Source organism: Coloeus monedula, assembly GCF_965178545.1.
Source record: "Coloeus monedula genome assembly, chromosome: Z".
In the NCBI taxonomy this organism is placed as follows: domain Eukaryota; kingdom Metazoa; phylum Chordata; class Aves; order Passeriformes; family Corvidae; genus Coloeus; species Coloeus monedula.
In genome coordinates this window covers 40,183,025-40,327,203 of record NC_138822.1, presented here as the reverse complement: position 1 = coordinate 40,327,203, position 144,179 = coordinate 40,183,025, and the positions used below count along the sequence as shown (strand labels likewise).

At 39.2% G+C, this 144,179-nt stretch overlaps 1 protein-coding gene across 1 annotated transcript; it reads right to left on the bottom strand.

The window, feature by feature from the left end:
* Positions 1 to 44,422: 44,422 nt before the first annotated feature.
* SH3GL2 (SH3 domain containing GRB2 like 2, endophilin A1) lies at positions 44,423 to 137,397 on the bottom strand (the record flags this gene model as incomplete). Its single annotated transcript, XM_082302241.1, has 9 exons — positions 44,423 to 44,622; positions 47,050 to 47,180; positions 50,365 to 50,468; positions 51,872 to 52,030; positions 53,090 to 53,223; positions 55,084 to 55,227; positions 59,335 to 59,407; positions 61,599 to 61,667; positions 137,353 to 137,397. 9 exons carry the CDS (start codon positions 137,395 to 137,397, stop codon positions 44,423 to 44,425), a joined length of 1,059 nt encoding a protein of 352 aa, XP_082158367.1.
* Between the last annotated feature and the right edge of the window lie 6,782 nt (positions 137,398 to 144,179).

Genomic DNA, 144,179 nt, shown 5'->3' with positions numbered 1-144,179 from the left:
AGCTCCATATCACTAAGATTTTCCTTTTCCGATTCTCTTACAAAATTTTCAAAGCAGAAGTCTTCTGGGATAAAAAAAATGCATATCTTGAAATTTCAAAGATGAACGTGTTACAGCCACAAGATATCACTGAGGCAAAAAGATCATTAGGAGGCAAAGTGAGCTGGATATTGCACTAGCACTCATAGCCACAGTCTGTCCAACACTGACAGACAGACCCTCAGCCAAGCAGGCTGCTGTTTCATCTAGTAAGCAGCTCGTGCCTAAAAAGTTCAAAACAAGGAGCAGGAACGATAAGCCTAGCAGTAACTTTTCCTGTGTTCCCACAGATTGGTACTGCAGGAACTCTCGGGACTATCTCCAGCCCTGGAGAAAGCATATAGTGGACCAGACTTCCTCCTCCTCTGTAACAGGAGTCCTGTTAGGCAGGATAAGATCTCACAGTATGAAGGAAGGTGAGAATTCACCTTCCAGTCCTACTTATACCTTTTCTGAAATAAAGTAGAACATACCCATGCACAGCTGCTAAGCAGTTGGCACTGATTCCAGCCCTCCTCAATCCGCTCCGTAACTCAGCAGGGACTCCCCAAGGGATTCATAGTTGCTCTCCAGGCTGCAGAGCCTGCTGCTTTCATGAGCACTACAGAACTAGACTGCTAGCTGCATGCATAGAGGCTTCACACTTTCTTATTTACTTATTTACTTTCTTGACCAGGGATGGCAGGGGAAATGTTTCTAGAACAAATGTTCCTTTTCAGGCTTATGTTTTACAAACTATACTCTGCCCTAACAAACATTTCTAGGCACTTCAATTATACACTATTTTGAATTTTGTCTTTTGCCTTAGAATTTCTCAAGGTATTTTTGATGTTATGCAAATAGAGACATCAACAGTTACTCCAAAATTGCTCTGCAGGTGATTTTTGTTCATCCATGTGTAACAAAAAGGAGAGAAAAGAGAAAGGCAGAACATGAGGAATACACACTCTACCCTAACTTTTGACTACTACATGTTATCAAACTATTTTTTTTAAGAAATACAATTAGTATTATTAGTGTTATTAGGCTATTAGTAGTCCAATCTGATTACAGATGTATTATCTTGTATTAAAGTTTAACGAAATTTTGCATCTTTTTAAAAAATCCTTCAAGCTTTGGGTACCCAGTGCATCCAAAGTATACAAGAAGTTAAACATCTGTTAAAAAAAAAAAAGAAAAAGAAAAAGAAAAAGAAAAAGAAAAAGAAAAAGAAAAAGAAAATAAGAAAGTAAAAGAAAAGAAAGAAAAGAACCTCCAGTGTTTATGGTAAATATATCCTGGTTACCTTGGCACAAATCACGGCTGACTCCAGACTAAAATCATGTTTCCAATAACTCCCAGATTTTAGTGACTTGCATTTAATTTTAGTGGACCTTGACTTAGGTGCTAGCATCTGCTATATTCTCTATCAAAATATAAACCCAAATTACAAAGTTAGGCGAGCACATGGCTTTGGATCTCCATTTTGGAGATTCTATCCATTTTTCCCACTTTTAATTTAAAAATGAGAGGAAGAATAACTACCTATAAAAGTCTTCACACATCACTAAGAAGATCGTTGCCAGTTTTCAGAGCTCTATTTTGAGTCATTTTGAGCCTAATAGGATTCCCACTAAAGAAGCTGTCTCTACTACTGCTTAAGAGTCTCAGCAAAAATGCCAAGGAACAATTACACTAGGCAGCAGTAGTGTATTTGTATTAGTAGTATCTCATTTCCTTCCAGGCCAAGATGAAAATACATTGTGGGACAGCTTGGGACCAACCATTCTTGATTTTCAGTTTGTGATATAGTGCATTCCCCAAACACAGACATCTGAACACCATTTAAAAAGCTATTTGTAAGCGCATAGGTCTAATTTGTGCTGACTACTTTGCCTACTGCAAAGAATGTATGAAAAAAAACTGTGAGATACAACACTGTAAATAACAGTAAAATGAGGAAATGTTCTCATTTTCACTGAATTAAATGCTCAAAGATCTGACACTGCACAAAATCAAATTGTAAAAATGAAAATCCCTGATTTTGCTATAAAAATTTTTAATGACCTGTATGTGTATTTTGAATACTGCTTTATAGAATAATTAAAACTGTCGTAAAGCCTGTTGAAAATTTCAAGTAATAAAAAAGGAAAATTACTATATTTCTAAGAAATCTGATAATTTCAATACATCATCTTCCTTTGGGCTATCTGCTCCTTTTTCATGCCTGTCTGGAGAACAGAAGCACAGATAGCAGTGCAACTGGTACCGGTTTCTTCAAGGAGAGTTTTAATTTGCTCTGCACTGGAGAAGAGTCATTATCCTTGCATTCTACATCACATTCACTCTTTCAGGTAGTAACAGAAGGCTGTTATATACCATAATATGGATTCCTACATAAGAGGGTTTTGTGGTTTTGTTTTACTATTATAGCAGTAAAGTATTTTCTAATTTAAACTGCATGGATACTGCCAGTATTCAGTTTTATGTAAGAAATATCTTTAAACAAGAAATAACCACATTTATAAATTGCCTCTTTTGCCCTTAGAAACGATCTGTGGACTTCCAGAATGCCCACATCAGACTTCCTTTGTGAAGCACGAGTACACATGAAGCTTATATAGAGGAAATAGGAACTCTATCTTTTTTAAACAGTAAACAAAAATCCCACTTTCAATATCTCTGTACTCAGAGACCCCTATACACGCACCAATTCAAACTCTTGGATGTCAAGAGATGTTATATATTAAATTTAGGGCATTTGAGGCAGTAAGCTGGTAAGACAAGGAATGATTTGATCTCTTTTGCTTTCCTCTGTGCTTAGGGATATCACTTCCAACCTACAACGCTGCCATCTAACTGCTACTACCGAATGAGAACAGGATCCATGCAGGTTGCATTTGGAAAGCAAACTCTTTCAAAGGATGGACTTGGCCAGTACTTTGCAGTTTTCTGTTCACAAATATGCATATAGGAAACTGCAACTCCATGTACAAAGATATATATAAAAACTGTGGACAATTTATGGACACATGCAAAAGGTTCTGTAAAAGTTACTCTGTAAAATGCTGTGCATAAATGCAACATCCATAACTTTGTGTGTGAACACATTAGTAAGTAAAAGACACAGGACACCAAACCTTTTTTGCAAAATCTGTTAGCTTTGCAAATTAAAACTGTTTCATAGAAAATTTACTCCAGGGAATTTATATTTATTCACAAAAGCTAGCATAGGCTTGAAACAAGTGTTTCACACTTCACTACAATGGAAATATCACCCATTTAAAGTGGATTCCCACACTTTAAGTGGGGAGATGTGACCAGAGGCTGCTTGGAGGGTTAATATAAATAGATAAGGAGTCCTTTTGACTCTACTTGTTTGAGCAGCATTCCGCATTTTCCTAAGATAGGCTACGAATATTGCAAAAGGTGCATAACTTCTTCCTGAACTAATCCCTTCAGGCTAAATCAAAATTAGTATTTAGACTGATTGAATCAAGAAAGACATGTTTAATTATATTGCCAGGCAATATTAACTTCAAAATACATAAAAGGCCTACAGCCCATCAGTCTAAATAAAAACAATTGGAAAACCTCAATTGTGTTGGGGTTTTTTGGGGGCTTTATCAATTTTGGCTAATGTATTTGACAGAATTCATTTTTTTTTACATGTAAGGGAACAAACAGAATTTTACATGTTTGAGCTGTATTGGGTATTAAATATTCACCAATATACATTTGGAATTTCTAGGAATTTGAGGTTCTTACAGAAAGATTTTTTTTCCAGTAAAAAATGGGAAGAAAGGGAAAAATGCCATCAATCTAGTTTATACCTGTTTTCTGGATACCACTCACACAAAACCCACAAGATTTCAGAGCAACAGTCAGTTTTAGTTAATTTTCATTCAAAGCTAGGCTTGTGAGAGAGGGAAAAAGACAGATATAATACATATGTAGATATATAGAGAGAGATGTGTTTATATATAGACTTATAATAGGTTTTTGGGTTTTTTTGTCACTTATTGTTTAACAAATATGTAGAAATATTTCACCACTTAATACCAGGAAGCTAAACTATTCTAACATTCTACTCTGACTTCAGACTCTACTTCTGAAACAGCAGGAGACCGTGCCTGCATCTTTCCAGTATGGAATACATTAACAATTCACAATAGGTTTTTTAAAAGACATTAGGGGATATTTTTAAGAGAATAGTGTCTATTATAATGAGAAATATTTAATATGAACCATTTTTCTTTGTTAGTCTTTGAAGAGATTAAGCAGTGACAGTGTGCGGTTATGGGGATGCTGGTGCATGCAGATCAGGTTTGGTTCAAGAACTGTGTCGTTTCAGGCCTAAGCAAGTCAGTTCTAATTAATTTTTTAAAATCACCTTTAAACCACTTTATATTTTAATCAGGATGTACAACTTCCAAAATATAAGTACGTTTTCTTATATCAGGAATTCTTCTGTAACGAGTAGTCAAGTGGGACTAGAACTACCTTCATCTAAGGCATACCTAGGATTTCAGTACATCTGTGTGATACAGGAGGCAAAAACTCAATCCAAATGAAGACCCATGATACCTACTGAACATCCAGATATGAATTATATCTCCCCCTTATAGTGTCATTGGTAGCAAGCAATCCATAGAGGTCAGAATGAAGAATTAATTTCATTGTCTAAATAGATGATTGTCTGCTGCATTCCTAATAAAGGCTGCTATGTATTATGAGCAAGCTTGCAGACATTTCATGAGCTCTATAACAAGAAAGATGTTCTTGTTATAAGAGAATCTGCATGGGATTTTCTGTTTTATATAGGGGATTTACCTCATGTTCTATGAGATTATAAATTCCCGTAAACTAAACTGTGGGAATGAAGAAAAGCAGATTTTGTTGTTTTCTAGCTTTGAGGCCAGACAATGTACCTTTTTTGGGCAGTAAGTGGCATTTCCTTACTACCTTGAAAAAGACTTACCATTAAGAGATTTATATATATACCATTATAGAGTTTCCTACAAGAATTTTTTGAATAACCATCTCTTTTTACTGTATTTTTAAGGGTACTGAGTAGTACCCTTTCCCTGCAGTCTATTTTATGAGCAAGTGTTGCATTATAGATAAAAATTTGAGGCAGAACTGGAGTAGTGCAAAGGCTCTGATTGTACTGAAAATATTCTTACTCATTCCAACTATTTTTTTCCAAGATAAATGGATTTTCAATTTTGATGGGATGAAAACTGCAGCAAAACAAGAACAAGCCACTTAGTTTGTACGTAATAGTTACAACAAAAGGAACATAGATGACAATCCTTCCAGTTCAGGGCTCAGATGTGCTTGTGGTGAACTGCTTTTTGTCTTGTAGCCGTTGTAGGATGAAACAAGGTCTAAATTTAGTCCCTCAAGCTAAAAAAACCCCATAACAATTAATGAAACAGACTCCTACTTTTTCTTGTTCACAAAACCTTCATATTTTGATATCCCAAATGCAATAATCATATTTATTGGATTCAATGAGGAGCGGCTTGCTTGCAAGTTAAATTTAGGAAGGGACAAGGAAGCTGATAAACTCCAAAGTAGCAGAGACTTTTATAGGTATTGATAATTTGGGATATAATAATACTTCTTTGATATAAAATCTGTCTGTCATTCAGGGTAAGAAGTCTTCCCAGGTACTCAACATCATCTTTAATCATAAATTGTGTGTTGTATAAAATCTGTCAAACTACTGTTAATCAAAATAGTTGCCTGGTATTTGCATTTTTATATGTAGTTGCCTTAATACCCATTATGTATTAGATCTCTTCATACAGATGTTGTTTTGGGTTCTGGCTAGTGATTGAAGAGCACTCAATAAATGCATCTAAACCATGGAATAAGGTTTCTAGATCCACATAAGTACCATGGTCTCTTTCCAGCTGCTGCCAAGAGCAGCTTGTGTATCATCCCCCTGCTTGCCCTCCTCTCTCTTACAAAGAAGCCTGCATGGGGAGGCAGAGATGGGCTATTTTGTGCTTCCAGAGACTCAGGGGAACACAACTGTGGAGTACATCACCCATGCAGGAATAGGAATAGGAATAGGAATAGGAATAGGAATAGGAATAGGAATAGGAATAGGAATAGGAATAGGAACTGACATTCCCCTATATGAAAAAAATGCACATGATCAGTGAAACTGAGAAAACATAACTGTATAAAAAGCCCTTCCTTTTCAGTCAGGCTTTGATTTCTTCAGCATTTTTTTGTTCTTTTGGTTTGGTTTGCCTTTTTTTTCCTTCTTTTTATAACCATCAAAAATGAGGTCATATTATACAATGTTTGGGGAAAAAAACCCAAACAAACTTGCTTCAGTTTGAAGTGTAAATTCTAAACTCCTTACTCTGAGTTTTGGATTCAGGCCTACTAGTTTCAGGAGTAGATAAGAGTGCACTGAAAGAAGACACTCCTGGATCAGGGTCTCAATGCTTTTAGTTTTCTGTTGTAGTGTCCCCCCACCCAGAGACTTTCTAAACAACTCTGAATTACTCTGTGTATCAGAGGCTCCACAGAGATGTAGGCACAAACCTACCTTCATTGAAGCATCCTGTAGGAGATATGCTGACTTGTTACAGAAAAAAACAAGAGGCAGAGAGAAAGAAGAATGGAAAAGAGGCCTAGAGAAAGAGAAGGCAGGAAGAAAGGAAGCCAGAGAGAAAGAGGAGGCAGGCAGGTGGGAAGAGAGGAGAGAGGAAAGGGAGGGGAGGGGAGGAAGGAATTCGGAAGGAAGGAATTCGGAAGGAAGGAAAGAATTCGGAAGGAAGGAAGGAATTCGGAAGGAAGGAATTCGGAATTCGGAATTCGGAAGGAAGGAAGGAAGGAAGGAAGGAAGGAAGGAAGGAAGGAAGGAAGGAAGGAAGGAAGGAAGGAAATCTACTACTTTGTTGTCAGTGGTTTGGGAATCAGTTTTAAAAATAGCAAAATAGAGGGAACAGAAGTGCCTTCCAAGATTGTCATGGCTAGTGCTGCAGACTGTTTTAAAGGATGTTCAGTACAGTAAAGAGCATCCATACCCTACTAGTGAAAAGAAAAACCCATCATGTTTACACACTACAAGTGTGTGGAGAGTATTTAGGAGCATCACACAGGAGACAAGGAATAACAAAGTAAAACTTTTAAATTGGAAGTAAATTGCTTTAAGAGAACATTCTGAGTACTGGCTGCAGAACTGCCCGCACACCTTGCTTCTGTATGCAATTTCAGAGAAATGTTGACAGTGAAATGTGACCATCTGCCAGACTGTGAAGTAGTTGACAACCTCAGCTGTAGCCATTTCCCATTTACTTAGTATTATAAACATATCAAAAGATTTCAGCTATTTCCTGTGCTTCATGGTATGGCCTCCCACACCCAAACTACTTTACATCATCTTGCTAGAATGTCCTATGGGGAATATTCACTATTCAATGAGGAACAGTTTTATTTAAGCACAACTGCATGGGGCTTTTTAGGAAGTGTCTCCCTGCTTTCATTTTGCTTTCAGATGTACTTTAAAGTGCTGTGCTTTATTTCTCACCCATTTATAGTCTGATTTTCAAAAGTACAGAAACACTTGCTGCTCTTGTTTTAAGAAGCTTGGTTAGCATAACATCTCTGATAATTGAATAATTAGTTAATCAGTATTTCAATTATGCTACTTTTTTAAAAAAAATGAAAGAAGTCAAGAAGTTGAGAAACCAAATAGTCATGTAAAATGCTTGCAGTATTTGGTAAAAGATACTGCATATGTTAAGAAGTAGTTTGGTTCCTTAATGTTCCAGAATCAGAAAACATGAGCAACATGTGCGTTGAAAGTAAACACTGCTGGAAGTGCTAAAACACAAATACAGAGAGTAAAATCATCCCATTTAAACAAATTTTATATTAAACTATGAGGTTAACAAAGGCAGCCACAAGAAATCCAGCACCATAGATAAAACCTTAACACATGAGAAAAATGAGATTGACTATAACCAAAATGAAGCATCCATAGATCCAAAATTTCATTCATATATGCCTGGGTAGCGAAAAAATAGTATAAAAAATCTGAAAGAAAATTCTGAGAGGTGAAACTATAAGGTTTTTACTGTTCATGTTAACTCTAATATAATAGGAGGTTGTTAGCTTTTATTTCCTCACAGACTAATTCAGCAAGAATAACTAACTTATACATCACTGTTCTGCCAGTCTGTATTCCTGATATGACCTCAAATGGAAAAAAAAAGGAAATTTAATTTTTAACATTTATTTGATACCATTGTTGAGTGTACCAGTTTTCCTACTCCTCTTAAAATAGACATTTGGCATATTTTTAGAAAAGACTGCACTCTAAAACTGTAGCAATAGTTATGGTTTCCATTTTTTCAGAATTTCAGAAAGCTCTTTTTCATCCCTGTGTTGCCCATATGGTGAAAACTGCAGAAACCACTTTGAAAATGACACAAAAATTAGACAAAAGGTGGTCAAGTATACAGAGCCACTCTGAGCATATCATAGGTATTTTACCCCTCCTTTCTCATGCCTGTTGTATCCTGGGATGTAAAGAAAAGAAAGATTCGCCTTTCTCCTCTGAGGGCCTGAATCCTAATGCTGCATGGGAAGAGCAGAGTTCATTCCCCCCTGCTCCCAGGAATGGAACAACAGTATCTGTGTTTTCTGTTGGAGGGTGCAGTGCACAGCAGGTGAGCAGCCCACAGTATGTCAGGGACTTGAGCTGTTGGTTCTGGATCATTGCTAATCCACTGGGATTGTGGTTATTGCTGATCTGCAAAGTTTGTGAGCATGGGGCAACAGCCTTGTGTGTCCCCTCTCTGGCACAATTGTGTGGGTTGCGACCCAGCCCAAAGTGAATTTACTTCTTTCCATTTCCCCATTCTTAACAGCACTATGCTATCAGAAATATTTTTTTTTTGTTAGACGGAATCCACTGCCACCATGGTCACAATAACTTCATTTGTTGATGGGAGGATGGGAGGGAGGAGGAATGGGTGAGAAAGAGAGAGGAGAGACCTGCATGCTTGATGTTGAAGAAAAGCCTGTTTGTGCTCAACACATTGGAGAAATTGTTCAAGAACAGTTCATCCGTGTGAAAAACACAACCCCTACTTGGCTGCCAAATTCAGTAAGGCCTAGTATGGTCAGTTATGTAAGTGCCAATCCTAAAACTTCAAACTGCCTGGAGGCAGTTTCAACTTCTACACCCCATTTTTTTTTTCTAAGGCTGTAGAACATTTGAGAGAGATGTTGTTTGCTTCTTTGGGTCAAACCCTTCCGTTCTTTTCTGCTTGTTCCAAAAAAAAAAAAAAAAAAAAAGGTGAGTGTATATAGATATATGTGTGTCTGGCACGTTCCACAAAGTCAACACCTAATTCAAGGAGCTGGGATACGAACACCACATAGTGTAAAGGGACCTGACAGTACCAGAGCAGTTACAGGAAAATCATGTGTTTTCATACATTTTATGGCACCTGTAGTTAAACATGGTGTGTTCAACATGTTCTCATGCTGCACCAGGATTGGCTGATGGCCATTTCTTGACACCATCATACCCACATGTTCTCAGGCAACCCTGTGATTGCCTGCCTTTGTCCTTTAGGCCAGGAAGAGTTAGATAAGAAGATACATACATGCATATCCAGCATATACTTCTATAGACATACACATGTATTAATGCACCAAGAGGCTTTTGTGCCCTTGCTCAGTCCAGCAGGATGGCCACACAGGGCAGACTAGGGCTTTGCTCAGTGCTACAAGACACAGGCAAGGCTGTTTGCAAAAGTGGAAAACCAGAGCAAAATGCCAACTTCAGAAGAACATGCAGGAGGGGGCAGTAAGGAAAAGATACAAAGCCATCCAAAAAAAGACCAGGTGGACCAGAAAAAGTGGCCAACAAGCCCACGAACCACTATCTGGATTTCAAGATCAATGTCATGCAGAAAGGATGGGTAGTGGAGGAAATCTCTCTTTCCCTGTAGTTGTGACAGATCTTTCAGCTACCATTATGGGGCGGAGGTTGCTTCTTCATGTAAGGACATGTTTCTTCATATTCTTAGTTTGATGTTGCAAATAAGGTGGGGGGCTGAGCATGCTGTCTGAAGACCCCAGCTTTGGACTGCAGCCCAAGGCTCTCAAAGAACATCAGTGGGATGTTGCTGATAAAAAGGTAGTTTTGGGGGCTTGTTTAGAGTCAAGCCAATTTTGGGGGGCTGCAGAAAGAGGCAATAAGGAAGATTTTAGCATGCACCAACTATGAGTATTTATTTTGAAGAACAAAGCAGCAGCAAGAAGTTAGGTGGTGACAAAAGGGAGCATGTTGGGCTGTGGCACTGGACGGTGCAGAACCCCAGAGCTGGGACACTATGTAGAATAACACAGATTTGTTACTTTAGGTCCAAAATCTGTACTTGAAGCTTATGAAACATTTGTTCATTGTTGAACCTGCTGGTTATGCTCAACTCCATCTTAAAGCTGTCAGCATGTGTGACTCTATATTCTCCCACAATTCATTTACACAATGAGTGCAACAGAGCTTTTTAGATTGGGTGAGTACTCTCTTGCAAAGTGTGCTTTGATCAAACTAACTTTCTGGCTGCCATTATCGTGGAAAACATACATGGCAGGGTTTGCAGAATCCTGCAACCTATCCCCTAATCCAAAATTATGGACTAAAAAGCTGCAATATTTAATTGCTCTAAGCAACAGTGGCAATAATCTCTGTTTTGCTGCAAGTGTGGCAGCAAATTCATTCAGCTGTTTATGGACAAAAAATATTAGGGCTAGATTTTACTAGCACATAATGCTAAAGGCTGTGAGGGCTACTTCATTGTTACTCAGCTTCTAAATGAAAAAATGCATGGGCAGTTAATCACCCAAGGTGATAAACTTGTATGTGCAAAAGTCCCCAGCATGAGTATACATTTCATATACTCTTTAAATATTTTACCTATGAAGCTAAGTAACCTTCCTCAGGCTGTGAGGAAAATTATTATTTGCCCCTTTTTTCCCAACATGTGGAAAATCAAATTTATGTGGGCCCTCTTCCACCACTGGATTATTATGGAGGGAACAGCATGATTTTTGAAGAAAAAAAAAATCTGAACATTTCTTGACATGGCATTATTCTAATCAATAGGGTTTTTGACTTGCAAAATGAACAGTTACTATTGCAAACAAGATGCAAAAATGTTTAGGGATGCCTACAGATCATTCAAGAATGAGAGTGTAGTGATGACCCATCACAGATTCTGAGAAAAAGCACAGTAAAAAGGTGAAAGTTTATTGCTGTAACCCCAACATTACACTGACCTCTATTTGCAAGTCCAGTACCAGTTTATGTTCCTTAAACATAGCACAGTTACACTCCTCCCTCCAGATGACTACAATCAGAGAAAAAAAAAGAGGCATTCAAACATTTTAGTTGGCCACTTATATATGTGGCAAAAATAGTCAAATCTGCTGTTACAATATGGTGAATGTCAAGCAGGATCCTACTTTTTTAGATGTCCATCCAGTCCTACAGTGACTGCAACTTTTTAAGTTAATGGGTGTTTATCCATGTCTGTATTGAATCTACCATGAAAATAACTGGAATGCTCTGTCAGGGGCCAGCTTTGGATATGTGTATTACACAACATAACAAAGCATGGACTACCTGAAAATGGTAGGTTTTAACATCAGATCCAAACCTGTTCATAAGAGAGTCACTCTGAAAAAAAGTCAGACATAGAAAACTTTCAGACAAACTGTTCACACTGCTAGGCTCCAGAAAAGTGATTTTTGGCAGCAAGAAAAAATTCTGGTAGTATTACAAATCAGACACTGACAGAAAAATGCATCAGTAAGATTTTGGTAGCCTTTACTCCTTCATCAACAAACAAAATATTGTCATCCAGAATAGTCTGGAGTTACCTCTTGACACCCTGACAGCCTGCTTTCAGATGTTCTAAGTAAAGGTCTACCTACCTCATGGGCCCTTTCTCCTTGTGCTTCCCATGAAGGTAAAAGACAGGGCTACTGTTTCCCTTATGCCACACTTGAGCAGAAAGTTGCCACACCCTCTACATCCACAGCAATGAAGAAGGAGCCCTTAGGGGTAGCTGGTATTCCTTGGAACTGAAGAAATCTCTGGAGAAGGGCTGTGAAATTTATGGGGTTTGACATTTGCAACAGCAGGTAGAGGTCTTTCCAGAGGTTATTTAAAACTACACCTCCAACAGAAGTAGGGAGCTTCAGGCTATCCAGCCTGGTAAACAGATGATGACAAAAAGGCTAATATGTTGCAGATTAAAGGCAGAAAGATGTCATTTGGTGGCCTGAATATAATAAGAAAAATACTACCAAATGCCAAATTTCAAAACCATTTTTGAATTCCCCATAGAAAAAATTAAGACAGAGATCCAACCAAACCAACACTACCATTGTAAGAAAACCAGACTTGTAGGGTTATCTCCTTGCTGGCTTGCCATGTGTCCTTGTCTGAATTTTACCAATAAGGGCATGGACACTGCCAAAGGATGTATGACCCTGAAGTGTGGCACTAACATTTTCTCAATGTGTGTCATCATGGCATACCCAGGCCTCCAACTTTACAATGTCTCACATGCCCTGCAATACGTCTGCCTTTATCATGGTACTGTGACATTTGTAAGCACTGTCAGCATCCAGGCCACTGGATGCAACTGCTCAGGGACTATTTCTGTCTCTCCAGATGAGCACATCATGGAATTTGTGCCATCAAACTCCAAATCCAACAGCTACTTGCAGTCTGGAGACAAGTATTCTTTAAAGGTTAAGATATCACTCTAACTGCAACAGAGAAAATGTAAATTTGGGGCGCTGAGGGGATGTCATGATGGCCTGTATTATAAATCCAGCCAGTGATGACCTTAAGAAGAGTGTGATAGTGCAGTGTTCTATCATCAGAAATGAGAGAAGTGAGCAACAAAGACCAGAACCCTTCAGAAGATGCAGAAGGTAGTCTATGACAAAGAGTACTTACCAATGCTTTAAAAGCCTTCCCTTCAGTTTTTGACCACGGTCATGTGCTGGAAGGACCCTTTTTCTGTTATTAGGCATGGCCCAGCTTCTCTGTGAAAACTTATTTTGTGAAAAGTCTTTTGGAGAACACAAATAATTACCTCTCTATAATGCCTGAGAATAATGTGTGGTCTGACTGGTTTTGGCCAGAATCACTCTGTAAATATTCTTTTATCGAATTTGTCCAGTTCTCCTCTGAAAATCTCAGGGACAACCATTTCCCTCTAATAAGGTAAATAAGGTTGTGTTCAATGATGAACTCTGCTTGTGAGAGCAGAAACTGAGGAAGATTTTACTAAGTATGTGCATCACAGGAATCTCAGTGTCCAGAAGGGGGTTTTTTTGCCAGGGTAAAAGTCACTCTGAACAAAATATATGGTGTTACTTGAGAACCCCAGAGACTATCTCCAGGGTACATCCCTAGGCAGATGCATCCTGCAAAGCCCTGTTCTTTTGAGAAGTGTTTGAAGAAATTACATAGGTTCCACAGGAGTATCTGGTTACCAATTTAAATGCTTTCTAGCCCAGAAGCTTTCAGACCAAGAAATGGTGTTTTCCAGCCAGAGCAGCTAGCTCTTTACATATTGAAAATAAAAAAAAAGCTTGGTGTTCAACAGTAAATAGAGAGAACCTGGACTGACATCTTGTGTTGCTATCAGTGGACACTTCAAACTAGGATACCACCGCCTTTGTCCCTCCTTGACATGTTGATCAGTCCTTCCTCTGGCAGTGGAAAGCAATATTCTACACTATTGCTGATGACCTGATAGAGGCCGTTTTTGAAGGGGCATTGCACTAGCACCCCAAGAGATACACACACTGAAAAAAGTTTGCAGGTATGCTAAAATCCTGAGCAGCAAAACAGTGCCCTTCAACTTCTGTTCACAGCAAGGCTACTATAGGCAGTTGCCATCAAGTCTGTCTGCAGGGTACTTCTGCCTATTTCTGCTGATGTTGGTGGCAAGATTTCTCTTAATTTCTTAAATGTAGTGGTCCTGCCCAGTCTGAAGGGGAACAGAAGGAAAAGTCAAGCCCATTCTGATCCCAAATCTTGAGTTAAAAATATACTAACATGCTTGCAAAAATTGTGTGCTTCCTCCACCTGCATGATGCACTGAATCACACTTAGCTCTTTTGCTTTGGGGTTTCAAGCAATGTTCTGATGGGGTCTACTCAACAAAATGTTTTGCATAAATGGGGATCACAGCCCAGCAGGTTCATGCTGTCTTAATTTTTGTTTCTGACTAAATCTGATGAGATTTTTTTTATCCAATGAGAGCAACTTTCATTCTAGGCTGAAAAGTTCTCCACTGGAATTGCTAGGAAGTCTTGGTAATTCTCTCAGGCCCTGAAAAGCAGTTAGCAAGAAAAAATAAATTGTGAATTGCTGCTAGGCATGTGAAAGTTGGAAATCTGAAAGTGCAAGGTTAGATGATCTCCCAGGATACATCTTAATACCACATTTGGGCCTATTATTTGTTGGAATGAAGCTGGTGGAAGCAGAGGGAAGAAAGAGAGAGGGAAGAGACATTTAGCTGTTTAAACTAAGTAGAGGCACTAAGGGAACAGGACCACAAAAATTTTAAAAAACCAACAAAAAACCTTCACAAAAACCAAAACCCAAAAAAACCCAAAACAAAGCAAAACAAACCAAACCAAACCAAACAAAACAAAACAACATAAAACAAAATAAAACAAAGGGAGTTTAGTAATGTGCATGCAGTTAGAATGCTGGTTCCTTGGGTTTATGCCCTTATCTGCATCAAGCATATTCATTAAAAAATTCAAGGTTTAGTTCAATGCAATTCTTTTTGCAGTACCTGATTTGAAAAAATCACACAGCTTCATGAGACACAGCTGTGACAAAGACTTTCATGAGAGTCAACAAACACTACACACTGGGGGTTAAAGAAAGCATGCCACAGTTTGCTTTTTCAGGCTTTCATAAAGGGTGGGGGGGGGATGTGGGGGGGGAGACAAGCAAAACCAAACCAAAAACCCAAAACTCTTCTGGAAAGCCAAGTACTCTAATAGGCCTTTCGCTTCATGGGGATTAATGATCCCCATTCAAAACTGTGCTACATTCAGAGTAGCAGAGAAGACTATATCCTTTGTTGGCATGAAAGGGTGGGTCTCCTTTGACTTCAGCAGAGTTTGGCTTATTTATGCAAGCAGAGAATTTGGCCCTGAAGTTATTAGTTGCATTATAAGTATCTTCCTCTGCCAGAGCAGGATTAGTCCCTCATTCAATGCATTTTGCAGTCTAACATTAAAAATGAAATGTTAAGCATTCTGTATGACAGGGTTTTCCCTATGCCTCTTGGGATGCTAATTCACTAAGAACTTTTTCTGGTTGCTCAGCCTATGCTGATTTCTCTTTATTATCATCTGACTCCAGTACTCGCAGCTCTACTCCCTGGTACCACCCAAAGCAATTCTCCATCCTTTCTTTTGTGTAATTATCATCTGTCAGGAAAAGGAAGGGTCCTTTTTTCATAGCACCAACATGCATATATGATTGTTCTGCAAAATGTTCAACATCTATTATTACAAGAGTTAAAAGTTAATTTAAGAAATAAAGGAAATATCACATTTGATCTTGTTTATGCGCTAGAAGGAATACAAAAATTCTTACTGAGCAGATTACCAGGAAAAAGTACATGAAGAAGTACAACATGCCTCTGTCTCTACATGTAGGTGAATGGAGATTGCCAGATACACTCTTTAAGGAGGAACCATAAAGAAAGCAAATGAGGAGCCTCCTAGTTCTTCTCTGGTGCTGGAAGTACACTCTGTACACTCCCTGACACTGTTGCTAAATGCCAGAGAGTGAGCCCTGCTTGCTGAGATGGATTAGATGAGCAGAGATCTAAAAAAAGGTCAGCAATTCCTTGGCCCACTGTAAAACCACTTGCTTTAATTCCCCATGAGTGTAAAGGTAACTCTGCTTTATGATCTAATTTTGCTTTTCTTACATGTTTTAAACAGTAATTTACCATCCAAGAATTACCTCAGAGATCAATAAGGCTACTTATGAAATAAAGCAGCATTGCCAGTAAAGATGGCACACAAAGGAGTCCCTGAGCCCTCCTTTTATAATTCTTGCTATTAGACAGCTCAGTAGGAGTTTAGCCAGTATACATACTTTCAGACCTTCCCAAGCTGCAGAAGCTGGAAGTCCTGCTCAGCTCCCAGGACAATAATTTTGTCTTTTTTTTTTCTGTGAAAAATGCACACTGTATGCTGTTCTTGTAAGTAAATATTTTTTACCTTTTCAGGGTACTGCTAGTAGTTCCTCCTAATACACCATGAAGCAGGTTAAACTGAGCAGAGATTTAAGCTTAATATAAAGGCATAAAAGTCTCTATAAATTGGGAAGTCAGAGCATTGTGATTTTGGCTGCAGAGCCTAACCGGACTTGAGAAGCTAAACTGCTGGAGCCCAAGTGGAATTCTGGTGCCAAACATTTGTCTGCACGCTGTTCCTGTGCAGCTCAGTTTTGTCAACATCCCTGTGACTTAGAAGGCACTGCTCCTCCTTTCTTCACATATTGAAACTGTCCCCTGTTAATGAAGTCATACTGACTGAACGCAGCACACTCCAAGTGAACACTGAACGTAGGGCACGGGAGACACGCAAAGAATGGCCCTGCCCTCCCCACCCCAACACACACCATTTTACGGCCCATGACTCTTTAGCAGGGAGAGAATGCAGAAGTGTCACATGTTCCAGCTCTCTGCTGAGAGGTACTCCCAGCCTTGCCTCCAGTTGGTCACTACCTGCAGTACACTGTTGCAGAATGGAAGTATGTTTATAGGGCAGGGAATTAATTTTCTCTTTATGTCTAGATGCCACAGAGCAAATTATTTTTCCCTACAGCCCCTCCTAGAAAGGTTTTGTTTGCACACTGCACAGCCTACAATATGGAGTCAGGAGAATTATCACTATTTTTAGTGCAAGTTACTTACTGTCACAGGGTACCTGTTTTCTACATTAGATAAATTGACCTGGAAGTCCATCCTTGGTTTTGGCCTCTAGGCTTAATTTCATCAGAAAGAAAAACAGTCTCTTGAAGTGTATTCTGTTATGATTAAGGTACTTACCTCAGTGATATCATTAGTTTAAATCACAAAGAATTACCCCTCCAGGTTTACTTCCACGAACAGTTCAGACAAGGTACAATAATTCAAGAACAATGTCACTTTTCAACTCATTGGAATGATTATCATATGTAAAGGAAGCAACAAATCAGTAGCAATGGGGGAGTTGAGTTGACATGTTGGAGTAAAGCAATTCCAAAAGGAGGAACAAAAACTTCATAATAATAAATGTAATTGTTTAATCTACCAGTGTATTACAAATGGTGTGGTTTTCACCAGCTATACAGTCCTGTATTTGAAAACAACTTGTCTTGGATTCTTTAATCTAAACGACATTATTAACTAAGTATGAATATGACACCATTGTGTTAGTGAGATAAAACTTGTAAAATACTTTTACTCCATGGTTTTAAACTTGCAGTGATTAGCTTAGTTGGTCTTACAAGGCAGTAGCAAGGTCTTGAGAATTTCCAGCCCCTGAAATGACACATTGGTTCACTCCAAAGCTGAACCCAAGACAGTGTCCAGTAGCAGAATCTCACAATAAATTCATGCTAGATAGTCTCTCTACAGTATCATGCTTATCCACTGTTTCTATTACACTAAAAAAAGCAAACCAGGATTAAAGACATTTCAGTGTTTCAAACTCAGTATAAAGCTTACTGTCTCAACAGATACGTCAGATAAAAGATGAATATAAACATAAAAGAATCTGTTAAAAAAATAAAGACAAAGAACATATGCTAGGATGACCCAAACAAGCAACACTCCCCACCAAACATCTGGACACTACAAACTGAGGAAGTTACTGCATCAGAATCCAGATTTTGCAGCTGTCTTATAATGAGCCGAACCAAAACTTTGGATCTGATCATATCTGATTTTTAAAGATGTTTGGATTTGGGCCTTAGTGTGTAGCTCTGGCCAAGTTACAATACATGCATATTTCTGAGCAACTAAAATGATTAAGCTTTGTAAAAACCAAAGCATTATTGAAATATATGTTAAGAGGTGGTTTACCATATTTGGGAACTGGATCAACTAATTTAAATTTTTCTTATTTAGAACATATTCGCATATTCACTTAGGTAAAATTTTAACTGTGAACTCTCTACTAATCACTCAAAATGTACATGCATTATTTGTCCATAAGTTCCACCTTTTAGATGACAAAATACTGTACATTTAAGAGGCAACAAAATGCTTTTTATCCATTTTGTTTGCATATTGTTTACATATAAGTATTGCATTGCTTTGTAAGCATGAAGTACCATCTATTGAACTGCTCACTTCTTTATAGCATGGTTTCTCACGTATCACTCAGAATTCTTAACATTTTTTAGGTCATTTGGAGATCTTGAAGATCTCTGGTACTCATCAGAATATTTTCTCTTGAAAGATAAGAGGCTTTTTTTGTTTGAAAAGAAATCTGAGTAAGCAACACTTCCTTGTTTCCTTGTTTGCCACACACATCAATTCATTTTGTACCACAGAAGACAAACTGTCGCCTTCAAATGCCACTGCTTTTAAAGACATTTTAAGTATTCCATATATATAATATGAGATGAAAATAATAAGACAAAAAGCACCTCCCAGCAGTTTTTCCGAGAGTAATCATTACAAGCCAGAAATATACAAAGTCTGAGCCCCACTATAATTAATGTGGTACCTGTAGATGCACACAGTAAAGACAGTTGACCTAAATGCCCGGCCAGGAGAAGGACTGATAGTAAAGATTACATTTTGCCACAAAACAGACACTCAGCCTCTGCTTATAATAATACTTGCTGTTCCTTTCCCTCTTTTTTCCCCTGCCTCTCCCAAAAAAGAACCTGCCTGACTTAACATTCCCTGTTTCCCTCCTTCTGTAAAGAAGTCATCTGTCAAAATCCAGAGATCTGTCAAATGCTTCTGGTATCTGGTATTCCCCGAGGCTGCAGGGGGCCTGTCCTCTTTCCTTAGGTACCACACACGTTGTAAGTGTGCCTCGCCTCATCCAGGATCTGTGCTTTAGAAGTAGCATGTTTCAGAAGTAGCAGAAATAAAAGTGGAACTACACGTTTACCGCTGTTCTGCAGGGGACCGAATTACACCTTCACCAAAGAGATGGATTACAAAGACTAGTCAGCTGCAGTTAAACACCCGGAGTGCCTGTGTTTATTTATAGGGAGCTCCACCCAGAAGGTTGAAAGGACAGCATGATAAGGAAACCGTCTTTGATATACAATTTTTTTTCTCAGTGGAGGATTTGAGAATGTAGAATTTCCTTTTCATACACGATACTTTCTTGTCTTTTATGACTTTTCAGAGACCTGTATCATACTGCATGACGATTAGGCATAACGGCCATTCAAAAATAGAAGATTCTTAAAAATAATTAAGCTCAAGTTATTGTTGGAAATTCTCTTTTTTAGTGCCCCATACCTCCCCTTTTTTCTTGATACCACAAAAAGCATTTGGAAATCTTCTAAGTGTTTTAAGCTTCTATGAGGGCAAGAAATATACTCAATAGATTTCTCATATACCCAGTCATATGCAAGTATTAGAGCTTTTTAAAAAAACCTGGAGGTACTGCAAGAAATGCCTACAGTGAACTTTGCCTTTTGACTGCACCGGTCAAGAGACCTGAAACAATGCCATGTAAAAAGCCACGAACATAATTTAATTCTGGTTTCACTCCTCTGTGTCTACTCTGCCAGAGTAATTATAGAACAAGTCTTGATCAGCAATGCAAAATTGGATCCTAAACACACTACTGCCTTCTTCATCTTGACATATCCTTCATCACCCATTAATGAATTTAATTTAAAAACAGTGCTAAGGAGTTCTATATGAACATAGACTTCTTATAGAGACTGAAATTTTGGTGTGAGCCAAGGTGAATAAATGCAATCACTATCCTGAGACTTGAAAATGAGCAGTGAACCAGCTATTTAGCTTCCAAAGATTTTCAGTCAGTCAGCTCAAGAGACTGGATGATATCCACACTGAAGTAGAAATGGGATATCACTTAACACTTATTGCAGTGAAGCTTTATTTAGGTAAGTGAAATCCAGATAATCATTAATTATAATCAAAGCAAGAGAACAGATATCTACACTGGCAGGGATCTCCTCTTACTGGCCCACTGAAGGTGTAGGTAAAACAGATAGTTACCTAGTAAGTAGCCATTAAAGTACTCTACAGATGTACCTAGCTTGCTTCATGGTAGACACGGGAAGGAGAAGGAGGGTCAGGGAATGAATGTCTCTCATTTCTGCAGCCACTTAATTTTGAAAAGGAATAAATTCTATTAAGAAAGAATCGCAGGAAACTTTTAATGAAGCAGCAGGAATAAATTCTTCAATTCATGTCAAATAAAAAGCTCAAATCTCACAGGCCTCGTAATAAGATACAATGCTTTGTACAGCTAAATGAAAGGGCTGTTCCAAAGCAATTATAACAATCAAAATTAATCAACAGTCTTACTGGAAACTTAAGATTAAAAACTGAGGATTAAATGACACTCTTAGGTATAGCCCTAGAGTCCATGATTGCAGCAAGTCAGTAAGACAGTAAGTCTGTTTTAGTCCAGCTGTTGAAATGAAAAAAAACACTGTAACAGAACTTCAGCTATAGCATTTCTATTCTGTGTGTCACCACAGAACCCACAACACTTCTCAATAACCTACAGAAAAGTCAAAGCCAAATGAAGAAAAATCCACAAATATAAAGAAACATGGGAAGTGAGCAGAAAGGACAGAAGGTCTCACAAATCTCACAGCTTCCTAGCAGGACCCCCACTTTGGGGAATCTCCCAGATGATCCTCAGCAGGAATCCATGTTTTACATTACTGAGGAGAAATAAAAAGTTTTAATTTTTGTTCCAATTCGATCTAAAGAAAAATGACTTCTTTATTCCAAATCCAGTAGTTGGTTAAATTATGAGGATATTAGTTGGTCTCATCAGTCAGATGCCAGATAAAAATTATTGTTGGTAATCACATTTCATCTATATTTACTTGATTTCCAGTGCAGTGCTTCAGAGAAAGATGACAGTGCCCAACAGTTGATGTTGTAAGTGTTCACTGAGCGGAGCAAGGGAGGGAGGAAGTGAGAGAGGGAGGAGAAGAGAGTCTTCTTTCCTTGGCAAAGAAATTAGCCTCCATAGCAACTAGCAGAAAACTCAAGGCACATATTAATAGAGCAAAGCCAAACTGCAAACAATCAGTAATCCAGGCTCTTTTCAAACTCTGTCAGGTCAGAACAGAAACACAGGAAGTATTTTCCTCATTTACATTGGCTGAAGCATGTAGCATTTTACTTCACTTATTTGTTCTTGTGCCTAACCAGAAGATGAAATATAATAAGGAGATTAAAGAGGATTTTGATTGGAAGACTATGGGAGATTATTTTTCAGGTGTATTTAAGTGTGTTGCAAGTACTACACTGTCAGTACTTAAATCTTCCTGTTAAAGCTGCTGGAGATAGAAGAGGTCAGCTATCGCTATCCCGAGCTCTGCAGGCTCTGTGCCGGAGCGTGAGGTGTTGCGACCTTCCAAGAGCGTCTCGTTAGCGAAGCCACTCAGCAGGATCAGCACTCACACACACGTGCATGCACACACACACAGATAGCTCCAGAACATGGGTCGATGGCAGAGAGGCAGGAAGGGTGTCTGAGTTCCGAAGATGGAGTTTATTGCATCCGCACCATGAAAGGACCAAGAGGCAAAGACCAACAACCATGGGGAACTCAGGTTTAAGTACGGGAGTGGGGCAAGTGCCAGAAACCAATGATCTGAGGGCACAGGGACGGTACAAAGGCGGGACTAGGGATTGGGAGCCAATGGGGAAGTTCTGGGGGAGTGGTGAGGGGCAGAGGCCAATAGGGGGAACCTGGAGTGGAGAACTTTCTCGGATTTGAAACATATAAGGCAGCAGGGGGGCTGGGCTGCCAACAGGCAACTGGGAAAGCAGAACTGGGGTAGATTCCGAAACAGAACAAAGCGTTCTGGGAGAGGCTTCTTTTCTCACCGTGACTGACAGAAGTCTCTGGTACCAGGGACTGTCCTACCGAGAACTCTTTGTACCTTGTACCACAGGCTAACCGGCCACCACAGTCAGCGATTTGGTCACTACAGAATTTCAGTTCTGGTACAACAGCTATTGAATGAACTGTAATACTACATTAGGACTCAGTTTAGGTTATACCAGTATAAATGCACACATATTTGCCTTAAATAGTGCAAATGAATTGTGTATTATCCATATTAATAAATCGGTACATGCTTAAACAATTTCTGTGGTTTTACAGCCACGGAAAACCATTTTATTCGTCAAACTGGTACTGAGAGCAAGGTTAATAAATGCTGTGGAAACTATCACATAAACTGTAGGTATTTACCAGCTTGGGTAATATTAATGATATTTGATTAACAAGTGCTATTGAGTAGTGCAGGAAGTGCGCATTTTGCACAGGTACACAGGGTGAATCACATCAAATTTGAGAGGAAGAGAGGAAGCCCTGTCAGACATTCTTCTCTTGGGTACCTCCTGGAGGAGATCAGCCCAGACAGGCTCTGTCTCCCTGTGGCCGAGGGAGAGCATGTAACCTAGCAGGAGAACCTAATTTCCCACAATGATCATAAGGAGAAAGGCTTCTCCAAGAGCACAAGGGACAGCCTGGTCAGGGAGAGGAGCCAACAGCAGCCTGGCAGGATCTCAGGAGTCCCAGGGCAGCACCCTGAAAGGGCATGCATGCTGCAGTGCTGTAGAAAGGGAGAGCAAAGACAGGCTGCTCTTCAGCTGCCTTGTTTGCACCAAGCCTGCCAGCCTGGCTGGGCCTGACAGCCCTGCAGAACCAGCACCATCCTGCTGCAAGGGAGCTCGCTACCTTGTCTATGTCTTTGCAGGATACCACAGTATCTGTGGGGTACCCCAGGACTTATGCCACCCTCCTTCCCCAGGCAATGCTGTCCGTGCTCTGCCTCCAAGGGGATCTGCCTGGCCCTCTTCCTCCCACTCCCAGCTGTCCCCTCTCTGTATCAACCGAGGCATGGAAACACATGCTGCTTACTGCAGCAAGGAGGTGAAACAGTGGGATGTCAAGCATGCCTAGAAACCAGGGCTGTGCAAAGTCCCATGGCCCTTTGAGAAGGTCTCCACTTGGAGCTAAAACCTCTCTGTGCACACCTTCTTATATTCTCAGTCAATCTCTTGCCATCTTGGTGTGGGAGGAGAATGTGTAGGCATCATTAGAAAGCCTAATTTTATTAGAGTTTATAACTCTGGCAGTGATGTGAATTACAGCTGGTAGCTGCTACAGCACGTTAGTGTAGATAGGGATGTGGCAGATAAAGGATGTGTCCTAAATGTCAGTGACTGCTGTCATGGGACAGGAAATTCCCACAAAGGATCACTGCTGGAGATGGGTGGGTAAACTGTCCTGTCTTTCCAGTTCTAGGCAGTGACCAAAAGAAGCAGCAACAGCAGCTGTCTTGCCTTCCTAGAGCCAGCCACCAGCTCTGAAAAGCCCTGGCGGCTTTGGGACTCAAATAGAGAGTGCTTCCTCTTCAGATGCTGCTGGGGCAGCCTCCAGCTGACCTGAGCTCTTCATGGTAAGAGCCTTTCTCCTCTCTCCTGACCTGCAGCACATCTAGTAGGGTAGAAGCACATGAGACCATGCTATTTACACTCACTTGCCTTGCCTAAGTTCCTTGGCAAAATCCTTTGGCATGGGAGGTACTTCCTCCATCTCACCCCAGGAAAGAGTCATCAGAGCCTGGCAGCACCTGACAATTGTAATCTCCAAAGCACTGGCCCATTCCATTCAGATGGCACCTTGAATCTGGGGACAGGCGCAACCCTCCACTTCTGCCTTCTGCTTGTCTTTAAGGGAGCCACCATCCCTCCACCCTGAAACCCAAAACACAGTCAGCTTCCAGCTGAATGCTGTGCACAAAGAAACCTGTCTTTGTGACAGGAAGATTTGCTTACTTCTGCTCTACATCTTCAGCAGCACATTCTCAAGGGAATGGACTTACAGCCATTCATCTCTGACTGATGTAAACTCCAAAGCCTAAGCCAGAAGTTCCACTGTGAACAGTATACTCTCCTGAGTATAGGAGGCCTGCAAACCAGTGTAATTTCTCACTTCAGTGGGTGCAATTTGGCGGTGAAAGCTTGGGCTCTTTCACTCACCTTCCATGTTTCTTTCCTCATTTGCCTTTGAATTTAATGCGGGAATAGGCATGTTCAGGTGGCCAGTTACATTGTTGTCCACCTAATTTACAGGTTGGGGTGGGAGAGGGCTTGGTGGGGTGCTGCCCAAGAGTTCCATTACTACTGCCGATTACTGGACTCTCTCCAGTACATCCATGTCTCTCTTATACTGCGGAACCCAGAAATAGACACGGGACTTCATATGTGTCCTCACTAGTGCTGAGTAGAGAAGAAGGATTGCCTCCCTCTACCTGCTGGCAATCCCTTGCTTAATGCAGCCAAGATCTCATTTATTTTTTTTTTTCTGTAATGACACTGCTGGACTGCTCCTGCCCAGGTGTAGGACTGTGTATTTCTCATTGTTGAAATTTTTTAAGTTCCTGTCAGCCCATTTCTCCAGCCTGACAAAATCCATCTGGATGGCAACATGATCCTCTGGTGTATCTGCCACTCTTCCCGGCTTTGTGTACGTTTGCAGAGCGCACACTCTGCCCCATGATCCAGCTTATTTATGAAGGTGTTAAATAGGACTGGACCAAGTATTCACCCCTCAGGTACTCTGCTAGCTACTGGCCTCCAAATACAATTTATACATGGAGGACAGTAAAGTATTTCAAGAGAGCAGTATTTCAAGCAGGCCTCTGACATGGTCCCCCACAACATCCTTCTCCCTTAATTGAGGAGAGAAGGTTTTGATGGATGGACTATTAGGTATGTAAGGAATTTTCTGGATGGTTGTATCCAGAGAGCAGTGGTCAACAGTTCAATGCCCAAACTGAGATCAGTGACAAGTGCTGTCTTTTAGAGGTCTATGTTGGGTCCAGTACTGTTTAATATTTTCATCAGTGGCATAAACAGCAGGATTGAATGCACCCTCAGAAAGTTTGCAGACAACACCAAGCTCAGTGGCATAGTTGACATGCCTGAGGGACAGGATACCATCCAGAGGGACCTGGACAAGCTTAAGGGGTGGGAATCTCATGGGGTTTAGCAAGGCCAAGAGCAAGGTGCTGCACCTGTGTCAGAGCAATCCCCAGTATCAATACAAGCTGGGAAATGAACAGATAAAGAACAGCCCTGCCAAGAAGGACTTAGGAATGCTGGTGGATGAAAATCTGGACGTGAACTGGCAATGTGCCAAAATGTGGGGGTTCACTTTTTACTATCCATGCAGTTAAATATGAATTCTGATTTTGAGATGCATGGGAAAACTTAAAAATCTTTCAAAGAGATAGACAATAAAATTTGAGTGATTAGACAGCTGATACTGTGATATAGGCTGTAGCAGAAAATTTGGTGCAGCCATTAAAACAGGCAAGAATTCTGGGCATTATTTTCCTCATCCTCTCTGTGGATGTCTCTCAACCTCCAAATTTTATGACTCAAAATTACCTTTTCACAAACCACTTTTGGATGCATTGAGTTCAAGATATTAATGATGAGGTAAACAAAATTCCAGTAATAGGTGCTTTCTGAGAACAAGTGAGAAAATGAAGCAATATATTGAACACTTCCAAACGCAAACAGCATTTCCCTCACCATCACCAAGATCCTTCTCAGTCTGCCTGAATGCTATGCAACCCTTTCTCAGTGCATTAAGTTTACTTGCAGGTACCTATTTTGGCCTGGTGCCAATTACTCAGAGTTGTTGAAGAGCTGAAAGTAAGACAAAGCCTTCCTAATTGTGCATGAAAAAGAGACCGCAGATAATTTGTTAAACGATTTGTTATTGTCATCTATCAGCTTGTCTTGCATCTCTACCTAAATGCCTGTATGAGACTTACATGATATGCTATCTGAAGAAACGGTTTGACATATTTCAAAGGTTACTTAATTTTTATGGTACTTACTGAACAAGGAAGTAAATTTTTTCTGTAGTTATATAAAAAAAGAGAGGACAATGCAGCTTCTTTTGTAAAATGAAAATATGCAGGGAATCCAGAGGTGTGCTAGTAATGCTTGACATTAGGAATGTTTTCTATAACAAATGGAAAAGAAAAAGTACTTGTATGCCAGCTAGGCAGAGATTTTCAATGTGATAACACTTCTTTTGCCTTGTGCTCTTTTAGCATGCAGTTACAACTACCCAAACAGTTGAAGAACATTCTTCAGGTCTAGATGGGGCTAAAGCATCCATTAAAAACTTTTAAATTACTTAGCATTATTATGAACTGCCTTGTTCTCCATGTACTATAGAAACATACATATGTCATCAAAGAAAATGGATGAAATAAGGTAAATTTTCAATGCAGGGATTGTGGAGGTGAAATGCTGGTTGTCTCTGTAATACCAAATGAAATTCTTTACAAGATTGAATATGTTAGAAAGGTAAAGACCTTTCTTTATACTTATGTTATAGTGTCTTTAGACTTATGCTATAGTGTCTTTTTAAACTAGTGGAGTGTGAATCTTTCCACACTAGAAAAGGCCAAGTGTGAGTGAGGAAGAACTAGTTCTAAATTTCCAAAGAAGAATAGTGCTGAAATTCAAATATTTCAATTTGTTTTTGTAAGAGCTAGCCTTTATTTTTAGTTTTTTAATTTATTTCAAACACAATAAAGTTCCCTCAGGTAATGAATGTTGCATAACTACTGTGAACCACAAATATAAGAAATGCAGTTTAAAGATTAGGAACATCTAAGTCATTCCCCTAAGCTCTTTGCTTGTTTGAAGCACTTGAGTGAAAACTGACAGTCTTAGGCAATTGTGTAATTCTAAATCATACTGAGAAACCTTGTAGTTAAAAACCCCACTAGTATTTTTTCTGATTGTTTTTTTTTTACCCAGAATTGCAGTTTACAATAATGCATTAAATATTGTCACATTTCTGTGAGTTTCTGTTTAACCTACCTTATTGGGTTTGTATGGCCAGGTTTTGGTAGCAGGGTGGGGCTACAGGGGTGGGTTCTGTGAGAAGCTGCCAGAAGCTTCCTCCATGTCCAGCAGAGCCAGTCCCTGGTGGCTCCAAGATGGATGCACAGTTGGCCAAGGCTGGGCCAATCAGAGATGGTGGTAACATCTCTGTGCTATTTAAGAAGGAAAACAGAAATTGTTGTGCAGAGGTAATTGTGGCCAGAGAAGAGCAGGGTGAGAATATGTGAGAGGAACAACTCTGCAGACACCAAGGTCAGAGCAGAAGGAGGGACAGGAGGTGCTCCAGGTGCTGGAGCTGGGATTCCCCTGCAGCCAATGGTGCAGACCATGGTGAAGCAGCTGTGCCCCTGCAGCCCATGGATGGAGGATCCATGAATGCAAAGATCCACCTGCAGCCCACAGAGGAACCCCACACTGGAGCAGGTGGATGCCTGAGAGGAGGCTGTGACCCCATGGGAGGTCTGTGCTGCAGCAGGCTCCTGGCAGGGACCTGCAGACCTGTGGAGAGAGGAGCCCATGCTGGAGCAGGTTTCCTGGAAGGACTTGTGACCCCATGGGGGACCTACACTGGAGCAGCCTGTCCTTGAAGGACTGCACCTCATGGAAGAGTGACCCACGTTGGAGCAGTCTGGGGAGGACTGATGCCCACGGCATGGGCTCACACTGGAGATGTTCATGGAGAACTGTCTCCCATGGGAGGGACCCCACACTGGAGAAGGGGAAGGACTCCCCTTCCTGAGCAGTGGGAGAAACAACATGTGATGAACGGACCATAACCCCCATTCCCTGTCTCCACGCACTGCTGGGGGGAGAAGGTTGAGATGGGAAAGAGGGAGGGGTGAGGGTAAGGTGCTTCTTAAGGCCTTAAATTATTTCCTTTTATCCTGCGCTGAATTTTTAGTAATAAATTCAATTAATATCTCTAATTCAAGCCTGTTTTGCCTGTGACAGTCTTTGATGAGTGATCTCTTTCTGTCCTTATCTCAACTAGGGAACCTTCTGTTATATTTTCTCTCCCCTGTCCAGCTGTGGAGGGAAGTGAATGAGAGGCTTTGGTGGGTACCTGGCACCCAGCCAGGGTCAACCCACTACATGTATTTTCTCTGGATTTCATCACCACTAACAACTAGCTACCATAATGGAAGATTATAATATTTAGCTGATTTTGACAGCATACAAGAGACAGTTAGGTTTTCAGATTCTATTAACCCCTTCAACTGAGGCTACACTCTTGGTTTGTCTGACTTGTTTGTAGTAAGAGTTAGTGACCCATTCAGCATCCTTTCAAGAAAAGAGAGAGGAATTTAGAGAAAAAGCCTTGCATAAAGTTAACTTAAAGCATTCTTAATGTATTTCAAACACAAATTCTTACTACTAAACTATACTACTGATTACTACTCTATTGACATACTTCAGAAAGTTAGATACATTGTTGTTAGTATGGAAGGGCGGATTTCTTTTGGATTGCTGGAAGCAGCTAAGAGTATAAAACTCATGCACATCACTCTGTTTTTATCATCTCTTTTTATCATCCTTTAGTAGCAGCCCAGAATGAAAACCAGTTCTGAGTGGGCCAAACCCCTCAGCTCTGTCCATGAACCAGCAGATTGTAGAGGTGAAAAATAGCATAGACAGTAAAAGATGGGGGATTAAAAACTTCACAAGACCTTTCTGATAGCCTAAGCAGATATAAGGAACTGAGTTTTGATCCCTTCTTAAAAATCAACCACATATTTCTCATATAAATTCATCTAAATGTAAGATCACCTGCAAAGAATTACTGGGAAAGATTTCTGGATTTGTGGAGCTGTAACATAAGAGAAGCTGGTCAGAAAACATAGCCATTCTTTTTTTAAAGATGTCAGAAATATATTAAGCATATCCACACAGAAGCTTATACAAAATATTTTGACTGATAAATCAACACTGTGGAAATATATTTTGTATGAAGGCTTAGCTTTTACGCTCTTAATTGGAAATCATAGAAGGAGAAACTTGGGTGAGATGTTCACACAAGAAAATGTTTTCAGACCTAATCAGAAGAGAGGAACATATCCTAATGCTTTTCCTCTTATTACTTTGAGAGAAGGGTATTAAGTCAGAAGCTTCTTGCTTCTTGTATTTCCTTTGTGTCAAACTGAGCAGGAACCTTGTACAGCATTCTTCTTGATAATAACCAGAGAGGAAGCTCTAATTACCCTTTCCTCACCGGACTCCTGGGCTTCAGCATTCCTTCTGTCTCCCTCTGTGTGGGGATACCCCCACTAGCTGGTTCCAATTTGCAGAAGTGCTGACCCCAAGGATACCAACTGCACAGGATTAGTTGTTTGGAAATGCTGCAAATCGATTTCTCTGTGCACTTGAGCAGCAGCATCTAAAGGCTGTCCTTACACTCTAGATTGTCATTACAGATCTTAGTACAGGAGGTCTGAATAATATAGTATTATAGAAAATATATGGAAAAACCTACTCCAGACAAGTTTAAGATATAATGGGTATTATGTAGGATTATGTCTACATCTGCAAAGTATTGATAAGCAAAGTTACTGTAGAACTGAACCGTGTTTATTTGTTAAAAAAACAATATGGAGAATTTTTTCCTCTTTCTGTAGAGAATTGTATGGAAATGAAGTCAAGTAACCAGTTTTCCAGTCATAGGACCAAAATAGTAGAAAGTTAAAGGAGATGCACACAGCCTGTGGCAGGGCACTGCTAAGTGCAGGCAGGAGTTACAAATTTAGGAATTTTAAAAAGTGCTTTTCATCTAGATCCCTGTTGTCTGAGCATCCACAACAAAAATAGAAAAGCTACATAAAGTTTTACAGAATGTTAAGCAGATAAGAACAAAGGCCAAATGCAAAAGAATTGCTGATGCTATTCTAATATATAGCCAGAAGAGGTGAAAAGGAGTAACTATTTTTAGTCTCCCCTGGAACATGAGTTACAGTGAATATACAAGAGAGATGTGATGACAGGAAAAAAAATGAAAGTAAAAAGAATAATCTTGATAACAGAGGTTCAGAAATTGGTATTTTATTTTATCAACATTTTCTCCTTCAGGGCAAGCTTCTTAACAACTAGGTGTGTGTCCTCTACCTAAGCATAAGTTACCCATGAACAAAATATAAAATAAGAGGCTGTTGCTTCAACTTGTGGACTGGAAAACTGTTGAGTGAAAAAAACATGGTGCAAGTTGTCCAGTAATTTTGCATATCACAGCATCTATAGACACCATCTTACATAGCAGGGTCCTGAGGGAACTGGCTGATGTTGTAACCAGGACATTTCCTATCACAATTGAAAAGTCCTGACAGTCAAGTGAAGTTCCCAGTGACTGGAAAAAGAGAAACATTGCTCCCATGTTTAAAAAGCAGAGAAAGGAAGACACAGTGAACTACAGACTGGTGAGGCTCACCAGCCTGGCAAGACCATGGAGCAGAGCCTCCCAGAAGATATGTTAAGGCCCATGAAAGACAAGGAGGTGGTCTGAGGCAGCCAGCACAGCCCTTAATTTAGGGCACATCCTGCCTGACCAATTTGGTGGCCTTCTATTATGGAATGATGGCAAAAGTCAGCAAGGGGTGACTGACAGATGGTATCTGTCTAGACTTTTGTAATGCCTTCAATATGCTCCCTGATATTCTCATCTCCAAACACAGGTTTCATTGATGGACTATTCCATGGAGAAGGAATTGGATGGATGGATGGATGGATGGATGGATGGATGGATGGACAGATGCAGCCAGAGTGTTGGGGTCAATGGCTCTTTGTCTAGATGGAGAATAGTGACAAGTGATGTCTCTCAGGGCTCTGTCTTGGGACAAATGTTCTTCAATATCTTCACCGATGACATTGATAGTGGGATTGAGTGCACCTTCAGCAGATTTGCAGATGACCCAAAGTTGATAGGTGCTGTTCACACAACAGAAAGATGAGATGCCATCCAGAGGGACCTAGACAAACTTCAAAAGTAGGCCCACAAGAACTGCAAGAAGTTCAAGTCCAAGGTCCTTCAGCTGTCTTGGGGCAATTCCAGATCTAAATACAGAGTGGGAGAAGAAGTCATTGAGAATGATCTTGCCAAGAAGGACTGAGAGTTCTTGGGAATGAAAATCTGGACATGAGCCAATAGTATGTGCCTGCAGCCCAGAAGGCCAGTCCTTGGCCTGTATCCGAAGAGGTATGACCAGCAGGCAAAGGGAGGGGATTCTCCCCCTCTACTCTACCCTTGTGATTCCCCAGCTGGAGTGCTGTGTCCAGCTCTGGGGTCCTTAATACAAGAAATACATGGATCTGTTAGAATATGTCCAGAGGAGGGTCATGAAGATGATCAGAGTGCTGGAGCACCCCTCCTATAGTGATGACAGGCTGAGACAGCTGGGTCTGTTTTGTGTGGAGCAAAAAGGCTCCAGGCAGACCTCATTGTGGACTTTCAGTACCCTAAAGGGCCTTTTATAACAGAGGAGAGGGACTTTTTATATGGACAGAGTGCGACAGGAAAACTACTCATCCCTCTAAGTTTTCAAGGCCAGGTTGGATGGGCGCTGAGCAGCCTGATCTAGTAAAAGGTGTTCCTGCCCATGGCAGGAGAGCTGGAACCAGATGTATTTAAGATCCCTTCCCAAGACATTTGATGATTCTTTGGTTCTATAAGACCCTATATATTTTAATCTCAGCCTAGGAAGTCTTGCTATAGGTCACATCTTTAATCAGAGATACTCAAGAGCTTACTGAAAATAGTTTGCTAAAACTTATTTTTATCAGAAAATGTTGTTACTTTTTAATTACAAACTGTTTCCAGTGGAGTTTTTCTTAGAATGCCAACTTAGAATAAAACACCTCCAGAGAGTAAAAGTTTTAAGTACTTTGGAGTTTTTCTTAGAATGCCAACTTAGAATAAAACACCTCCAGAGAGTAAAAGTTTTAAGTACTTTTTAAAAAGCTAGAAATATTCGTTTTTTCAGGGTTTTGTTTGTTTGTTTGTTTGTTTGTTCTACTGAAACCCAGGAAAAATATGGCATATAGAATGTATAAGCAAGAAAAAACAGCAGCCATTTTGCTTCAGTGGAAAACATGAAAACAAGACAGCAGAACATTAAACCTTTTCAATCTCCGTTTTGGGTCAAAAGCAAGAATTTAACAAAGAAAGGAAAAATTATCCAATGCTGAGACATTTACATGTAAGAAATTTAGATTTACATTTAAATGTAAGAAAAAGTTATCTCTCACTAAAAGGGAGAAACTATTTTGAAGCAAGATAACTTCTATTTTTTGATAACATGATCTTGTTGGGGAAAAGGAACACCAGATAACGTGACAGTTGAGTTGGCTTCTTTATTAAGTGGATCAAACCAGCAGGATAGACTGTGTTAGATAAAGGATTGTGCACACACATGCACATGCACATGCACAGAATGCTGAGGATGCAGAAAAAGTGACGCTGTCTGGTGGCTCCATGATGGGCTCTGCCTGAGGGCTTTGCAGACAATGCTTTAACAGTTGCATTTGGAGTGCTCTGTTTCTATGTGGTGCCAGATGTCCACATACCAGCTTTCCCAAACTCCTATTGCAGGTGTTTATAGCCACATGCTGTCTCAAATGGATACACAATGGTATCACTCTAGGCCTTTCCAGCTGTTCCAGGGATTGTTCTCCTGGCACTTTTTGATCCATGGTCCATACCATGGCTCATTCACTCAGGTCTTGCTTGCTTGCTTGCCTGCCTGTCAGCCATGGCTTATTATGCTTAGGTGCCTTAGGGAAATGGTTGCACTACTCCTGCAGCATATAAAAAATACTGTGGAGAAAAAAATATCAAATATTTGGAGAGGAATGAAAATGTAAACATCCTCTGAAAAGGATTGCTTTCAGCCATTGCAAGATATTTTGCCATCTGTACTGTCTAGAGGTTTTGAAAATCTATCACAGCACAGAATACCCAAATAATTTGGCATTGAGACTGCCTATTCCTTGGAAACCCTGTGTTTTGTAATCCAGATGGGTTTAACTGTAAGGAATTCCCTTAGGTCTTTCGGAACAAAGAACTAGCTGATGCAATTGCTGTCACTAATGATGCTTTGAAAGGACCAAGGAATAAAGACAGCAAAGATTGGTTGCTAGAAGGGATTTTCCAAAGCTTATCAACAAAACATTTCTACTTTGCACATTCACGATACTTGCAAGGAATGTGCTGACATTGTCATGCCTGGAGCCGAGCCTGTAAGCCTTCCCTCCGACAGTGGTGTGCGGGTGGAAGCAGAAGCCTGTATCCATGGAGCTCTATCCCCACTCTTGTGTTCTTCACTTGTTTTTCTGTTCCAATAAGGACAAAAAAAGACCTAGTTTCTTCTTGTCAGACTGTTTTGTTTTCTTTTTAATTAATTATAAATGGTCAAAATGATAGCCAGGAATAGTGAAAGTCTAAGGAAAATGTGTCTCTGTGTGATGCTGGACAAAAACACATTTTACAGAGCACTGGCATTGAGGATGACACCAGGCCATCTCGCAGGTGGGGTCATGCAGGCACACATGGCAATGATTTGCCATCATTGCTCCCGTACCTTTGACATCCTGAGTCCTCTCTGCCTTGTCTACAACAAGTTCCCAGTGTCTTAGTTTATTATCCTCTTGCTCCATGCACTCTCTCCTTCTGCACATAAGGTTGATATGATTACAATCTAGTTTTGTGGATAGTTTTAGGATTTCACATGAAGAGTACTTATTTCAGCATTTTTAAGAGGTAGTTTCAGCTTTGCTGTCTACCAATAACTTTTGGAATGTCCCTGAAGAATGCAACTTTGCTCCTAAAAACACTTATTGTTCGTTAGTCTCTCACTTATCTCTTGCAGCCAAGTTATAAATTAATTAAATTCTTAGACAGTAGTAGTTCCCACACCTCCTCTTACTCCTAATGCATTTTTAGAGAAACAAAACGCATTTGGAATTACCCTAGGCTCACAGTGAGCACTGTGACAATTATTTCAAAAACATACTTTGTAAAAAGAGGTTTTTAATCACTCATTGCTCAAGGGCTCACATATAAACCAGTTATAATAAATTTCTGCTACTATAAGGAACCTCAACTAATATATGTGAAATATTCAGAGAACTTCAGATGAGAGATTCCGTGAACTGTCAAAATATTCATATTCTGATATATTCCTTGAGAGAGTTTGGCCCAAAGTAAGAAACTCTCTTTCTAGCTAAAGGCTGACAGATATATTTGTGACAAGTAGTTTGTGCTTGAATAAACAATTTCAGAAGCTATTCAGATTTTTCTTTTTTAATTTTGTTTTCTGAAGGCAAGTATCTGCAATTCTATTATTATATGGGGCAGAGGGGAGAAAAAAAGCTTAGTTTAAATCAGTGCATTCTGGATTGAAATAAAAATTTTGTGCTGGAAGGATCTGTAGCTATGTGACAGCTAAAAATAACTTTATTCAGGACAGATTGGTGAAGTGGATGCTATTCACCTGCTTTACTGGACTTTTCAACTCTTAGGTGTGTTTTATTAATCAGTTCTGAAGGTCCATGTGAAAAAAAAATTGCCTACATTACAAAAATATGGCAGATGAAAGTAAGTAGGGTGAGCTTCCACAACTTGTGTTTTTGTGGTTTTGGGGGTTTTAGAATTCTAATGGTCAGGTTTTGATGTTATTGGACAAGAAGACTTTCAAAATTGTCTTTGTACAATAGCCATTATCTATAGGAGTCTCTACGTCATTGAATATTCTTTGTATTCTTTGAATAATTTTAAAATTATTTAAATTTCAGAATGACAACGTATCTATTTGAAAGTTAGTAACACTAAAATGAAATATCAGGGTGCCCTCTACTGGCTCACAGTAGTAGCACCAAACACTAACAAAAATGAGGTATTTGTAGCGCACCATGGTCCAAAATCTAAAAGATCGACAGCTGCATTTAATTTGAAACATCTTGCACTCGTTTAAAACAGATGTACATCTCTCCCGCGTCTTAAAAAGGTGGTGGTACCACAGGCTGTATGCAGCTTGAAGAAACAGACTGGCTTCTCCAGTGGCTGCTGAGTGCATGTCAGAATGAACCACGGTCGTAATGCATCAACGAGGCTGCAAGGCTGTGCATCATCAATTGACAAAATGCTTTCCAGGGTATGAAAACGGGAACAAAGCATGTTCTATTACATTTTCTACATCTCATGAGAGCCTACAAGTTCAGCAGGGATTGTGAAATTACTGCTTCTGCACAGTCTTTCCCTGTTCTAGTTCCCCACAGTAGCTGTGACAAAAATGGGCTACTGATATCTGTTAAGCTTAGAAAAAGATTGACAGTTGCACGCTATCAAGATGGAGAGAAACATCAAGTAAAACAGATATCAAGTGAAAAGCATGTTGTGCAAAATGGAAACAATTGCTCAGAAGTGGCAGCATCTGATTGCTGACTGTCAGCATGCAGTGTCTGATGTGGGGAGGAAGATTTATTAACACGTGTCTGTGCTTCCAGTTTCTACCAGGGTTTTAGTATTAGTCCTAGTATTAATATTAGTGTTAATATTAGTATTAGTGTCTCTCAAAGTGTGCATAAAGCCAGATAAGCAGACTTGTTTTTTGATACTGCTCCATATTGCAGAGAAGCTGGAAGCAAGAGATTTCCTTGGGTTACAGGGAATTTTGGAATTCCATGAAGCTCCTTTAGGCATAAAGAAATTAAAAATGTGTAAACTGGGGATTATTTATTACTTTTTCCAGCTGAAAATCAGAATAGAAATAGAAGCACTGATGCTTGTTGCAGTATTACTTGACAGGCCCTCTGACATGAAGGTGCGGAGAGCACATCACCGTGCATCTGCACGGTCCTAGTGAAGTGCTAAAGTTTTGACCTCCAGATAGCTATGAAATTGCAGTGCATTAATTACTCTTGTTGCCAAACACCATCCCAGTATTGAGTGGAAGATATCTTCAGCTTAATTCTGTTTTCAGACTCTAAGCTGAAGTTTAGAGTATTAATGCTTAGTAAATATTCTTAAACTGTTGAAAGTAAAAAGCTTGCCTTGAATAACAGCAGAAATTTTGTTTTGGCTGGATTAATACCATAGCTGTACAAAGAAAACAATAGATTTTTTTCTCAAGTCCACAGTGTAAACTCAGAGAGCTTTATGCACATTAATATGCATCCTCAACAGCTCTGTCAAATATGGAATTATCATCACCCCAATGTATAGTTGGAGAATTAATGTATAGTTGGAGAATTAAAACTAAATGCATCACCCAGTTTCTGGCAACAATTCTCTGTCAGCATGTGAAATCAAATCTATTCTGAGTTCCTTCCTAGAACCTAAAACAGATCAGGTGTGATGTGACTTTGTGACTTTAGGAACCCCATGAGACAGACACTGCTAGACTTCCAGGCCAAAGCAAATAGTAACTTTGGGGTGCTCCAAAGTGAAAGCAAGGAGCAGTTTCTGGGAGAAGGAATGCTGAGGTTGTGGTGAAATGATCTATGATGTCCTATACCTCTGGAAGCTTACTCATTTTTAACAGCTATCTCAGCTTTACACATAGCCGAGATAGCAGTTCTGCTCTTTTGTATTGGACATTGTGGTGTACCGGGCTTTTTATCCTCCTGATCAGAAGTGTTAAAATGATGGCATAAACATTCCAGCTGCCTTCTATTTAATTTATATCTGTAGTTCGTTCTGCTCCTGGAAGACAACACTAAAGCACCTGCTTACAGGAGTTGCAGAAACTGATGTGCTGCCTTAGCACTACTCTTCCCTGTACCCCACTCATCACAGAGGAACTGGGTACACCATTTGATGAGAAAATCACTGTAGAATTGATGAAGGTGATGCATCTGCGGCTTCCTTTAGACATCACCACTGATGTGTGCTGATGTCTGTCATCATACTGTATCTTTTCCTTGTGGTTCAAGTTTGCATTACAGTAACTGGAGCTGCTTACAAGCCATTACGGCCTACTGCAAGAAGATTGTGAGCTGCCACCTTTCATCTCATGTTGAAGAAGTAAATTATGCTTGCAAGGTTTTCCATTTATGACTGTTTTTCTTTTTGTGCAGTTTTTTTCTAGAAGCACCTCTGATTATATTTCACTTACAGGCTAAAATCAGAGAAATTTCAGAAATACACATCCTATCTCTAGAAGAACAGAAAAGAAATAAAATTCCTCCCTCTTTTTCTTGCTCTGCTGTTCCCTTATGATTCAGGAAATAAATTAATTTTCCAGTATCACCTGAAAATTCAGCAATAAGAGAGGATGGTTCTGGTGAAACTTCCTCCTAGCAGTTTGAACTTCCTTTCTTCCTCTTCTAAAGCTAAGAAGCCCTTGTTCATCCTGCAACCCCATATATGGGCTGAAGCTTCAGACATGTGATACCTCCTAAATTCCTACCCAGGATCTTCTGGGTTTCTTCCTATTCTTGTGATCTGTAGAAGATCCAGGCAGATGGAGATATGAAATGTTTGACTGGGACTGCCCAGCTAGATTAAGTGCTACAATTTTTGATCAGCATTTTAGATGTGTTGACAATCAAATCAAACAACAGATCTCAACATAAATCAAGAAAATTTAATTGCATACTGCACTGAGTTCTACTTGCAGTACTGGCAGAGGATTATCTAGCTTGTCAGTTGGAAAGGGTCACAGATGAGTTTTGCCAGGCTTTCACTGCTTCTGAGTAATAAATACAAATACTTGAGGAACTTTACAAACAAAATCTGTGATGTCAGTTGGACTAAATGAAAACTCAATGGGCGCTTCAAGAAACCAAACTTTAAATGTAGGCACTTCAAATGCATGTTAGATGTTTGAAAATTTGCCAAGGTATTTGTGGAATTCTTGTTATGCAATCAAATCAGTGCAATTATGCAAGTTGTGTATTGTCACATCCACCATTAGATGCCTCAGTACCCCTCAAATTCTTCATACAGTCAGCCATTATAGCTGTTCCAGCCACACAGGGTCATAATGCATAGCATATGCCAGCTGACTTTTACACTGCTGTGATTTTACTATTTCCAGCAGAAACTAAGGATGTTCTACCTCTCTTAAAAAAAAAAAAAAAAAAAAAAAAAAAAAAAAAAGGGAAATCTGCACCTCCAGCTTGTATATGTTCAAGACTTAACCAGACATGGCCCTGAGCATCATTGTCTAATCATACCTTCTCTGAGAAGGAGGTTGAATCAGACCCTACAAATCTAAATTTTTCCTTGGTTCTATGAAAATTTGTTTCACCAACTAACATGAAAATAGATGACAGATTTATGGTGTTCAATATTTAAGAATCTTGCCATCATTTAAGCATCAAAGTGTTTTAGGATATTATGGTACCTATAGGATATAGGCAAATGCTACAGAAATAGATACAATTTATTAGAGTCCTATGGTATAACATTCTCTGAGGTTTTATATCATAATTGTCAAGCTGACAAACTATGTTAGACCAGGGGAGAGTGAGGTAGATGGAACACTGGCTGAATGGCTGGGCCCAGACAGCTGTGCTCGGTGGCACAATGACCTGACATGAATGGTGTGCACCAGTGGTCAATAGTGGGTCCAATCTTGTTCAGCTTGTTTATCTTAATTAAAGTAGGGCTGGAAGAGGGTCATGAACATGGCAAGAGGACTGGAGCACATCTACGAGGAAAGGCTGATGGGGTTTGTGTTGTTTGGCTTGGAGAAGAAAGGGCTCTGGGGAGATCTTATTGCAGTCTTTCAGTATATAAGAGACTTACAGAAACGATGGAGAGAGACCTTTTAAAAGGGCCTGTAGTGACAAGGGGGAAGTGGTTTAAACTGAAAGGAAAATTCAAACTGGACATCAGAAAGTAATTGTTTTACAAGGAGGATAGTGAGACACTGGAGCAGATTGCCCAGAGTAGTTTCCTTATCATTGAAAATGTCCAAACTCAGGTTGGACAGGGCTCTCAGCAACTTGATCTAGTGGAAGATGTCCAAGCCCATGGCAGGGTGGGGGCTTGGAACTAGAAAATCTCTGAAGGGTCCTTCAAAACCAAACCATTCTATGGCACTGTGATTTCATTATTAATAGTTTGGAAGATTAGGCACCCCCTATAGCTTTGCAGATACAAAACAGGGAGGAGTGGCTGATACAGAGGGTTGTTTTGGCATCTGGTGGGACCTGGACAGGCTGGAGAAATGGGCTTCATGAAATTCAACAAAGTGAAATACCAAAGCAGATGGTCTTTGTGGTGTGGAAGCACAGCACAGCTAACAGGGGGCTATAGGAGGTCGCTCTTGCAGCCCATGGAGGGTGGCATTGGTGCTCACCACAGTAGAGAGATGAAATGGGAAATAGCTGTGGGGTGCCAAGTCCAGGGCACTATGCCCATCATCCGGGGATATGCAGCCCCACAACACCTTGGCAGAGGGTCCTTATTTGAAGCCAGGCTCTCTCTCTCTCTCTGCATCAGTCCTCATGTCCTTAGCAAACCTCTTGCATGACCTTGGAAACCTCTGGTGTGGGAAGAAACAGAGTGACTATGGGGATCATTAGAAATGCTACTAAAACAGCTGTCTTGGTGATGTGCATTACCGCTAGTGCCTACTGAAGGATCTTGCTGCCCATGTGGAGGCTCTGAGCACAGGACATGCCACAAGTCAGTGACTGCTGAGGGACAGGAAATAAGCACTGTTTATGGTGGTTGGATAAATTGCTGAACCCTCAATTTTCAGACAGTGACCCAAAGAAGCACCAGTATGTATCTGCAGGTGCTGGGAAAGCAGATCTTGTCAGAGAGCGGCCCAGCCTCTCCTGGAACCTCTCAGCTCAAAGATGAGAAGAGACAGAGGAGCTTGAGCCCCTTTATCTTTCCCTGCATTGTTAGTGCTTCTTTTCAATTCCATGTTTCACAAAAGGTGCAGGGAAAGTGAAGGACACAAGCCCTAAGCACTGCGCAAGGGAGTATAAGAAGCATGAGGCTGGCTGCCAGTACCCCACCAAATGAGCTGTGGGCCAGGAGAGGGCTCTCCCTACAAGGAATTCAGCTTGTCCACTGTTTGCCCTAGTGGCACCTGAAAGGGAGATGTTCTTTGTGTGTGTCCCAGAGCTGCCAGATCCTTCAAGAGCCAGCAGCTCTAGGAAGGCATGGCAGAAGTTGCTGTTTCTTTGACTGCTCCACTGTGCTGCATCTCCAAGGAAATACTATTAAACAGCTTAGAAATTATCTGTACATTACAGTGCACAGCAAGAATATGTATGACAAAGCTGTTCCCATCTTCGACAACACATTAGACCAAATGGCAAGGAAAGACAGCAAAGTCTTCTGGAAATTTCAACCTGTGCTTGAACTACCGGAGTGCTAAAAGTTTCAAAATAATAAAATAATAATTACAGAACATTCTAGACATTCTGAGCTTAAGTCTAGGATGACCTACTGTGCTTTACAAAAAATTAAACATGTGTGTAGAATGTATTCACTTTTAAACAAGTGTATATGCCCAAATACATGACCTCCTTTGCCTATCGCAAAGTCAGCCTACTCCTGTGCTGGGAAGAAGACCCATTTCCACTGACCTACACCTGCCTTCATGAGATAAGAGAAGCTTAGGATACATTCTGAAGTGGAACTATTACTCAGCATAGGAGTGGCCATAAAGATATGCGAGACCTGGAAGTGTGAAACCAGAAAAGAAGTCCTCATAGCAGATTTCAAGTCTTGTCAAGGTAGTTCGTGTGGGAAAAGCAGTATGACTATCTTCAAAGGGAGAATTGTCTGTAAGCCAGATTCAAACACAAAATTCCAGATGTCACTGCCATCTTTCTTTCTGGAAGGAAGAAGATATTTTAAAAGAAGAAAAACCCCACATTTTCAATCACTTCTTTATTTAGATGGAGAACTGTTCAGGGAACTGTTGGAGTACTTTGTTATATTTTTCAGAAAGATTCACTCTGAAATAAATAAAGAAGGCTAAGAAGGTAAAAGCTTCAAGAAACCTTACAGTTCAACAGAAAAAAGAAACCAACATCAAACATAAAGCATTTAGCTGTATTTGGCAGTTGATAGCTCAGTGCTGGCAGACTTCCTAATTTCCTCTGTGAGGAGCAGTTCTGCAGCCAAGTTTGGTAATTAGGAACCCATGTCATATTTTTAAAATATTTCTGAAAACATACACCTTAGGAAGCAGGATGACAGAAGTTGTAAGTCTCCCAGTGAAAAAAGATTATATCCATCAACATCATATCTCATGTGATTCTAGAATGAAAGAGTCACAGAGCTCCATAGGCAAAGTTTTGAACTACCTGATGTGCAAAAGCAAACACCCTCCTGCTTTGTTTTGGATCACCCTCTTTATCCTAGTACTGAAGGTTTAGATGCAAACTTTTGTCAGCCCTGGTAATCCCTCTCTTGGCCAAGTCAGATTTTGATCTTACCACCTCAGGAACAAAGCATTCTTTGGGTATTACCTGCAGGAGACACAGAACAGAGCAATAAGGAAGTGCCAATAATTGTGCAACATGTCAAGACCAGGCCCATGTCATCATGATGACTATTCTGTGCAATCTTTCTGGTCCCATTTGTTGAAAGACACCACACTTCCCTAAACCTTAAAAACTAGGGCCCCTCAGCAGGGTGGGACAGCACGGCATGCCAACGATCCTTTTGCTCTAAATCAGGTAAATTTATCTCTGAGGTTGTTGCCCTGTGGTTGTATGCTCTCCACAAATGTTACAGAATAATAATCTGACAAAACAGAGATGTGCCAGTGCACTACTTGTGACTTCCAGGTCTTGATAATTAATGTAGTTAATTGTTCTGTAACTGTTTATAGTAATACTGACTAATAGTAACTGTAGTATGGCACCATTAATGCATCTGTATAAAGTTTCAAGTCCATTGAATTTGAAACAGATTTCTCCCAATCGCTGACAGAAACTTCCTTAGAGGCCAGTCATTGGATTTAGGACGAATTGTAATAAAAAGTTACAGGAATTTTACCTGTATCTATACTTTTTTTACAGTTTGGGTTAGAAGGGACTGTAAAAGGTCACCTAGTCCAAGACCCCTGCCGTGAGCGTCTTCAACTACACCAGGTTGCTCAGACTCCCATTCAGCTTGACATTGAACTGAGCCTTGAATGAGGCACCATCTCTGAAAGACTCTTCTTCTACTCTGTCAGTCTCTGTCAACATGCACTGGGACATGAACATAGGGCAGAGAGCAGAAGAGGAGAAAAATAAGAGTGAGAATCACTCTTAGCAGAAGGAACACTGAGGTTGAAGAACCATGAGGTGGAGACTGTCCATGACATACCAGGAGATATTCACAATAAGTCCCGTGCTGGACTTACCACTGAAAAAGGGGGGAAAAATGAGGAGGGAAGAGCAGCAGAGAGGAGGTTTTATAGGCATACTGTACACCTACAAATACCCATGCCAGTGAGCTGCTGGTGGGGAGGAGTCAGGAGTGAATTTGAACTTGGGAACTGGGACAAGAAAGGTGATAGTCTTTTTGTTCTCACTGAACAAAAATACTTGAATTGGCTTAAATCAGTTTTCTTTAAGTCAAGTCTGTTTTGCTTGTGACAATAGCCCTGTTTTTATTTAGAACCATGAAGTTACCAAGTCTTTAAGCTTCATTAGGGAGTTTGTGAACACCAGCATTCTTTGATATGAAATAACCTGTATCTGCAAGACTGCATTCTAGTCATTGAGACATTAATTTAATGTGGTCAGTCTTAAGTTCATCCCACTTATGAGGGCCATTATATGCATGAGATTTATTTGACTGAGGTAAAATTATAATGACAAAAAAAGAAGATTTTTCACATTTGCAGGAAATGAGGAAAATGCTTTCTAAAATAAAATTCCTATTAGCTGAAGTTATCAAAACAGATTTTAAAGCAACAAAGAAATAATCCACAACATTATTCTAGTTATTCTCTCAGCATTTATTTGAAATAACAATACTTTCCATGATATATTTTATATGTTAAGCAGTAGGGAATTGTCTTCATTTCACATCATCCAGTATTGAAGTGGCACATTCGAAGCAGCACATTAAACCTCTGATAGAGTCTGTACAATTTAGATAAATAGAACTCTGGATAACTAAACTAACAGAACTTCTGCAACAGTTACCAAAAGAATGCCAAGAAGCTAGGCACAGCACTGTACACACCAAGTGCAGGAAGGAGGAACACAGGAGAACCAACTAAACAGATGGGAAATGTTTTTGCATATACAGCCACATGTCTTTCATTGCTCAACAGAAAAATGATGTTTTATTTTGTCCTCATTGAGGAGAGGGTATGCACAAATGATGTTCAAAGAACACATGATAGACAGAAACAAATGAAATGAGGGTTGTGTTTGGTTGGTTACTGTATTCCTCAGTGAATGAGTTTACAAAGGATATCTGGTGCTTAAGCAGCAAGGTTTTGTGCCAAGACTTGACAAGAAACATTAAATAAATGCCAGTTTTATTCCCCATCTTGCCCATTTACTGGCATTTTGGTGAGCATGCTAAAAGTTCCTGAAGGGCAAATTCAGGTGGTTTGTGGTCCAACATTTCTACTACAGGAATCCCCATTTGACAGCTTACAGTTTACCTCTGGAGGGAAATAGGCCTTTTAACAATAATTAAGAATATAAAACTTAGCAGAGAGCAGCAGGACACACAGTACAGTGGTTCACTTTCTGAGAAACCAGAGGATCTACACTTATGCTCTCTCTGTGAGAACAGCCAGCCAGTTTGGTTGGAAGATACAATTCTGGTTAGTCAATGTTAGACCTGTGTGAACTGTATCATTAGGAAGGGAAAGATGGAATGGCAAGAAATTTTCCCTCTTCTTATAGAGAACTAAGACTGAAAAGGTACTACGGTGGTGATAGGCATTATCTTCCCAACACCACCTGCACTTCCTGCTACTTCACTATGAGCTATCTGCTTTGCTTGCCATCATCTTCCCCATTTCATCTCACTAATGGCTCTGGTTACTACCAGGCCAGCACAGTCAATAAACTAATCCACGCTATGCTGGCTCAGAAGATACAACGCATCACCACCACATAGTATGACAACACGTAAACTGAAGATGCTCATTAGGAATTGATAACTCTAACCACTGCAGTTTGCACTTGTAAGGTGTAAGAAGCAGCATTTTGAAAGCAGTGGTACTGACACAACTATCTGTGTCAGAGGTGGTGGATCAGCATTCCTAATTGGGTAATGGAACCAGAATATCAACATAATTGATGGGGAAGAAACCTGACTGGCCATGAAGCATTCCCTCATACCAGTTTTCATCAATCTGGTTAGTGAGGGTAATAATATCACCCTCTTTAAATCCCAGCTCCCCTTCATTCTCTGGTTCAAAGTCATACAGAGCTCGGCAGCATGGCTGATCCATGTGAACACCTGGGAAGAAGAGACACAGAAACAACATGCTTAAAAATCTCAACACTTAAGAGTACCCATTTTACCGCTGTACCTATGAAAGATTTTGCTGTTTCTGGTATTACTCATATTCTGATGACAGTTCTTCAATAATATCTATATTTAGACTGCCAAGCTTCATTAGAAGACAATCATTAGCTTCTGACAGTCTTCAGTTACTTTAAGTGCCTGCTGGTAAAAGTCTGAGAATCCCAAAAGAACCAAGCTTTAGTGAAGCCCACACCTGAAAGCACAACTACGATCAAATTGGAATCTAATTTTTATCAGTTTATAAAACACAAAAAATTAAGCAAAAGCCCTAATGTATTTCCAGCTTTACTGGCAAAGAGATGCTTTGTCTATTTACTTCAGGTAAGTAGTGTAAGAGGTAGCTTAAAACAACAGTGAAGATGTAACTGTGTGTTTACCCTTTATTTGGAAATTTCAGTGGTACAGCTATACCACTGTATATGCTCCTAATCCTCCGAATTTTAGTATCACGTTTCCAAAGACTTTTATTCCCTATTCCCACAAAACGCTTTAGTGCAGGGCTGTCAGGATAGATTCAGAAAAAGTTTGAAATGGAGAGCTCTCTAATATGCTAGTTCACAAATATCTGACCATAAACTCTTTAGGATGGCTAGTTGATATTATTATAAGTCATTAGTTTGACAGTGTTTTCATACATTATATGAAATTAACAAACATCCTCCCTCTGCCCTCTCCCTGAAGTCTCTATAACTTCAAGCCTACCAAATCCATAATTGTTACTGGTCAAAATGTTTAGGATTTGAGCAGCACTAAGTTATAAGAAATCATATCTCTACCTGAATTTCCATAGTGAAAGTTACGCACTTCAGTGGTCTGAATGAACCAACACATGCCACTTCACCATAATGATAGTGCTAAGAATACATATTCTACTTCTTCATGTATACAGACTTTAAGATGAGTAAGTTTCAGATTCAAACATTTTGCATATTCATTTTGAACACACACTCTGGATAGAAGGCCCATGCTTGAGTTATTTTAGGACGAAATTTTTCCATTTCTATAGACCTCAATAGAGCAAGTTTTTCAAATACTAGATTTAATTTATTACATTCTATAGTGAAACCTTATTTCTTTTCTTTACATATCTCTCACAGTGTATTTTGGTTTCTTTGTCGTGAGGACAACTGTGCTGACATCAACAAGCCTTACAGCGTGTTTGCTATCCTCATTTCTACCAGCTGAAATTTAGAAGAATTAGCAAATAAACTCTTGGAATTAATCACCCCAAACATACATTCAAGAATTTTCAAAGAAGGCATTCCTCTGAAACCAATAAACACTTCAAAAAAATGAACCCCTATTGAAGAAAATGCTAAACACTGCTCCCTGAAGAGGGAAATATAAATGCTGGAGAGATACATGAACATCAGTCTGCACTGCCTTAGCACAGACAAGTGTTCATGACGCTACAAAAAAGGAGTGAAGAGAGCTCCAGCATGCAAGACTCAAGCCACATTCATGCACAAGGAATCTCTGTTAAATCCTTCTCCTTGCTAGCATAGTGAGGAGATTGCTAGGAGTTCACAAGATTGTTTATTTCCAGTTTCCAGTGCCAAATGGAGATACTGTTTCTGTCTAAATGTGGGAGAAAATCAAACATTCACATCAGGATGTGAGGGAAAGAAAGGAAATCCTGACTAAAGATCTAGTGAAAAAAAATCCAGCCTTGCAAGGTGGAATGTGATAGCAATTGTCACTGAGGTAAACTAAGGAATAACTAAGATGGGGATCTAGACAGAGGCTAGCCCTCACCATAACATGGGATAACAGATCATTATTGTGTAAGAAACAAATAATAAGCCTTCCGTGGGATGTGCTGATATTAAATAAACACTTCTTTAAGACAGTAATTGCACACAGTCATACTAAGGCTTAATCTTGCTTGTGCTGCTCCTACTTCGACAAAGAAAATAGTTCATATTGTTTAGTTTTTCTTTTCAGTTATTTTTACTTTCAGGCTCTTTGTGTTCTAGTTCCTGGTTTGAAACAGCAGGATATGGTTATGGTGGTCTGGCAGGCCTCAGGTTTCTGCATTTTGATGGAAAACTTTCAATTGTTATTTTGGTTTTCTAAATGCCTATTTTGTAAAGATCTGTATTTCAAGGTAAGCTTCTAGGATAAAGGAAATTTTTGACCAAAAGACCCATTTAAAGCAATGGAGGATCCCTCTCTGTTCTCCTGCCTGAGGATATGAACACTTTACAAAGAAACAACAGTTCAGACATCTCTCTCCTACCCCCATTCTCATTTTCCCTCATGGAAGAACAAATCACCAGAAGAAAGCATGCAACTTCTGCATTGACACAAAATGTCAGACAGAGTTGGTTTTCCTGCTCACATTGCTACTGACATTACCTGATGGTTTGGGTGTGGTGGCATGGGATATTCCTCCATTGTGCTGTGTATTGTCACCAGTCGAGAAATCCAGGCTCATACGGGGTTTGGGCTGGTATTCTCGCCTGGGCTGAGATGATGCCTCTTTTATTCTGCCAAAACATGAAGTTAAATGTCAAGAGTTAGTATCTTGTTAGCAGATGAGATGGACCGACTACCTTTATTTCTAGGCTGAAGTTCTCATCCACCAATATCCATAGTAAACGAGTTCTGTCATTTGGCGTAGTTTTTCTGTTTACAACAGTAGTTTAAATTACGAAAACCAGCTGATGTGAATGTGCCATGAAGTTGTTAATTTTTCATTCCTTTTAGAAACTGAGCACTTTGTCTATCTTCCTTTTGCCTAACAAAAACAAAGAGCTCATAATAAAGGAAAACTTGTTACGTGACTATCAATGCTTAGAAAAGGGGTTTACAAACATCTCTGTCCCAATTTTTAGCATGAATTTTGCCTCTAACTATTCAGTTGATTGATGCCAACTCATGTTGTAAGAAGACTCTGTGGGAATGTACTGACTTCATTTGCAGAATTGGTTAATTTGCTATTTGGAATACTTGTTTCACAAAGGGACACAAGTCCAGTCTTCCTGACTCTCAAAATAAGCACTTATTTATCAGTCATTTCAACTTATTCTTCTAATTGAGAAATCTAGAATTTCTAGAGAAGGGTACATTTACAGATTCCAGGGTAAAATCCAAGGAAGGGATGAACAGAATCAGAGCAGCTTATGCAGAACAACTACCACACGTATTTCTAATTCCACATATGAAAGAACATTTCATAAGAGTTTAAAAGACAAGTTGGTTTCTCTAACCTTTTCTATATCTGCCCTAGACTTGCTGTTGGTTGCACATTTTGATTTATCTGTTGAAAAGATCTGCGTCTAACTTAATGACTTTTGATCCTGATAACAAGGTTTTCCTCACCATCCAAAATACTATTATAAGTCAGTCCCCAGAGAGTGCTTTTCTTCCACATTAAAAAAACCAAACCTGGTAAGTCAATTAAAAACTTAAGTAATAGAAGTTGTCAAAATAAATAAAAAGCCTTTGCTGTGTTTCACTCATTAACAAAAGTTACTTTTTCAAGACAGTAAAATTTTTAAGAAATACTTTAACTAGTTCTCTTAATGCTTTCCCGAAAGAAATACCATTTTTTTCAGATTATGAACTACAAGGTGACAGTTATAGTGATTTGCTAAAAATTACCCAAAAGCTCATCATGAGCCATGTTTCTTAAGAAAAGAAATATCTCCAAGGAAACCATTCCTGCTTCCCAGCTGCTCTGTCATGATACTGTGTTGGGAAAACTGCATCCTCATTTCACTTGGTGAAAAAGGGAGTTTAAAATAGTCTTTGCTGACCTTCCAATTTTTATTAATTTTACTAAAAGTTTTCTGACATTCGCCAACCTCCTAATGTTTCCCAGTTCCTGGAATCATGGTATTTTAAGGAAGTTTATGCCTTTCATTAATGTGCAGAAAAAGAATGAAATTCTTGAGCTTGTACTTCCTGAAGAAAGTCTTGAAGTCTAATCTAAACAGCCCAGAAAAAATAGAAGACAAGTGCATTTTTAAGTTTTTCATAGTTTTTGCAGTCTAACTCATACTTTTTAAAAATTCTTTTGTGAATATTTTACACAGGACAGTGTTAGTAATTATAAGACATTGTCTGTGCCAGAAATCAGCATGAACAGGTTCCATTCACTCTTTTAAAAAAGGTACCTAGAAAATGAGCAGTAGACATCACTGACAGTGAACAGTAACAAATTTGCTCAGCTTAAAAGTAAAGTATCATTTATTTTCTGGTCTATATAGTAAAAAAAAACAACCCCCAAGCCCCAGGGATTATGCATTACTTGCTACCTGCCTATCACCAGCAGGGAAAGACTAGTAGCTCGGATAGTAACAGCTCTACATTCCTGACTCATCTCTGGCATGAACATATCACAGTGCTCAATTTGTGTCCAGTGGTGTGGATAAAGGATGATTTAGCCAGCAGCCTCTTTACAGTTAGGCATGCAAAAGATTTACTTCAATTGAATTACCACAGCATTCTGATGAAGGAGCCTTGAAAAGCTAAAACCATTCACAGCTGAAACTTAAAGCAAAAATAGTGACCAGTTAGCAGAAATTTTAAAAGGGCAAAGGATCATCTGAATTGATACAAGAAGAGAAATCTATTGCAGAGAGTGTTATGTTACTTAATGGCATAATTTATGGACTACAGGATAAACCACCTGTTCCTGAGGAATTTTTAATGTTTCTGTAAAGAAAGTGAATTGCAGTATTGTTTTGCAAGTGCTAAAAATTGTTTTGTTAGCTGTTAGACAGTACTGCAAACTGTATCCAGGAGCAGTCAGCTGGAAGCCCATCTACCAAAACAAGTGCTGCTGCTAGTCACAAAGATTTTAAGACTTAGAACTGAATGAGGTTTTCAGGATACACGCTCTGAGAAAAGCAACACTAACAGACCCAGCAGTATTAGCAAGTTGATCTATACTAATGACATCAGAAAACAGCTGCCTTTGCACAGTACATGAACATTATCCCCTCTTGGGAATTATATCCAGCTTTTACTAAGAGTCTTCCTGAACCATATTGGTAGAGAAACCTTTCCTGTATGCTAAATTTTCGTGAAGAAGGATGTATGTGTGAGAAGCTGATCAATCTGTTTTGATGGAAACAAATATTCTAAAATAAAAATTATTAAACTCTCTTAGAAAAGATATTGCAGGAATTCTGATAGCATATGCAGTTACACAAAAGGGGATGGAAGAGGTAAACTAAGTTAAGTCTTGTATCAAGTTTGATCTGATAATAGGAGGAGTATTAAATAAAGTGGTAGATAATGAGGGTGTCACTACCTAGCTCAGGAAGATCTTCAGGTAGACAAGAATGCAACAAGATACTCTTTTTCAAAATCAAATTTTAACGTCTTCTTTCAGAATAAGCACACTTTGAATACATGCACAAACAGTAAGGAATCCGAAGCTGCGGGTCTCACTGAATTCAGTATTTATAAACACTTACTTTCAGTTAACTCACATTTAACAGCTTTACTGAGCTGATGTGCTTTCCTGAGCTCATACTCAGAAGCAGATGCATCTCCAAAACATTTAAACCTCAGGTTGCAATCGTCTAATGAAATGGCCCTTGTTTTCATAAACATAAAAGTACCAAGTTGAGAAAGATAACAGAGTTGCATTCTACTCATAGGTTTTCTACCTCTGTTGAACTGACAAACTGTTCAAGAAACTTACAAAAAGTGCATTACCTATCTTCCAGCTTAGAAGTAACTCGCTGTAGGATCTGTGTGGCCTGCTTGTGGTACTCCAGCTGGGCTTGCACAAGAGCAGAAAGCTGGCTCACTTGTTCAATCTGAGGATTGACATTAAAACATTGGATCTTAGGTGAATACTAACATCTCAGGCAATAGAGAATAAGGACCATGGTCCACTGCAAAGGCAGTTTTACTTATCTCTCTAAAAACTTGAGTCATCTTTGTAGTTAGCAGTAAATATTTACATATCAGTCTTTATTCATTACCACGTCTGGTTATGACCTGATCTGGAATGGTAACTGCAACTCTTCTCCGCTGATCATCTCTCCATGGCTGGTTTGCATGAACAGCAGCCTACAGACCTACCACATTCAGCAAACACTATGAAAGTAAAAACGAGACTGTAATGAGAGTATAGTACACCTTCTCCCTCCCTGCCTTTGAAGGGCGCAGAACCACAGGGACTATGGTCATGCTTCCGTTGTATTCTGACCTGTGAAGCAGACCAGAATGGAAAGAGACTATGTACTCTGGGATGCAGAATATTTGTAGTGAAGGCAGAGAGCATTCCACTTCATGAGGGGAAAAAACCACCCAAAACCCCACTTTGTGGGCAACACAAGTGCTAGCAGTTTCCATCATGCACAGTGCCTCAATGGTGTAATGTTGCCCAGCACTGTCTGCACACATGGGGATGGATGTTACTACAAGGACTAAAACTACAAACTTGTTATATTTCTTTCATTTCAGTGCAGCTATATTTAATTCCTATGCAAATATTAAGTTCTATAAGCAAATATATTCAGGTTTGTTATAGCTCCTCTACAGCAATCTGGTAACAAAATGAGGAGTTAGATAAGGTGTGCACTTAAATCAAGTAATTCACATCAACAGAAATCCTTAATTTTCTTTGACTACATATTCTACAAGACAGACTTCAGCTGACATGTTATAGAGATGCTTTTTATTGCTAAATTTTACAATTTCAACATTAATTATAAACAGAACATTAGATAAACCTAGTAAATGCTCAATCCTAGCTAGTCTATAGCAAAACATATTCTGTAGAGTCAGATAGAGACAGTCACAGTAACTTTGAGTTTTCTATTCACAACTGCATCTGATTACAACAGACACCATGGGGTTGTGAGTTCATAATTTCTGATATTTACAATCCTCTCAGCAGCTCACACACTTGAGCAAAAGCCTTGGCACAAACCCTACAGCTACAGGTAAGAGTAATTAGCTATATTTACATGATACTAAGAAGAAAGATACTTTGGTTTTGTAATTAAAGCTTTGCAGTTAGGAAGCACAACAACGCTACAGAGGACTTATGTTCTTTAGCTCAGTTATCTATAAAATACCTAAGAAATAGGTCCTACATGAACATGCTGTACATTACTATAGCTTCTGATCCTCTCACTGTGTTCAACAAGGAGGAAAGTGCTTCCACTATCTTTCTAAGACTCTGGTCAAAGATTAACAAAGGTTATCTCACATCCATCTCCAGAAGGTTGAACATGCTTGACTCAGCAATTTCTTTTGATTCATCGAATTTCTCCAGAGCTTGGCGAAGTTCTTCATCAGGGAGCTTGCCCTGTCTTTTCTTCTTGTAATCAAAATCCAGGCGTCGACCCTCCATTTTCTTCAGGTGATGCTAAAAAAACCAAAACACAAATGCAAGCACAGTGTAAAGGATTTTCCCTGTTACAGCATTGTAAGGAGGTAGTCCTGCACACTTGTAGGCATACGCTGTTTGTTGTCTATCAACCCTTCCCCAGAGGAGAGAAACACAGAATAATGAAATAGGTGGATTTATGTATCATTTAAGAAGCAATGATCTAAGTGACAGACCAACTCTAATAAAAGGCCATGCAGAATGGACAACTTCAATTGCCATCTGTATTAAAGATATGCAGGTTTCTTGCTCTTTAATGAAGAATTACCTGAGCACTATGTTTTTTTCCCTAGATGTTCAGGAGAAAATTCTTTTAAAAGCAGAACTTAGTACATTTTTGTCTGTGTGACAGCACTCATAAACAAAGCAACACAGAAAATATTTTTAATAATTTCTACCAGACCATTAAATTATCTTAAGATTTTCTTATACTGAAGATTTTCTAGATTGTTAACTGAGGTAACATTCATGTTTATCTGTTTAGCAGCTGCCACATCCAACTGGCCAAAAGTTAATGCTACTGGCATGACCATGGTTACTTGAGGCGTTTACTTTCTCCCAGAAGAATCAATTTGTCACCCACTGTGATATTTATAACTACTGATTTTCTAAATTACATCAAACAGTCCAAGATATCTTTCATCCACATATATTTAATAGTATTAAAGCCTTACTGAGCTGAGAACAGCAGCTACTTAGGCCAATAAGCATTTGCCATACACTAGAAAATGGAATGTAAACATTGGTACATCTATTTTGTGAAATGAGCTTTCAAATGGTAAGCTTAGAGTACTGTGTTCATGCCTGCATAAGACTGAAAATTCTACCATCCAAAAATGTTCAAATTTTGATCTTTCCCTTTCTAAACCATCAACAAGAGACACAGAATTGAAATGTAAAATTCAAGCCAAAAGAGACAAAAATCAAGTCTCTTCAAACCTGAGTGCCCCATTTTAAACTATACAACTAATAAAAATTCTGAATATATAGACAGTCCACACATTTGGCATTATTAAAATACTGCATTGATGGAAATACCTGTATTTCTCTCAGATCTTTGTCATGGAGATTTTGAAGTGGGTCAATGAAGTTTTGCTTTACTTCCATATCTAAAGAGTCCTTGACTTCAGAAAGCTCCTTCATAGCTTCTCCCACATCAACAAGTGCTGGTCCTGAAAGAAAAGATGCAGTTTACCTCAAATTAACCTAGTTTTGAATCACCATAGAATGAAGCTGACTCATGGAAACTTCAGGGAGACTTCAGTTAGTATTTCATTTTAAGTCTGAAGTTTAGGAAAGAAGCAGAGGATGATGCACTACGTGAAAGAGCAATATAGATTTTACACCACTGCAGCCACCAGAGTTCATGCCTTGTAATACAGCTGAATTTGTGGTTCCATGCTGTGTCAAGACAGCTTCCTCCACATCCCTTGTTGTCCATTTATTCCTTACTCTGTTGAAACAAACATGCTGGAAGAGATTTAACTGTATTTTCTCAGTGGTACCATCACTACATTGCATTTAAAATAGTTTTAATTCAAGCCTAAGTCTCCCCGTTTCTATCAGTGAGACTGGTGACAGTATCAAATGTAAAAATTCTTAACAATTTCACAGATTGTTTTTTTTAATGAAAGGTTTTTTTGATGAGACTATAGACTTCATAGTATTACTACATTTGGGAGGTCTACTACATAGACTACTCAAGTGTAGGTGTTTGAAGCTCATAAACTTCAATAACCCTAATTAGCTGCCTTTTGAGATTTCCTCCAGGATTAACTTGAGGGCCACAAAAATTACCATTCTGTTTCACTTCTGCTGCATAAGAAGAAAAGCAAAAAGCTCAAACATACCCTCTTGGTTTGAGGTATAGGTTAGGGATAAAAAAAAATCCACTTTGAAGTAGTACGAAGGGTCTGAAAACCAAAAGAGCTTTGTCTCCCAAGCAGTGGATGACAGCAATGCACTGTGAAATGAGAGAGCCTTCCAGATTTGGACAAAGACTGACAAATAACCATAATAGCTGCTATTAGTTAAGAATGTGAAAATAATTGCTGTATCTGTTCTGCTGCATGTTAGTGCAGCTATCACAGAATATACAGCAACTTGCAGAAACTAGACTATATTAGTTCATTTTCCTTTTAAAAATATGTTTGAAATTTAGCAAATGAGAGGCAACCCATTAAAAAAAAATCAGTAGTATTTAGCACAAATCAAACTACATCTGTCAAGCTAACTAGTGAATTACATAAAACAAGTAAGAAAGTACTTTTTTCCATTCCAAATGTCAAGAAAACAGTTTTATGATGGTTCAAATAGAGAATAGGAGTTTCACAGTCCAATTTGAGGGTCCTGTGTGTTGTCATGTAGAAATGGCCATGGAGAAGTCCAAACAAGCCGGAAAGACAAAATATGCTGTTGTGAATGTCATCTTTTTATAACCAGAACTCTACTGCTGAACAAAGTTTTAAGAGTCAGTTTAACATTTGTAACTCAGCTGTAAACTCATTTGGGCTTGGAGGGAGGAGCAATTAACAGATAAGACAGGAGTGTTCACATTGCCTTAAAATGTGGAATTTGGTCAGAAAAAAAGGCCAAAGACTATTAAAAATCTCTTAGTTTTTATTCCTTGCTTGCAATGAAGATGATAACAGTTTAAGGATTCTGAGGGCAAAGAGGCTTTGTTCTATATATGCAAAGACAACAACACAATTTCTGTACATGGATATATTTCATCCCAACACAGTCACAGTATCACAATTTATGATAGAGAGCTAAAGCCTATCTGGTTATTGGTACAAATGGAAACAATTTGACTTTCATTTATGATGAAAAATTCTCTAGTCCAAATCTTCAAAAGATACTCAACACAGTCCTAGACCAAATTTAAAGGAAAAGTCTGATGAAGCAGAACTCTAATGCTTCTTGCAGAAGTTCTTCCTCTATAAGAGGGCAGCCCTTTAATAGTGAAAGCTATATGAAATTTTACTACCATTTTTATTACATTGTAATGGAAAAGGAAGTAAACAAGTTACCAAAGTTGCATTCTTCACCAAGTTCTCGGCCAAATTTCAGCATCGCATCTGCCAGCAAGGCTTCTGCTTGAGGGTAGCCTGGTCCCTTTTCCTGGCCTCGAATTTTTGACATAGTGTTGATCATGCTGAGTTTAGCTCTGGAAGCTGAAGAAGGCAAGTGACAGATGTTACAAACATGCAATTGTTTGCCTACACAGGCATAAATGCATTCTTGTGTTTACATTTATCTGAGTGACTTAAAATGTACTTTAAAGACACTACATAGGTTTAGGACTAAGCCCTGTTTTTCATTAGTTCTTCTTAGAGCAAAGGAATGAAATGTTGTTGGTCATTACCATTTTTATTTTATTGGCAGACTAGAGAGGAGTCTCTGTCCTGAACTTCTAAGTCAAAGCTTCCCTTGAAATGACTTGGACAGAAGTAAGCCCAGGAACACCCCCAAGACAGACGTGACAGAGAAGAAAATCTTTAACATATTCCAAATTCTTCTTTATCTTAAAATCCCTAGGTACCAGATGGATGCCAGATTGAGCCAGCCTTCCCCTCAAAGGAAAGTTCAGACTAGGTACACTCAAGATTAAACTGTGGTATCCCCCATTTTTTAAATGTCTGAAAGTTTTTCTGTTGTAGAATATTAAAGGCGGCCTATGTCCCCAAATATGATGTGCAGCAACCTTTGCAACACTTTTTGCTTTTTATGGGGATTTAGGGAAACTCCTACTTCAATAAGGTTTTCAATTGTACTTTGGCTTGCATTTTACTTCAGACACACAACTGAAGATCAAAACAAAGGACACAAGTACCATAATTGGTGAAAACAGACAGCAAACATAAAAGAATTAATTTGTTTGCTGATGTACTTTAGTGAATTTTTGCAACGGCATGTGAATGGCCTGAAGAGAGTGAATTAATTAATGCCATTTGGCTTCAAATTTTGCCAGCTAATTCATATTGTCAGCAATGTGGACTCAGAGCATGTTTCTTAACTACATTATTGTTTGTGCTACTGAAGGACAGCTATGAATATCTCTACCTTCCCCCTTGCAAATGCTTGACTTTAGAAGGTGCTCTTAAAAGTTAGTATTTCTGTTTACAAAACATTAGTAGTTCACACAGTTGTGCGCTGATTTCATTGGTCAAAATCCAACCTTGCACACATTATTGCAGCAAAACATAGTATTAGCAGACTGGAGTCAACAAATGTTTTTCATATATTTATTGTTAAAAGTGCATATCAAGAAAGAATTCTTGTTGTTGAGTATGTTTGACTTTGCAGCTTATGTATCTGTTAACACAGAGACAGAGATGGAAACAGACACAGGAAAATCAGGCAAGTCTCACAGTACTTATTTTGCCTGAGAAGCAGCTATGAAAGGACAACATATTTTTAACATTTTTAACATGATTATGTTTTTGTTAGTTTTCCCATTACCCTTGAGTGCCATCAGATTATGCTTGTCAACATCTGAATTTCTTGATGCCTTCTGTTTCTACCCACTAAAAAACAACAGTCAGTTCAGTATAAGAAACTGCATTTTAACAAAGTTAAATGTCATTGAAATGATGGTGGGAATAAGAAAATACAGAAACACAAAAGAAACTAAGGCACAGTCAAGATTAGTCAGAGGAATGGAGGCAGCAAGCTGAATTAAATCAGGAACAAATGAGAGTATTTTCAGAAATTAAAGAAAGAAGTGTAAGAGGGAATATAAAAAATGAAGTGGCTATATTTTGGACAACAAGGTAAGAGTAGAAAGCAAAAGTTAGACAATGAGGCATACTTCTTTTACTGATGTTTCAAAACACCACAGACCCAAGTGATCTGTAGTATCACAGTATTATGTTATCCAAGTGTTTTCCAGGCACATCTTATATATCAAGGAATGTGTGCTACATCCCAACTCCTCTTCTTCCTACCAAACCCAGGTAAACTTCTAATCTTTAAAATACTGCTGTTAAATGGTTTCTTTCCTGTTCATGGCTTGTTTTGGTTTGGTTTTTTTAAATTAAATTCCCTCTGTTTTCCCAATGTAATATTCCTAATTTTTGTGAAAGTGAGAAAGAAAATGGAAAATACTGAAAACTGGTATTTTTGGTGACCCATGTAAAAGGTAATATAGTTGTAGGGAGAATTTTAAAGGAGAAAAATTTTTATTTTATTGAAAAAATAAATTACAATTCTTCTCACTCTAGGGAGCCATTTTGCAACTGACATAAAACAATCTAAGATCAGATAAATACTGAAAAGATTTAGTCCTCCTTTCCTCTTACTTGTAGAATGAGTAACACGATCTCATTATATAGGCATGAAAGTAAATCTTCCTCCTGCCTATTATGATTTTTAATTTTTGATTCTACTTGCACATGCCACAAGCAGATGAAGGGATATGTAGCTAGACTATGGAAACTGTTCTTTCAGGCAGCACTCCAAATTTACACCTGCCTGAAATCACACCCTTAGCTACTTGCAGAAATTTTGCTCTCTGCTTTTGCTGTGAGCTTGTTTCACGATTCACAGCAATCATAACCACTCAGCTGTGTCAGGAAGGCAGTCAGAGAAGAACTGAACTCAGTCTACACAGTGTTGCTTAACAGCAGTTTGACAGCAGTTAACAATTTTATCACTATCCCCATAATGTTTGCCAATCCTGTTGCTTTTCCTGCAGAGTATTTTCTTATGATGAGCAATGAAGCTGTAGACTCAAATCATACAGAGACTTTCATCTGCTGACATAGAAACTGTTCTAGTCATCATTATTTTCTCTCTAGCTGTTCTTGAACTTGTAAATACTACTTCTCCTTTTTAGTTTTTTCAAGCATCATCAAAATATTATCTTCTCTTCTGTGGTCTAACATAAAAATATCTCTAATTAATCTGTACCAGCAACAAGTCCTTCAGCATACCACACTGGAGCTGAAATATTTCACAGCAGTTCAAATTTATTTTAGCTATTAAGAATAAAATTTCTCAGTGTGATTGAGTGAATTTTGTTTGTAGTTCCATGAAACTCTAAGATACTTATGGTAGATAGAGGGCCTAATTTTATCTTCAGGGAAGTGGTCACAGCACCAGCCTGACAGAGTTCAAGAAGTGTTCGTACAACACTCTCAGGCACATGGTGTGTCTCTTGAGGATGGTGCTGCACAGGGCCAGGAGTCAATAATCCTTGAGGGTCTCTTCCAATTCCGCATATTCTGTGATTTTGTGATTTATCACAAGCTAACTCCATTGACCTTATTAGTGATGCTGGCACTGACTTCCGCTAGTATCAAAACACTTATGTTCCTAGATCACTACAGAAGTCTCTGTATTATACAATGTAATGGTTTACTTGTTTATTCCAGGTCCAGATCACCCCTCCTTGCAAGAAACCTTTGGCAAAAGAGAAACATGTAATTCTCCATGACCCCAATTGAACATGTTGTTCCATCTCCCCATGGAAAAGACTCATTGGTTTCTATTTTGAGGGTTCAGTTTAGACATGTCTGATAACACTTGATTTTCTGTCCTTTTCTCCGGTATGACATCAAAAGCTCTTTTGCACCATCCCTTTTCTGTAATAAGGATGGGAAATTGCCAGAGGTCCAGAGGAGAAGGAGAAGTGGTATCTCTTCTTGTGCCATGAAGGAAATTGCTTTGGAACTTTGCCTTTTTTACTGTGGTCTGCAAGGACTGCCTGGTCCTTTCCTTCACATGGTGAATGACTGAGAAGGTAAAAGAAAGAGCTGTCTTCTGCAGACACTCCTACTGTGCCTCTCCTGGTCCCCATGTGTGGGCTGATTGCGGGGCCTCAGCTGCCCCATGCCCAGGGTGGTGCCTGATGTCAGGGCTGCCCCAGTGGCTGCCACTCCTGGCTGGAGCTGTGGGACGGGCGCTGGCTGCAGGCACTGCCCTGCTGCCCTGGGCAGTCCACAGCTGTCACCAGCTTCAGGGGAGGCCCCCAGGCTCACATTGCTGACACACAGGCTCCTACGAGTAAATGCACCTGGTTGGTGGGCATGTGCTGCCCAATTACCCAAAGTAAGAAGAGTCAAAAGGAAAACAAGCCTTCCAAAGCCAGTCTCCATTCACCATGACAGCCTAACATAGAGGTCTGTACTCATCTCTGTTGCTTACTTCACGGTAACTTCACCAATTTTGTGTCAGCCTTAATTACACCAGTGAGGATGAGATCTGTCAGACTTTATACTGGTAAGAAAGAGTGTTTTCAAAAAGTGCTGCAAAATTGTAAAATTGTGAAATTAGGTTACCTGGATTTGGCTGAAGATACTCTATTGTCTTTGCCATTATTTCCATAACTGCCCTGCTGGTAACATCCACTTTCTAAAAGACAGAGGGTTAAACAAAAAGAAACATGAAAGTTAGAAAAAAGGAAGAAGTTTTTCTCTCATTTTATTCTTATAAATTCTTTTAACTCTTCTTACAATTTTATTTTTATGTACTTCAGAACAGCCCTGGTACCAGAATGGTGATAATACCTGGAAAACTACTAAAGCGTGAGTCTACCATTTCAGTTTATAGCAGATCCATTCTAAAGTAAGGCCATCAATACAGAGTACCTCAGGATGTATTAGGAATTTGATACATTGTACAGCATTATTGATACATTTGATCACTGCACAGTGCTAATTCTTTATATAACCCTGGGTATAAACTTTTTGATAGAACAGTCGCTGACAACTTTTTGGATAGCTGGCTATCTTTGATCCCCTAATAACTGCCAGAAAGGAAGTAGAAGTCACTCAAAATCAACCACTAACAATAAAATGGGCTGTTTACCTCTTCCAGAGCAAGGTCTGGTAAAATTGGGGTAAGGAAGACTAAATATCACTCAGTTTCCAGTTTCAAGAAACCTATCAGCATGAATGCACTGACCATTTCCCCCTGGCTGATTCCTATATTTAGGATTCTAAAATACTTAGAACTGAATAGCATTACTTTCTTCTACTTTCTTCTGTATTAAGAAGTCTTCCTTTCTCAGAAAGCAGTTCCTATCCACTTCCTAGACGAATGTTGCAAAGTATGCAACTATTCTCACTCTCAGAATCAGGTCTCAAAGAATAAATGCTGCTTTGGCAGATTGGGGATCCCTGTAATGTCCTGTACTCTGTATTTATGAGGACACATTGCATTTCTCTTCAGGGTAGCTTGTGTCCCACAGAGTGAACTCCTTTACCATAATGGCAAGTTCCTATTTTAAAAAAGAACACCTGAGATAGGTTGGTTGCATCAGGCTGTCATGATGTCTTTCCTGTTTCCTGTTGTCACTGCCATCTGCCGGGTCTTGCTCTATCCTTTACACAGAGAAGCAGGAGAGGTCTGCCAGACTTGGGTGAATAAGTTGCTGAACTGCCTGGCAGGGAACGCAGAAATGGTTAGGAGGCTGCAGAGGATAGTGGGGGTGAGAGAACAGAAGGCCAGGGACATACAGAAGGATTATGTCCATTGCCTGCAGAAAAGCTGGCAGTGGGCACAGGGCCAGGTGGGGAGTGTGGAGGCAACAGATAAGTTTACACCACTTCTTTCTCAGCTCTCAGTGCTCCTATCTCTTGGGCTGCCAACCCATGCCAAGCACGATATGGGACTCACACCTGGCTGTTGTGATGTCCTGTTTTCCACTCTAAACTTTACACTAGTTTTCTGTATCTTTGTTAACATCTTCCAGTGGGAATGCCTATACTTGCAACCCATTCAAACAGAAGCTGAGAGGAAGGGGAGAACCCAACTCTGTACTTTCTCTGTAAGAAGCACAAAGGATATGTCCTTTATTTTCCATCCAAGATTTTTTCCCCACCTCATTATACAAAGGTACAGATAAACAGCTTCTTCTTCTCTTAATCAGAGTTATATATCAGATACACACCTTACAAATCTCATAGCACAAGTTTTTATTACAAGATTTGACAGTACTTTTCAAAGTTGAAGCCTGAAAAAACCCTGCCCCTATTGATCCTTTCAGGTGAAATACTATCACTGCCACCCACAGGTGTGGCTTTTTTTTCTTTTTTTTTCCTCTCCACTAAGATACTCAGCGCTGTCACTGCCAGCCTCACCAAGCAGCCTGTTGGAGGGTTAGCCCCATCTACCTGAAGCATTTGGCCAGTGAAGACTGCCTAACAGGACCTCTGAACCTGTGAATGAATATCCCAGTGCCACTGTCATGCCCAGTGCCTTGATAATCAAGGAGCTGAGAATTACAAGCACCCTTGCCACTGAAATAGCCATCTTGTAAACAGACTCAGTTTTCAGAGGTCCTCTGCAATGGTTTAAATACAGCTAATTTGTAGCTGACTTAAGCCTCAATCTCTGAATGAAATATTTGCATTATAGAGTGCCATACATTACATATCCCTTGGTCAGAAAACAAAAAGAAATAGAAAATGGAAAACTCTGAATAAAAGCTGAGTATTTCAAAATTCTCTGAGTGACTCAGGGACAAAACCTTTGAAATTCCTGTCCTAGAAAGAAAAAATTCTTGGTAATAATGAATATATGCATCTGTATTTAGACTTACCCTTTCCATTTCTTTGAAATCATCATCTAGCTTGGTTCCTTCTGCACCTCCTACTTTTTCACTCACTTTCTGCAATTAAAATAAGAACAATAAACAGATTCAGCAACAACTGAAAAATCTAGCTACGACATTTCCTTGTAGAAATGCTAGGATTTTTTCCTGTTAAGTCAGTACAACCATCACACTTATTCCTTCTGAAAAACTTGTTTCAAACACACTCTGAAGTTAAACACTCAGAAATAAAATATTACTGCTTAAGCCTCAGAGACACAATCTTTGACCAAGGATAGAAACCATACCTAAGCAGAGAGCAATAAGAAGCTCCCAAGGCCAGGCTCTAGCCATCCAGAACGCAAGAGGCACCCATGCCTGAGAACTCTCAGATACTGACTCAACCCAGAAGTAGTAAAAATCAAAGGTTTATATATAAACTTGATAGACAGAGAGAAAGATAGAGAGATTGATTAAAAAAACCCCTATATTCACACCATGAAAGATCTTGAGTGTTACGTAAATGATATATAAAATACCCAACTCACTTATCTAGAAAGAAAGAAAGAAAGACAACTCTGGTAGTATGACTTTAGCGAATACTATGGGTTTTTTATAAAATATTCAGTTTGAAAACTAGTTGGAAAATTATATTGTGCTACTGTTTCATTTCCCTGATACAATGTAATACATTGAACTATGTTTCCCTTTACAGTCAGTAATACTGACAATAACAGACTTGAAAGGAAACTGCTATGCAGCAACATTCAAAATGGATTTTAGCAATTACATTGTCAGTCACAAAGTCCTTTAGTGGTATAATCCTTCAAGTCAGGTGCACATGATCCAGTGAATATACTAATCTTTCACTGGGATGGTGGAACTTGTCATAAGAAATTAATCAGACATATGAGTTATTAACTACTGATTTCAGTGAAGTGACTCCAGCAATAAACAAGAAGAAAGAAAAGAAAAACTGCACTTTCCCCCTCTTGGTTTTAACCACTGTGATAAGTCTTCCATAGTATTTTTTAGTATAAAGAGGAGGAATACCACCAGTCACTCACATGCAATTAGTAAAATCCAGACATCTGAATAATTTTAAATTCACTCCAGTTCACTACAACAAAACTGCAAGTGCATCATGGCCAAGCACTTACTAATGCAGGCTGTAATTATCTATGCAATAGGAAATAGCTATCAGCTCTGTTTGTTTTCTCACAAATTAGTAGCCCAAATGGTGCATTAATGAAACAACAATACTATGGAAAAACGAAGGAACTGTATTTCTCCCTTCTTTCCTGTGCAAAAGAGATATGCAAAACCATATAGACACCCTCTTATCAATAACTTGAACACAAATGAATTTTTGTGGTCTGTATTACTAAATTGTGCCTTACAGAGATGAGTGAAGTGCCACAAAATATTCAAACACAGTACTGCTAGGAGTAGTGGACAAGGGATAGTTTCAGTGTCCTAAAAGTTTGTATTCATTTTTAGTTTCATGAATGAATCTTCTGCAAATGGATATCCTTCCACAGATAATATAGCTAAATCGACACAGGAGCTTCCTACCATCAAGATTTCAGATCTCTGAAAATAACAGTACGCTAATATGCTAGCACTTAAATATTTAAGATAAATTTTAATACTTGTAGTTCAACTCTAAGGATACAAAGGTAATTAAACTCCCAGCCCTTTTTGGCTGTAGCTCTACATTTCATCATTTTGAAATATTTTCATAGTTGATGAGGATTTGCAAAGACATGGCTTATTATCCCCACAGATACCCTAAACATCCTAATTCACATCTATAAACGATAGCGATTGCTCCTTTCTTTCATATTCATCACTACTCTAGCTGAGGAATGTATGACACTCTTAAAAGCACAACCCTACAGATTGCTGGAGTGGTTACTGTGAAGTCAAAAAGACAGGTCATCCCTCTCTTCTAAACTTGCTTTCAGTTTTTGGTCACCTTGTCAATATTAGGCTCACAATTACCATCAAGAGTCATTCATTTAAGGTGGCTAAAAAAACTATGTACTAAGCAGAAAATTAATTTGTAAAGCTCTGTGTCAAGTACTGTTACAAACAAGGGTGAGCCAAAGGAGAGAGAGATGAACTGTTAAGCCTTCAGCCCCTCTGGGGCTGGGAGTCTCTTCTCTCGGGGTAGTTACATCACAGGCCCTCAAGGAACTGTGTTCACCTCCATTAGCCAGACAAACCTCTGGTTTGGAGAAACACTGGCAGACCTCAGGAAAAAAACAGCTGAACCAAAATCCCACTTAAAAATTGAAATACCGTTTGGTTTTGATTTTTTTTTTTTTCCTTGAAGACAACCGTCACTCAAGCAGTCAGAGAGGAGAACTCAAATTAAGAATTCAAATTTAAGGATAAAATGTTAAACCCTCAACTGTTCTTGCCCCTTGGGGCAGAAGGGTATGATCTGCTTGAAAGAGGGTGTCTTGGGGTGACTTGATGTTGTATTCCCTATTGCTGCACTATGCCCAGAAATTAGTATATATGCCTTTCTATGCCTTTAAACTGAGCCTGAGAGGGGAGAGAGAAAAGTGTACTTTTTCAAAGCAGTTTGTTTTCATGTTCCAAAGACACAAAGATAAAACCTGTCTGCTTCTGCAGAGTTGGAGGGGGGAAGCAGCCTGCTTGTTTTCCAGTCAGCTTTCGGCCAGTTTTTCAGCTCCTTTTCAACAAAAGTTGAACTTCTGTTTCCCTGGGACTTCATTTTTTTCCCTTTTTCTCTGCTGGACGGTTTCAACATCACAATACATCAGGAGGAATTTCCACTGAGGCCTTGGCCCTGGAGGGGGGCCCACCAACCCGTTCCAGCTCCAAGGAGGGGGAGAGAGAGAGACTATGGAAGGACTCTGAAATTTTCCCAGGTTTTTCTCTCCACAGCGAGAGATTATATTATTTAGCATTATTTTTTTTTCCTGTGTGTTTGTTAAATAAATAGTTTTTATCTCTTTCACTTTCTTTTGAGGAAAATTCGATTTTTCCCAAACCTAGTGGGGGAGCAGTGGTTTGTGGCCTGCTTCTCTCAGAGGATATATTTCTAAGTTTGGCCAAACCAGCACAGAGGGTATCACCACCTTTTAAGGCCAGAATCAAAAGAGATCAGGTGGAACCTTTGGGCCTGAAAAAGGCATTTGCAATAGGGCCCACATCTATGCCATTCTAGTAGTATTGACTAAATTTAGACATATTTTTCAGTCTGTTTATATTCATCCTCCAAATCAACTGTTAAAGCATTTCACTAAGGCTACCACTCCATCAATACCTAAGATAGTCAGATTTGATTATCATAGGTCATGAAACCATGCCAGCTTCCATCAGCTCAGGATCTGCTCTTGTGCCAAAAATTTCAGAAGCTCTCAGGAACACTGTCTGCTAACAGCTACAGCTACCCAGAAACTAAGTCTCCCTTGCTACATCATTTCAAGGTTTCAACATTTTGGTTCTTGCTTTACAACAGATTTAAAATTAATCTTTTTAAGGAAGGAGTGGGTATTCTGAAAATATTTTTATGAATCAAGAATATACAGACTTCTTCTACCCCTAAAAATGTCATGTTTTACTGTTGGGATCTTCATACCTTATTTCACTGAAAAACAGTGCTATAGAGTTCCTTAGAGCAAATCCCAGTTTTATAAAGATCCTATTCCCACCCAGGCAGAACATGAATTTGACATCTGCTGGTCAGCATGGTTTCAGCAGGAACAAAAAAATTTGGCCTGTTTCCTACAGTTAGAGGAAAAAAACATTTTTTTTCTTTTCCCCAGCAGTTAATATTAAAAGCACAGATTTTGGTAAATGTTCACAGGAGCTGGAACATAAGCCATAGTAAGAGGAATGAGGTTTGGTAGATGGATTTCATGTGAAAAACAAAACTTGTAAGCCATTTGTACCATTTTTCATATATTTGTGCAAATAACCTTTTTTTGTTGTTGTTGGTGTGTTGCCATGTTATGATGCAGCATATCAAAGGACAAAAGAATGCTTGTGCAGTCACTATGAATATCTTGAAAATTCCAGTTACCTTTTAGAGAATACACTGATGATCACTTACTTACGCAATGCCTCATACCGCAGTCCTCTAAAGATGTGACTCTGATGCTGTCATCTCTCACAACTCACAAGATATTAATACAAATCAAACGCATTAAACATCTATTCCAGAACACTGCATTGTACCAGAGTTCTGAACAATTCCCAGGTCAAACAACTGTGATCAGAAACCCCTGCAGAGTATGATATGACACTACCCAAATTTGAAAATGCAGTGAGATCAGCATTAAAATACACTAGTTGCCACCTGAGTTTGCAGCTTGATGAATTTAATAACATACTAATTTGGCAGCATGTATAGATAGCAGCTTTGTTTCTATACAGGAGTAGAAAAACAGCTTTTAATAGATTACCAACACAATACACTGCCTTTTCCTATGATGCAAATTGAATGCCCTGTTTGCAAGGCGGTGATACCACAGTAAGTCCGAAAAGTAACAGTCTCCTTATTGCGTCCAAATACGTATCCATGCCACATACCTTCTATTCCTCAAAGGAAGGCTGTTGACAGCATAGTCCTATCAAATTGTCACACAGTGGACAGGGTGGTAGAAGGAAAATTTTTATTAATATGAAAGCTATGGGAAGGAGTAATGAATGAAGTTACAAATTCAGAATGGAGAAAAATAATGCTTTCCGTTGTTCATGCTCATTAAATTCAAGTCACTCTGTTGATTTCTCATTCCTGATTGCTCAGCATTTCTTCCACAGGTTTCTAAAGTTCTTCCATGCCATTTTTGCCATTTTGAGTTTTTTCTGTCACAATAAGGAAGCACAGTGACAGCATTATCTTAAGGTTTGTTAAGGATTTTCAGAAAGGCTCTAAAATGCTGTGATGCTTTCTGAGCTTTTCAAACACAAGGAAGATATAGCTGACTTTCAAAAGAAAGTATTTTAATGGGAAGAAGTCTGTGTATATGTGGTAAAGATTTGCCAACATTGCAGGCTTTTCAGAAGAAAACATTTGAAAAGGAACATTTTTATTTAAAAAAACCTCACAGTCTCTAACCAAAACATTTTTTTATTCTATCACTTCACACACTAGAGTAAGAAAAAAACTGCCACTTGCAGGCTAATTTTTGTGTCTGGATGATCCTGCATTGTTTGGCATTTATGGTATCAGAATTTATTACCACGGAAAACATGTGACATCTGCAATTTAGATTTATGATCATGACCCTAGCTCTCTGTAGCTTAGGAAACATCTTGTGGCAAACTACACTCTCAGCAATAACAGTCAGCAAGAGAGGAGCTTTTCTGCTTATTCAGATAAATTAGAATAGAAACTATAAGAAAAACCCACCACAAAAGCATGTGTAAATTAGCTGCATTTTAAGAGTTCTTCTTTTTCAATTGGCATCAAAATATAGAATAAAAGAAGGAGTTTTCCAGATTAATATGGAGACACCTTATATCAGAAACATTAAGAGGCTGAAGAAAACATCAGTGTTGATTCACAGCACCTTATCATGTACTGAAAAGGATTTCAGCTGATGTAGAGTGATCTTGCTCAATTTTTCCAGAATAACCATCTAAATGAGGGTAGTCCTCATTTACAAGCCAAATGATCCAGTATCATTAGTTTTGGAAAACTTCAGGAAACTCAGCAATTGTGATAATCTCACAAGAGCCAGAAGTGTGTGATAAGCCTTACATTCACACTGTTGTTATTTGTTAGTGAAAGTGAGCAAACCCCACACTTCCATTAAATACAACAGATTTCACAAGGAAAGCTTATCACACTCAATGCTGCATTTAAAATTATTTTAGTTTTATTGTATTTTTCTTTGAAATATGTAAGCAATTTGTGAAAAATGGAGACTGTCAACAGAATACATGAGAATACAAAAAAGCCACTTCACTAGTAAAATGAAAATTTCACGTACATTTAAGTTACAGCAAAGTCCATTTCATTAGTAAATTCCTCTTCTTCAGCTGTACAGCCACAATGGCAGGCCACCATGCCAGCTGGAGCTCAGCAGCAGAAGATCCTTGCCTTACAGAACTGCTGCTCTGTAAGGAGCACAGTGATACCACTCCTATCACAGAAGCTGTAATGGGTCATGAAGACAGTGTGATATTTCAAGTAAAAAAACCTAGAGATCTAAGAATCTCCAGAGAACTTAATTTTTATCTCCTGTTTTCATTGAGACTTTGATCATGTCATTGAGGCTTTGCTTTCTCCTTGGCAAAAGTAAGAAATGCATTTGCAAAGCACATGGGAAAATGGTTAGCATTAATTTGCACCTGGTGCTGCTTGCCATCAGCAGCATATCTAACAGAAATGTTCGTGATGTATTTAGGTACGCATCTGCCAGACAAGCCTGAGATCATCTTTTCTTTTTTCCTTCTGTCACTCAGTAGATATATTTAATCAGGGAATAATATAGTCTGTCCCCTAATGACACTGAAATCACTTTCTTCCAGCTAGAAATCTTTGTTTGCTTGCCTGTTCCACCACAACACCAAACTAGCCACAGGCTGGCTAGCTTTATTCACCCTTAAAAGTTCCCTTGACTCTGCTGTTGGATTCAGAGTGTGAACAATAAAGTCCACTATTCAAAGACCAGGAAGTAAACTGAATTTTGGAAACTCAAGCAGGGAAGGCTATGACTGGACTCTAAAAGGCTTGCCTTCTTCTCTCACAAAGCATCTTCTAAATACCCTTTATATTTATACAATAGCTTGGCCTTGCTAGTCCTCACAGCTGCTAGTAGTAGGGCCCACAGCCCTGTTTATTAGTTCCACTAACAGTCTGAAGGCAGGTCACAAAGCCAGGGAAACTGGCTATAGATGTGACATATGTAAGACACAGGAACTGTCAGTGTGAAAGACAAGCCATTGCTAAAGCCTGTCAACCATGAATGAAACTCTTTGTGGGATAAGCTCTCCAGTAATGCCAGTGTGGAGCAAAAGTAAAATATCTCAGTGGAACGATTTCTCCTCAAGAAGGATACATAAAGGTCAGGATCCAAACCTCAGCATCATTACGTGGTAAGAAATATGCATTGTGAACCTGCCCCGTGTTCGTACTCTTTTCACTTAGATTCAATCCTTTTTTTTTTTAATCTTCAGCTAGAGTTGTCAAAGGGGAGGGAAGAGGGTGGCTGGAACAATCTGTTCTTCAGTTTGATCTAGCCTTTTGCTTTGTAACTACTACCAAGGCCCATACTGCAGAATTTCTGCAACTCCAGCAATACAGGAGAAGTCATTCACATTCAGCACTAGCGCACAATATGAAAGTATGCCGCAGGCTTCTGCACTGACAGGAGTTACTGCAGAGTCTCTGCTGCTATGCTGCTGCATTACACCGGAGGCTGTCCTCTGGTGAGTGAAATAAAGCTGGGTGAGGGCAGGGAAGGCACTGCTGAAGAAGCACTGGTGTAGTACTGCCCTGTGCTGCATCTCTGTAAGGGAAGTCCCTGTCTAGAGGCACCCACCATGACAGATGAGGAAGGCATTACCCTCCGGCCGACAAAAATTGAAATAAATGTTATGCATGCCAGTCACAGAAGTGGGCTGATAGCTGAGACATGGCAATGTATCCATGATAACAGAATTAATTTCATGCATTTAAACTTATTATTGAAGTCTCTCCTGTTTACCAAACACACACTACAGGAGGCTGGCTCTCTGCAAAGTTTAAGTTCAGCCAGAAAGCTGGTCACAACTCCAGCACCTCTGAAGTTTAGAGTGGCCTTGGGAGCTGACAAAGAGAAGCTGGCAGAAGCTCAAAAGCTGACAGAGAGCTGAAGACAGTCAGAACACTGTGTGCTTTTTTTCAACACTCTCTGTCCCCAGCAGGACACCAGTACGAGAAAAAGAAGTTGGTATTAAAAAGGTGGCTGTGCTGGCTGGAAGACATGACGATCTCTGGTTTTTTGCAGTACAGAAAAGGAGCAGAGAATCTATTCCTGTATGGTATCTCTACTTCTGATGACAACAGTACCATGATTTGATCAGTCTCTATAGTGAACCTGTGGATAATAAAATGCCCACAAGATTTACTTCTGTGCAAAGGGATCTGGATTCAGACCCACATTTCTTACAAGTTCACCACACAGCAGTAGTGGGAGCCCTGCCCTATACTGCAGTGCCACAGAGAAAGGAGACATCTGTGCAGTATTTCTGAGTGCCAAAAAAATTTGGTAGATGCCTGTTCCTTTAATGTAAGCAGCTCATTCAGCTGTGTGGTGATAAGGAAATTCTGAGAGTGGCAAAACTAATCCAAAACCACTAAAAATTTCTGGATTTCTCAGGTTTCTTTCCTAGAAAGGTGCACAGCACCAGCTTTCTCATCTGGAATGCTACCAGTTGCCAGCTCCTGACCTATCATGCTATTATCATGAATAAATATCGGGTTTGTATTTGAAAGAGTGTACACCATAAAATGACATATTCATTCAAACTTCCATACCTCTCTAATGTCTCCAAAGCAATTTTTATGAGGCTTTCAAAGGCAGCTGCTTCCTCTAGGTAGGTAGAATTGCAGCTTTGAATTTTGTTGCTGTACTTTAAGGCAGATGAGTTGCATGTGTACAATATGACAATATATGGAGTGGAAAAAGAGACAAAGAGAACACAGCCCAGGTATCCATCCAGCTAGCATCCTAATCTGGAGCATGTTTATGGACCATGATCCATTTTAGCTCAACTACACACATTAACATGTTTGCTTAATCCATGTGGCTTCTAAACTCAGCAGAAACTATGATCTCCATCCCACTGCTCCACTTGGCACATGCCTACCTTACCATGTAGCAGATGCAACCCAGGCACAGGTGACAGGAACCATCCCATGGTTTCTGAAACTATGTCACCAGACCACTTGTCCTCACCTACTCCATTGCAGCACAAAACTGTGTTTCCTGCAGCAGCAGCTTAAGATGCCAGCTGGGAGGCTGAGCTCATGCTCACTCCTCAAGAAGAATGTTTAGTCTTGGCTACTGATCCAGCTGACTTATACGTACTAGACATCAATTTCGAAAAACACTGGAGTATTTCACAGCAGTGAAAAACAGTCATAGCAGGTAAAGAGTGCTAGGGCACAATCTACAGCTTGCTAAGATCTCCACAATAAAGAGCCCAAATATTTGATCAGCATTATGCAAGCAGTGATGCAACAATATTGATTGGTAAAGCAGACTCTACTACACGTGATTTTGTTAGGCAGATCAACTGCTCATTTTTACAGAGCATTAGAGTTTTGGGGGTGTTGTAATTTTTCTCTCAATACAGGAATTAATTAAAGTCTAGCAGAAATAAATAGGGCATAATCTGGCCAAAAAAAACCCCCAAAACCAACAAAAAACCCAAAAGAACAGGCAAAATAACAGCAGGAGAAATTTACAGCAACTAAATTCCATTTAGGACGTAGTTTACACCTCTACCTAATATATATTAGTCTACATGCCTTCTGCAGGATGAGAGTCAGCCTAGTCTTTAACATCTGGAAATGTGAGAATCCAAGGAACATTCAGAAGCTGCTAGAGGATAAGAGAACAAAACATGGCTTAAATATGATTCATCAATTTAGCAGCTGTACAAACTGTGCTATTGTGAAGTTGCTCTTGCTACATTTGAAAAAGTGTTTGCTGGAAACTGTCACTGAATTAATTGTTATCTGTCTAAGAGAAGACATTAAAATAAGTTTGTGAGGAAAAACCTGTCTGTAAGCTGTTGCTAGTACTGACATACGTTTTATTTCTGGTTTTCCTACTGCTACTTCATCTAAAAGGCAGTCTACACAGCACAGCGAAGTGCCAGTCCAAACTATTTTCTTATGCTGTTGGCAGTGTTGATAGCTTATTAACTACATACAGAGCAAGCCAAACCCATCCAACACTTCCAGTTTGATAGCAGCACATTTAGAAATTGTTGAAATCTGCTTAGGCTTTAACTTTTTTTACATAAGCACTATATAAATTAAACCAAATGCCTTCCCTTTAAAATGATGTCCTGTGTCTCAACTTACCATGTAAGAGCAATATATCCCAAAGCCTGTTCTCAGGAGCTGAAGAGCACTGCAATACAACAGTAATGCTCTGTCAGCCACTGGGCATTTCTGGGGTGACCCGCTTGATGGACTGAAATGGTGGCATGCCTTTTTGTGCTTCTGAGAGGTATGCAAGAGAAAAAGAAGAGAACGGGGACTGAATGAGTTACAACTGGATGAAACATACTCAGATATAAGAAGAAAATGACTGGAGGCACCACTTAGCCTGACACTGTATTGTGTTATGAGCTCGCTACACAGAGCAGAGGCAGTTTTTCTTCTGCAGCTGCAGCAAGGTGAGCAGACGGTTTCTGTCAGAATCCCTGGCATGGAGGAAGAGAGTCCCTTCCTACTAAAATGAAGGCATAGCCACAGCCTTAGGGATTAATATTTAAATTTGAAGATGATAATTTTCCTCCTTTCAACACTGTGTGTATCAGCTACCAATGATAAAGGTCATTTTAAAATGTAAGGAAACAAAACCTGCATGAACAAACAAGAGACCTGCCAGAAGCACCTCTGACATTCAGGCAGCTACACAAACATATTTGCATTAAGCAAAAGCAGAGCTGAGCCTGCTGCTCTCTGATAGGTACTGCTATCTAAGAGATACCAAAGAAATTAGAAAAATGACCATAAAATCCCCCTGAAAATAAATGATACAACAGGATTGATCTCACTGACTGGCTTATGACTATAATCACATCTGATCATAATGCAACATGGATCAACACAACAAACTCTGCCTTAGTTGCAGTAATGAGTCTATGGTTCTAGCTCGTATTCAAGGTACTTATGTTCTAAGGAGGCTCCTGTGACAAAGGAAAATGAGAACCTTTCAATAAGTTTTTAATTTACAAAGCAGTGTCTTACTACTAGAAGGGATATACAGATTTCTGAGAGATAAAATGAAAAAGGCATTTTTGCTAATGTTAGCTCACAATTTGTTTGATGGAATCCTGACAAAAATGTGATTTTAAAAAAGAGCAGCATAGAAAAACTCCCAAACAACAGAGGACACAGGTCCTTGGTCAAAGGGCCTGCAGCCAGCTCAAAACTTGTGAAATTTACACCTTTGAATACCTCAAGATAATTGCAGTCTTCTACAATCAGTCTTTCAGTCTTACATAGCAGTCAAACCTCTGAGCCATTGTGGATCTATTTTTATACATACTGACGTTTCACAGAAAAGAAGAATGTTCCTCTTCATGTACAAATTCAGTTGCTTTCTTCTGCCTTTTCCCTGTAACTTTAACAGTATATGAGAATAAACTATGGCAGTTTATGAAGTCTTCAAGACCTGGTTGTGCAGGCTCATTAAAAATGAAGACTTTGAATTTTAAAAAGTGATTTGGAAGAAGCAAATATGGAAATGCTTACTTACACTTCTTAACTTTTACAAAAATATGAGAACTGACAACAGATTCTTTCCTGAATTGCCTTCTGACAGTTAATCCATTTTTATGTCCACTCCCTGCCCTCAGTGTTTGGAAGTCCATAATTCATAATAAAAGTGTTTTTAAACTCCCTAATGAAAGTGTTCTTAAACTCCATAAGCCCATGCAGGAAACAAAATAGGCAAAGTAGATTCCAATGTGCACATGCACACGCACACATAAATAGATTGCTTTCAGAGTTGAGATAAAATATGTCTGAAAAATACTGATGTCTTCATAAAAAATAAAGGTAAGATTTTATAAATGCTGCCATTTCATCCTTCCTAAACCATACCAGAGGCACGTTCATCTGAAAAATGGGCAATCACCTCTTAGACAGCACACTCTGAATAAAACCATACCTACATAAAGGGGGCAATATTCACAACTAAGAGTACAGAAATGTAGACGTGGATATATACTACTTGGTGCTAAAACCCCACCTGACTCTTTCAGCATGTTAATGCAGAGGAAGAGGTATCCTAAGCATCTTCCTTTGTAGAAAGACTGCTGCATATTCATGTCAATTTAAGTTACACAGCAATAGTTTAAACCTGTCTCATCCCATTTAGAAAGACCACATCTGTTTTTAACAGACTTGTAAAGGCAGTCCTTATAGCCCATGCCCATGGACTCTGCCTCCACATCTACAGCCATCTCCCTGACACCTATTTTCTCCATTTTGTAGTATACAGCTGACATAAGACACATCATACAGTCCTTGACATATGCATGGAGACTTTACAGCTTCTGCAAAAGACACAGAAGTTACCATCTGCTATCTGCAAAAGAGTACTGCCTGGCAGAAGAAGAGAGCGCATGTGAAAAAAGCAAGGAAACCAGAGCATAAAGGAGGCAGGCCCTTCAGTTGGTGTAGCACACGTGAATCAGCTTCCATTTCATGACACAAGTAATTCTTACAGATGCTCTACGCTGCCCTATCAGTGGAAGATTCATTTCTTCTTCTTTCATCTGTTTTCTTAAAAACACGTACACTGTGTTGCCAGGCATTGATCTGCTTTGTTCCAGGTTCTATCCCAGAGGTACTAAATTTCATCAAAAGGTATCTTTGTACTTTCCAGAATGAGATAAAAGGGACATGCAAAATAAAGCTCTGAAATGCATAGGATTCCTCTTCCATTTGAAATAACCTAATGAGAAATGCTTTAGAAGACAGTCACCTTACACTAGAGGCAAAAGTAGAACTTTTTCTTCCCTCCATCCTCCCCATGTTTTCCATACTGGCAAGTATTAAAATAAGTCTTGAATTTTAGGATGAAAACACGTTGCAGTCTGCATGGGATATTAAAGCATGTATGATCCTTTATGTTAATCTGCTAATTAAATTTAGTACAACATTTATGTTCAATATTAAATTTACCACAACTTTCGATATGAAACTTATTCTGTGGTGATGTAAAAGCAAAAATTAACAAAAATGCAGACCAGATGAGGTTTAAAATGTCAAAATTTAAACATAACAACCACAAATGAAAATACAGCAGTAGCCTCTTAATGAATGAGATTAATTAGCCTAATTATCCATGTGTTCAGAGCTACTGTCCATTTTGCAGACAATTAACATGTTCATTTCACCCAAACAGTTTTATCTTGGGGATGTGAGAGGAAGAATAAGTTGGACTCTGTATTCTTACAAAGTCTCCAGACCTATAGTTGGTTGTAAAAGAAACACAGAAATACTTCACTGGTTTATTCTGCCTTGGAAGCTGCTTAGCAGTGTACACAATCTGAGGTAAAAAGTAATTCCCGGGAAGCCCTAAATCTTTTACACTGTTGTTTCTTGCTTTAAAATACTCTATTCAAATTAATTTCTGAAAGAAACACACAAGCAAAAATCATACACAGAGGTGGTCAGCTTTAAACATATAAATATGCTTTGTTGGTCTTGAACTGCCTTAATGAACCTTCCATCTAGAGAAAATCCTCGACTAGCCTGCACAAAGCATTCAGTGACAGGCAGAAGCCTCTTGCATCTTCTACAGTACCATCTGAAGGCTGTTGAGTCTATGAGGAGAACAGATTTTTCACTGTTATCTGCATGTGATGGTGTCACATGTGCACATAATTTAAAAAATATTTTTAACTCATTTATGCTCATAGTCTTCAGAAACCCAGTAAACAAGGAAGCCCTGTATTACAGCTGAAACTGTACCCCTACAGACATCTTAAGACATCACTTCTTCTCATATGTGAGTGGGTCTGTTATGCCACTGGCTTTGAAATGTTTTTACAGTGAGGTATTTCACTGAATGAGCATGACTTAAGCCAAGTCCTGTAATCTCCTGCGACCAGATTTCAGCACATACACATTCTTCCCTACACTGTATCAGTAAAAGGATGGATTAATGAGGATCCCAGTCTCCACCACGTCTTTCAGTTAGAATGTTTGTGAAGTACAAATTTTCTTGGCAGAACAGTAGCAAAACTTGCTTCTTAGCAAATGTGCTGTAGTTTCCAGAGCTGACCTTTTACCACAGAGCTCAGCAGAAAAATTCCCACTGGTTTTACAAATACAGAATCAAGGAAAGCAGCAGTGTTAAGGAGTGATGTAGTGTTAAACATCTGACCTGCTTAGTGGATGGAGAAAGGGCTCTGGATGTTGCCTACCTAGACTTTAGCAAAGCCTTTGACATCATTTCGTACAATATTCTCCGGGAGAAACCAGACAAGTGCATTTTTCACTGTATGAAAAACTGGCTAGATGGCTGGGCCCAGAGAATGATGGTGAATGGAGCTGGTGAATCCAGCTGGTAGCCGGTCACCAGTGGGTGTTCCCCAGGGCTCAGAATTGGGGCCAGTTCTCTTTAACATCTTAATGACAGATGAGGGGATTGAGTTCACCCTTGGTGAGTTTGCTGATGATACCAAGCGGAGCAGAAGCGTTGGTCTACTGGTGGGCAGGGAGGTTCTGCAGAGGGATCTGGAATGGCTGGAGAGATGGGCCAAGGCCGAGTGCGTGAGGTTCAACAAGGTGAAGTGCCGGGTCCTGCATTTGGGTTACCACAATCCCAGGCAGTGCCACAGGCTGGGGGCAGAACGACTGTAAAGCTGTCCATTGGAAAAGGACCTGGGTGTGCTGGTGACAGAAGCTGAACATGAGCCAGCTGTGTCCAGGTGGCCAAGAAGGCATCCTGGCCTGTATGAGAAATTGAGTGGCCAGCAGGACCAGGGAAGGGATCATGCCCCAGGTATACTCAGCACTGCTGTGCCCTCAAGCGTTACCAAGCATTGGAACAGGCTGCCCAGAGAAGTGGTTGAGTTACCATCAACAGATGTAAATGATGGTGCACTTGGGAGCATGGTTAAGTGATGGACTTGGCAGTGCCAGGTTAAGAATTGTACACATATAAGTTCATATAAGTTCATATGACTTATACAGTTCAGAAAACCGTTGATCATTATTTTAAATGTGTTTTCCAACCTAAACGATTCTATGATTCTATACCAATTCTATAAAAAATGCTGCATTCTGCTTATGAGTAATCTAATTTTAAATTAATCTTGTTGAGGTTCTCTTCATAAGCTTCTCATCCTTTATATACTTTTTCCTTGGATTCTTGAGTCTCTTATGTTAACAGAAAAGTAACTGGAGTTGATAACATTGTTCTAACCAGATCCCAGAAATACCAGCCCAAAAGAAAACAGCAATGTTAGACACTTTGGAAAAAAGCTTTTAAAGAAATGCCAACCTTGCAACAGTTTTACATTTCATTAGTATCTATCAGCTGCTATTTGTTACAATGTAATACAATCAGTATTTAACCACTATAGGGCAGCAGTCCACAGATAAAGCCGTAAGTCTTTTGCTTTAAACACGATTTTATGTGGTTAACAAGAATACAAAAAAGCTTTGTCTACTCTAGGGAGTCATTTGCGAAACAACCTCCTTCATGGTTAGAAGTAGCCTGGCTTCAGAAGTCCTTCAGATGCTAGGCTGCCATTTGGGACAATAATATTTCCAAACTACTCAGGAGGGGACCTTTACTATGCAAAACCAGGTGACTCACCTACACCTGGTCTCCCAGTGCTGTCAGCAAAAGTGAAAGTCAAGTAGTTTACACTATAACTATTCTGTCAGATAGATACAGTGAGGACAACTTAGACCTGAAGATGGAATTGTAAGAAGCAGTAGCATAGTGGCATGCTGAATTACACCTACTGCTGTTCATGAAAGCTGGGAAAGAAGGAATGAATGAAAGTATAGCTACGCTTTAGGTATGCACATCCCAAATATGCAAATGATAGTACTTTGATTCTCTAGACTAAATGAAAATGTGGAAGGTCAAAAATTATTCACACAAAATCCAATGATAGCAAGCACCATGACCGTTTCCTAGGTACATCATCCTTAACACTTAGCTTTACAGGATAATGGCATTACATCATCAAAAAAAAAAAAAAAAAAAAGACAACTTCTGTATCCTCTCCTTAAGACTAAAGAATGATTTGTGTCTTGAGCTACTACATTGATTGGCAACAATAATTTGGTGTGAAATTTGCAGGATAGTTTTTCATCATCAGTTTACATTGTGTTAGGGATTACAATACATATCAATACAGATTAATGGGTTTTTTAAAAATAATAAATAAAATTATTGCATATAAATAGTATATATATGTATAAATATACATATATAAGTGCTAGTATTTCTCTCACCATTAGCTAATGGCAATTCAAAACCCAGGATTTTAGTGGTTGAAAAGTATCTAGAAATGAAACTAGGAAGTATGGAGACAGATAAATCATACTGGATTTTGCAATATCTCCTTTTTCATACTCCATTTATGCTCAATATGTCACTCACTTTGAAGTTGCGTAGACTGGTGGACAATAAATTAGCTATGTTGTGAATATGGATGAACTGTGAATAACATTTTCCCTGTGACCCAATTCTTTAGCTACTCTGTGACTGATAGGATACAGAAAAATAAACCATTTTTTAATCTTCTCCTTGAAATATGCAGGAGTTGTGATTGGATTTAGAAATCTGTCACATTGTGCCTCCTGATTATGGTCCAAGAATCTCATATCCAGACACTCTATGCCAATATAAACAGGGACAAATGCTAAACAAGAGATACAAAAAAAGAAGATATTCTTGACACACAAGTATAGCAGGACTTTTCAAAAGCTAAAAGAACATCATTTATAAAGACACTGTGAATTAGCTTGGTGAACACAATCTGACAAATCAGGGCAAAAAATTGTATGGATACATATATTCTTGGTGGTCTCAATACTTACTTTTCACTTCTTACTCTTGAACCCTTAGGTTCTCCACTACAAATATGTGGACCATGACAAGGCGGCCATTAAATCCTGCTTGTATTAGAACTTTTACTAAAGAGATACATGGGAAAGCAAGTTTTGGCCTTTGCAGTGGTGGAAAACGAGGAGCTTGGAGAAGACTCCCTTCCAGCACCACAGAAATGTACAACTGGTACTGCCATTACCCTTCTGAAAGGGGACGGGGGGGGGGGGGGGGGGGGCGGTGGTGTTGAATTAGGAAAACTAAAGCCAACTGCATCTCCTTTTAAAGATGTCAAAAGATGGTAAAAAGTCACAAGCCAAAGTCTTTTTCCTAAGGGAAGAAAGGATACCCCCATCTACACACTATCTCCTGTACTTCACAAACATGAGGCAGCATCTATTTGTGGAGCTGTCAGAAAAAAATCATTACAAGCTCTTGTGTCCTGGTGGCCACCCAACCATTTGCTTTTATTTCTGATCACTACATACCACAGTATAATCTGTTCATGCATCAGTTCTGCCACGAGCTACCCTGACTTAGTATTTTTACAGTTTCAGCAGCAGTACAACCTTTGCTGAGATAACCTGGCAGTGCTCTCCACTCTCATGACTGATGACCTGTTTTTTTTAGTAGAAAGTGGGGAGATGAAAAGGTTTTGCTGCTCTACAGTTTCTATTTCATTCTCAAGCTTATCTTACCACAGCACAGCCACTCTGAAGGATAATGCTACTTTAAATTACTGAGGAAATTGAAGAATTACTGTGCTTAATGGAAAAGAGCATGTAATTTGCTCTTATAACAAACATTTTACTTATCTTTAGGAGTAACTGATAAGTTTCTAATTCTTATTTGCTGTATAAAGTTCTTTTGTGAAGTTGGGCTTTTTCCAACACACTTTTTCTTAACATATGATGTTGCTTCTGTCAAACAGAGCAAAATGAACAGTTAGAATTGCAAATGAGTACTCCCTTCTCATACTGTGGGCGTGTCAGAAAAAAAAAGGAAAAAAACCCCTAAGTTTTACGTATGAAAAAAACACCCTAAAATAAGGACATTATGCCCTCAATAGCTTTATCAACAACAAATTTTACAATTATAATAAAATTTGAAACTGCAAAAAGAAATCAACACAAAACAATACCAAGTTACAGTTTTGTTCTCCTGACACAGGAAAAAATTCCTATGTAAAATTCTGAGAAATTTTAGCTCTAAAAGACTGCAAGATTGGGACCAGATGTACTAACCTACAAGCTGACAGAGCTAGCCTTTTCTTGAAATGAGGCTGCTAATGCTTCTATGTCACTGCTCTTTGCATGAAGAGTAGTATCTACTTCCTCAACTTTTCTCTCTTTTGTATCCTGGAGCTGTAAGTCTGCCTGGGTAACACTGGGACTATTTTTACACACAGTATATACTTCATCATGCTAGTTCAATCTATCAGGACTTGCAGGCTTGCCACTGCTGAGGCTGAGGTACACACAGGCTTGCCAGTGCTGAGGAGATGTACACCGGAATTTTGACATACAAAATGCAGCAAAAGGATAAGTCTAAAAACTAAAAGCCTCTCACATTCCTCATGAAGCTATAAAGCCTCCTGCAAGCTGCAAACAAAAGCAATAAAACTGAAGCTTTTATGACACTGGCCATCTCATGTGATACAATCAAGGAGATGACTGATCTGAGCTCTGTTCAAACAACTCAAATGATACAGCATGATGATGTTTTGTTCTTCCCTGCAATCCCTTCTGTGTAATAGCTTCTGGTTCAGATGCCCTTTGTAAAGTTGGGAACCCACAAGATCAGTACCATTAATAACTTCAGAAAGATTTTTACAGTTTAGGGCATCTGAACAATCCCAGAAATAGTAACTGCCAGTGCACTATAGAGTCGATTTAGGTATGTTTAGGAATTCCTCAAACAGTTTGAATTAATATTTTGAAACAAGTGAAGGGAAGAAGGAACTCACAGAAAGTGGAGGCAGTCCGAAAGAAACTATTAAGGTCATCTAGTGCACAGGAGAAATTTGTACGTGGATAGTACATATTTAAGCAGGTTCCTCTCAGCTTCTACCACAAAAATTCTCTGCTACCTCAGAACTAGTTTCAGTGTCATGCAAGTTAGCAAATCTTCTGCAATCTTGAAAGGCTGCAGAGGGCAAGAAAATCATGCTCTTCCTCATATGATGAATTTGTATCTTACAGTATTTCTTGGTATCTTGTGTTTTTAACAGATCGTATGGAAGATACCTTGCACTGGAGGTTGGTGACCTGTTGATTCACCAATGCCTTTTCTACCACAATATTGGCAGTGCTGAGAACTAAGTCATCAGTAAATATGTGTGGGTTACAAAGTAAGGTGAGAAAGGCAGAAGACAACATTACAAATGCAGAATGTGTGAATCCCTCCATATGTGTCAATACCACCAAGTCTGGTTGATTTATCATAGCATCAGTGAGATTTTTTCTGGTGATTTCCACTTAGAAAGGTGCCCTTAGAAAGTGTTAAGTAATTAGATACAAAAGAGAGAGACAACTTGTTTGCACAGCAAAAATATCAAGGAACATTCTCCATGATCCATGAGCTTAATTATATAGTGTTTCTTAATTTAATTACCTACTAAAAATCCATTCATCTACAGCTCTTGATAAGTTAAGTGATCAACCATTCTTACTTGGGTAAAGCCATTCTGGCTCTCATTACAGACTTTGCGGCTGCTAAGTCACAGAAAATCTACTTTCTTTTGTATGTAGGCAAGAGTTATTTTGACTTGTATTTTGGCTATGTATTTTGATTGTACTGAGACATTAAAATTACTGCATGGTAGCCTGCTGTACCTAATTAAAGGTTTTGCTTTTAAATCACCAGCTTTTACAAAGGGTAAAATAAGAATGGTGATTTCATATTACATCTGTCAGACTTCTCAATGGAGAAAATAGTAATAAGGGTTTTCAGACATGTCTTGCTGCTTTGTGGATATTTGAGACAATTGCAGCAATGTACTGCAAAGGATTGCTGGGTTTTTTCCCAGGTGGTATTTGTAAAAATTTTTAAGGACTAAGTCAATTAGTGAAACCTTTGTGTCTAGACATACCGCTCCCATGCTTTATTTTCAATTCTATATTCCTAGTTACCTCATGGAAATACTTTGACCAACAGAGGCAACAAACTTGATAATGTTAAGATTGTTGACTGCATGTACAGGGACAACATTGGAAATCTTTGGAGCTCAGCTGAAGCCAGAACTGGCAAGGAACACCAAGAAATGCAGGAAAAGCTTCTTTAATTGCATTAGAATAAAGAGAGAAATGCAGGCTCCTTTCTGAACAGGGTGGGAACTATTGTAAGGGGTAGGATAAGGCCAGGATGCCTAGCATTCCTAATCTTGGTACTGATGCTTTTTGAGATTATCCCAGTAATTAGTCAGAGATTCTACTGTCTGCATGATCAAGCAGATGAATGAAAATATGACTCAATCAGTTTCACAGGGTAATGGTTCATACTCTACCTATAGGCTGATAACAATTGATCTTGATCAAGGGTCTGCCCTGGAATCTCACCATCTGTTCACCATCTTTTTATCAAGTTAAATATTTAGAGGAGAAGAAATTTTAAGAAAGCAGGGTATAACTAAGCCACAACTGCAATGCAGAGCTACAGAAGCATCACCTCAAAATGCATGCAGATAAAGAAATCTGCTGGCTTTAAGGCTGGTAATCATTAAGCACCATAGGTTAATATAAAGTTTCAGAAACACAGTACATTTTTACTGATTTGTAAACTGAGGGTGCAACAAAAAAAGGGAGTTCTAGGGTGCAAAATTATGACCATTGAAAAAAACCAAAACCAACCACCTTTTCAATACTGTTGCCTGCTGTAACCCTGGGAGATAAGACAGGTCCCTCAAATGAGCGAAGAGTGAACTTTTTCATAGTTTTTCTTAAAAGAGCACTAGTTATTTGAAGAAATGGTGAAGTCATGCCAAGAAAGCTTCCTAAATCATGCAAACACTCTTATTCAAGAAAAGCAGGGGACGAATGCTTTATTTTAAAAATCTACCTGTCACCAATTTATATTAAAAAAACCCCCAACAAAATACTCCTAGATAGATTTAAGTTAGATCTAAGTTAGGATTGCACAGACAGAAGACAGTATTCATCATATAGACATTTTTACAATGTATTTAATAACCATTACTGGCACAGAATTCAGCATAGATAGAATTTCATTGCAACAACTCAGAAGTAAAATGTGTCCTCATTCAAAATTTGTTTCACTCTTTTCTTACACTGGTACAGTTTTATGCTTTATAAATATTACTCTCTCAGAGAAGAAATATACTACTGATATAGCAGTATAAAGGCTTAGATCCACTATCCACACCACAAAACTGTGTTTTGTTTTTCTGCAAGCACTCTCAATGGCAGCTAAAGAGCACAGAATTAGCAGGTATGCTGTCAGCTATACACCCATCCTTTTTCACACAGCTTTCTCACCAGTGTTTGGATTTGAGGGATATTCTCTGAAGTACCATAATCCAGTCTTATACAAACAATCTCGCTCTCACTTCCCACACAAGTAGCATTTCTTACTAGGCTTGTCCAATTTATTATCAGGTCAGCCTCAACTGTTGCAGTTTTGTTTGGGAAGATGTCAGATAAGCCATGAGTCATAAGAGAGATATTATACAATGCTGTGAAAAAAAAAACAAACCCAAACCAGGATGAAGGAGAAAAAAAGAACAAAAATGCTCAGTCTCTGTGGATAACTTTTGCAGCATCTTGAAACAGTCTCAGTCCTGATACAAAATGGATCCTGAAATGGTTTTTGTACACAAATTTTCCCACTGCTGAAGTAATTGTTGTCTGACCCCTTCTTACTCCAAGTAGAAGGTACAGGGTGTTTTTAAAAGGTAACTTTGTAGAAGATGCAAGATATCAGGTACTATAAGAATATTTGACATTCAGCCCCATACATTTTCAGCTCTAGGCAGCTCCCTTAGCTGTCCATACTGTACCACTAGCCTATGGTAAAATAATAATCCAATGTCCAGTGCTTGTCCAGTTGTGGAACTCTGTTCTTCCTCTTGAGCTTCCTCTGCAGATTTTTCTACTGTCTACAGGTAGCTGTTTTGTTTTCAGCCATTCCACGTGCTTACATTTTCTTTCTTGGAATCCCATCTGCCCTGTACTGCAGACATTTCTCCCCCACCCTCTCAGAGGTCTCTCGCCCTAAAATAAATGGGTGAAAGAAAATAAAAATTAACTATCTGCCAGTGATCCCACCTACTGAAATACTTTACTAACTACAGTTCTGGTGAACAATCTATGTACAATAGAAATGACACTAGAGAAACAGAAATCACAAACACTGAAGCTCCAAATATGCAATTCACTGCTCTGATGAGACAGAGGGAAATGCACTGAAGGATGCACTGGAATCCTCAGATTGGCTGTGCAGTTTGATCATACTTACACATGATTTACATCAAATAGAGAGTTGCAAAGATGTGATAGAATGCTTTTTATCAAATCAGAGCTCAATATAGAGGTTTCATAGAGAAAGAATAATAAATTAACATAAAAACATACATATTAATTGTACATCTGAAACTTTTACATGTACAGTAGGCATCAAACATGCTGTAACCAGCAACCATAGTTATGAATATTATGTCACTTTAGTTCTTTGCTTTACACATGAAACGTGTGCATAGAGGAAATTCAGGAAACCTACTGTAAGATGATAGTGAAAAATTTTAATACCTGTCTCAAATCTCAGCCAATCATCAGTGCTGCATTCATTGCTTTGACACATTATTTCAACTGTGGGTATTAGTTTCTCAGTCCCAATAGAGTCCAAAAGCAGGGACACCTTCCAACAGACCAGGCTTCTCAAAGCCCCATCCAATCTGGCCTTGAATTCTTCTAGGGATGGGATATGCACAACTTCCCTGGCAGATCTGTGCCAGTGTCTTATCACCCTCACAGTAAAAGATGCCTTCCTAATAGCTAATATAAATCTATTCTTTTTCAGTTTGAAGCCATTCCCCCTTGTCCTGTCAGTGCATGCTCTTGTAAACAGTCTCTCTCCACCTTTCTTGTAGCTCCCTTCAGTTACTTCAGTTACAATTAGGTCACCCCAAAGCCTTCTCTTCTCCAGGCAGCTAAATCCCAATTCTCTTAGTCTTCCCTCTTAGGAGAGGTGCTCCATCCTTTTAATCACCTTAGTGGCAGTCCTTCTACTGGTCCATGTCCCTCCTGTGCTGGGGACCCCACAGCTGGACACGGCACTCCAGGTGGGGTCTTGCTCTTGGTGAAGCCTTGCTGGATGTCTCAAATCACCTCTCTGTCTTCCATGTGCCTTAGCACAGCTTCTAGGAGGATCTGTTCCAGGATCTTCCCAGGCACAGAGGGGAGGCTGACAGGTCGGTAGTTCCCAGGGTCCTCATATCTACCCTTTTTGAAGATGGGTACAATGCTTCCCTTTTTCCAGTCCCCTGGATTTTACCTGACTGCCACGACTTTTCAAATATCAGAAAGAGTGGCTTGGCAACTACATCAGCGAATTTCCTCAGGACTCTGGGATGCAGCTCATCGGGTCATTTATACTTATGTGTACTCAGGTTCCTCAGGTGATCATGAAGCTGACATTTAATTACAGTTGGGAGTACTTAGACCCCCCAGTCCCATCCTGCTGTCCATCCCCTCAAGCAGTGTGGGAAGATAGGTTGCTGTTGAAGACTGAGGTAAAAAAATTTGTTGAGTACCTCAGCCTTCTCCTTATCCATAGTTATCAGTTTTCCAGCATTTTTTATGAGGGTGGGTCACATTCTTTGACCTTCTTTTTCTGGTTAACATACCTGAAGAAGCTCTTTTTACTCTTTATGTCCCTTGCCAATTTCAGGTCAGCATTGCCTTGGCCTTCCTTACCCCATCCCTACGCAACTGAACTTCATCTATACCCTTCCCAGGTTATGAGTCCTTGTTTCTGCTGTCTGCATTTGCTTCTCTTCCTTTAGTTTGATCGGCAGTTCCCTAGTCAGCCAAGCCAGTCTCTTGCCTTCTTTGCCAAATTTCTTGCTCCTGGGGATTGCCAGCTCTTGTGCTCAATGGAAGACTTCCTTAAAGATCTGCCAGCTCTGTTCTGCTCCCTTGTCCTTGAGGGCAGTTTCCCAGGGAATCCTATTGAGCATCTCCTTGAAGAGCTGGAAGTCTGCTTTTCTTAAGTTCAGAGGCCTAACTTTACTCCTTACCTGATTCACTTTCTTCAGGACTAGGGTATCTGACTCCCTAAGACACCTTCCTCCCTCTTTACAGGGGTACCATTACCAGGAATCTCTATTACAGTCTGTTCCTCAGAATAACTCAGTGTTTATTGAACTTTAAATTACATAATAAGGATGTACAACCTGCAATTGCTATTGTCAATTTTGCCAGCTACTACTGATAACAGGGAGATCTTATACTTTGATATTCAAGATGATGATAGAGAAGATCTTATTTTCTTGGACAATACCACCACTATGTGAAGCTCTATATTCATCATTTTAAAGACACAGAGCATACTTTGCTATTGTATGATGTCGATACTAGAGATATGTTAAAAGTTTTTATGTCTGAAGACTGTTCAGGAGGAACCATGCTCCAACTTTGTTTTGCAAGATGCTGTGTTTTTATCTGAGCAAAGCTAATTCTTCACTTGAAAAACTGTAGATATATCTCTGTACACATTTTAGCTTAAACTACATCAGCTACACAAACTTTGGTGTAGCTATGACTCAGAGAATATAATCTTTGAGCTTTTTTTCCTAACAAGCACACAGCTCTTTCCCCATTACAGATGGCAGTGGGTATTTTAACTCTTGGATGTGCCAGTGATTTATCTCAAGTTCACCACACTGCTAACATCTAACACTACTAAACAGAAAGGTTTTTTAGAACTTTGTAAGGCCTATGTATAGACTTTTCAGAGAGCAGCTATAAAATAAAAATTATAAACAGCAGTAGATGCTTAAATGTAATTCTGTAACAGACAACTAAAGACATATGCAGTGTCTCAAGCTAGGTTCAAGGACAGTTCTATAATACTTTTCAAACTTATAATGTCATTCTACAAATCTTGAACTGTCAGTAAAGTTACCAGTAATATTGTTTCCTAGAAATACAGCCTAAAATTTTACCTTTTCTGACTTATGAAATGAAAGGTAGATTTAGTGGAAAGTACAAGCAAAAAACCCACACAGAACAGAACTGTAAAGGCAATAAAAACAATATCCAAAGCTGCAGAAAAAAAAAATACATATAAAGAAAAGCATCTAGTATCAAACAAATGAATGATGAACATTAGAACAATCAAAACAAGAAAAACAGTGCAGAAAACAACTGACACAAAACAAAAGAAATGCCAGTGCATGCAGACATTTTTCAGCTCTACAAATCTAAAATGAAAAAGGATAGCTCAAACTGCAATGTAAGCATGGAGCTGTGCAGCTCCTATTCACCAGCATTAAAAATACCAGTCCAGGTGGTTTGAACATGAGGAAGGATGGTCCCAGAGAATGTAGAAAATGACAGCTGTTGTTTTTTTAGGTAGGGAGGCAATACAAGAAAAATCTCTGCTAGATTAAGAGATTATGTGCAATCATCTAGACTCTGTGATTTGCATCTCAGCTGAACTGGACAGGAGGGAAAATTTCTAGTACTTTCATTTGAAAGAGTATCTTTTTGGGGTGAATTGTACCTCTTTATAAATTGAAGGTCTCCAACTCACAGTTCAGTAAGAAGCTAAATCCACCTTTGTAACAGGCATCAAAATAGCTTGGGTAGTGAGAAAGGATTGGCTGGAATTCAGCTAGAGAAAGACAGCAATAGCTCCAAGCAGCCTGACCTGAGACCTGCAGCCCCAAGGACATGACCCAGTCACACCTTCCTACAGAAAGATGTGTTGCTCATACTTCCAGGAGAAACACAACACTTTCAAACTATGGGAGAGCTGCAGAGCTGGATCTTTCCCATGCTTCACACTCCAGTTTTCATTTGTGACTAAGTTAAGGTTTCCAGAGAGGCACCAGTGGAATTAAAACAATTCTATTAAGTAGAAAATAAATAGGAAACGTATGTGTTAACAGAGATAGGAATAAGGGGTTTTGTTATTAAAAAAATCCCTAGATCTCTAGAATCAGAGTCTTCAAAACACAAGGATCAGCATCTTTTTGTGGTATTACAATAGTCGCATACAACAGAGCATTTTTGGAGAAATGGAAATTATTACATTTTTTAAACCTGGATCTAAAAGGAATAAATACCGTGTTAAAATGCTTTATAATGCACTTAACAGAACTCTTTTCCTCTCTTAGTAACCACTTAAACCAAGATTCAAATTATTACTTTTCCTCAGTCTCACACTAACTGACACCATTTTTTTTTCTGAGCAGTATCTAAAGCTACTGGACAAGGATTATATCCCAGGGAAATATTATATCGTGAATGGATTCAACTTTGTTTCAGCTTCAGATTATTGTCCATGTGCAGCAGCTGGCTGTACAAAGGCAAGAAAAGATGTTTGTCATTATAACACTGTCTTTCTGTAGTACCAATGTTAGGAGTTTTTCATAGAGAAATTACCAAAATAATTCCTGTAGCTGCACTGGATGTTCAAATAAACCACTACATAAAACATTTCTCCTTTTGAGTATGAAATTAAATTCATCTAGCTCTTCTCTTAAATATTTTGCTGTGGTTCTTCTCATGTGGAAGAAATCTTTCTGGAAATAAAAACAATTTTGCAAGACCATGAACTGGAAAAGCATTTCAACATCTGCAGTCTTACCTTCATGTAAACACTCAGCAATGGTTTTAGCAACACATTTTGATTTTTTTATTTCAGAGACTTCCCGCAAGAGGAGTAATTATGCATGCAGTGGATGGGAAGTCTCTGGGTCAAAGAAACAAGTGTTATCTTTTGAAGGGACACAGAATGGAATGAACTAAGTTGTGCAAGAGTTCTCCAAGAAAAGGATTTCTCTGCTGTCAGTTCAAACCACAAGGAGAATCTCCCTCAATTAGTTAGTGTGGTAGATTTTTTTTTTCTCTAAATCATCTTAGATTTTGCACTAAGTATAATTGTCCAACATTCCCTCTCTGATGGTATTTATTTGGTATTTTATGATGACAAGACCCTGATTCAGTGTACTTTGCAGTAGGTTAGAAGCGTTCCTGTGCCTGTCATTTTTCCTCTGATCTTTCCCTTATTCTTTGTGGGTTTTTGCATTTATTGTGATGAGCAGTTAACTAGTAGGCTAATAGATACCAGTTCAACAGGTGCCCACTAGAATATACAAAACACAGCACACAGCTTGCAAATGAAAAAATGCCAACCCAGAGTTAATACGCCATAAAACCTTCCCCCAAATTTTCTCCTTCACCTACTTGAAACCTCACAACTCTACTATAGATTTTGGACTATTTTCAATCCCAGAGTATGCTAGCAAGAAACTTTACATCATACAAATGTCCCAAAACAACTGACTGCTAACCCATTAAATAAGTCCAAAGCATGACCTATATAGCAGGCCTTATCATCACTAGTCCTGCAGAAAGCACCTGCAAACTGCATCTGTTTTCAAGTCCATAGAGTTTCAGTTTGGAAAATAAACACTGTGGTCCCACTTTGCTACACTGATACAAAAAATTTACCAGTAAAGCGAAGGCCATAAAAAACCCTCCCTTCACCTACTGACAAGTAAAAAGATACCTTTGTAACAAAATGATGCAGTGCCTCCACACATCACACCTACCGCCACCACAGTTTTCTCATACTAGCGTTCTGTTCAATTCTGAAGTGCCTAATGGCATTTTATTACTCAAAGATGAATAGCTTCAATTTCATTTATAAATATTAAGGTTAAAACTTGTTTGTGTATTTCGCCAACTAAATCTACAGTTGGATTAATTTTCCTAAATCATATTAGCTTTCATGAGAATGAATTGTCTAGTTGTTAGAATAAGTCTAGCAAACGCTGGCTTCCTTACCAGTTAACTCAGCCAGGATCAGTTCTATCAACAGGTAAAAACATAAGGAGATCTATGTGAAAAAATGCAAAAGTGAACAATATATTTTGAATTCTGCAGTGTAAACAGAAGATTAGAATATGCTTCCTGCTAATACCAATCCGTTTGCATAGCAGAGAAACCTTGGATCTATATACAGTATTGCTGAATAAAAAACTCACAAAAAGTCGAGTTCATTAGCAAGCAATTTCAATTTATGAAATTGGCCCAGAGGGAACATAACTTGAAAAACAGTGCTCTCATTCTGTAAATGTTGAATCAGGTTATTGATATGACTGTACATTAATATATCATGCAAAACAAATTCATGTCACAAATAGCCTGGAAATTATTCTATAATACTTGACTCCATTTCTAACAAAGAAAACCCTGGCACTGAATAATAATATTTTTGACACAGCAGAACACACAGTCCCAGAGATGTTATTAAATGAAACATATTAGAAATAACACTTCGTTATTATTTAACTGAAAACTTACATAAATTGTCAGAGAAACTGTTTTTTTTCCAGGGCCATAAATTCCTGGACTGGTAACAGCTCAAGTTTGTTTGTAAGATGCTATGTCACTCAGTGTTCACAGCAACATTCCTGGGAGTTAAAAGACTAATTCCCTGTCCAGGGTCAGTTTTGTTTTAAAGCAGGATATCAGACTGCTTTGCAGCAGACCAGGAGCATCACTTTTAGCTCCACCTACACAATTCATCTTGATACGAGCTGGTGACTTACAGATCAAACTATGTTATCCTCATTACCAGTACTGAGTTATTTAAGCACCTTTAGACAGGTCATTTAATTACCTTAAAAACTCAATAACAGATCATATGTCATTCTAGGTTACATTAATTGGTTTGTTTTACATCCTCTTTAGAGAACCCAAAATCACTCCTTAACACAGCTTTCCCGAAGCAATTTCTTCAAACATGTAAGCTTCAATTCAACTTATAAGAACAATTTTCCATATTTTTTTTCCTGTACACTCTGTAAATTAATATTGCTTTTACAGCAATGGAAGAATTAAAACCTTTGTGTTTTCCTGAAGTACAAAATCAGAAACATAACTCAAATTTGTTCCTACCACTGTCTGAAAAAGAGAAGTAACTATGATCACATTATATACGGAATGTACTCTGCTTACAGAGACCCACTGTGACTGCTGATGACATAAAAGCTGAGACAGACAAGTCTTTGTTTCCTTATAGTATAAACTTTTAGTCTTAATTCATCTTTTCTTTATAACACATAGATTTTTGCTTCAATGAACTTTCAGTCCTTGTTCTCACCTTTTAAAAATCTTCTGACTTAGATAATGGTGATGCTGAACTCTCAGCCCTACAGAGGTTTTAAATTCTGCTTTGTTTTCTGGAAGAAGTATCTGCTTTTTCATAGGCTCTCTAGCATAGCACTGAGCAGAGCGCTTTAATCAATTGCAGAGTGCTTTCAAGCTCTGGTGCCTATTTGGCACTGTCCTGAGATAGTGATTTGACAGTTGGCTATTTCTCAGCTTCGCTACTGCAATTCAGTATTTGCAAGGCTCAGAGGGACTTCCATAAGCTCCAGTTACACATAATGCAGCTCATCAGCTCCTCACCAGGAACAGTAAGTCAGCTCTGTTCTCTCTCTTCTGCTGAAGTTTTGAACTATTTTTAAGACAAAATCATTGTCTTGTGATATTGTCAGTGATGGAGGTCCTACATCTCCCTCACAACTTTTCATGGTTTCATGGGAGTCATACATGTCACAATGAAATAGGTTATCTGAAAAAACAAATAGAATCCAGTAAGCTGTGACAGCTTTTGATCTAGAGCTCTACACATTGCAAAACCAGAATGTGGCCCATTGAGGCTGAAAATAAATCCACCAGGCCTGTATCTCATGGGATGCATCCGTATGCAGTGCAGTGCAATGCTGCTCATGTAGATATGAAGCAGAGAGAGTAGGTGGGCATTGGGAGTCTTTGAAGCAAACGTTGTCCAAGGACAGATGCTTCACACCTTCAAAACAGTGAGAAAGCAGGCACAGATAATCAGAAGTCAATTTTGAGTTTTGAGGACCCTTATTTTATCAACAGTTTTCCACTGCTCTTAGGTAAATCACTACTAAAAATACATCTTTTTCACATGTAGTCTTAGAATTATAGACTCAATTAGGTCGGAAAAGACCTCAAATATCTCCATCAAGTCCAAACCAGTTAACCTGGCCCTGCCAACTCCAGCACTAAACCACGTCCCTAAGTGCCACATCCACATGATTTTTGAACACTTCTGGGGATGGTGATTCAACCCAGGCAGCCTTTTTCAATGACTGATCATCCTCTCTGTAACAAAGTTTTTCCTAATATTTAATCCAAACCTATTTTGGTGCAACTCGAGGCTGTTTCCTCTTGCCCTGTTGCTGTTTGCCTGGGAGAAGAGGCCGACCCTCACCTCACCACACCCTCTTTTCACACAGTTCTAGACAGCAGTAAGGTTTCCCCTGAGCCTCCTTTCCTCCAGGCTATCCTCCAGGCTAAACACTCCTAGCTCCCACAGCCGCTCCTCACAGGGCTTGAGATACAGACCCTTCACCAGCGTCATTGCCTTTTTTTGCCCTGAATTATTCAGATAAGATAACATGGGATTGCTCTGTGCAGCACACTGCATATCTCTATATAGACATGCAACTTCAACATTATCACTTGTGCTATGAAAAAGGTTTACCAATCTTTAAACAGAGGTCATTACCTGATCATTAATAAGTCATTTGTGTTTTAAATTTACTGTGTGGCTTTGTTGTAAGCATTCAAGGAGGTAGAATTTGAAAGAAGTATTTCACACAAGGGTTAAAATACTGATAAATTCTTCCAAAATAAGGAATTCTTCCAAAATAAGGCATTCCTAAGCAGTTATAAAATAAATTTTAAAAAATTAAAAAAAAAAAAAAAAAGAAATAAAGTAAAAAAGAAAATTCCACAATCCTTTCAGAACTACAGGATACTTTGCATTATCATGCTAGAATTGCTACCAGAGAACTATACTGACTTCCTGTCAGTAAATATAATTTATTTATGAGCAGATTTTTTTCCACTGTTGTATCCCAGCATTGTTCTAGGCTGTTTAATAAGCTTCCTGAGCCATTCTGAAATACTCAGGAAAATGTCAGAGCATTTTATTTCAATAAATTAGCTGAAAACAACAACAACAAAATCTAGGCTAAAAACCAGCCAACTAATAAAAACCCCCTATGCTATTCCTTTCAAGGAATAATGAACTCTTTACCACCACAAAACATAGGATCTCAATATATTCCTGTACTTATCCTTTTCTACATTTTGCTCTCCAGATTAATGTTCTTTTTGGCTTATGAGACAGGTTTCTTTTATGCTGGTTCAGCCGGGTTTATAGGTAAAAAAAAAAAAAAAAGACCACCTTCAAATCCAAGGGACAGTCTTGTAAATGAAAAAATGAAACACAGAACTTCATCTTAGTGTTTCAGAAAAGACACACCCAAAGTGGGTAGTCTTGACAAAATGTAGTATCGGAAGTGATCCCTCTATCACAGATAGATTTAGACACAGGCTGCCACTGACTTTCTGGTATGTGCAAATGCCAAAGAGAAAGAAACAGAGTAGTCACATCAGCCACAGTTCAAAACAAAACCAACTATCACCTTTTAGAGTAAACATAATGCAGTCCATGCTCACCTTCTGTAGGAACCCAGAGTGCTGAGAATATTTCTCTGCCTGTTTTTAAGGGTTCTTACCCCCCTAAACAACACTGTTTTAGCTTCAAACCTTGGAAAAAATTACCAACAGTCAGACAACAACTAGAAAATACAGTGGTGTGAATTAGGTGATAGACTACTATGTAAGATTGTCACAGGGTGAAAAGTTTAGAGGTTTTAGGCTTCTCTTTATAGTAAATAGATAAGGGTAAAAAATATCAAAATGGAGGATCGTTGTTGTTCTCTAGACCTTCTTCTCCTTCTTCTACTACTCCATGTTCTGCAGTAAAAGTAGTTTGGATTGATTGGATAGAAAATTCCGCAGTTCCTAGTCGTGTAACAGAATAATTGGTAAGAAAGTGAAAATAATGTACGTTTTCAGTAACTACTGGTTAAAATGTCTTTAAAAGGCTGTGTAAATCTTGAAAATTGCTCTCTCTCTTGCTCTCACTCCTACTTTTCCTCCTTCTATGCTGTACCTGGGTCATGCTAGTGGCTCAGTTCCTCTGATAAGACTTAATAAACAACTATCTAGAAGCATTGAAACTACAAAAGACGTCTCGCTTTATCTTTTAAACTCCTTGCAAGGACTTTCAGCAAATTCTCTCCCATCAGGAGAGACTTGATTTATGGCACGGTAAAGTGTCACCTTCCACATGCTCAAATACTGTATACCTTAGAGGTTTTCTTTGAATACAGAAATTACTAATCTATCTTGAAGGTGTGAAGTCAAACACACCAGAACAACTGACATGATTATGTCCAAATTCAGCAAAGTAAGGGTTATTACGTTATTTAATATGCCAGCTGCACCACTGTTATAATCTGATTAGTCAGTTTGCTCACAATCTTATGTGAGATACAAACATGCAGCATGTAACTGGCCTATGTGGCGCATGAGAATGTTCTGGGCTGATCACAAGAAGTTCTCCTGGGACCAGATTTATCTCTTCTCTTAATTTGCACAAATGAACAAAAATGAAAAGGAAACTCTAGTGGAAGATGCTGGATCACAAGCAGGATTGTCACCTCTGTGATTCTTTGCAATACAGATCATTTTGACTAGGGCAAAAGAGAAGCTGGTACTGACAGCTCTTGGGCAGCAGCACCCTAAATTGCCAGGCTCTTCCTCACTTCCCTAGGGGAAAAGCTGCCATGCCCAATCTGTCACCTCACTACCTAATCTGAAATGCCCCAGTGAACCTTCCCCAAATTCTTCCCGCCTCCCTGTCTGGAATTTCCCAGGTGTTTTGCTTAGCACACATAACTTCATTAAATGTCATAGTCCACAGTTATCACCCTGTCCCCTGCCTTCCAAGCCTATTTCTGGGGACCAGGGCAAATGCCCCACTAGTCTCCCTCTAAGCAGTCAGGGTCACCATGCACAGACTCAAGGACAGGAGACTCCAGGTCTCTGCTACCTCAACAGAGGAAGAATAGAACCTCTTCACACTGGTTTTCCTGAGAAGCAGGGGCCACCAGATCCTTAAAAGGGAGGATGGTTTCTACACTAACCTCCTCCTGACATTTGAAACCCAATGTAATATTTATGTTCAAGTACAGAGGTCATTGCCTGTCAAAACAGCACAGTTTACACAAAACATCACACTGCTGTCAGGGCAGCTTGATGTGTACACCTGTAAAAATACAGGTACAAGTGAACTAACTGTTAACTTCTTGTTAGCTGTGTACTAATGCGGAGGAACTCCCACGTTTACCAGAAATCCAGACATATAAACAACATACAAAGCAAGTAGTTGATGTAAGTTGCTCTTTCTTGATCAGAAAATGGTTTGAATATTGAGCAAGTGGATCTAAGATGCTGTAAAATTATTAAACTGCTGTTGCCTGGATACAATTTTTTCTTATTTCATTCCCAAGTAACTTTATAAAAAAACCTAGGTTAGCTTTGTTCTAGTTGTCCAACTGAAAAGTAAAAATTCCTTAACATTCAGAGAAGTAATGTAGCAGTTGTCTTAACTTGAAGACACATATTCATTGATTTGATATATGTACCTAAAATTTTAAATTAAATATTTTAAATTTCTATTAATATGTAAATTTATAACAGTATGTAACCATAATTAATATATCTTTAATAATAAATTGTCTTTCTAATGAGTACAACCTACAATTATTTCTGAAATACTGTCTCTATATTTATTGCTAAAACACTGTCTATGTAACTGTATTTTAGAGATATAAAAGCAGATAAACTAAACCACATGCATAAAATTGTTTTAGAGACAAGGAATGCTTTATAGACACATTCAAAAATACAAGACACGGCACAATTAGACTTACTAAGTAACTTTAATTTAGCTCCTAATATGCTCTCTGCATATATCACTAAAATATGTAAACATTTACTATTTTTTCACTAGTTGCAGTTTCATTATCATTTTCTTATTCACTATATAGAATGAGCAGTATTAATTTTAAAAACTCATGTCTTTACTTTGTTTCAGCTCTACTGTGCAATCTGTATAGAATTGTCTTACAACAAAACCATGACATGCATAAAGATTAAATTCTTCATAATGTCCTTTCCCATCATATTAATTAATACCTGAGTGCTACAAAACCATGTTTGAATTTATTTTGACAAAAACTCTGTAGAAAACCCTATTTTTTTAATGTTTGCTAAATAAGTTCTGATACTCTTTTAATCTGGTATTTATAGATTGACAAGAATACATGATCATAAACACCTTTGCTGTATATACAAAGCTTAAACCCTGCTCACAGAAATTTTTTTTGCAGTACAGCAGCAACAGGGGCTTCAGAGTTTCACTCAGACATTTCTAACTGCATTGCTGAATACAGAAGGTGCTCAAGAGAATACCACTCCTTTAAATATTGCTTGGGTGAGCTCCACATGTCCTCAGGGAAAACACGTCTTCAGAAAACATGTTGTATTTTAATTCTGAAATACTTAAAGGTAGGTATCACAATTATTCCAAATGACTGCAGTGAGAATTATGCAGTTAAAGATCAGTACAACTCAGATGGTGTTAAAAAAGGTGTATCTCCCGAGTAAGTTAAAAAAAAAAAAGTCTATTTACTTGTTTTACAAATTCACCAGTGCTAAGTACAAAGGATGATCAAGAGCAGAAAACAGAGGCAGAAAAAGAAGAAAAACAGAAAAAGAAGAAAAATAAAGGGAGGAAATAAAGAAAAGTAAACAGAATGTGAGAAAAAAAACTGAGAAGAGAAAGAAATAAAAAGAATAATCCACAAAACATGCACTGTTTAATAGATCTTGCTTGCACAACAGTGTCTTTATCCACTGTTTGATGGAACAAGCATAGCAGTGACAACTAATTTCCTGAATTGCAGCTTGCAGCTAATTTGTTGCGTGACCTAGAAAAAGTAGTCTTTAATGAAGTCATAAGTAATTTTACCATATACAGTAACACTTCATTCAGTCACATGCAGTATACGTCCAGCCACACAGCAACAGACCTTGTACCGCACCCCCAAGAGTGAGGGTTGTCATGGCTACTGCTACTTCAAAAGTCTTGACTTCTTATGACTAACATTTTATGTTTAAAAATAGTATTATGACAAAATATAAGAGATAAAAAATACATCTTTGGGCATGGTGCTATGAAAACGCAGTAAAAACATGGCTCTTTTTTTTTTAATCTAAGCCATTTACAGTCATACGATATAAAAGAAAAAACTTACTTGGATTATTTTTCCAGACATCTAAAAAAAGCACTTCTTAATGTCCTTAAAAAGACACAATTTCTAAAATCATGATGGAACACAGGTCAATTAATGTCCATTTTTCATAAAATGCCCTCCAAATTGAAGAATTATCACAATTAAAATAGTTGTCACTGAACGATCTGGTTGTGGTAATAATTTGTTACACAAACAAGCTCATCTGATTCATTATTTTTTTAATGACATGCTGAGACTTTATGAGTTTGTGAAAATCTTGCTTAATTAAGAGCCACAATATCACGACTGAAGTAAAGCTAAAGGAAAAAAAAGAAAAACCAGAAAAAAGAAAAAAAGGGGGAAAAAAATTATTTTCCACAACTATGTTGCTTTCACTTCATAGAATGGGAGTATTTTATTCTATTTTTGGCATGAGGACTCAGCTCTGCTTACGCAAGATGAGTCATGGGGATGTCTCCCTGATGAAACTGCCGATTTTGGAGCCTTCATTACCTTTAAATGGAATGTGTAAAAGCTTGCTACTCACTACAGCATTGAGGTACATCACTCTATCCTAGGTCTTGACCCTAATTTACCTTCAACTTATGTCAATGCACATTTCTTCCTCTTACAGATATTATTAGGGCATACACAGTAAAAAGAGGGTTTAGAATCTGAGAGTTCAATTGCCAGCTGAAGTTCTGTGAGACTATATCTCTCTGGAAATCAATTTAAGTTGTATTATTTCTGCATCAGTTGAACTCTGATGGAATCTCAGCTGGAGAGAATCTAAACCCACTTTTTTGGTTAGGCTGGTTACTATTTTATGCCATTTTATTCTTGTCCTTGCTGAAACTATCCCTTGCCTCACCTGCTGAAGATGTCATCTGCAGAATGAGTAAGGGCTGTGCAGAAGCATCTCTGTGAATTTTGGGGGTCTATCTTTGAGTATTAAAGGAAAGGTGAAGTCCTTTCTTCTCTTCTTCCTGGTCTGCAGTGAGTTTTCCAAACCAACATCAAAAGGATTATCCAGCTGTACAAAGAGTCTGTCTAAATATGAGGCCACAGTATTTATAACATTTAATGGGATTTTAAACTAACTTAGTTATAATTATTTAAACCAAATCCAAACAACCCTTTCTTAAAAAAGAATATGTTCCAGAAACATTGTGGATCTGTGACTATACATATATATAATTTGCAGAAAGTTTATAAAAATAATTATTACTTAATGGATGTACAGCATAAAACTACCAATCCTTGAAATATATTAGGATATTATGGCTACTAGACATCTGCAATAAAATCATTATCTTTGTTAGAAAGATACTGAACATCAACATGCAGAAAGCCAGAGAGATACTACTCAAAAAAGAAGATGGACATTTTGAGCTGAAAACATATCACCTGAGGTCAAGATTTTGTTAAATTTCGCTGATGCATGTTGGACTTTACAGGAGGGTCTACCAGAACCATCTAACTTCAGCATTAAAGGGCCGAAAAGCAAGCTACACTTCTGAATATGATTAATGATATGATTAATAGAATGATTAATCTGATAATGCAGTATGCTTTTTAAAAAATGTTTGTACTAGTTGCTTTTTTAAGCTGGAGGGACTTGACACTATTCCATGCAGAAGCTATGTTTCCTTTCTTGTTCTGTTTTTTTTCTGGTTTAAGGAACAATGCCCTAAAACACAGAAAAAGATACATACTAAATAAAGGTGCAGCAAAGCTCTATTTCTTTATTGGTTTAAGACTCTTAGCATCTTATATCTCAATAAATTTTAATATTTAACACATTTTAATTTCTGATCAGGATGTTGCAGTTACTGACTATATCAAGAGGGCAGCTAGCTTCAGACTGATCAGCTTTAATAAAAGCTAACTTTTTAAATGTTTCTCATACAAACAGCAAATGAAAACCCTAAGACCTAACTTCAACTGCCACTCCTGACTTGGGATGGAGGCTAAGGGTACAAAGCAAAGCTGATTTTTGACCTCTTATGTTCTTCACAACTTCAACAGCACCAATCCAGGTTCATTCATTATCTTGAATGATCATTTGATGTTTGCTACTCACATCAGTGCAAAACTACTATTGAAAGACCATAACAGTGAGTTTAAGCATTACTTTGTAAGAATATAAAGCACAGGAAGTGAGTGATACATCAGAGGAGGAAGAGCACAGCAGAGAAACTGCATCCAGACACCTCATGGGAATACTGAGATGGGAACTTAGGCCTCCAAATACTGAATTTGCCTTTACTGCAGTTACCCTTGGCAACGGCAGTGTGACTGTGCAGCTCCGTCAGTGAGAGTTACTGCACTGCAATATCCCATTAGATGGTCTGGCTTGGGTGCTACTGAAAAGTACAATATGAGTTACCTGGTCCCAAATGTCCTATTGCAGCCTTAAAATCTTAGTTGCTTTTTAAATCTGCTAAGAATATATCAACATAGAGAAATGGTTAGTCTCAGAATACTACCAGAAACAAACATGAACAAGGCACTCAAAACCAAACCCACATTTTTGGGACACAAAAGCTAACCCAGACACCCACCATGTAACAGATAAGAGGAATTTGCATCTTAATTAGCTGAGAATGTCTTGAAGAGGAGGCACCATCAACAAAACAGTTTTTATTTCCAGATGTAACTAATCTGGACAAAAATGAGTCAGTTCATACTGGCCATTGTTGGTAATAAAGCTGTGGGCAGGTCTGCACTTACTTCATGAAATGTGCATTTTCTTGCTATATACACAACTACATTATTTTCTATTAAAAATGCCAAGAATTCAACTCAGGCAAACTGTCTCAGAAAGAGATTATTTTGGCCATGGTCCCCTTCCTCATTAGAGGAAAAATCCCACCACAAAGCAAAGTGGTGCAGCAGCTGGAACTCATGGCCAGGAGCAGAAGTTAGCAACCTGCAGCCCAGGCAAACTGCTGTCCTCATTTAAAGCCAGAGTCAGCTTCGAGGATGCTGACTGCTGAGTTTTCACACAGTCAGCATCTGAAATACATATTAAAATGTGTCCTGGCCATCTAGGTAAGTCATCTGCAGCCTGCAGGTGAAGGGCATTGTGCTTTGCAGCTGCAGAGGGACCTTGTACTTACACTGGTCTTATATAGCTCCCAAGGGTGTCTTGCTGAAAGGAGATCTGATGTCATCACCTCCTCTCTGAAGGATGAATGACCAAATATCAACTCACCTATTCCATAGTTATTCTTTCTTAATGGCTCCAGAAAGAAATATGCCATTCATCATAGTAGCCAGCCATTATGGAAGCCAGTGCTTGAAGTACAACTGTAATTCATTTACAAAATATAATACAACACCACACCAGAAGATATTCTTTCCATATCTACTCACTTGCATTTAAAAGATGAGACTTTTCACATTTCCCATAAATTTCCTTTTATTCTGGAGTAACATACTCAAAATACAGTGCAATAGAGGAAAAATGAACACTCTAAGGACACAAGGTGTAGCGACAAGATGCAAAAAAAAGCACCACTTACTAATCCTCAAAGTTCTTCAGAAGATAGGTATTTTAATTTTTCCTTGAAAAGAAACAGATGAAATCTTTCTTTTAAAGACAGATCCAAAAGAAACAAATACTTATCAAGACTCCCTGTCTGCATAACATTAGCTACATACCATGCTCTCCTGCGATACTCCATGTGATAAAATTACTCAACTGACTAGTTTTGGAATATTTAGTCTCTTTTAAAGTACAAATTTAGTTTCTGCTAACAGGTGCTGATACTGTCCAGTGATCTGAAGAAACCTAGACACAGTCTTTAATCACACAGCATTATGCCTTCATCATAAGGCAATTCCTATGATCATAGTCTGTCATTACTATTCTCAAGTGGCACAAAACAATCTGTAAGGGTGGTGGACATTACTCATGTTCAATTTCAAAGAGACTGATTTCTTAATGAGTTCTCAGTGCCACCTATTAGTTAATTTCAAACTCACTGATCCAGTTCATGATCATAAAGGAAAAAAACAGAGAAAAGAGAGTGGTCCTTCTGCTACTTTTGAATGGTTATTTTTAGAAAGTTTTAAGCTAGGAACCAGCTTCTTAAGTTGTAAGTATTACAAAGAATTATCCAAGTTGGAGATATTGTATTGCTTCTGTTTGTTAGGGATGATACATGAATAATCAAATGTAAGGTCAGGCATGTTATTTTTTTAAAGCAGGTAGGGAGATAACTGGATGTCAAGAACCATCCATTGCTCTGGTTCTCTCAGGGATATGAAGTTTCACAAAGTACATTTCCTTCTTGCAAGATACTTCTTAGGATTATATTTACTGAGTGATTAAATTAAATAAATGTGAAAACTTTTGCAGAATTTTATTAGCAGCTTGATGTTCTTAACACAAGCTGTTCATTTACACCCAACGTCTGTTTATTTGGAAGGGAACAAGTGGTTTTGGACATTTTAGCAGGGGTTTTGACTAATACAGATGTAAGTAGCTATGAGATAATCACACCTCCGCTTGTATTCTTATGTCTGTCCCATTCCTCTGAAAACAGGTTTTATCAGGCCCACAGTGGTCTTTAAATAAAACTTCTGTTAGAGTGATCCTGTCTGGTGCTAAGTTTATGCAGCTTAACTGAAACAGTGATAAATGTGCAGGTGTCTATGTGATTATGACATCAGTATCAGAACAGAACACCTCAATTTTTTAGCAAAATCTGACATTAGTAGCAGTACTCCCTCTCTTTCTCCACATACAATCTTTTTAAACGGAGGGTTGAAACATTGTTAGCAACATCAATTCCCTGTTAAGGTCTTCTCAAGTCCAGGAGGGTAAAACTAACATGCTAGTAATCTTTATGTCATTGACCTATTCTGCTTTTTAACTCTACAGATGAAACTGTAAGAGCAGTAACTACGTAAGAAGCATTTTCTCTGCCTGCACATCAGAAGCAATGATATACCTTTGCTAAGCAAACATGTATATTAGGGTTTTCTACAAACACAGAAATGGATCTGAGTAATGCTGTGTCCAAAATCCTGAGAGAGCTCTGCATGACCCATTTTCCCACTAAAAGCATTAAAAAAATAGCTTTTGATTTTACTCGTTTAAAATCCACATCCCATACAAATAAATACTTGCACAGGAGAGCCAAGTAAATTGCCTATGCTTTTGCCTCAGTTTCCTCATCTGTGAAAAGAGATAAAAATCATTGAAACACTGTCACAGGAGTCACTATAAGAGAAAAGTGCTATTGCTCTACAAAAGAGTATTTGTTCAATTAAATCTCTGTCTTGGGGTGACTTTATGATGTGCATCCCATATCGCTGTCCTATGCCCAGAAATTAATTCTTGTGCCTTTCTATGCCTTTAAACTGAGCCTGAGAGGAGGAAGGAAAAACTGAGCAAAACGTTTTCAAAGCAGTTTGCAGCTTGTTCAAGGTCACACAGAGATAGTGACTGTTTTTTTCCAGCTGCAGTGGAGGAGCAAGGAAGCACCCGGCTTGCTGCTTCCCCATCAGCTTCTGGCCAGTTTCAGCTTCTTTTTCTCCGAAGGGAGACTGAGAGTTGAATTTTTTTCCTTCCCTGGAATGTCGGATTTTCTCCCTTCTACTGTGGACTGCTTCAATATCAGAGCACATCAGGAGGACTTTCCACCGGGTACAGAGGGCCTGGCCCTGGCCCAAGCCCCAGCTCCGAGGAGACCAAAGGAGAACTCTGACACTTTCCCAGGTTTTTTCTCTACAGTGAAAGATTTTATCATTTAGCATTATTTTTCTTTTCCCGTGTGTTTGTTAAATAAATAGTTTTTATCTCCTTCACTTTCCTTCGAGGAAAATTTATTTTTTCCCAAACCTGGTGGGGGAGGGTGGTTGTGCCTTCTCTCAGAGGATATATTTCTAAATTTGGCCAAAACGGCACAATCTCCCAGTCTCCTTTAATGCTATCTTCTCTATATGTTTCTCCTCATTTTTTAAAAACAGCTTTTACAAAAATGATTGCACATGACTTCTAGAACTTTGCATCCACAAATGTTCACAGAAACAGTGGAAAATGCAGGGAGCTCCTTAATGTAAAGCAAAACATGAGTGAAGTTAAGACTCAGCAGACCCTATGCTACACACTTTCCTCTCAGAAAAAGAGGAAAAGCTGTTGAGTTCTTCTTTTGAGGCCTTGCTACACCAGCATGGTAAAGAGCATAGGAAAGATACATAAACTCCTTGCTTGACTGTTTAGAGTACCTTTTAGGTCACAGGATCTGGACACACTGATGCATATTCTGTAAACTGACTTCCCTCCTTGTCCCACTGTCCTGCTCCTATACTGCAGCAGATGTCTCCAGAACATGTTTGACCCAATTGCTCTAAATACACAGAGTTAACTGTAACCAGCTGGCCTAGGGCATAGTTGTCATTTAAATACTGTTGTGAGGAAGCCAAAACATGACACTTCCTTACCCCCACCCCCAATCCTCCTTTTCTTACAGCACTTACTACTAAAACCTGCTTGTTTTACCCCTACAGATGCCAGCAGGCCCTAGTGTCCTGTGAAATGAATTGTTTATGATGTTTTGCTGAAAAGGAAAATGTACTGATTCACTCATCTGGAGACCATTTGAAGCTCCATTAACACCCACATGCACCAGGGCGAGCTCAATTTTCAGCCTTGTTCTTCTTCCCGTGTTTCACCTTCCACCTGCAGCCAGGGTTCTGTTCCATTTGCAGTTTTTCAAACCCTGAGAGAACGTTTAAGGGAAGGGAAGGGAAGGGAATACAGAATAACATTTTCAGTAACCATGCACATCCATGGTTTATGTTAGGTTTTTAATTATAACACTAACGCTTAAGACCCTTTGGAGAGTCTTGGTTAGCATTACATTAAAATTTGGCATGTAATTACATGGCAGTAAAATAACTCGAGCAAGAGATGTTAAAAATGTTGACTCGCTGTCCGCCCCTCAGTCCCTAGACAAATCTTCCAAATTCAATCTGGAGAAACCAGGTAGGACAACATCACATCTCATAGCCATGCTCCCAGTCACTCAAAAGATCACTTGTTCATTTGTAAGATCTGATTCAGAAATAAGGTATAATATTCCCATTTCGGTGACTGAAAGACTGCTAAGAAAAACAGGAGGCATGGATGATGGACATTGCTAGCCTTAAGAAGAATTCTCCCATTTTCTGAATGAGTGTTGTAGATCCTGCTAAGAGAAGTGGTACAATAAATCCACCACCAAAAGAGATGACAGTCCCAAGGTGAATATGAGATCAAATCTTCTTACTGCATGGAAGGCATGAAGCATTGACTGATTCAGACAGATGAGCGTCAAGTTTTTTAACCCCTGTTCTTCTAAGTTATAAGCAAGGTGCTCAGCTACGAAATTGCCTAAAGCCTAGGATTCAGCTGGTTGTCTATGAAAACAGAACCAAAGTCACTAACAGACTAGTCAGAAAACTAAAGACTAGGTGAGACAAGGTTTTAAAGGCCAGTAAAATTTTGCAGGCATTCTGGCCCAGGAGTAAGCAGAATAGGATTTTTCAGGATTTAAATTTTGGAATTTGAGGGACAGATTTCAGCTAAATCTGGTTTCAGATCCAGCCGTAAGGGCAAATGGCCTTTAAAAGTGTAACATTACCGCATGTCCATATGTACTGGAGAAAAGAATCTCCCTGAATTTATCAAAATAAGCCTGATATTTTTAAGTTAAAAACTCACTGCATTTAGGATGCCAAAAACATCCAAACTATAAAAGACAATTTTAGCTACCTTACAAAGTAAAACTACAACTGCACTGTAAGCATCTCCTAACACTGACATGCAGCACCTTCACAAAACTTAGTTAGTCAAAAAGCATATTATATAGAGAATTTCAAGATCCTTCCATACACTCAGAGAATGGTAAAGCTGCACAGGAGTAAAAATGGCTTTTAAGTTAATGATCTGTTATCCTTGATGTGCCCCAAATGGAAATTAACAGATGGCTCTTTCATTACATCAATGCCTGAGCACAAAGCTCTTCAGTCAAAGAAAATAAGACTGACCTTACTCTAAGAAGTACCCAAACATCAAGAATCAGGCATCTGTGGCTGACTTGTCTTCTGACTGGAGGAAGCAAAAGTGACATAATTCCACCCAAAAGCAGCGATGACCTGTTGTCCAAGACCAGTGCCAATGGCATCCAAGCAGACCAGGAAACCAGCCTAGCGATTGAGACAGGGTTTTTCGGTTCTTATTCCTCAATACAGAAACATCCAAAGTATCTATTACTTCAGGTCCCATTGGATTTATATTATAAAGCATTGTGTATTACCAAATTTCTATGAAACCCTAAATTTTTAGTTAAACCTTATGCTTAAGTGGACAATTTTCTCCTATAAGCAGTTTGAAAGCAGAATTTTTACCATCTGAGAAAGAATTACAAACATTTAACCCTTGAAATGAAAAATAAAACCGTTTAAGAAGATTCATTGCTATCAGGCCATGATAATGTATCTTTTATCGAGAAAGTCAGACTAAAGAAATAGTATAATATGCAGATGAGTGTCAGATACAGGCATGACTAGGTCAGATAATTTACTTTAAGTAACCCAAAGGTAAGTATAATGAGAATGACTCATTATAAATGTAAATACAGACCTAAATGCCTCCCAGCTAGCAGCTGTTGTCTGCTTAATTTAGCAGCTAACAAAAAAACTTGATAGCTTTTAGCGAGACAAAGCTTGCTAGCTTGTAGTGAGACAATTATTTACTGTGGGTTCCAACATTTTTATTTATTTTGTATTTGTTGAAATACTGCAATCAGCCAAGCAACAAACTCCATATCATTGTCACTTTCTCTGTAACACATTTTTATTTTCTTTGATAAAATTCTAAAAGTCTCAAAACCACACTATTTTAGTAAAAAAAAAGTAATTACTTCATAACAAGTGATGGATCCTCTGATACAACTTACAAATGTGGTAAGCCATGTTCCCTCTTAACAGAGCAGCTATGGCAAAAAGTTTCTCATTGTAGAGCATAGAGATTTGTTCTGGAGTATCCATAATGTTTCAAACTTTTTCCTCCTTTTTCTTAATTCAAAATAAGCCTTTACCAAAGTCTCTAAATGGTAGAAAGTCTGGACCTCAAAGGAGGCTAGAAAAGACTGTATGAGATGATACTAGGATGTTTTGCATTTGTAAACTTGACATCACTGCATTAAAATGTCTATTTCTTCCTTGATTTTCAATTATGATTCATGTCTGAACAAAAAGCCCAAGGAAAAGACCATGTCTTCATTGCCTCTTAGAAACAAAAACAAAACAAACCAACCAAAGAAAAAAACAAAAAACAAACAAACAAAAAAAACCCAACAAAACCTCCAAAATTTAAAAATTCTGCATAAAAAGCCCAAAAGGTTCTTCCGTAGTTCTCAGGAGCAACAAGGAAGCTCAAGATGGGTACATTTAGTTGTGTAAGCAATTTAATTACTTAGCCAGCAGATATACCTTGTTGCACTCACTAGTGTTTTCATGTATCACCACATTACCTTTCATAATGACGAATTTCATTAGTATTACTTCTGCCTATGCTTTTCTTCACAGAAAGTGGTGACAGACTCATTTTGGAGGTATGGTGGATGACACCCATGTATCAGTATGAATAGTATTTCAAGATGAATGATTGACATCCTTCTTATTTTCCAAGTGGGAAAGTGAGGGAAAAGATGGATGATTTGGTTTGCTCTTGGACATAACAGTCACGGGCACGCCATTAATAGATTCTGATATTAAGTGCTGAAAAGAAGTTTTCCCATTAGCTGAGGCTCTTTGTTACCTATGTCTCCAACAAATACAGGTAGCTCATGGCAGATTTCAAATCATTCCATTCAGGCAATTTAAATAATTTTATACTCAAAATAACACTACATCCCTTCAAAACACCTGGATTCCAACAATCAAACATGTTTCCAAGTACTGGAATATCCTTGATCTGAGTATGGGAATGTAAAAATGACAAATATACACATTGATTTTGTGACTTAAACCCAAAACCACTGTGTAAAAAAAAAATGGGCTAGTCTCTTTTTATGTCTCTTTTTCTGTAAGTGTGCAGAAGATAAGTGCAGAAATTACAGGATGGCAGACATTGAAAGACATCTACATTACACACTATTTCAGCAGCTATTATGTTTTAGGAAAGCAGAGATGACACAGTCATTACTTTTCTGCATATATTGAGAAACAAATCAGCAGCAAGGAAAAGAAAATACAGTAAGATACTATGTCACAAAAGTGGTGTTTCTACCACTTCACCAGATGATTTAAACTCAGAGCTGCTGGCTCTCAGCTGAATAAAGTGTCCACAGTTTTTCTCAGTTACTAACCAGGCAAGGTTTTACTGAAGCAAATTGATCTGTTTCCCATATAAAGACTGAAAAAAGGCACAAAAAAATTTACAAAGAGAAAAACAGATGTTTTACTACTACTTTAATTCAAAGGATTCATTAAGAAGTAACATTCACATAATTTTCAAAGTATCACCTTCATCTTCCTATGTCTTGGATTCAACAGAATAGTAGGCTTGAGGAATGAAGCTAGTTTTATCATCTAATAATTGTCTTAAAATGTTCTTATTAGCATCAAATCATATATAGTCAAAATACATTATCTTACCCATACTTCACCCTTTTCTAGGCAGAAAACTCAAAAAAGGTATTATGGTGTCCTTAAGAAATAAGATCTAAGAGCCTCACCCAGCACCTCCTTCTCTGGAAGGCTCTTTAAGCAAAGTTAACTCACAGCATAACAGACCATACCCATTTTCACACAACTGCAGTACAACATGAGAGCTTAGCCCATAGAGGGAAAAATACATCAGAAATACATCCCCCAGAGTTAAATTCCCCCAAATTTTCTTGGCGTACTTTTTTATATTTAATAAAAGAACTTAAGGTTTTACTTAAGAGGCTGACAGTTCTTGTAAAAGTGAAGTTTACATTATAGTTTTACTTTTAGGAAAAATAAAAAAAACATAAGCAGAAATGGAGTTTTACTGCAAGCATGTCAACTCTGCTTGTTTAATCCCATTTACCAGCTCGACTGAAGATGGACTGTGAATTAATTTCCAGAGAAGGTCACTAACCCTGCACTAAGTGAAAAAACCAGAATCTCCGCACCCCACCCCCAAAAATCCAAAATAGAATCTCTATCCAAATGCTGAGGGGAAAAAAAACTGAAAACAACCAATCTTTCTTGAAGGCTGTTGTTTTTTTGTCTGTAAGAGACACATCCCAAGCTCTATAATCATCATGTATTCTTATCAAGAAAAGAATACAAACTGTACTATTGTAAAGTGGAAAACCTGTATGGGTCATCATCTTCTAACTTCTCCTCTGGCTATGCTTTTAATCAAGATGAAACACAAACCAGAATCCTAGAAAATAAGAAGGGGAAAGATCCTCTTGTGGCCCTGATTTATATGCAGGTTAAAAATTTAATAAGAGTGGAAGAGTAAGACTTTACCAATAACTAGAAGTCATCACTATCTGATAAGGGATTGACATGCGACATACAAAGTTCCAGGTGTAAGACATGATTTTGAAGCTGCATTGAGAAATCTAAAATGAAGACCGACCAGGGGAAAAATCCTTTCAAGAAATTAAAAGACAGGAGCTCAGAAATACTAAAAAAAGCCATTCTAAAGGAATGTTGTTTCAAATTGCGTATCTCTTATAGAGATATGAGATGGTTGGAGAAATGTTTTAATTATACATATGGTAGGTTTCACAGACTCAAAAATAAAAATGTAAGAAGTTTATACATTTTTAAGTCTAGAAAGCATGCAAAATTGCTCCAAAATGTGGACTTTCCCCAAAAAGTATGCTGTAATTTAAAAAAGAATCATAGAAATTATTTGGAGATGATGTTCCCTTTTGATACCAGTTGACACAGAGAACCAGAGAGGGAATGGCATCTTTAAGATGTCAGTTTTCCAGGGACTTTGCTTTGGCTAGTTGCAGAGATTTCAAAGTTTATCTTTTCTTTTTTCTTATTTTCTTTCTTTTTTTCTTTTTTTCTTTTTTCCAAATAAGCATGATTTTAAAGGGTATTTTCTTAAAAAAAAAAAAAAAAAATTAAAGATCTATGCAGATGACATGTAAAGAAAAGCTCTCAGGATAATCATAACACACCAAAATTAGAAGGCAGTTGAATCAACTTTACCTATTTGACCCAGATCATTAAACTGAAAATGAATTTTTCCAGTACTGTGAGACATATCACAGTTTTTCAATTTCCTTTTCACTGGCATGGATAATCTCCAGGAAGCTTCAGCCGAACACATGCTTGTTCCAGAAGCTGCAGCAGTTAAATAACAAGCTAAGACAGCTGGGTTCAATTTAGGTTGCGGATTACACGTACAGTCAAAAAGATAACCACTGTTAGGCTGGTGAAAGCCAGAACTGCTGCCATTACTGAACTCCGTTGCTACATCCAGCTTTTTTTCTATTTAGAATATTAAGGAAACATTTCTAAAGGCTACTATTTTCCAGTGGGGGAGGGGGGGGAAGACATTAATTTCCTAAACAATGACAATTATTTATCAAAAATAAATACTATTCTTAAGGCCCCAGATTAATATAAATTAAGGAGATTAAGAGCACAGAAATTTGGCATTTTCAACTTTTTATAGAGCATACATTGTCTATATTTTACTCTGTAACTGACTTGCCATTTTGCATGTAAAATCTTTGTACATGGGGGATAGACTTCATGAAGGAACTATTGTTATAGTCAATGGTATAATTTTTTTCTTATTTAGCTCAAAAATGCATTCTGGTAGGAAATAGAAGGTTTACTTGAGGGTGGGTATAGCATCCAAATCTATGTACTTTCATTTTCCAGCTCTCTCAATTTCAGTGTCTCTCTAGTCCTTTCCTGTGGTGGCCGGTTAGCCTGTGGTACAAGGTACAAAGAGTTCTCGGTAGGACAGTCCCTGGTACCAGGGACTTCTGTCAGTCACGGTGAGAAAAGAAGCCTCTCCCAGAACGCTTTGTTCCGTTTTGGAATCTACCCCAGTTCTGCTTTCCCAGTTGCCTGTTGGCAGCCCAGCCCCCCTGCTGCCTTATATGTTTCAAATCCGAGAAAGTTCTCCACTCCAGGTTCCCCCTATTGGCCTCTGCCCCTCACCACTCCCGCAGAACTTCCCCATTGGCTCCCAATCCCTAGTCCCGCCTTTGTACCGCCCCCATGCCCTCAGATCATTGGTTTCTGGCACTTGCCCCACTCCCGTACTTAAACCTGAGTTTTCCGCTGTTCTTGTCTTTGCCTCTGGAATCTTTCAGTGTCGAAGCAGTGAACTGCTCCTGTGGAAATTTGTGCAAAGACCCTTCCTGCCTCTTTGCCATTGATTAGTGGAGCTATCCGTGCGTTTGTGCACATACGTGTGTGTGTAGCCGATCCTGCTGAGCGGCTTCGCTTTGGAAATGCCTTTTAGAGATCGCTACACCTCGCGCTCCGGCACAGAAGCTGCAGAGCCTGAAATAGCGATATATTCCTGTCAGAAATCTCAAGTGGTTGCTTGCACTGATTTGCATAAAAGGAAGATTCACAGCCATATTTTTGGTGGGATATTTGAAAAAAATCTTTATTCAAAGTACAAGTCCTAGAGTTTGATATGATTCCATCTACTTTTTACGATAATCTTCTGATTTCTGATTTTAGTAAGAGTTTTTTTTCACCATCTGAATACAGTAAGCAAGATACCAGATTCTGTTGAAATAGTTAAAGACAGCTTATGGTCAAATGTGTTCATTGATTACTTGTAATTGACTCCAAATATTTTCCATATATCTAACTTCACTAGACAATTTATTGAGAATCCACTTGGGTGCGTAGGCTTCATCCTATCAAAGGTAACTCCTCAGAATATTTTGACATTGCTGAGAAAGGAAAAGTACCAATACTGTCGCCAGACTATCCAACTGCTTTATTGCAGTTTGATTTATTTGTAGAAGATATTTACAAATGTTGGAGTGACTGAATAAAACTATTCCATGGCTAAAGCAACAGTTCCTCAGAAAAATGGGGTTCCTGTAACTTGATCAAAGGGTAAGTGGTGACACCTTTTCCTATATTGACAGAACTTCTTTGTGACATCTTGAGCTTCTTTAACTTTTCACATCTTCACTAATTCATTCATCTTTTTACTTTTTCATGCAATCATGATGGTAACTTTTGGAATACCTTATTTGTAAGTCTTGTATCTCAATGCTAGCACACTGATAACTGGTATTCAAAGCATCAATTAATAAGCCAGTACCTTAAGAATCAGAGTGCAGAGTCCATGACAAGTTAGAATGTCTCTTCAGTGCAGTTGCGCCTTACAAAGTTTCCATATATTCAGAAATGGAAATAAATAATCTTTCCTGTATTAATTGGTTTCTGGGTCTGAATCTAAGAATCATTTAAATGACAGTATGATAATAATTTTTAATCAGAAATTCTTATTTTTAATGTTTAAGTTCTAGTGGCATTTCCCTGGAAACAGAATGATTTTAACAGCATCTTTTCAACACAGGAACATTCTCTTTCAGACAGAAAGTAGTATATTCATGACATAAATAAGCACTTAAAATCACACCTCAGAAAGCTCACAGGTAAGCCTTTGAAGGTAAGCAATTCACTTCCATTTAAGTATCGTACTTTCCCAATGCACACTAGCACTACAGCTATCAAAAATTCATCTGTCAAAATCTGATGAAAAGAATTCTACAAGATCTGTTTTAAAAACATTATTTACCATGTATAAGTAGCTGCAGGAAGGGCCGCTGCTCTGTCATTGCTAATGGCTGCCATAGAAATAATCCTGGGAGAAAGAAATGTTTGCTGTACACTGGTAATTTGCTGACTGTTGGTTAACTGGTTGTGTTACAGTAGCAGATTCTCAGATTTTTTTATCTTTCACAGTAGTCACACTGGTATTGTGATCTGTGGCTGAAGCATACTTTTCCAGTAGATCAGGAACCAGGAGAGACGACTCACGCGAATGGCACGAGCCAACAGATTTAAGAGGACGTTGTCAGGGTTGATACTCATATTGTCACAGAATCAATTAGGCTGGAAAAAACCTCTGAGGTCATCGAGTCCAGCCCGTGATTGAACACCACCTTGTCAACTAGACCATGGCACTGAGTGCCACATCCAATCTTTCCTTAAACACCTCCAGGGACAGTGGCTCCACCACTTCCCTGGGCAGCCTATTCCAATGTCTAATCACCCTTTCTGTGAAGAACTTCTTCCTAATGCCCTACCTAAAATTCCCTGGATGTACCTTAGGACTATGATCTCTTGTCCTGTCAATAATTTCCTGGAAGAAGAGGCTACCCAGGTAGTAGTTAAAGAGATAAGGTCACCCCTGAGTCCCCTTTTCTCCAGGCTAAACAATCCCAGCTGCCTCAGCCACTCCTCACAGGACTTGTGCTCCAAACCATTTCCCTTTTCTGGATATACTCCTGCATCTCAGTGTCCTTCCTGAATTGAGGGACCCAGAACTGAACACAGTATTTGAGCACAGGTGGCCTCACCACTGCCAGGTACAGGGGCACAATAATGACCCTGGTCCTGCTGGCCATGCTACTGCTGACACAGGCCAGGGTGCCACTGGCCTTCTTGGCCACCTGGGCACAGCTGGCTCATGTTCAGCCACTGTCACCAGCACCCCTAGATCCTTTTCTGATGGGCCACTTACCAGCCACTCTGCCCCCAACCTGTGGCATTTCTTGGGGTTGTTGTGACCCAAGGGCAGGAGCCAGCACTTGGCCTTGTTGAGTATCATGCCGTTGGTCTCCAGCCTAAACAGATCCCCTTGCAGAGCCTTGCAGCCCTCCAGCAGATCAACACTTCTGCCCGACTTAGTGTCATCTATGAATTTACTGAGGGCACACTCACTCCCCTCATCCAGATCATCAGTGATGATATTAAACAGAACACTGATCCCCAGGGGATGCCACCAGTGCCTGGATGCTGGCTGGATGCAACACCATTCACTACCACTCTCTGGGCCCAGCCGTCCAGCCCGGCCACCTTAAAACAATGAAGGATGCTTCTGTCCTTTTCCAGGACAGTGCTGTGAGAGACGGTGTCAAAGACACTGACGAAGTCCAGGCAGACAACATCCACAGCCTCTTCCTCATTGTCGTTACAGTAGTGCTATGTCATAAGATGCTGTGTTTGCAAGAAATGTATTTCAGAAACAGTGATTTGTCAAGAAAGTATACAACCATAAGGCAGTGTATACCAAGTTGGAGAAAAATATGTATTGAAAAACATTTCCATATATAAGCTTTTTGCAGGAAAAATGTCTTTAAACAGCAGTATAATACCATTCAGTAAGAATCTTTCCATACCTATTGTTCTCTTTCTTTTAATTAAGATCAAAAGTCTTTTAAGCAGCCTTTGAACTGAAGTTGGCTTAAAAAACAGTGCTTTATAAAGAAAATAAGATATATGAACTGCAGAAGGGATACAAAGGTTGTAAATAGCTGCAACAATATCTGATTTAAGTTCACTTTTATTAAACAGATCTTTTAAACCTCAAAGGGCAGTGCTCATAAAGCACAAAGAGAACAGCTTAAAAATCCTGTCAGGGTTAAATGATGATCTTTAAGTCAACTGCTTTAGAATTCAAGAGCTTTTATTACTGAATACTGTATCAGCTTTTGGTAACAATGATGCTCTTAAATATTTAAAAATGGGTCTCACCAAGGTGAATGTAAGTTTAGAAATGGCAAAACACTGATAATAATGATTTCATTGTATCACCCTTTCACTTTCCATGTATGCATTATTATAACTTAAAAAAAAAAAAAAGGGAAAAAGGACTTATTCCAGGTGCCTTGGCTTCTTAAGGTTTGTCCTTAGCATCTTCTATAAAGACCATATGAGATGGATGAGCTGTTTCTAAATAAATGGATAAATACGGGCCATGACAATAGTGTTACAGCACAAGCCCTGCACAGATAGCTCAGGACCAACTGAGATCCCAGCCTGTGTTTGTGGGCCATTACATAATCTACAGATAAGCCATATAGAGCTTATCGTACCCTGTGACTAAATAAAATCTTAACACCCTATCAGACAAATCAAGAGAATAAAAGTAGCTTGTACTGCTTTGTGAGCTGACAATAAATCAGTTCAGGAGAGTAGGGGACAAGGCTGCCCTGCAGTGGCTCATAAGCCAGAATTTCTCTGATCAGGCAACCTCCTCTATGCGATTTGCTGCCCATGCCTCCCGGGACACTGCAATAACTGCATTATATAAGTGGTGTAATACTCCTAAATCAACTGGAAATGGTCAGACACGGGGTGAAGTGTGTCTCCCATGCCCCCCTTCTTCCTCAGTGCTCATAACTGATGGTAACTGAAATTTGTTGAGTGGGGACCTGAAGCAATGCTGTGCTGAAGTCACTAAGCAGCTCCCAGCTGCCAGGCAATCCAGTGTCGCTCCCCAGTGATAAGCCCTTGCTTCCTGCTGCCTCACCTCACGCCAAACACAGGCAAAATGGTGCTCACAGTGCAAGACACAAGAAAGAAATTTTATACAGGCACAGATATTGCAGGCAACAAAGAAGCCATCTTTAAAATCTTCCTAACAATGCTGCTGTGCTGCTCAACACCCTAAAAATAGACCAATGTGAGTCTTTGAGAAATTAGTCTAAAAGATTTCAGCATAGTTGCTGTTAACTCCTAGCAGGAGAGAACATGTTAATTAGTGCTACTGAAACAGCCTCAGCAGCATATTTGACTGTCTGGAAATGAGGATGCTGTCAAACTCTCTACAGCAGAAATGTGTTTTAAGTACAGCTCATCAGGAATTGAATGACTTGTGCCTCTTAGAAAAACAATGGCAATTTTTTTTTCTGTTGTCAGCATCCCTGCTTGAGCCAGCCACAATGAATACAACTTTTTTTGAAGGGATGAACAGAATGAATCAGCTCTGATCCAATAATCATGGCTCCTTCCTATCCTCTATCTCTGCATCATGTAAACCAACAATAAACCCAGACAGGGAGCCTACAGATCCAAGATTAACCTAAACCATCTCGCACCTTTAGTCACGGATGTTCCTCATTTAGTCACCCAACAGTCAGCCACAACAGTAATCACCATTTAAGCAGGAGTCAGAGCCAAGGTTTCTGTCTGAGACTATAGTAAGTCTTCCTGTTTATAGGCATATAAAATTAATTGACCGCTTCACACTGAAAAAGTGATATTTTCATTTCAAAATATAGTCTTGAATGCGTAGTTCATCCATTTATAGTCAGAAATGCACAGAGAGGCAAAGTATTGCAGTACTCCTTCTTCTTTAGTGAATCCTTGCAGGAACCAGTTATCTGCAAATTCCCAAGTGCTTCTGCTTCCAATCTATCAATGGCAAGAAGGTCAGGGAATAGCAAGCATAAGGACCTGTAGATGTTTTCTCTGTATCCTGAAAATGCCATGTCTGAACGGCGAAGTGTTATTAACTTTCTATGCCTTTACAAGAGTGTGAGGTTTGAATGGAAAATAATACTGAATAACACTTACACTGCTAATGTCACTCTTCCCTGAGAGCCCCAATTCACATAGCTGTTCAAAGCACTAGCCACTCTTGTAGTCAGCTCCAGTCTGTTGCAACATTATTATGTCTAGGCAGACTTCTCAAAAAGTCTGACTTTCCTTCTCTTAGCATATGATGTTTTTTTCCTGCTAATCAGTACTTTTTATGTGCCTCATCAAGACTAGTATCAGGAGAGCTCAAAGGAAAGGTGGAACAGAGAAAGAAATACAAGACAGCAGTTCCTTCAGTGTCCCTCTTGTAGTGGACATTTTAAATATATCTGAATTGAAAAGGGATGTAAAATAAATAGTGTTCTGCTGGAAGAAAGGCAAAAGTAGACTAAGGTCAAACTCCTCCACAGAGGATTTTTCCTTAGACTGAAATAAACAAATACAAGCGCTGAAAGTAAGTGAAGCTTCTTTGAAGGAGAGGTCACAGGAGAGCAATATTCTCTGGGACACCAACACATAGCATACTCTATTCTGGAAACCACAGATTTTACTGGAGTGACAGAACAGGCATCACTATTCCAATGTCAGTGATGTCTGCACGAGCAAGCAGAAAGGAAAGAACAGTGGAAGACTCGGTTTCCAAATCAGCAATGTTCTGGGGAAGCCTAGAAGAAATGTGACTTTAAGATGTCCCACAGACAGGGATCTTTACCATAATGATGCAAATTTCAGGTCAGTATTGGCTTTTCTATTGAATATCTTTTGCTGTGATTTCTGAACTGACAAAGCTCAAAATAAAAAAGCTCATATTTTTATAGTCTTGTCCATAAAGCCAACAAATTGAAGTACTTCATTTTACTGTCTCATTTGAAAACTCCTGTGACAAATGTGGTAACCTTTTTTAGTGTTCCTCTACCTTTGGACTGCAATAAATCAGAGCTCATTTGGCATAGCAACTACCTAAATCTCAAATATGCACACTGAGATGTAGGTATTTTGAATATGACTGGAATGTCAAATGGACTTTTCTACATACATTTAAATTAGAACATCATAAGGGGTTTTTTTTGATGCTGTTGAACATCCAAGACACCCTGCAAAGTGTATCCTTTTCTGTCGTAATTAGATATGCCATTCTTACAAAACACAGGTATTTGAATTTGCCATCCAGACCTACTTTCTTCAGATTTCCTCTGTAGGCCTCCACATAGTGGAGCCTTGAACAATGAACCCCTTTGACAGTGCTTGATTCTGCAGAGTACTCAAAAGAAGTTTAAAGTACTTTACCAAATTCAGTTGGATTGGACCTGTTGCAGAGTAAAACATGCAATACAACAGTTACTGTGACTTAGCTGTGCTGATAATGAGCATCACTGTCTCAAAGCCTGATATGTGTCAGAACTTTAGCCATCGTCATGTCACAAAGGCACTCTCATCACACAAAACAAGACTGAAAGACCAATTGTTATTGGTGTAATTTGGACTGTACAGTCAAAAGTATTTGTCTATTACCACACATTACTCATTTCTTAACTAATTGTTTACTACCATTTCCTAAAGTTACTTGTGTGAACTTGAAGAGGATTATTGTGGTGTGTCAGAAGTTCCTATAAAGACTGCATCCCCATTTGGAAATGCATCAGCATTTTTCCTGCCTCAAACCAACTCTAGAAACATGCATTTTTTAATCCCAGCACTTGTCTTTGGAATGTCTATGTTGACCTTTTAGTCAGCTTAAAATGGAAACACAAATTTTAAAGAGGTCTTTTTTCTGTTCCTATGAAAAAGCCATTATTTATCTGAAAGGACTTACTCAATATCTCTTTTTTAGTAGAATTAAATCCCCACTTCTCATATTTGCACAACTAGAGAGCTTCCACATGAGATGCTGAGAAGAAGGATAATAAATACTCTTATTGGGTTTAAAATGCCAGTGAGGCTTCATTTACCAGCCTTGTCCACTAATCCTCACTGTTGTGCTCGTCTTTAACCTGGTTTGTCTCCTGACAATAGTGTTTTCCAGAGTGATACTCCACGAAGCCTTCTCCTTCTTTTCTCCCAAAAGTGATTCTGCTTCCGCTTCCATCCCTGACGGTGGGGGGTGGGTCACTCACTTGGACATCTGAACCAAGACTGGCTTTGCTGATGGCAGCAGCATGAAGACTTCAGGCTGATAAGGTCCTCTCTGCCATTGTGAAAGGAGAGAGAATTTTTCAGCAGGTAAGCTCCTTTGCTCTTACAAAGCTACACCCCTACTTCCTCACAAGCAGGCTCCATCACTGGAGGTCACTCTTGCTTTCAGAGCCTTTCACTGATAAAAAACCTCTTCTACGCTAAGAAACTGAAGTTGCTTAAGAAAGAAGAGCAGAAAATCAAACACTGGCTTACAAACTGCTTGAAACACAAACTGACATTTCTGTTCCCCAGTCAAATTCTTATATGGATTTTATTCTACATCCTCTACATCGCATTGATAAACATTGCAGTTTATCAATAATTGCCAAAAATTTTGTGGAAGTTTGTATCTCTTAGCAAAACTGCTCCGTTCTAAAGATAGTGTTAAAACATAACTCCTGTATCATGTGATTACATATTAGCAAGAACCATCTCTATGGTACAAATCAGCCAATGGCTCTGACACCTTAGGTTTTAACTTTTATATTTTTCAAATCCTGTACTGCCTATTGTGTAACTCTGACATTTCTTGGAGCCTGTTAGCTGCTGCTCTCTCATGCTGGTTAGACATAGCAAAGCCTCTCCAAGCTTGTTCTCCAAGGACACCCAGATTGTCCTAGGCCCAAAATGTGTAAACTAACATCTTAAGGGGGGCAAACTTGGAGAAATTACATCATTAACTGAAGTTTTAATTGGAGAATTAACCCTTATATGCAAATGAACCAAACTTATAAAAGTGTGAAGAAGTCGTGACTTGGGGTCCTTCTTGGGTGTAGCCTTTGGTCTGCTCAGGGTGTACCTTGAAGGCCCTTCAAATAAATACCTACCTTTATTCCCTTATTCTTGCCTAGTCTCTGTTTTTAGGTGGCCATCTCAAGCATCAGTTCCACCAGCAAAAAGAACACTGAATTTGGAACTTAACAGTTGTATGAACTTGTCTTTCACATAGACATACAAAGAATACTTAATCTCCCGTACATATCTGTGCTTTAAATATACCACAAGACTAACAAGGCTTTAACTGTTGTTCACTTATCTCTTAATAGTGAAAGAAGATGTCATAAACCTTTCAGTATGACTTATCTTTTCCCTCAGAATCACAGACAGTTGTTCCTACTACAATCACAATAGCTGGCATCAGCACTGGATATATTACTTCATGTCCTCACCAAATTTTGGAAGTATTTGGGATTTGAATATTCGTTAACACATCTGAAGTAGCTTAAGAACCACTTCCTTGAGAATTCAAGTTCAAAGAAAATCAATGTGCAGAACTTGAGTTATAAAAATAATCTCTTTCCCTAATTACATAAAACAGAAGTTCTATTATACATGATAATCAATTAATAATAAAAATTAGGATACTAAGAGCTTAAGACATCTGCATGTGTTCTGTAGTTGGAATTAATTAAGCTACAGAAAGTACCTATATGTAAATGTTTGATACGTTATGTACAAATATCTATGCCACAAGCTTCTATTTACTTCAATGTTGCATCTATCTTCCTAGCCTTAAATCAAAACCTTAAACCTAGATGAAAAATCTGAAAGCATAACTGAATGTTTAAGAAAGCCCCACATTCTGTTAACTGCACAGTACCTGAAGACCAGGCCCTGCATACTCCAAAAACCTGAATATCTGTGCTGATCCCCATGACAGGGGCAGACACCACACCCCTCAGCAGACTCCTGCAGCCTGATCTTCCCCCCAAGGTACTCATAACTCATTATTGCTTCAGGCTCTTTGGCCAGCATGTGTAACACTACCTGACCAGATCCCTGTCTTCTGTCCTTCCTTTTTCACAGCCACCCATTCAGGCAGATCTATATTGCATATTTGCCCTAACACAGCTAAGTGTTGGCTGGGGACTGGCTTGACTCCTGATCTCCAGACCTCTGCCAAAAGAAGCCATTCACACAGAAGCAGCAAAGCAATTTTTTCTTCTAGAATTCATTTTACTTGTAAGAACTTCATAATGTCTTTAATCCCAGCATGTTTTTAATACATCAATCAAGTCATTTATCAGTGCCACATACTATGATTTCCATATTGGTACAGTGACCCTTCTTTTGCTAGAGCTTCCCTTTCCCTATGTCACTAAACAACGTCTTATTGGCAGAGTATCTGAGGCTGTCTGTCTCTCAGTGCAGAGAAAAATGCAATACTTTTGGTTTTATAAAACTACTTCACTGAGGTCAAGATATCACCGAACACATGTGAGTCATCTCTGCAGTTTTAGACATGGGAAAGCAATTCACGGAGTAGAACTAGAAGAGGTGAGATTTAATGCCAATTTTATAGAGGACTCAAGAAAAATTTAACAGTCTTAAGAACTGACTAAAAAAGTTGCATGCTCTGTTGTGAATATAAATAGTTAAAACATATTATATAATGAAGATGATGTGATGTGTTGCACTTAATGAAAGCATTCATTAAACATGATTAATATGCTGTCTCTCACAGTAGCCTGCTGGATATGTCCAGCACACAGCTAGGAAAGTCTATAACATGTTGGGTGAGATATTGACTGACAGGTAGGGCTTACAGTAAATTGGGTCACATCAGGTTAGCAGACAGTCACCAGTGGGCTTCATGGGGCTCAGTTTTAGGGCCAGTGCTCTTTAATGTTTTTATAAATTACCTGGACACAAAAATCGAAAGTATGTTAAGTACTTTGCTGATCTTACCAAAAGAGGAAAAGTTGTGAACTTCCTCAGAGCTAGAGAGGCCTTACAGAGAGATATGGATAAAACTAGAGCAAGCAACTAGTTGGGCAATCACCAACTATATGAAATTGAACAAGAGCGAGTACTGGATTTTCTACCTGTGATGCGGTAATCCAGGTTGTATGTTCAAGTTGAAGGACAAGAGCCTGGAAAGCAGGCCCGTGGAAAGACAAGAGGGAGTTTGGATTGATGGCAAGTTGAATATGAGGCACCAGTGCCCTGCCAGCCAGGAGGGCAACTGTGTTCTGGGGTCCTTCAGGCACAGCATCGCCAGCTGTGGGCAAGAGAAATGCTCATCCATCTTTACTATGTGCTGGTGCAGCCTCACATCAGGTTCTGTGTGCCGTTTTGGGAGCTCAGTTCAAGAAGGACATCAAACTACTAGAGCATGTCCAGAGGAGGGTGACCAAGGGGGTGAAAGATCTTCAGAGAAAGACTTACAAAGAGCAGCTGACATCACTTTTTGGGAAGGTCATTATACCAACGCAAAGACGGGGAAGAAAAGGCCATATATCACACTTACTCTATGGAGGAATTCGCTTTATTGATTATGAAATGTCAGTGGTTTTTTATTTTGAAATCTTGCAATTTTATTTACTATTTTCATAATAGCTCCAGAACCTGGGGGCAAATGATTTACTTGAAGATACCTACTTCATGGAGTTTTAAACTAAACATTTGGGCCCTGCACTTCTTGAAAAATTTGGAATCGTGAACACAAAAAGCTTCAAATCAAGAATAATGCAAACTCAGTCCAGTATATTTTTTTAAATCATGCTTTTAATTCAGCCTCTGAGTATCATAATTGTTGCTGCAGGGATTACTGCAACAAGCATATATCAAACCAGGAGTCCCGTAGAAACGAAGTATATATGGACAGATTCTTGGTAGATGTTTCAGAGATGTTTATTTCTCCAGCCACATGGCCGGGGTTCTGCCCAGGAACTGCTGCAGTCATGGGACCCGAGGGTCCTTGGCCACACCGGGGAACACAAACCAACCCATGGGAACGAGGCTGAGCAGGGGCAGGGAAACCCCGTGCCTCCCCCCCAGGGCCCTTCTCCCAGGACCACATGGCAGGGGAGGAGACCCCAACCCATAATGGCCCACCTCATGATTTTTAAATGTTCATGGCTGACTACACTATACATCAAAATAGTACTGCTTGTCTCATTAAACTACCATAATTTGCTACTTGGATATAAAACATAAAATATTAATTTCCACTTCAGAAGCCACTTTCATCCCTGGATTTGAATGCTGAAGCTTAAGTTTGCTACAAAAAGCTTGCTGATCTCCTTTCTGCTAGTATTCAAATCTGCTCTTTTGTTTATGTTTGCAGCACATATATATACAATAGATGCACCATTTTCAGATATTCTGCACAGGTCAGATGGTAACAACAGCTAGCCATTTTCTCTGATGTACCACTTCATCACCTAAAGAGGAACTTCAGAGTATCAGAGGTAGTGTGTCTATATCTAAATATTTCCTATGCTGATACATAAATAAAATGGACATGTACACAAAATTACGTCTCTCCTGTCTGAGTATTACATTCACATCCCTAATAATGGCTGGGATTGCTTGATACATAATCATATACAGATATATGAATAGGGATGCACTACAGTAATTTCACCGCTAGTTCCACAAGGACAAGAAAACCAGAAGAATGTGAAATGAAAAAAGCTTGCATGTCTACGGGGAGAGTCTAATTGGATTCAAGAATCTCAAATTCATCTCCAAATGCAGAGAAGCAGCCACTGACTCACAGGTCTTTCTACAGAGAATGAGTATGTGAAATTAGCAGGAAAAATTCAGGTTATGTGGGCAGAAGAAGTGCTATAAACCCAAATATATTTGTAGTGTAAAAATGCAAGTACAAGAAATGTATTTTTATGGCTCCTAAGAGCTTCATAGTTCCTGAGAGAGGATGTGAGGACCAGAAGAGAGGAAGAGTAATTGCCATATACACATCACCCCAGAAGCAGACAACTACTAAGATGTCTGAACACAGGCAATGCTGGGTTAGTCTCAGAGGAACAGCTAGTTTTCATGATGTCACTCAAGAAATCAAGATATAAAACTGTGCATACCAAGTTAGTGTATATATATGTTCAGTGTGAAGGAAGTGTATAAAGAAAATGTCTGTCACAGTCTAGTTTTGTCTGGTTTTGTCCTCACAGCAGCAAGGACACAGGTAGAAGGCCAGGTGTATATACAGGATGCCACTGGGATACACCAATCTTTACAGTTATTTGCAGCATCAGCTATAGCACTCTGAAGGCAAAAGAATCTCTGTGTTGTTATTTAGCATAGAGATCTCGGACCTCTGCTGTGTGCAACTCTGTTGAACACTCCACTGAAAAAATACAACACGGGTTATTCAGGTTTTGGTCTACTCCTTGGACAATTCTGTGTGACTGATTAGTTTCATGTTAAAAGGATGAAAATCAGTTGTAATGCTGCTCAGTGATGTCATTAGATCTTATGGGAAGAAAAGTTGTAACAGCCCTAGAAACACAAATAAACAGAAGGAACAGAGCTCTCACAAAGGCTATTTGCATAAGTACAGATAAGCATCCTTTCTGCAGCATGACAGTAAAGTACACCAATGATGACATTTGCTTTAGGAAGATTTGAAGGAAAATCCACTTTACATGACTGCTCTCTGTAACAAAGAGTGCTTTCTGAAAACTTCAAAAGTCCATGCAGCCTTGGAAGTTTTGCCATGCACAAACCCCTACCATGCAGGACTGAGGAGATCACAATGACTCTACAGAACCAGACAGACAAATAATGACATGAGCAAAGCTCTGATTAAATAGGGGGTACACCAAACAGTTTAAATATAGAATGGCTCTCACCCACATATATTACCAAAACTATAATTTCCCTGATTGATTAAAGTGTTATTCATGAGAAATGGTATTTATTACAATGTATCAAGCTTTTGTGTGAACTTTGGGAAAGTATAGCCAAAGAGCCCAAATTTTAAAAGGATAATGAATTTTGATGAACTCATTCTCAGTGCTGAAAATTTACCTTTCCAAATACACTCGCTTCATTTAAATCTTCAATTCTACAAAGAAATTAAATGTAAGGCCTTAAAAATAACATAAATATACAGGATGTCCCCATCTTTCTCCTTCTACGCACAAAAATAGGCTGCAATGCAAATAAAGAATTTGAAGGCAAATAAAATTCATGGCACATGGCTCTGATGAAGTGCATTGCTTTACTGGAAGTATCTGGGAAGATAAGCCTCCAGAGACCAGGAGGCATCATGTTCTTGACTCTTCAGAGGGATGCAGAATCCAGGGTCTTCCCATACTCACCTAAAATGTTTCAGTTCCTACAATGATCTTTACCTGCTGAGTATAGATTAAATTCATCAGATCTTCCAGTCCCGTTGATTACTTGATCAGCCGCAAAACCGAAGTTGTCAAGTCAAGGAGAAATCACAGGTCTATCTTTGTCTAAAAAGTGTGGTTTTAAAACAACGTATTTCAAATCACTGACAAGAAACAGGTATGGCACTACCATTACACACTAGCCCCGTACACTTGGGTAAATTAGCAAGTCAGAATTACACAGCATGTATCTTCAGCAAGACCAGCATCAGTGAAGATGATACACCACTCTAGTCATTGGGTTCTGGTTGCATGAGAATAATGGCTCAGATCAGCAAAACACAAAGAAATACAAAGGAAAAAAAAAAAAAAAAGCAGGATAAATAGATATTTGCCTTCAGGGCCACATTTACAATAGCCACCCTCTTTGGCATACCCAGAGATCATGAATTCACAGTTTCCTCACAAGTTTGCAGCTGCTTTTCCACTGCCACAACTTTTGCATACTGGTGAGACAAAAGTGATGCAAAGCAGGGAGAGGAATTCTGAGCAGAGCTTACACTGCCTGTGTGGATCCCTTCATTACTACAACTATTTACTGCCTAGCTTATGTCTGGGTGCACAGAAAGAAAATGGTTAAGGATCCTTCACTTCCTAGGCCAAGTATGGCAGACATCAAAACTCACAATGGAGCACAGAAGTGCCTTCCTCACCAGCCTCCTGGTCTCCTCTCTGGTTATTCAAACCTTGGAGATGTGACCAACCTGTGAGATGTGAACAATCTGAGATGTGAACCCTGCTGTAGCAGGGTACCCACTACCTCAGATTTCCTGAAGATGCCACTCCTAGATGGCAAGACATCATCTTGCTACCAAGACCACCAGAGATCACAGGGAGTGTTTGAGGAGTTCCATCCTGGCCTCTTGGTATTTCATGTCTCTTTAAAGTCCCATGTAGGCCTGTGCCTCAGAAAATACAATCTAGTTCTTTAAAATGAGAGAAAGGTAAAGACACCTGCTCTGCCACATCTGTTCACTATTACACCATTTCCTAAAATACAGCTCTCATGTAAATCTACATGATTTCTTTTCTGTGTGGTTGATGTTACTTTTCTTCTTGCATCTACCTACCCCCTTGCTTGCAAAGGAAGTTAGTAGTAGCCAAGCAATTTACTAAATCTAAAACTTAAGTCAACCCATCAGCTGAACAGAAAGATCTTCACAGCTGTCTGAAAAAAACTTTAAATTTTTGCATGACATAGAAAAGTCCGTCTGGATCTGGATTATTTCCTGCAATTTTCACAAGCCTTTTGCACTGTGTGACTTTCCAACATAGACACTGCCTCAGAAGTTCAGGTCAGCTGCTACATCACTCTATCTGAAAGAAAGCGAGAGGGAGGGGCACAATCACACACTGTCAAAGATCTGGCACACACTTTAAACTGGAACAGCTCTCGAAGGAGGTGAACTTTAAGAAGACAAAATGTCTCAGAGGAATTACTGATGGTTCTTTGCAATGCCTGTCATTTGTCTGCTGCTATGTGTTGTTTCCCCCTAAAAACTCTTAAATCTCATAAACCTGTGGTTATAACAAAACCACAGGTTTTGCTCTTGCTTTACTAATTTTAAAACATCTGGATTATGTAATATCTCCTTAACATTTGGAATTATATGCTGCTAAAACACTATTAATAATGATAACAATAAAAAAGCTTAGTTAAAGATGACCTCTGAATGCTTAAGATAAAAAAGCAAAAATACCTAGATCTGCAGAATTTAGTATGCAGAATGTTTTCTTGCTGCTGAGTAAAGGCATATACCATATGCATTAGTGAATGTCCCATATCAACAACCAGGTCACCTCCACTGTACATTTGTATCAAGTCTCCTTTGGAAACAAAATACTGGGAAAATTTTTGTAAATCTTGATTATGCACTGCTTGCCTGCAAAATCTTTTATAATACATAAACGTTTTCTGCTTTCATGAACTAATTTAACCACCTCTTAAAATATTACATTGAAGAATTAAGAGCTATACTACAGTGTTTTATAATTTAGAGCGGTTGTTAATGACAGGACTCCTGCCGCTTAAAAACAAATAAGGTATCAGAACAAAACCTATCCTTTCCAGCCTGCCAACCAAATACTATATTTCAGTAGAGCCAAGGAGTCACAATCATAGAAACAATTAATTAATTGTTTAAGTCTCAGCTCCCTGCTCACCCTGACCTGCTGCAGAGAAAACTAGGCCCACAAACCCTGCCAGAAATTCCTCAGATGTTGAAGGATGGCACGGAAAAAGAGCAAGACGTCACTTTTTCTGCCCTCCTGGTGCCCTCCTGGTCACTTTGCAGCAGAGATGTGGGAAGAGGAATGGTTGCAGAAGAGAGCACTGCAGAGCTTTCCTTGTTGGCACAGGCTCAGGAGGGTTGTGGCAGGAAACCAAGTACCTGTAAATATGCTTTAATTTGTCTTTTCCCCCTGCCACTTCCACTCCTCCCTGAGATTTCTTGTCAGACACTTAGGTATATCTGTGATATGATAGGACAGACTTCCTATACCTTTCCCTCAAGTCTTCCCTGTAGCTTAGCACAGGGCACCAGAAATGACTACTGCTTTCTTCTTCAGTATATAGAAAGTAACCTCCGAGGCAAGCCCGTGAAAGCAAAAACAGGGCAACAGCATTTTAAAGCGCTCTCATCTCTCACCTGGCAATACTAAGGAGCAAATTGGCATTATCTCATCCCTGCTTATTAATGCTGCTAAGCTTCAATATTTCACAACTTAAACCTATAACTACAAACCCAGTCACTCTCAAGGGCAACAGTGGAGATTTTAGGGCAGGAAATGGACATACCAGATGACTTCTGATAGCAATACAGCCATGGTATGCTGTGATACCATGACTACATGCATGACATCACAGTAGAGAATAGGAAAAAATAAATATTCGTCACATGCTCTTCTGTTAAGTCCTCAGAGTAGTGCTAATAAAATTGCTAAAACACAGCGTACAAAGACAATACCTGATCCCACTCTCCCCTCTTGCTGTAGCTCCCTGCTACCTGCTCCATCACATGCTTCAAAAGCCCTAAGTTTCTAGACCTGAGCCCTCTGGCTCAGCCATCCACAAGGCTGTTACTTATACTCCTGATCTGGTCTTTATTCCTTAAGAAACAGCTTATTTGATGTCCATGGCTTCTCCCTCAGCTGCTTAATTTACCTTCCCAACTTTAATTTTATTGCAAGAAAATTAATATAGCAATAAAATAAATAGCAATAAAATTAATATATAAAGGAAATACAATTTACTGTAACAACAATTTCCAAAGGTTTAAAGGAAATATCAGGAGTAAATCAGGAAAAAAAAGTCTACAGCAGTCAATCTGTTTGTAGGTCAAGAAGTTTCCCTGGGCACGCATGTAGTTAATGTGCAAACAGAAATGAGAAAAAGATGGAACTAGAATAGGCTGTTTTATTGCACCTTCATTAAATTTTCAAATCTCTCTTGCTCCAATGTGCTGTACAAGAAAAGAGAGAAAGAGTCTTTCAGAAGGAACAAGATCTAACACCACCATGCCTGTATGTCTCTAGAGAAGCTTTTAAATCTGCTCAGGAAGACTGCCTGCATTTTATAAAAGTTGGTGGAAATCCCATATAGCTGTTTTTAATATATGATTTTGGAAGCGGTTTTGTTCTTAAAATGAGAGGAGTAAATCAGCAATTACCCTATCAGCCCAAAAGAAATGAGTGTAAGGCCTTGGGCATCATGTGAATTTTCTCCTGTAGTTTGGTAGACATTTTCAAGTAGGAGTCCATCCACATTCCAATTTGTTTTTATCTGAGGACCTTATTTTATTTTTAGAATAGATTCTGCAGTGGAACCAGTAGGCCCCAGTCAGAAACTCAACCCAAGCACACTCGATTCCTTTCTTGGCCAGTACATTCAGGATGTACAAGAAAGCCAAACTTCAGCTTCTGCCATCAAGGCTCTCTAGATCTCAAGCACCACAACCGCACACATGTCCAGAGACTTACGTTGTTCTGAGGAAGAATATATGTGATTTAGCCACTTGTGATGATGCCATAGGTTTTAACTTTTATATTTTTCAAATCCTATACTGCCTAGTGTGTAACTGAAGTTTCGTGTAGCCTGTTAACTGCTGTTCTCTCATGCTGGTTAGACATAACGAACCCTCTCTAGGTTTGCTCTTCAAGGACGCCTTGATTGTCCCAGGCCCCAAAATATGTAAACTAAGAGCCTTTGAAGAGAAGGGGCAAACTTGGGGTAATTACATCATTAACTGAAGTTCTAATTGGAGAATTAACCCTGATATGAAAATGGATCAAACTTATAAAAGTGTGAGGAACCCATGACCCAGGGTCCATCTTGGGTGCGGCCTTTGGCCTGCCCAGGGTGTACCTTTGAAGGCCCTTCAAATAAATACCTTCCTTTATTATCTTATTTTTGTCCAGCCTCTGTTTTTAGGTAGCCACGTCCAGGCATCGGTGGCATGCACTGAACAGCACAGAGCAGAAGGATAGAAAAGAGCTCCTTTTCTACAGATACACTGAAATGCATCTTAAGAATCTGCAGCAATGCTTTCTCAAGTTAAAGTAGGAGGGTCTTCCCCCTCCTTTGGGGCTATGGAGAAGTAAGAAAGACACACTGAGACAATCTTGCCTTTCATCCCAAAAAGCTATACATCTGCATAACCAGTACCTGATACTGCATTCTGCCTCTGCAGCCTGGCTGGGTACTTTCAGTCACTGAGAGCACCTTGGGCCCCAGCACGCCACAGCGCTGCAGAGATCCCAGGAATATGCCAGCCCAGAGCTCATCTTCTGCCTGGGAGAGTTTTGAGCTTCACCGAACTGTTTGAATGAGTCACTGATTTGATGCGGGGACATTGCTGATCAAAACCTAGCAGAACCTTTGGCAGCCAGTGCTGGAGAAACTTTCCACACACAAAACATAAAGGCTCTGTCAGTCTACTCAGAACAGCAAACTCTCCCTAGGGAACGGAAAAAGCACTAAGTCATGGAGAGCTTATTTTTCAGTGGCTGTCCAGCAATTTTTGTTAAAAGACTATCCTGAAATCAGAGCAGCAGAGGAGTATTGCCTTTGCCTTATTCTTTCTCCCTGTGAGACAGGAAATCTGCAACAGCTGGGGTTGTCATCTTAGAAACAATGTTGGCTTTTTCCCTTGTTAATCACATTCAATTCCACCTATACCAACACCATTAAACTCATGGTGACCTCGTTAACCCATTGGTGCTACTTAAGCTGTATGAGTTTTGGGAACATTCATCTTCTCTCCTAGGCTGGAACAACATACATTATCACTGTGTCCAGACCAGGAGCTGGAATCCTGGAAATAGCAGGCTAATGAAGCAGGAAATAGCAGGTGCTAGCTTCATTCACTAACATCTGCCATTCCTTCTCCCTCTACCCATACATAACAGAGCAGAGAATTTGCATCTGCTCAGTTTTCAAGGATTCCCGTTGTGGACCTCTCCAGTCTTTCATCCTCACTCGTCTTCCTTTCTAGTATTTTATTCCCAACCAAGTCTACTGTTAAATAAAAAACCAGGATACATTCCAGAAGCTGTAGAGCTTTTGTTATTCTATTTCAAGTGTTACAGATTTTTGGCCATAAAAATGCAGCCTTCCTAAAACTTGCCAATTCCGACCTTTGAAAAGTAATAGGACCCAAATCACCCCGACTTATGTATTTTGAATAACAATATTGTAAAACAAAGAAAAAAAAAGTTACTTACCTTTTGATATTTTATATATTTTGGCTCTTACTCTCTCATGTAAGAAAATCCCATTCCTACCATGCAAAGCTTAACTTTTGTTCCTACATGCCTTTTTTGCAGCAGCATACATAGCAAACAAAACAAAACAGAAAAAGTCTGATAGAGGAAAACAAATTTTTCTGCATTAAAAAGCTAACGATTCATATCATTTACCTAAACTTGCCTCAGCTTTCAGCAATTACATTTCCTATGCTTTGAAAACTCATATTTTACCTGTCTATACTTATGGCATTCTAGAAGAAAGGCATATTATGTTTGCTGCTTGCAATAGTCATATCCACATCTGACAGTGGTGAATTTGCCTCATATTTGGCAATATGTTTTTCAGGAATTTTGTGAAAAAGGCAGATTCCCTGCCAGCCTCAGAATACTATGTTCATATTTAAAACTCAAAATTAGAATGTAAATAAAAACATAAGATTCAACCATTCCTCCTCAAAGACAAATTTCCATTTTTTAATACTAGTGAAAGGCCCTTGGATGATGGAGTCTAACCAGTAAACATGCACTCATGTGGTTATTCTGCACATCAAGGCACATTTCCACATTCAAATATTTTGGTTCCTAAAAATGTTTGCATTTGGTTGGAACACTCTGCAAGCCTCAGCTCTGTTTTAAAAGTTACTAATTACTTTCATAACAGTAGAAAATAAAACCAAGTTCCATCCTTTCCTGACCAGTGCAAGAAATGGGAGGAAGCAGCCAACAGAAGACTCAATTAGGACCTGCTCCTAAGTAGTGAAACCACTTCACTTCCTCTGAAGCAAACAAATCAAGCTGGTGAATTAGTAGAGAAAAATACACTAACTGATCATCTCTAATGCCTTAGCCAGTTCTGGGCAAGTACTTTCTTTGCAGTGGGAGGATGGGTCTTAGTCTGATGCCCTCAACTCCCTTCTCAAAAAAAAGCCAATAAAGTTGAAAAGCTGCTCTTCTACAGGCAGAAAGAAACCCATCCATTGCAGAGTTATACTTGTAAAATTGCACCACTTCCAATTCAGCCCTTAGATTATGATGCCATAACTTTCCAAGACAGACAAGCTCTAAGTGACTCATCTGGAAAGGCAAACACTATTTATTTTTGACATTTATACCTTATGAATTATTAATTGGTTTGCTGCATCTAGATTGATTTTGCATGAAAAGGAATTTCTGGCACATATCTTAAAGCTGAAAAGTGTACAGATTGGAAAAGAACTCAGCAAAAATATCTAACTGTCTAGTGATGCTTAAAAGAGCAAGTCCCATTAGTCTACTGAAAGTCATAAAAGATGAAATCAACAATAATTTGCAGGACAATTTTCTTTCCAGAGGAAAAAACCCCCAGCTTTCATTTCTAATGAAACATGTTCTCCAACCACCCTGTTTCACTATAGTTGCACTCTTTCCCAGAGAAGCAGAACAGAAGTGATGTCTAGTGCCTAAGGACACTTTAAATTGAAAGATAAATACTATTGTTGTTGTTTCTGCACAACAGTCACCAAATTTCGTGACACAAAGGTGAAAAACAAGCCCTATATCAAAATGTTTAGGTAAACTATTTTCACATTTAAAGACCTTTTGCAGCCAAAAGAAACTGGAATCTAGGCAATCAAAAATTGATATATTAATAACACAAGTTATTAAAACCACCAAACTGAAATCCACAAAAAATATGACTGAGGCAGAGGGGAATGTAAACATTTTGACACTGTGAAGTGTTCTACTTCCATAGAATCGAGGGGGAAAAGACAGAGAAATCCAATATTTTTCTCTATTTTAGAATTTCTGCTTATAAAGGATTCAGCTTAGTATTCCCTTTTGACAGTGATAACAAATCCAAGGAACACAAGACCAAAACACAGTCTGAAGGAAACTGCATCAATGCTGACAAGGATCCCAGCTAGTGGCACCTATCTTTTCTGAAACAGATATGCGTTCAATTCTCCAGCCCTCCCCCAGTGAGAGGCAAAATAGCCAAATGAGTGGTTGAATTTCTTGTTCTTTCAGAAGGTCCTCTGGCATCACACCAAACCACAAGGTTATGCTGCTGCTGCCTCAGCAACACCTTTGCTGGGATCAAATAACACTCCCTTTCTGTGGAGGAATGATGATGGGCAAAGAAGGTGAGAGTAAACTGCTGCATTCAGTGTGAACCAAATGACGCTACAACAATTACGTCAGTCCAATTTCAGCCTACAGAATGAAAAAAAAAATTACAAGATGTTTATTTATAAAGATATGTCCTCCATCATGGACACAATAACATCATCACTATTACATCAAGTGCAACTACATACCCATGAAGCATTCTGTCCAGGTCCATCATAGTGATTTCCATCCATAGACAAATTTAAAATACGCTGAATTTCAAAAAAACACTTTGAATTTTTCATTTTCTACCATGCAGGTCTGTAGAGCCTTCATAAAGGGAAAGCTTATGAAAAATGTAAGCACAGTAAATAGCAATTTCTCTCTTTTTTCTCAACTTCGTGAGAAAAAAAAAAATTAACTCCTAGCACTTCTATGACAGATTCGTTGGATTCCTGTGGTGTGCTATAACCTCAGATTATAAAAAAACACTATTTTGTCTCCAAGATTAAGTGCAGGATTAGATAGCAGTGAAAGCGAGGTAATTCTGCTGTGGCAGACATCATCACAGTAATACCATGCTGTAACTCAATTTTCTTTCGTCTGATTATCTCCATATAATTAAGAAAGGATAAGCACCAGCATTGTCCATCAGTGGCCACTACATGAGAAGAAATTGAGAACCAGAGCCACAGAAGTTTCTGGAAAGCAGCACAAGAACGACCTTTCAGTTCTAAGAGAAGGGGTTTGGAGGATGTTTTGCCTGTCCCTGAACATATCACAGACTTTCACTGATAAGAGGGCCATGAGTCTGCTTCATCAGGGCACTTCCCACTAAATGCTGTCCACACAGTTTCTCTTCATATGTACACACAGAGTGGCAGCAGCTCCTTAGGGCCCCCAAAGCAGATTTTCAACTCTGTCCCTCTTGCTGATCTTTTCAAAGCCAGACTTCACTGGTACACTGCTAGGTCATGACAGCCAGTGTTCAAGCTCCTCAACCCTCCATCCTTCACAAGAATTATCTCAGACCAACCCAGCACCTCCCTTACATTTGCAAGTAACAGCTACATAAAACTACAGAATCTTCTGCACAGTAATCTCTGCAAAATCTTCAATTAAAACTGGTTATGCTGCTCCAGCACTTTCATGAACATTATCAGTATGCTAGTTGTGAGGGTGCATTTAAAACTTAATGACAGTTTTGCATGAGTGACCAAGAGCAGACAGTTCTTCCTTGCTATGTAATAATTCCAGTTAAGATGGAAGTCAAGATATCAAACAAAAATCTGGTGCAGGCTATGTTTTGACCACAGCATCCACAGGTATTCTTTGCCTCCAGAGATCACTGGGGGAAAATTTAGAGATGAGTGCCATTCAGTGCTCCAGCTTTTATATACCTACATAAAAATGGAAAGTGTATCATCTATCAGTTGGAAAGATACTACAGTAATACATGTTCGAGAAATCTTTAAAAAAAAAAGCTATGATCTTTTTAGTACACAAAGCAGCAGTTCCTCTAATCAGATTTAGAAACAGGGTTTGAAACTGGTGCAGACTGTTTAAGCCATCAACAACTCAGAAGGGTTACACAGTATCCAACTAAAGGGCAATTTAGATCAAAGTCAATTTTTCACCCTTTCAATTATGTAATATCAATAAAAGGACACATGGGAATGATGCCAAATGTGAATAATGTATCTGGCAATCAAGACAGAGTGCACAAACAGAAGGAATTTCCCTACCTGCTGTGGAAATAATCCCCTCTGCAGCTAAGTAAGTATTTTTTTCTAAAAATAGTCTTTATTTCCAGATCAGAAATTTGCTCCCTTTCCTTGATCTCAAAAGGTAGTGCTGCACACTGAGAGAAGCCAACAGACTGCCAGAGGTGCGTGTTCTTGGACAGAAGTTTCTAGCAGCCTGTTTGGGCACCATCCTCAGAGCCACACCACCCTGCAAATGGCTCTCCTTTTGCTTTCCTCAGACTGCTCGCAAGTTCCCACACCACATGAGAAATGAGCTCATTAATTTCCACATAAGCGACAGACACACGGCACAGCATTTGCACTAAGAAAAATGTAACATTGCCCAACTTCCCAGACCAACTCCCATAACTACCTTTACATATACAGGAACTGACCATTATGCGGTGGGTGAAGCTATGAGGAAACATGGAAGGAGAAAAGCAGACCCAGTGTGAGTCCAGCTTCAACCACAGTCAGCTGGAAAAGACAGGTGACGTCCTATCACTGGAAAAGCACACACAGCTCCCACTCAACATTGCAGGACAGTCGAGAACATTATGAATACGGAGTGTGCTAGAGATTTAGGAAAATATTGATATCAACACAGAACAGTAAAAATTGTTTTGTTGCAGTTTGTTTAGTAAGTGGATTGCTTCATAAATTCCGGTGAAAAACATTTTACATATTTCTGACCAAGGAATTAAAAAAAACCATTCAGACAGATAAACCCTAATATTCTGTCTTTGTTTTTGCAAGAGAACCCGCGTAGACAGGCTGTGAATCAAGAATCCCTGTGAAGTGCACAGAATTTTCTGGACAATAGCATAGCAAGGCAGGAGTCTCATTTGCTTCTTATTAACCACCACAGTCATTCTCCTACTGTGCAATTCACAGTTTACGTTGTTAAAGACAGAAGCATGGTACTTCCCACCTAAAGTCAGGGCATCTAACAATCTAGTGACAACGATGGGTGGAGTGGAAGTAATTTCTTCAGATTATTTCTTTCAATATCAAACGTTTTTCTCTATAAAACTGTATAAACTGGTTAATTTGGTCTTGGTGTTGAGACAAATTTAGTCACGTATCATAAAAGCAGAATACAGTGGTAGAAAAGAAACTGTATTACAGGGTTTTGGTTCAAATCACCACATTCAGACTGCTATTTAAATGTCAGTCACATTTATTCAGGTGCTTCCAATGGAACATCAGATGTGGCCATTCCCAGAATTTTTGTTAATCTCCTTCCCTATGAAATTATTGCTTTCTGAAAGCTTAGTTTTGACTGTGCCTCACAAGAGCCACATTATGCAATGAATGCAGTCATGTGGAAAAAAAGCTCATGCTATTTTAAAACAACTCTGTTTAAATGCCCCTGACTGTCAGATCTGTATCACCCAAAGTGATTGTGGTACTTTTAAAACTGTATATAAACCTGTAGGAAGCAATACTCTCTCGGTCACGCTGGCATAGCACTACTGGCAAAGGAGTGTGCATGCCTAAAGAAAAGGGATAATTTGGTGGCATAGCACTTTGTTGCCCATTTCTGGAAAAACACTCTTTAGATCAATCTTCCTAGCTTCAGGACATATGATGGATTTGCAGTAGCACATTAACATTCAAATGGAGTTATTTTTCCTTCTTAGGTGCTTTGTGGGCATAAGAAGCAAATTAATAACCTAACCTGCTCCATACCAGTCAGTCTAGTATCTTGCAATTTTGTATTAATGTCAGGACTTCCAGACTCACCCTGCTTTTACAAACTCAGGAGATTTCTCTAAACTTTAGTTCTCTGCTGCAGAGAGGTAAACACATTAGTTTTGCTGAAAGGCAAAAGAAAAGGGTGAACATTTGACTCATTCCAGAAGGTGCAAAGTATCCCTTTGCTTTTCAGTGACTCACTGCTGTTGCAGTTGGTCCATGAAATTTGACAGGCATGAAGTTCTTCAGCATGGCTTCTAAACTGGCAGTACTTCATACAAGTTAGTTTGACATTTAACAAGTCAGAAAACAATAAATGACATTAAATAAAATGTTTACATTGTATAAAACAATCCAGATGTGTTCTTGATAAGACTTAGGACTCTATTAAAACAGCACATCATATATATAAACATGAGTAAGAACCAAATCTGTAATTCAGAATTTTTAAAACTTCCTATTTTTCTGGTCCTGTCTGGAAAGCTCCATTTATGCCAGCAATGTCAATCTGTATTTCACCTGGGGTTTAATCACTAGTCTAAAGGATTACTCCCTACAGCAAGGTCAGCACAACTACATCGCAGATTTCTCACTCATAATGCAAACAAGCCAATAAACAGATTTTTCTTCAATGTACTTGTGAGTCATTCTCATACATGAATGTGTCTTCATGGCCTGCATGAAAACAAACTCTGAAAGTAAGGGCTGGGGACAAAAATTCCAGGGTCATCAGATGTCAGGCGGCTAAATCTGGCATCAGAGGCTTAGTATTTTGGCTCCAGACAGCTAAAACTCTTCCTTCCTTCTAAATGACAGTACTGACAATCAGTGTGAGAGTGTCATCTGAAGGACAAAACAGCATGCACAGAGCTTTCACACCATGCTCCCTCAAAAAAAGATGTTTACCTCTGCTGATGCAGATGCATTCTCATTACCTTACAATAATGGAGAACTGAGTGAGACTTCTAGTACTAAAAAGTTAACTTCAGTTTGCCTGCTTCTTAAACATGGATCACAGAGACACTGAAATTCTTATTTCCAGTAGCAGAATTCGTTGCAGTAATGATGATTCGTGGGTTTCTCATAGCACCATAGACAGCAGGGGAAGAAACAACAAAGTAACAGCAGCAGATGGGCACTGCCGGATGGGCTCAGGCACCCTTACCTGCTCCTTGCAGCATCTGTTTTGAGTGCAGCCGTTTTCTTGTGAGGCTTATTTTACCATTGATGCAGCACAACGTGGCAGGAAAGGTGAGACACAGTGTTACTCAATGCCTGCATGCGCCCAGGCAGGACTTGGCATAACCCATTGCATTCAAAGTTACAATGTGTACTGGTGAAACTCCAAGGTATGGAAAAATCAGAATTTGGACGAATACTTTGATTAAGGATCATTCTTTCAGGGAACACTTTCCCATAGTGTGCAAGAGATGAGATGCATGAGAAAGGGAAATACATGGGTGTTGAAAAGTCTAACAGCTGAATGTATCTTGCGTGTCTGCATCTATAGACTGCTTGCAGTGACCAAGACTCCTACTTGAAGATCTCTGCAATGGCAAGTAGTAGGAAATAATGGGAGATTTTCTACTTCGTTACAAACTAGAAGAAATAAAATTAAAAAAAAAAAAAAAAAGCACACTGCACAGGTCTTGGTGTCAGATCTCTAGATTCAAAGCAATTCCTCTGACTTCTATGAAACCATTTTAAATTTAGCCCCAAAGCACACTGAGTCAGAAATTGTACCCTTGCAGACTGTAACACACAGATTTTGTATTATGAAACAACTCAGCTACTGGTGAAACACTCGCCCTGACCTTCCTGCAATATCGCACCATGCCTAAGGCAACAGAACCAAACCTCATTACTCGGATTTCAGCTGTAGTCTAGACCCACAAACAAAAAAGGTCATGTTTATTGCTCTTTTCCCAAAGTCAGGCTAAAACAACGCCTATGGAAACACGGTGCGCCTCGGTAGGGAAGGTCCGAGCCCACGGCGGTATTTGCTCCAGCAGCTGCCCCCGCGGGCTCCAAGCGGGGAGGACAGGGCAGCCCGGAGCTACTCCCGCACTCCAGGAGCCCCTGCCCGCTGCCGCAACGCGGCCGGGGCCGGGCGGGGGAGGCGCGGCGGCCCCGCAAGTCCTGGCCCTCCGCAGATGGAGACCCCTGTGGACCCTCCGCCCCCCTGCACATTCACGCACCGCGCACATCCCTGCGCGCACCGCGCACACCCGTGCGGACACAGGGCCCCTCGCACGCTCACTCATCGGGCACCACCCGGCACATCATCCGCGCAAACCCACTCGCGCTGCACTCCCTCGAATGGAGACCCGCGCACGACCCCGCACAGCGCACACCCGTGCATGCCCACGCACACTCGGGCCGCAGCCGCGGGAGAGGGCTCGGTACCTGCGTGGCTTTGTGGAACTGCTTCTTCAGCCCGGCCACCGACATAGCGAGGGCAGCGCGCTGCAGCCGTGCGGAGCCGAGCGGAGCGGAACCGAACCGAGCGGAGCGGAGCGGAACCGAGCCGAGCCGAGCCGAGCCGAGCCGAGCCGAGCCGAGCCGAGCCGAGCCGAGCCGAGCGGCGCAGCCGGGGCTCTCTGCCTGCCCGCACCGCACCGGGGCTGTCAGACGGGGGCGGCGGTGCGGGAGCGCCGTGACGTCAGGGCGGGACGCGCCGCCCCCGCCCGCCCCCGCCCCGCAGGTGCCCCGGCAGTGCCCGCGGGGCTCCCGGGGCCGCCGCAGCGCCGCCGCCGCACAGCCGCCGGCCCGGGCACCCGCGCCCCCGCCCGCCCCCGCGGCTCCGAACGGTGAACCGAGCCCTGGTCCGGTGTGGAACCCCCGGGATGGGCACCCGCCTCCCGCCGCGTCGGTCTGGGTCACGGGCGTGCGGCTTCTCCGTGCTCCCCGCCGTGCGCGGACCTCGGCCTCGCCTCAGCAGCCTCCCCGGCAGGGACCGGGATACCCTCCCCGCCGGACACCATCCGCGGAAATGAATCCGAGAAGAAATTCGCGGAGCAGTAAGTTCAGGGGGCAAGAGAGAAAGCAATAGCAGAGGGAATATCAGCGTGGGCCAGTTTTCTGAAAAAAACGTTTCTAGCAAGGCCAGCTTCTTTGGGGCTGATCGTGCCTCGCTGGACCACAGCTGGTATTGAAACCCCGGCTAATTGTGATTATCTCAACAAGTGCTGTTTTCTTCTCCCGTCAGACTGTCAGTGATGCATAGAAAAGCACTTCTAAAGCTTGCCTGTTCCAGCCTGCTGGTGTGGCTGTTGGCTGGTTAGAGAGTAAAAGCGTAGAACCCAGATAAAAGTCGTGTACTTTAGCAGTTCAGTGTTCTAAACACTAGCAGAACAGTAATTAGCAATTATTAGGCTCTGCCAGCAAAAGCCTAAACAACATGAGCAATGTGATTCAAACACAATGATCCTTCTCTGCAGGCTGAACCAGTCACTGCATATGTGTGCTGCAAATTAGCACGACGGAGATGCACACTCGAAGCTTGTCAGCTGTTCGGAAGCAGTCATGCTACATTGGCGTTTAATTCCATCACAACAAACACTCATCACTCCAGCTAGTTAGGCAGCTTTTCAGAAGCACCTAAAACTGTTTATGAGGGCTTGCCATGGTGCTCCACACAGGCTTGCTGCACCAAGCCAAACTGCACTGCTGCACTCTTCAGGCATACGTACCATCTCAGCCTTACCAGGTATGGGGAAAGGGACGATACCACACCTCTGGGCATCCAGAGGCAGAGCCGTGCCTCCAGATCACTGATACAGTGCAGTTCTTGGAATTTACTTGCAGTGAAGAAAAGGATGTGAAATGCAAGTTCTGTGAGTGCTTTTGGAGGCAATGTTGTTAATCGTGAAGAATGGCAAGTTAAGAATATCTCACATCACTGGAGAGTGGGAGATGGTAACAGCCTCATCCTGAGCATGAGTAGGAAGCACTGCTTTCTGGCCTAGTCCCAGCTCTGCACAGAAACACTTCCATCCACTCTCGTACTAACATTGTTTTAAAGGGTGAAAAATGAGACCATATGGAGATGCTAGGCAGAGAGTGGGAGTTTCTTGTGCCAGCCATTGTGCTTTTAACAGAAAACTCCCATTGTACCTAGTACTTGGGAAGGGGCATTTCAGTTGGGAAACACAGTGGGAACTAGAAAGTAAACATATGAAAATTATAAATGTCATAACTTTAAATTATTTTTATAAAATTAAGAATATTTTCTTAATGTTACCAAATAACTGGAATTCAGTGGTTACATTTCAGGATCTAACATTTGCTGGCTATTTCAAAAGAGTACATTCCTGTTCACTACAAATTTTATGTGAAAATTATATAAAATAAATAGTAAAAAAATAAATAAATGGACATATAAATGTCCACCACATTCAGTATCTGGGTCATGAGCTGGAGATACAAGAAGTCCCTCATTTTCAAGGATATTATACCCCTGCAGCTCTCACTGACTGTTGATTGAAGTGATAGTATGATGCCTGGCTGCAAACCAGCCCAAATAGTAGTTGAATGCCCTGACTCACCTATATTACTGTCTGTGTATTCTCACAGCTGACTCTGACACTTTTACTCCTGCTCACACTTCCTTCCTTCTCTTTTTCTTTAATTTTTTTTTTCTTTTTCTTCTAGAATATCTATATTCCTGGGAGTGGAAAATTTTATGTTTATTAAAACACCTTTGATGTGTGCCAGTGTCAATGGACTTTGTGTAAATTAAATGATGAAACTTCTTGGACAAAGATAAATTAATTTAGAGCCTGCTCTTCGGTATATCATGTCATTTTTCTGGAGGAATCTAAATAATGCTTTGAAATTAGCTTCAGTGAGATGACTTCTGGTCTTAATAAATGGTAGCAAACAATAACAAATTATGTTTGCCTACAATGTATCACATTTTAGAATATTTTTATGTCTTTATGAGATCTATACGCATAAGTCCAAACCCCATTTTTAAAATGAATAAATGTAATAGGCTAAGCACTTCTTTTTATTCCACTTTGGAAAAAAAATTCTAACAATAACTTGAGGAAGTCGCCATTGTTGCAACTGCAAGAAATAATCAAATGCAGGAAGGAAAAAGACCTTTGTAGGTGCAATCCTAGTCCTTTTCTTTCATGCACTGTTATGACATTAGGTTGTAAATCACTATAGTTCTTACATAACATACAGCTGAATCTGCAAATTTAGAATTGCAATCTCATTCTGAAAGTCATTTATTGAAATAAGTGGAAATATTCACTTCAGTAGGTCTTCAAGAATTTGATTCATACTTTAGATGATACAGCTTTTCAGAATTTTTTTCTGTTAAAAATCAGTAATATTTCAACAGCACAAAGGCATGTAAAGCATAATAAGACCCCCTTGATAAATTGCTTACTGAAATAAAATAAAATGCTAGAAATAAAATTAAAACATTACCAAAAAGTGTTTGATCTAAGAATGCAAAAACTAATTCCAGGAGAGAATGGCATGAATGCAGTGGGAGCAAATCAGAAACTGCAGTGGAAGCAAATCACTCTGTTTAGCACTTTGGTAATAAAATCACATTGAAAAACCAAATGTGAATATAATCAAACAAAAAAAGAAACCAAACAGCATTATGAATGCAAGTTTTTTCAAATAAGTAACACCAAAGAAATACCAAAATATTCTTAGAGCATTCATTCATATTTCACTGGGGAAGAATTTGGGTATTTATAAAGTTCCCTATGGTGCTATGTCAATACTTTTACATGAAATATTTGTTGATATTATCTTGTGCAGGACAGAAAACATAAACATACTTATGAATAAGAAAGGCTCCACAGAAGGTTTGGTTAATCACACACAAATGATCAGGGGCTGTGTAGCTCAGTAAGAAATTAAGCCAGAAACTAAAAATCAGAGCCCTCATTTGAAATCTAATCTGGGCTACACTACTGCAGGTCAGCTGGTGAAGACATTTAAATCCAAGCTGTGTGAAATCAACAGGCAATGAAAAATTGCATGGACATTAAAACAATGGTAACTTTTAAAAAGAATGCAAGATGACCATGTAAGTATAAGACATAAAGGAAGCAAACAAAAAAATCTGTTATTGTATTATCTTTTAAAAACCTGATTTTTTCCTTGATTAGGAAATATTTTGTCAGCTTCTGAAGGTAAAAATGTACACAAGACATAGGCAATAAGTTGCAAGCAAGGGAAGATGCAAACATCTAACAAGGAAAGAATCAGGACAGAAAAATATCAATAAGCCATATCTCTTTGTCTGAATTACAGGAACCATTTAATTTCATTTCACACAAACCAATAAAATAAAGAAGGATTAACAGCATTGTTCTTATTAGTTAAGTATTATTACTCTTCCAACCACAGTAGATATAGATTGAATAGCTAAATTTTTGTGTGTTTCAAACATAACATGGATTATCCATGTTTTGTAGATTCACTCTTCCAAATCAACTCTCTCCAGGCTCATGAATTTACAACTTCAGTTTTCTTTCTTAATAGATGAGCAACAGATGAGGTTTCCTACAATGTCCAAGAGTTCTTCTTTATAAAAGTACACAAAGCTTAATTGGACACAATGCCATTACTCTGATAGTATACTTCTCAAACAGTGTTCATTAAAGCATGCCAGGGTTTTGTCCCCATATTCCAAAGAAAACAAGGTCTGTGTTCTTCTCATAGTACCTTACTAACAAGCATTTTTTTTTGTTTGTCTTAGCTGATGAGAGCCTTTTCTGACAGGATGCTTTTGATAAGATTATTGCTGAGCTCTGTCCTGTCTGTTCCCAGAGATACTTATTTACTTCCAGTCCATGTTCTACAAGGAGTGCTATTAATCCTGCTGTTCTGCGTGAATGTTGTGCCTTGTCCATAAATATTATATATTTGAAAAATGCAGGACAATGCAATAATGAATCTTGCCCTTGTGGTTTACCACCAGCAGTAAGCTAGTAAATTTTTGTTAATTGCTCCATTAGTTATGAAGAGGGAGCATGGACTGGTTCTTTTCAAGCTTCAAGTCTCCTCTTATTTTGGTTTTTCCAGAAGTTGAATAAGTAGTTAGATCCCTCATTTACTGAATTCTGCCTAGTCTGGATAATAAATAGATCTTAAAGAATCACATCTAAAATTAATTTTCAGCCACCTTCATGTCTTTAAGTAGCAGTTTTTAGCTACATTTTGTAGCAGCAGCCGCTTCATCATAACAACTAAGAAATATCAGGAAAATACCTGCAGACAAGACACAGTCTTTGGCCTATAAATGTAGCACCAGTTTTCAGCTATGGCACGTAGCAGCAAAGAATAACCTGGATCAACTTCAGAGGTGGTGGAGCACCTCATACAGTTGCTCTGCTTATACACGTGATGCAATGTCTAGGTATTGGTGTCTTAGTAGGCCAGAAGTCCTGAAAGTGGACTTTACACATCTTCAGGTTGTTTCTTGTGCAGACAAGAGGCATGCCCACATGTGCATGTGTTTGTGTGCAAACAGTAGAACAAGAAGCCTTCCTTAGGTGTGCAGCTAACTTAGATTTTTGAATCAAAAATTTTAATCAGAAGAACAGTTAGGCTAAATTGCTCATATTCTGTCCCATGCCTCCTTGAAACAGATGATGAGCTACTAAGCTGCACAGATGTCAACATGGCCACATCCCCAACTCCCAGGAAACAGAGCACAGCAAAAAAGTAAGCATCATTTGTTCTTCATTAAATCAATGAGTGCTCCTTCTGATCTCTCTCTTGGTAAGCAGTTCCCTGCAATACCGTATCGGCAATATTGTCATAAAGAAAGCACTGCAGCAACCGTAATCCTATATGTAATGAAGCTGTAATTAACCAAACAGATGAAACATATCACTAGGCCCACATTAAGTCATCTGAAATAAATGTATAACAATATGTGCAGGTAGAGAGTGTACAGAGTACGAACGCATCACAATTATATATACACGTTGAAAAATTCTTACTCAGTTTTCAGTTCTGTGCTCTAATTCCAGTTGTAGCTAAGTGACTGTTTCATATTTACTTTTACTTTTAATCCCAGTAAAGATGTTTTTAAGTATTTTAGTCTTTAGATATTTTTATCCTACTGTCTTTGTCTCACTGTGATACACAAGCAGCTAACACAAACCAATGCCTACCTTCTAAAGAAAATTCTGGCTCTTGAGACTATTAGGCCTGAGAATCAGTCATAGGCCATTTTTTCTTGACTTGCTGAAAAAAACATCTTAGGACACTAGAAATGCCATCCAGAGGGACCTGGGCAAGCTTGAGAAGTGGACCCAAGGGAATCTCATGAGATTTAACAAGGCCAAATGCAAGGTGCTGCACCCGGGTCAGGGCAACCCCTGGTGTCAACACCTGGTGGTGAATAGATGGAGAGCAGCCCTGCCCAGAAGGACTTGGGTCCTTGGGATGAGAGGCTGGACCTGACCCAGTCCAGAAAGCCAAACATGTCCTGGGCTGCATCCAAAGCAGGGTGGGCAGCAGGGCCAGGGAGGGGATTCTGCCCCTCTGCTCTGCTCTGGTGAGACCCCACCTGCAGTGCTGCATCCAGCTCTGGGGTCCCCAGCACAGGAGAGATATGGACCTGTTGGAGAGAGTCAGAGAGTCCAGAGGAGGCCACCAAGTTGATCAGAGGGAAGGAGCACCTCTGCTGTGAGGGAAGACTGAGAGAATTGGCATTGCTCAGCCCAGAGAAGAGAAGTCTTTGGGGTGACCTAATTGCAGCCTTCCAACATCTGAAGGGAGCCTACAAGACAGATGGAGAGAGATTGTTCACAAGAGCATGCACTGACAGGACAAGGGGAAATGGCTTCAAACTGAGACTAGATTTAGATTAGATATTGGAAAGAAATTCTTTACTGTGAGGGTGGTGAGGCGCTGGCACAGGTTTCCCAGAGAAGTTGTGAATGCCCCATCCCTGCAGATGTTCAAGGCCAGGTTGGATGGAGCTCTGAGCAACCTGGTCTAGTGGAAGGTCTCCCTGCCCATGGCAGGGGATTTAGAACCAGATGATTAAGGTCCTTTTCATCCCAAACCATTCTATGACTCTCTGATTCTGCTCACTTTTCAAATTGCTTTTCTTTTGTGGAAACATAGGTTGTTTAGTAAGGACAAAACATTACAGACAACTTATGTTGGGAGACGTGTTGGGAAGGAAATACTAGATGAAACTGCAGAACCTTCAATGTACCCTTTTTTAGGGACTTCATTAC